The 120,000-nt window shown below is 43.2% G+C and overlaps 12 protein-coding genes and 1 long non-coding RNA gene across 15 annotated transcripts in view; 8 read left to right on the top strand and 5 right to left on the bottom strand.

The window, feature by feature from the left end:
* LOC307076579 (focal adhesion kinase 1-like) overlaps positions 1-6,106 on the top strand; it is a gene marked incomplete at its 5' end in the record, with an annotated part of 52,125 nt that extends 46,019 nt beyond the window's left edge. For both annotated transcript variants that reach the window (XM_079737622.1, XM_079737621.1), the window contains 6 exons: positions 822-861; positions 1,325-1,428; positions 2,870-3,025; positions 3,845-3,925; positions 4,106-4,191; positions 4,538-6,106. In XM_079737622.1, coding sequence (XP_079593748.1) covers positions 822-861; positions 1,325-1,428; positions 2,870-3,025; positions 3,845-3,925; positions 4,106-4,191; positions 4,538-4,664 — 594 coding nt within the window. In that variant the 3' untranslated portion in view covers positions 4,665-6,106. The remainder of the gene's footprint in view (positions 1-821; positions 862-1,324; positions 1,429-2,869; positions 3,026-3,844; positions 3,926-4,105; positions 4,192-4,537) is intronic.
* A 1,670-nt stretch (positions 6,107-7,776) lies between these two features.
* LOC307072200 (uncharacterized protein) lies at positions 7,777-10,472 on the bottom strand. Its single transcript, XM_079731408.1, has 3 exons — positions 10,327-10,472; positions 9,058-9,174; positions 7,777-8,632 (listed from the first exon to the last, which is right to left on the bottom strand). Exons 1-3 carry the CDS (start codon positions 10,397-10,399, stop codon positions 8,418-8,420), a joined length of 405 nt encoding a protein of 134 aa, XP_079587534.1. The 5' UTR covers positions 10,400-10,472; the 3' UTR covers positions 7,777-8,417.
* A 3,156-nt stretch (positions 10,473-13,628) lies between these two features.
* LOC307083046 (uncharacterized protein) lies at positions 13,629-17,227 on the bottom strand. The gene is made up of 3 exons (XM_079746837.1): positions 17,052-17,227; positions 14,790-14,906; positions 13,629-14,361 (listed from the first exon to the last, which is right to left on the bottom strand). Exons 1-3 carry the CDS (start codon positions 17,110-17,112, stop codon positions 14,150-14,152), a joined length of 390 nt encoding a protein of 129 aa, XP_079602963.1. The 5' UTR covers positions 17,113-17,227; the 3' UTR covers positions 13,629-14,149.
* Positions 17,228-20,356: 3,129 nt separating this feature from the next.
* On the bottom strand, positions 20,357-30,431 carry LOC307080092 (lipid scramblase CLPTM1L-like; the record flags this gene model as incomplete). Its single annotated transcript, XM_079742690.1, has 17 exons — positions 20,357-21,003; positions 21,401-21,534; positions 22,207-22,251; positions 22,641-22,696; positions 23,245-23,279; positions 23,869-23,951; positions 24,595-24,645; positions 24,995-25,060; positions 25,508-25,608; positions 26,219-26,303; positions 26,730-26,824; positions 27,572-27,689; positions 28,111-28,189; positions 28,567-28,694; positions 29,105-29,285; positions 29,593-29,684; positions 30,231-30,431. 17 exons carry the CDS (start codon positions 30,429-30,431, stop codon positions 20,937-20,939), a joined length of 1,617 nt encoding a protein of 538 aa, XP_079598816.1. The 3' UTR covers positions 20,357-20,936.
* Positions 30,432-30,940: 509 nt separating this feature from the next.
* mrs2 (magnesium transporter MRS2) lies at positions 30,941-46,060 on the top strand. Its single transcript, XM_079745924.1, has 12 exons — positions 30,941-31,906; positions 32,086-32,153; positions 32,405-32,441; positions 32,792-32,904; positions 38,768-38,929; positions 39,632-39,762; positions 40,953-41,069; positions 41,385-41,454; positions 41,557-41,639; positions 42,403-42,520; positions 45,310-45,423; positions 45,810-46,060. The coding sequence occupies exons 1-12, from the start codon at positions 31,528-31,530 to the stop codon at positions 45,867-45,869; spliced, it is 1,452 nt and encodes a 483-aa protein (XP_079602050.1). The 5' UTR covers positions 30,941-31,527; the 3' UTR covers positions 45,870-46,060.
* A 1,736-nt stretch (positions 46,061-47,796) lies between these two features.
* LOC307078783 (syndecan-2-B-like) lies at positions 47,797-56,465 on the top strand. The gene is made up of 5 exons (XM_079740753.1): positions 47,797-48,065; positions 51,245-51,374; positions 52,224-52,384; positions 52,961-53,192; positions 53,547-56,465. The coding sequence occupies exons 1-5, from the start codon at positions 48,006-48,008 to the stop codon at positions 53,708-53,710; spliced, it is 747 nt and encodes a 248-aa protein (XP_079596879.1). The 5' UTR covers positions 47,797-48,005; the 3' UTR covers positions 53,711-56,465.
* Positions 56,466-56,993: 528 nt separating this feature from the next.
* Positions 56,994-72,804, top strand: LOC307070413 (carboxypeptidase Q-like). Its single transcript, XM_079728867.1, has 11 exons — positions 56,994-57,136; positions 57,937-58,039; positions 58,987-59,196; positions 60,997-61,113; positions 62,136-62,343; positions 63,075-63,282; positions 66,224-66,335; positions 66,807-66,898; positions 68,443-68,538; positions 69,307-69,412; positions 71,159-72,804. The coding sequence occupies exons 1-11, from the start codon at positions 57,116-57,118 to the stop codon at positions 71,317-71,319; spliced, it is 1,434 nt and encodes a 477-aa protein (XP_079584993.1). The 5' UTR covers positions 56,994-57,115; the 3' UTR covers positions 71,320-72,804.
* Positions 72,805-79,052: 6,248 nt separating this feature from the next.
* Positions 79,053-82,676, top strand: LOC307081046 (zymogen granule membrane protein 16-like). The gene is made up of 6 exons (XM_079744064.1): positions 79,053-79,178; positions 79,300-79,352; positions 79,938-80,061; positions 81,430-81,529; positions 81,682-81,774; positions 81,858-82,676. Exons 2-6 carry the CDS (start codon positions 79,301-79,303, stop codon positions 82,026-82,028), a joined length of 540 nt encoding a protein of 179 aa, XP_079600190.1. The 5' UTR covers positions 79,053-79,178; position 79,300; the 3' UTR covers positions 82,029-82,676.
* Positions 82,677-84,662: 1,986 nt separating this feature from the next.
* Positions 84,663-87,544, top strand: LOC307091806 (zymogen granule membrane protein 16-like; the record flags this gene model as incomplete). Its single annotated transcript, XM_079758622.1, has 5 exons — positions 84,663-84,816; positions 85,429-85,552; positions 85,842-85,941; positions 87,191-87,283; positions 87,392-87,544. Exons 1-5 carry the CDS (start codon positions 84,765-84,767, stop codon positions 87,542-87,544), a joined length of 522 nt encoding a protein of 173 aa, XP_079614748.1. The 5' UTR covers positions 84,663-84,764.
* Positions 87,545-88,807: 1,263 nt separating this feature from the next.
* On the bottom strand, positions 88,808-90,793 carry LOC307081072. The gene is made up of 4 exons (XR_013812119.1): positions 90,556-90,793; positions 89,864-89,966; positions 89,626-89,718; positions 88,808-89,399 (listed from the first exon to the last, which is right to left on the bottom strand). It is a non-coding gene; the product is annotated as an uncharacterized lncRNA (long non-coding RNA).
* A 2,580-nt stretch (positions 90,794-93,373) lies between these two features.
* Positions 93,374-95,754, top strand: LOC307081056 (zymogen granule membrane protein 16-like). Of its 2 annotated transcripts, none has more exons than XM_079744076.1 (6): positions 93,374-93,451; positions 93,579-93,631; positions 94,071-94,194; positions 94,538-94,637; positions 94,777-94,869; positions 94,978-95,754. In XM_079744076.1, exons 2-6 carry the CDS (start codon positions 93,580-93,582, stop codon positions 95,113-95,115), a joined length of 507 nt encoding a protein of 168 aa, XP_079600202.1. In that variant the 5' UTR covers positions 93,374-93,451; position 93,579; the 3' UTR covers positions 95,116-95,754. The 2 variants fall into 2 exon arrangements, with proteins under 2 accessions (XP_079600202.1, XP_079600201.1); XM_079744075.1 differs by having other exon boundaries at positions 93,374-93,473.
* A 5,135-nt stretch (positions 95,755-100,889) lies between these two features.
* Positions 100,890-104,059, top strand: LOC307082705 (zymogen granule membrane protein 16-like). The gene is made up of 5 exons (XM_079746353.1): positions 100,890-101,045; positions 101,618-101,741; positions 102,082-102,181; positions 103,001-103,093; positions 103,202-104,059. The coding sequence occupies exons 1-5, from the start codon at positions 100,994-100,996 to the stop codon at positions 103,337-103,339; spliced, it is 507 nt and encodes a 168-aa protein (XP_079602479.1). The 5' UTR covers positions 100,890-100,993; the 3' UTR covers positions 103,340-104,059.
* cmtm8b (CKLF-like MARVEL transmembrane domain containing 8b) lies at positions 103,672-107,614 on the bottom strand. Its single transcript, XM_079746341.1, has 4 exons — positions 107,445-107,614; positions 105,425-105,598; positions 105,138-105,257; positions 103,672-104,585 (listed from the first exon to the last, which is right to left on the bottom strand). The coding sequence occupies exons 1-4, from the start codon at positions 107,580-107,582 to the stop codon at positions 104,499-104,501; spliced, it is 519 nt and encodes a 172-aa protein (XP_079602467.1). The 5' UTR covers positions 107,583-107,614; the 3' UTR covers positions 103,672-104,498.
* Positions 107,615-120,000: the final 12,386 nt, after the last annotated feature.

Raw genomic sequence — 120,000 nt, 5'->3', positions numbered from 1 at the left:
TTGGCGGAGGAGCGAGCCGTGGTTGTGGAGCTTAGGCCTTGAGCAAGGCAGCAGCGGCGGTGGCTTCTGCCTCCAGCATGCTCGCTTCTTGGTGGGAGCCTGATGTTGCCTGGGCGAGATATTTCCGGCTCTGCAATTCATTTCACTACTTGTCTTTCTCCTCCCATTGGATGACTGTGGTTTGTGGTGGGGGTGAAAAAATGTCCTTTCTGTGTGTGTGTCTCCGTGCGTGTGATTTCAGAGTCGGTTTGGAAGTGGGTTGACGTGTATTGCAATCTGTGTGTGAGTTCATCTGAATATTGCTCTTTAGGAGTGTGTGTGTGTCTGTGGGGTGTGTGTGTGTGTGTGTAAGTGGATAATGACTAAAAGGTGTGTGTGTGTGTGTACGCTTGTGTCCGTGTGTGTGTTTGTGTATGTGTGTGTGTGTGTGTGTGTGTGTGTGTAAAGCTGCTGTGAAGTATTTTGGGTGTTGGTGGTTCTCAGACGTTGGCCTCAGATGTTAGGCCTTATGAACACAGGGCATTCAAACTGAAAGAAGGGCTAAACTGTCCAATTGGTTTTCAAATGGATCAAACTGATTTTGTACCATTTGTGTAGTGTACATTGTGGTTCGAAATTGTATTCAAAAATGAGTTTTTCCGGGTCATCCACTATTGAAATAATTTGGTGCATTTCAAGTATGCAAAATATAAGAACGTAAAACAACAATGTTTTATGTAAGTACACCGGTAAGACGTGTACATACTGTGGGGTCGCTGCTTAAGGGTCGTTTGCTAACGTTTATTGTTCTGTCTTGTGTTTTACTTAATTTCTTTGTGCAGACGGGAAACCAGCACATCTACCAGCCGGTTGGAAAGCAAGGTAATATTACTTTGCAAGTCCCTGAACGAACAACTACCGACACACAAGTACTCGTATTTAAATTTGTTTAATTGTACTTGGATAATCGTAAACAAACATAACTTAGTATAGTATAACTAGTGTAGTACTCAATCCACTGTCAAATTCATGCTTCCAGAATACTGTTTACTCTTGTGGTAATACACTTAAGACACTTTCTGACTCTAAAAGACAAGCTTGTCTCATCATGGACCAGGCGAACGCGATCAGGGCCCCAAAGGAACAGAAATATTTGTATCTGTTCTTGGCTGACTTGCTAATTAAAAGGAGATGCACACCACCAGTATTCCAGACGGCGACACTAGACGCTGTATTACTGTCGAGGTCTTACTCATGCATCTTCATTACTGGGATGCTCATAACTCTACGACTGTTGTTGATGATGTTGTTGTTGTTGATGATGATGATGTTGTTGTTGTTGAAGAGCATGCAGCCCCCCCCAAGAAGCCCCCCCGACCTGGAGCTCCCGGACACCTGGGGAGCCTGGCATGTCTGAGCTCTGGGGATAGCTACAACGACGGGCTCAAGGTACGCGCACGCACACACACACACACACACACACACACACACACACACACACACACACACGTGTGTATTGAAACAGAGACAATGCTGCCTTCTCCGAGTTTGTCTTGGTTTGCTCTTTTAAACGCACAATTTCATAAATAACGTTAATATTTTCCTTTTATCTTCTTTTCCTTTGGCTTGCTCCCCCCCCCCCCCCCCTGATTTTCTGTTCACCCCAGCCCTGGCGGGTAAGCAGCCGTGTGTGTGTGTGTGTGTGTGTGTGTGTGTGTGTGTGTGTGTGTGTGTGTGTGTGTGTGTGTGTGTGTGTGTGTGTGTGTGTGTGTTTCACCAGAGTCCTAGTTAATTTAGTCGTAGCTTATTCTCCTCCTCTTATTTGATCACTTAACCCCAATCATCCAACCATTAATGGCCTAACCCTCCTAACACATTCATAATGCCTGCTGTGTGGTTCAAATAGCTGCCGATGAAGCACCCTAATCAGACCAGCCGACTAACACTCACAGATCCTCGCGCCTCCTTCCCTGTGTCCACTCTCCTTCTGAAGACAGCCGTACTCTGGTTTAAGGCGTCTTTGTCAAGTGTTGATTCATTTACTCCCGGATTGGAGTGCTCTGCTGACTTCCTCCCCGTCATATCGAACTTATGAATGAAAATTGAGGCTGTAGACTTTATACACCAGGCGTTTGGTAGGTGGTGGGGGCGGGGGGGGAATGAAGCAGGAGGCAAAACAATTTTGTTAATCTTTTGTTTGTGTTCTGTGCGACAATAATTGATTCTCCGCCTTCTGGATCTGTGCATGTGAAATATGAAGACAATAGAGGGCTCACTGTGTGTGTATCTAAGCCTGGCTTAGTGGCAGCTCTCGGATCATATCATGTAGTTCTAAACCTTCATTCATTCTGGTTGAAGGCTTCCTGTCCGTAAACATTGCTACAATTACCCCTCATCTCCAGTTTAGCACTCATTATGCAGAGTAAAACTCCATCAATCACTCATATACATTTAGCTAATTCCATTGCTTGTCAATTTTCAATAGTCTAATTTGCACACTAGTCCTCAATGACTTTGCTGCCATCCAAAGGTTAAAACGGATCCAACCTCTCCTGCTGTAAGAGTGTAATCCCGTCGTCTGATCACGTAGTGCCTCCAACCCCTTTCATCGCAGCCATGCCTTTTTAATCAATGTATTAATAATGAATAATGAACATTAATTTTCCCAGTGCCTCATGATCTTGGCACTCTATGATGTCCTTAAAGCGACGTTAGTTATTCCACCCAGCGATCGGCGAAGCACTTTCAAAATCATAACCTTTAGATCGCCGCAAATTCTGAGCACCGCCTCTCCATGTCTAGCCTGGGATCTTTCCTAATTCGTGGTGTCGCCCTTGCTTCATCGCCCCCCCCCCCCCCCCCCCCCCCCCCCAACTGTGTTGTGCTCCAGCTGCAGCCCCAGGAGATCAGTCCCCTCCCCACGGCCAACCTGGACCGTTCCAACGACAAGGTGTACGAGAACGTGACGGGCCTGGTCAAGGCCGTGATCGAGATGTCCAGTAAGATCCAGCCGGCGCCCCCGGAGGAATACGTCCCCATGGTGAAGGTGAGACGCAGTCCGTCCTCTCCCTCCTCCTCCTCCTCTGTGCTGCTGTTCAAATGCCCGCCTAGCAACACCCAGTGAACAGTGGCCGATGGATTTGTTCGTCTTCATTATTTGTTCACTCGCTCCAGTACTGAACATCTGTAAACGTTTATGTACTTTTTCTCCACTGTGTCATCTGTTGAATTCTGACAATATCGTCTCAGCTGGAGTACATTAAATGCCTCGAAACGTGGCTTTTTGCGGACAAAACGTATTGAAGCGCAATCACCATTTTTGTTATCTTAAAGAATAGAAATAGAATAGAAAGCTTTATTGTCATTATACAAAGTACAACGAAATGCAATGAGAGTTAGACATAGATAGATAGATAGTTCGTTAACATAGATAGTTATCGAATATATAATATATAATAATATACAAAAGCAATATTATACTAAAAATAAATAAAAATTTAAATACACAGTAAAACTTAAATACACAGTAAAGACCACAAACCGACAACAAACATCAGTGCAGATCTGAGTTCAGTATGGTGACAGCTTTGGGAAAGAAGCTGTTCCTGAGTCTTATTTGTTCTGGCATATATGGACCTGAAGGTGAAGGTGCCATATTATACCACTATGTGTGATCAGCCATTACAAGCCGTCCTGAAAATGGCCTTTTCTGACATCACAAGTGTCCATCTATAGGTGTGCTGGGCGCACACTCACACCTCGTGGTTTAACGTGTCACCTTTAACCAACACGGGTCCCCAAAGTACCCCAGATGAACACCTGGGGCTGAACCTGTGGTAAAGGTTCTGTGTTTGCTGTGCCTCAGGACGTAGGCCTTGCGCTGAGGACACTGCTGGCTACAGTGGAGGAGACTTACCCCCAACTCCCCGCCTGCACACACAGAGAGGTACCACGCACACACACACACACACACACACACACACACACACACACACACACACACACACACAAAGACTCTGAACCGCTACATCGCCCCCTGGTGGCGGCGACGTGACGTTCTCAACCACTTCATCAACAGACTTCGCATCAACGCTCCATTAAGTCTGTGGTTTTCAATCCAACACAGATCGAGATGGCCCAGAAGCTGCTGAACTCTGACCTGGCAGAACTCATTAGCAAGATGAAGCTAGCCCAGCAGTATGTGATGACCAGGTGGGCACAGACTCCAGGGTCTTAACCAGTGGAGGAGTACTAATGTGCTGCTTCCACGCCTTAGTGTGTTGAAAACATACTATTGAAAAATACTCAGACTTATGCAAATGTGCTGTGAAATAAAATGTGTGCTGATATCTGATACTCATCCACTGGATTTAAGCAATCACAGATTTGTATCCATACATTTTTTACTTATATACCAAATGAATCGGCTGAAAATAGTCCTAAAGTGCTTAGAGAAACGTATTGTTTCACCGTTAATTAAGTCTCTTACTCACGCCTCATCCTTTATCGACCAATCACATGCTCTCGAAACCCCCCGTCCCGCCCCTCTGTCCCCCAGCCTGCAGCAGGACTACAAGAGACAGATGCTGACGGCCGCCCACGCCCTCGCCGTCGACGCCAAGAACCTGCTGGACGTGATCGACCAATCACGGCTCAAGATGATGTCGCAGGCCCGTCCGCACTAGCCCCCGCCCTCTTCACCCCGGGGGGCCGGGAACGCCGCCGGCGACGTGCCGACGCTCCACGCGCGCGTTCCTGAAGGACTTTAAACAAAAGACTACCTGACGCTCTAAGGACACCATCGTCGGAGCACCCGGCTGCGTCGTCTGTAATATGTAAAGCGGGCTCTTCTTCTGTGGTCTCGGAGGTTCGCGGCCGGGCGAGAGGGAGCACCTTAAAAGATTGAACGCCGTCTTCGCCCGCCCGCCCGCCCGCCGCGGCTCTGGCGATCAGGGGCGGAGCTAGGAGACCTCTGAGCCGCAGCGCGACGCTCCCACATCAGGGAACGCCGACCTCTCTCTCACCTCGGAATTCTAACCAATGAATGAAGGAGAAGGGGCCGGCGGATGAACGGGGTCGCCATGGAGACGGGTGGCTGTGGAGTTAATGTGGTTCTGAGCCAAAATACACAAGCTCCACACGCTCCATAGTCACTCGGCTAACCAGGAAAAACACTTCGGACTAGAACAGCTTATCGTCGGGGCAACCTCACTTTGGAATCCAGTGATTGTGTTCCATAATAATATTGGACTGCAATACCCAGAGTTCTCAGCTTCTTGGGGTCGGGGAAAAAAAAAAAAGCTGTGGGCGCTTGGTTGTCGTGGCACCGGAAACAACCGATGGCTTGAGGTTTTGAACCGGTTATGAACTAGTTGTCGGTTTTCCACGACCTCGGCCCAGTGTACGATTCACCCCGAACCATAGCGATGAGCCCCATGCTATATAACGCTAACTTAACCCCTCCCCGTTGGATCGGAAGTCCTCCCCTTGCGTTTGACATACCTCAACCCTGCCTCATCCTTCTCCGAACGGCATGTCTGGACGACAAAGTGGGGGCTGAGTTGTCGTCGTTGTTGTTGTTGTTGTTTTCGTCGATGATGGGGACATGACAATGTGGTTCGTAAAGAAAGGCGAAACATTTACCCCAAACCAACCCCACCCCCACCAGCTCCACCTAAAGCCTACAATCAACCCCCCCCACCTCCTGTCTCTCCCCCCATCACTTTATTTATTGCCTTCATCTGAACGTGCCCCCCTCCCCTGACCGTGTCACTCAGGTCGTGATGGATCACCTCTGGGGAGGCGGGACTCCTCCCAGAGGTGATGGATCAGCTCTGGGGAGGCGGGACTCCTCCCAGAGGTGATGGATCAGCTCTGGGGAGGCGGGACTCATCCCAGAGGTGATGGATCAGCTCTGGGGAGGCGGGACTCATCCCAGAGGTGATGGATCAGCTCTGGGGAGGCGGGACTCCTCCCAGCCCGCAGACCGGAGGCTCCCCTCGCACACGAGCCCCCGTCTCCTCACCTCGTCTCCTCCCCTCCCCCCTGTCTCTTCCCCTCCCCTCTTCTCCTCCTCTCGTCTCCTACCCTCCTCTCCTCTCCTCCCCTCCCCTCTTCTCCTCCTCTCGTCTCCTCCCCTCCCCTCCTCTCCCCTCCTCCCCTCCCCCTGTCTCCTCCTCTCCTCCCCTCCCCTCCTCCCCTCCCCCCTGTCTCCTCCCCTCCCCTCTTCTCCTCCTCTCGTCTCCTCCCCTCTCCTCTCCTCCCCTCCCCTCTTCTCCTCCCCTCCCCTCCCCTCCTCCTCTCGTCTCCTCCCCTCCTCCTCCCCTCCCAGTCTCCCCTCCTCCCCTCCTCTCGTCTCCTCCCCTCCCCTCCTCCACTCCTCCTAGTCTCCTAGCCTGGTCCTTCCTCAGAACAATGGCGCCGTGGTTCTGTTTGGTTCTGGTCTCTCCGCGCCCGGGGAGACTCTGAGTCCTCTCCACGTCCGCTCTCCCCAGAACCGGAACCCTCTCTCCCCCAGAACCGGAACCCTCTCTCCCCCACAACCAGAACCCTCTCTCCACCAGAACCGGAACCCGCTCTCCACCAGAACCAGAACCCTCTCTCCCCCAGAACCGGAACCCTCTCTCCACCAGAACCAGAACCCTCTCTCCCCCAGAACCGGAACCCTCTCTCCCCCAGAACCAGAACCCTCTCTCCCCCAGAACCTGAACCCTCTCTCCCCCAGAACCGGAACCCTCTCTCCCCCAGAACCGGAACCCTCTCTCCCCCAGAACCCTCTCACCACGCTCACCGAGCTGAAGCCGATCCACTGTGATCTTCATGAGGGATTTTCCACTTTGATTTGTTTTCAGTTTCGGGACTCGGAGGAAGAAGATGAACATAAAAAATAAAGAATACGTTTATTGATCCAGCCAGGAGCACTGATGCTATGACTATCTGCCGTATCGCCACGGCTTCTCTTTACAACCGCGGGACGGCACGCGCCCGGGTCAGATGGACCCATGAGAGGATGGGTGGTGCTGGTGGTGGAGGTGGGGTTGATTTTACCCTCCCGTCGTAGTTTCAGGGTTTTTTGTGTTTCTTCTCCTCTGCGTCCTCCGACCAATAGCGAGTGCCTCCTCCTCTACACAGACTTCCAGACCGCCGCGTCACACTTTAACCCAGCACCGCCTTTCCCCCCGCCCGACCCCCAACCGCAAAGACAATGCACCCGACTATCATCGGAAGAACTACACCAACTGGAATAGTGGTGCGCTTCCCACCCCCGCCATTTTTACGTGATGTCGTATTTCTCAACTTGTGTCACTGGCCAGCGAACACGCACCCCCCTCCACAGACACACACACAAACACGCACATGCACACACATGCAGGATATAAAGGTGGGAACCTTCCCTCCCCCGCTCACACACACACACAAACCAGGCCTCCGCACAACTGGAAGCGTGGCTCTGAACGTCTCTGGTTGAGAGACGGCATCATACTGAAGTCATGGTGAAGCTGTGCAGCACAAAACGACCCCCTCTCCCTCCATTGGTTCTGCTCTATGTTGATATATACCCTTAACGGCCACCAGGGGGAGCTCTGCCAGCACTGCTGTACCGGAGGAGACGCGCTGGTGCTGTAACTCCGCCCCCGGTCCTCGTTGCACCACCGTTGTGATTCACTGGTATCCTGTACAGTACTTATACTAGTAAACACTGTTTATTGTTTTGTATTTTATTTTGTTTTGCGTCCCCGGCCTCTATATTGGAGAGAGGGAGGGGGGTAAGATAATAAAATTATGAAGTGTCCGCTGTTCTTTCTGTTTGAAGCTTTTATTTGACAAGTATCAGCCAGCATGCAGGCCTCCTTAGTGTCTGCATCTTTATTTATTATATATATTTTATAAGATGTTGATTCAGATCTCACAATATCTGAGCAGGGTATTCAAGTGAAATTATGATCAAATATTGCTGATGTTCACAACACACATTTATTTTTTACAAGGACACAACCATTTCAATTGAAGTACATTTTAAGTAAATAATAATGTCAATAGGATAAAATTCAATTTAAATAATTAACCACCGATACTAACTGATGTGTGTAGTGCAATAAGTCATCAGGGCTGTAATGAAACAGCAGCTAGTGATCGATGGGACCTGGTCACTATTTCTCCATTTAATTGTGTTTATTTATTTAACCTTTCACTGCTCCATGTCCTGTAGGCCAACATTCCCTCCGGTCGCCCCAGAACCCGAGGCCCTCGTTCAAAACCTGCGCTCTCCCATTATCAAAAGAAACCAGTTGAACTTCCAGCAAGTCCAACGGGTTTCCTCGTGATGAATCAAAGCAGCATTCGATAAAGCATATAATTATAAGACGGTGGGTAACACCTACGATAAAAATGACTTTGTGATATGTGACCGATTGCGTAAGTGCACCTCTGTGAAAGTCTTACTGCCCCAGCAGTCCCAATAGCACCAGAAGGGACAGCGCCGGCAGGGCCTTGTGTGCGGAGATGCTACCGGCCCCGTTGACATTACACAGGTTACTGTTTCTGCAGCATTCTGCCAGGATGCCGTCGCCGTTCGCGTTCAGCCCCGATGTGGAAATGACCCCCGTGCAGGTGGAGGCGGTGGCACATTGTTTGGAGATGGTCCTGGACAAGCCTGGAACAGCACAGGGCTTTAGCACACCTCTATGGCCTCGACTCGGTATACAAAGCAACCACAAATGTATGGAACGTGATGTGTTGGGAATTAAAGTACCCTCTTTTTATTAGAGACTAAAACATGAGGAAAAATGCCTTCCCCGAAAAAAATGGTGTCATGTTTTCTTGAATATTCAATTGAAAATGTAGAAATAATGTATATATTTAATGCTTTTAATAATGCATTGAAGGAAAATATGTTATTTAACCTTTTCAATTAGTAGGCCAGTAACAGAGATTTTCTCTATTGTACCTATCTCAAATTACCTTTAACGCATGATTGACAAAGCATGAGTCATGGTCTATATATATGTTGCACATGAACTATGGAGACGTGGTATATGTTTAATACATATAGTTAGATAGATATATAGATATAATTACCCCGAATGTCTATGATGGTCAAACAGCGGTTCTCCAATGCCGGACAGGTTTGGTTATTCCGGTTGCATTGCTCATTGGTCGGGGAAGTGCCGCACACATAGCAGCTCAAAGGCAGCGCTGGAGACATGAGAGTAAAGCAATACTAAGCTACAATGTCAACACACACACACACACACACACACACACATAGTGAAGATACAAATATAGTCTCAAAGGGTTGAGAACCCAACTTAACCTAGTAGGTCAGAAAGGTACGGGGTAAAGGTGTAACCATTGAGGCAACATCGAACATGAACTTTACAAGGGAATTTCCCCAGTGCGGGATTAGTAAAGCTGAATCTTATCTACCTACAGTTAATTATTAAAATTGCTGATTGTTACCTTGAATTGGTGATGGCAGATGTCTATGTCAGATAATGCTTAAACTTCCTTCAAACCTATGATACATCTCTCCCGCCTGGCCTTTGTCAGTGTCCTTTCACACTGAAAACAGGGAACATCTTCGATGCCAGGCCTAATGACCGGATCAGCGTCTCTGGATTTCTAGCCCAGTTAGTGATCTAATGATCTAGATCAGTGATGCTGTAAGGATTCATTATTTAATGTTCTAAGCCTTAATCTCGCCTGATTTTATACGCGAGAACTAACAATCCACAATACTTTTAACTTCTCAATCAGAAAACCAATCAAAGCGTCAAAGGTAGCAAAGCCAATGGAGAAAGGGAGAGCCCACAAGGCCGCCTCAATAAACCTGTTGGGCCTGTAATAAAAAAGAATGGCTTTAATATAAATAGCCTGCTCCACCTTTGTTCATTTTATATCTTCTTTGATTGAATTGTGAGACGCATGCATCTTGGAATGCATGACAGACAGATAGACAGACAGATAGACAGACATTGCATCTACATTGAGCAGCACTTCACTTAATAAAACACACAATTCCTATGATCACTATTCTCTAGAAAACATCAAACTACTTCACAAATTAGGATATAGGCTAGAGAAAAACCATCACTATCATATCTGCATCACATTATGTTATATAACTGAGGTGTGGTACTAGACATATTTTTTATTTAAGATAAGAGATAATATAAACGGTATTGATCCCTCCTGGGGAAATTCCCAAAAGCAAAGGATTCAGACTGATAAATAAAAACAAAATAAAGTCGAATGAAATAAAATGATATAGTCATCCATAATACATCTAATAACAGCAATACACTGATCGTCCCATGAATCCTCCGTGCGTCCGGTGATCAGACGTACCTGACGGCAGCAACAGGGTGAGCAGTCCCAAGACTAGAAGGATCTTCATACTGGAAGGCATCGCATCCGACATCCTGCGACGACAGGCACCGACTGCCTCTTACACCTGCCCGTCAAACGAGTACCTGTCTAGATGTTTGTGTGAATGCACGTGCATGTTTACATGCGTGCGTCTGTCCTCCTTTTGTTTTTCATTTATTGGAAGGCACACCGAGCGATGACAGACCATCGTGTAATCCAAGAAGAGGGCATTCTGTGAATACCTCCTCACGGGCTCATTGTTTGAGTGTGCAATGGTTTCACTTATCCTTTGTATCGGATTCGCCAGAGCATCCCGTGCAAGCTGATTTTCTTGGGTACGCCAGGCTTTAGATAGATAGATAAACCTTTATTGCCACAAGGTGAATTTGTCTTGCACTTGGGAGCATAAATACATATAAGCACAAACAGCACATATAAGCTCAAAGCCGTACACATACAGACTCAGACAATGATAGGCAGAATGACAGACTAACAAAAATGGACAATGTAAAAAGATAAAGACTAAACATTCAAAGTGGACAATGCACACTCTAGGGTGGCTCTCTACCTGATTTCAACCTGTTAATCAACTGACCTTTAAATGTCAACCAAGTGTCATAAATTCCAGCCATACTCAATTCACCACTCTAAACTTCACATAGAATCAGACAATTAAGGTAGGATCTTTGTTACTGAGGTGCCATGGCATCTCAGCTGGCTTTCAGTAAATTAATTCGAAACATGGCTTTTTCTGCGAAAACGTGTTGAAACGCAATAATCATCTTTGTAATCGTAACCAACATGTGTCCCTAAACTAACCCAGACGAATACCTGCTATATGTGGATGATTTTGTGGTAAAAGTTCTGTGTTTGTTGTGACTCAGGATGTAGGACAATACACACACACACACACACACACACACACACACACACACACACACACACACACACACACACACACACACACGGGTGTAGCACAAAAACTGGGCTCCTATACGAAAGCAGTCGGTGTGAGACCGGCATTAAGTTAGGCGCAAAAGTGGCGTCGCGTCTTCACTTTTAATTCCGCGTTTAGACGAGCGTTTTCGGGAGGAAATCTGCGTGCATACGGTGACGCAAAAGTGTGTGGAATTCGATTGGGTATGCATGTCTAGCGGCTAGATGGTGCTGTGATACACTATCACTCAACACCGCCATGTCTGAGCGCATGTGTAGAATCTTCCTCCTTCTCTTATCTGCGACGCGAAAACCAAAACATAATTACAGATCCTTCTCTGTTCAGTAATAATATCTGTACATAATATCCTGTACATTCCGTGGAAAGAATCCTGTAAGTTCATTAGAGCTGCCAGAGCAGCTTGACGGTCCGACGCATGGAAATAATCCATCCACAGGGAAATAAACAATGTTTGTACTGGCGCTGTATGTGATGTAAACGCGTACGCGACGTGAGCAGATCTGATCAGAGTTTTGCGTCTTGGCAGTGTAGACGGAAACGCTACGGCGGAGCGTAATCAAGTTTTCCACTCTGGAGGGTGGTTTCAGATTTTTGCGTTTTTAAGCCCCAAAAACGCCGTCACCGTCTAAACGAAAGGCACTTCCGATAAAATATTGCGATAGGATGCTTGGAAGCCTGAATATTAAATGCTTGGAAGCTTATTAATATTCAACATTCATTTAACAATCAAAATGCAAACCTACAATGAGAATAAATAACTGACGTCATTCACTCAAATGGTTGAAGCGTAGGTTTGTATTTTGAATGTTAAATGAATGTTGAATATTAAACAAACGTAATGCCGGTGTCTGTGAGTCCTCTGCCTCTCTTGTTCCATTTATCTCACTCATCTTTAAAAATATATTTTTAAACTCCCTATTTTAAAAAATGTATTTTTTCTTACCATTCTCAAACCGTTGTGCTCACCTTTTTTTCTATATAAATCTTGTTTTGCCTCTCTTCGCAAATTAAAGCTAAACTACAACGCACATCGCACAGGAACTCTGAACTGCTAAAGCGCCCCCTGGTGGCGCCGACTGGAAAAAGGAATTCAACCACTTCAGGAGGCTACACCATCTGTGGTTTTCAATCCAACAATAGATCGAGATCATGGACCTATTAAAGAATCGAGATGGACCAGAAGCTGGTGAACTCTGACCTGACATGACTCTCCTTTTTTAATTATTTGCTAAATGAATCAGCTTAAATGAGTTTGTCTTGCACCTGATTTAGTGTAGCTGTACAGTGTATTGTTTATACAATAAATACATCCCAAGATGGAGCACCAATCGATAATCGACGGGTTTTGTTGTCTCCTGATCACGCAATATCCCGTATCGACCAACCACAGCAGCTCCTCGGTAGAGTCTCTCTTCCCGCCCGTCTGTCCTCCGGCCTCCAGCCTGACCACTACAGGCACAGAGCCTGTTGGACGACCCGGCCGTCTGCCGTCTGCTCCGTGGCGAGATGACCCGGATGGGCGAGGAACCAGTGATTTTACCCTCCGTCTTTCTTTCGTTTTTTTGTGTTTCTTTTCCTCTGCGTCCTACCACCATTAGGGGGTGCCTCCTTTACGCGGATTTCCAGACTCCCGCGACACCCTTGAGCCCAGCCCCGCCTTCCACAAGTAAACACTGGTGATTGTTTTGTACTTTACCGGTGGGGAGTTGAGATAATAAAATAATGAAATGCCACCGTTCTGTCTATTTGAAGCTTTTATTTGTCAAGTATCAACCAGCATGCAGGTCTCCTCACTGTCTGTGTCTTCATATATTTCATAAGAAGATCTCTGAGCAGAGTTTTCAAGTGAAATTATAATTCAATAATGCATTTTTATGCAAAGGAATATGACCGGCAGTTTAATATATAATACAGCTTTATAGTATACTGTACATGTCTCCTAACAGCTCCGAGAGCCACAGTTAGTGTTGCTACTACATGATAAACCTAACAATAGAAAACGTCATGTTTTCACGTCATACAATATATATTTTGTGACAATTTTTACCTGAAGTAGGTTACTTTTCATAAGACCGCCTGTGGCCCCTGGTGGAAGTGTACATGAATGCGCCCCCTCTAGCATGGACATGGTACTGCATATCTTCCCCGAAGTACTTCTGCTTGAAACGTAACTCAAAAAGGCTATTATACTTATTCAAACAATGATCAATGTTGTTTTTTAACAGTAACCACTTGTGCATAGTATCTGTTATGTGAAAGTAGGTTATCTTTATTAGTAAACCTATTAGGATACCGGGCCTATTAACATATTAGGAAATGCTGCTTATGTTCACAACACACATTTATTTTTCCAAGGACACAACAATTTCAATGAATGTACATAAAGAAAATAAAGTGTATAGTTAATGTAAATAGGTTGACATTTAATTTAAATAATTAACCACCTTTGATTACTATTGTGTGTAGTGCAATAATTCATCAGGGCTGGAATGAAACAGCAGCTAGTGATCAACGGGACCTGGCTGCTATTTCTCCATTTAATGGTGTCATTAATTGAACCTCTCTCTGCTCCATGTCCTGTAGGCCAACATTTCCTCCGGTCGCCCCAGAACCGAGAACCCTCGCTTCAAAAACCTTGAGACATCAACCTTCTTGCTTTCTGCTTTCTCCCATTAGCAAAAGACGACATAAAACCAACCGGCAAGTCAACAAGTTTACTCCTGACGAATCAAAGCAGCCCCCCCGCAATAAAGTTAAAATTTTAACGAGGTGGGTGACACATAAAAATACTTTGTGATCGGGGACCTATTGCATCACCTCAGCACATGTCCTGTGAAAGTCTCACTACACCAGCCGTCCCAGTAGCACCAGTAGGGACAGAGCCGGCAGGGCCCTGTGTGCGGCGGTGGCGGCGGCCCCGTTTACGTTACAGAAGTTGATGGTGTCGCAGCAGCTCACTTCGCTGCCGACCCCGTTCTCGTCCAGCCCCGCGGTAGATAGGGCTCCCGTGCAGGTGGCGAGGGTGGCACACGATTTGGAGATGACCCTGGTGGGGCCTGGAACAACAAGCACCACACAGAGTTGAGGGCATATCGGTTTGATTCAGGGGTGTAAGAAGTAACCGCGGATTTATGGAACGTGATTTGTTTGGGAATTTATTTTTTTAAAGTACCCCCTTTTTTTATTAAAGACAAAAAAGATAAGGCAAATTGTCGACCCAGAAGAAAATGTTTTCATGTTGTCCTGAATATTCAATGGAAAATGTATGGGAAGGATTAAAAATGCTTTTAATAATGCCATGAAGGAAAAATATGTTATTTAACTTTTCCAATCAGCAAGCTGATTATAGAATTTACTGACTTTAAATGCATGATTGACAAAGCAAGAGTCATGGCCCACATATGTGGCACATATATGGATATGATGTGATAAATGATGTACATTATATAGATATATATATATATATCTATATAGATATAATTACCAGCAATGTCTACGATGGTCAAACAGCTGTCCTGCAGTGCCGGACACGTTAGGTTAGTCCGGTTGCATTCCTCATTGGTCCGAGCTGAGCTGCACACGAAGCAACTTATACAGACCACTGGAGACATGAGAGCAAAGCAATGCTGAGTTACACGGTCAACACACACACACACACACACACACACACACACACACACACACACACACACACACACACACACACACACACACACACACTAAAGATACAAATAAGGCCTCAAAGCGTTGAGACCCAAACTTAACCAGAAAGGTATGGGATGAAGGAATAACCATTGAGGCAACATCAAACTATTAACATTTTAAGTGAATTTCCCCAGTGCCAGATTAGTAAAGTTTAATCTTATCAACCTACAGATAGTCATTATAATTACTGGTTGTTTCCTTGTATGGGTGATAGTGTCGTTGATGAAACACAACAATTTAACAAACTAAGAGATGTTGACAAAGCCGAAGTTTGAAAGATCAAGACTTTATCATCACTTGTAGCAAGTAAGAACAAAACCTGAGTTGGTTTGCAAAGAACTTCATGTTATATTTGCATAATGAGTGGATTCCTCCTCCATGCACTGACCAATCACAACACTCTTCGTATCAGGTTTAGAAATGAGGCTCCTCCCATCCCCCTCATTAACTAAACATACACTTATCCACCTTCTCCGGATTCTCAGCAGATCACAACTTAACAAATGTATATCTTAAGCATAACAATAAGTTATGTCAGCTGTAAGGCGCTGAGATACTGTGTCTTAAATCACCTTACTAATTAAACTGATACTAATAACATACCTAATGACCCTAATGATGTATTTATGGGATCAATTTTTCTGCTAATGGTCACCGACACAGGTTGTTGACACAATAAAAATGTGACATTGATGAGCAAAACGTAACTCACTTCTAATCAGTTGTGTGTCAGTTGAGTATACCTTCAACCAATTGACAACAATACCACCCGATGTGATTGTGGAACACATTCATAAAACAGACCATGTTTGACTTTGACCGTAACTTTAACTAGTGAACCTTCACATACAAGTGATTATGAGTAGAGTGAGAGAAAGAATGCAGGGGATGCCTGGACGTCATAAAGCCCTCCGCGTCTTTTCCCGTCAGGATAGGGTGAACCAGATATAGAGAGGTTTACAGTTTGAGGGATTCCCCCCAAGTCAGCTGAGTAAACACGGTTCATCCCCGTGGCCGCAGAAGGACTGACCGATTCCCTCGTGTGGATGTCCCTGAGAACGGGTTCCTCCCTTGACTCTGTGTTTCCTCCAAACTTGCTTCATTTGTATGAGCAAGATAATGCTTATACTTCCTTCCAAACAATGGTACATTTCTCCCATAGTAGGAGGTGTCTATCTGAAAATGACCAGATGTCTGACCGTAGTTCAAGAGAGGCGAAAATGCATTCAGAACTAACAACCCACAATACTTTCAAGTTCACAAAACCCATCAAAGTGTCAAAAGTGGTAAAACAAATGGAAAAGAGGGAGATCCCAAGGCAGCCATATTAAACCTTTTGGGCCTGTATGCATCTTAGAATGTACACAGGCAGGCAGGCAGACAGACAGACAGACAGACAGACAGACAGACAGACAGACAGACAGACAGACAGACAGACAGACAGACAGACAGACAGACAGACAGACAGACAGACAGACAGACAGACATCTCATCTACATTGAGCAGCCCTTCACTTAATGAAACACAAAAGCTAAAATCATTCAAATTAAAGGAGAGGCTGTCAGGGAAAACAAAGGATTTTTTGCCTTTGGTATCACTCCGCAAATAGTCCGGTGACTTGTCAGTTGCTAAGCGACGTCAACGTCTTTGGCGGACTGTTTCACTGCTGATCAACGCTACGAATGCTGGTTATAAATTAATTGTAAAAAGACACACCGTGAAGTTTCGTTTAGGCAAGTAGCCGCGGGATAATATATAGAACGTCGCCGGTCATTATCGGGAAAATAAGGGTCTTATTTCCGATAATGACCGTTCTATACATTATCCCTTACATATCTGTTGTTAAAGCACATCTGTGCTTCGTTGAGCAAAAAAAATAATAAAAATCGTTGATGGTGAATACTTGGCGGAGTTAAAACTACACACTTTACAAAATACTTTGTTCAAAATATCGTTAGAATATCGTAGGCCCTATATCGCCATTCGAACAAAAAATATCGAGATATGAGTTTTGGTCCATATCGCCCAGCCCTAGACGCACCTGACGGAAGCAGCAGGGTGATCAGTCCCAGGCCCAGAAGGATCTTCATACTGGAAGGCATCGCATCCAACGCAGCGCAACGACTTACACAAGACTGTTTGCTCTAACACCTGCCCGTCAAACTAGTTCAGGCGTGTAGACGTTAAGGTGCGTGTGTTTGTGTGCATGCGCATGTCTGCATGCATGCGCCTCTGTCCTCCTTTTCGTTTGGGTTCATCGGTACCTGAGACGGCTTCCTCCCACCAGTCACATGCCGTGGCGTCATGCAGGAGGATGGCATTGTGTGAATGCTGCAATGTGGGCTACATTCTTTGACTTCCCTGCGGGGAGAGAAATTCCCGGCGTGTGTGATGGTTTCACTGATCCTTTGTAGCAGATTCGACAGCACCCACCGATCACGTGCAGAGTGATTCTGTTGGGTATCTGTATGCCACGATCTGCCTGGCATCCAATCTACTATGCCATCAGTATTCAAGTTGTCCGGTTGCCGTGGCGATATATTGTGTACATAGTCAGCCTACACGGTCAGCCTATAAATAATAATAATAATAATAATAATAATAATAATAATAATAATAATAATTTATCAGTTTTTTATAGCACTTTTCTAAATGCTCAAAGACGCTTTACAAATAAGAAAGGAATACATACAGACAGTACAGACACTCAAACAAAATGGAAAAAATAAACAACACCGCAACAATAGGCAACACATTAAGAGAGCGGGAGAGAGTGGAAGATTGCGGAGGATGATTTGTCAAATGTTGTAGGTGGTCCTGAAGAGATAGGTTTTAAGTTGACTTTTGAATGAACAGAGTCTGTCAGAGTTTCGGATGGCCTGAGGGAGGGCGTTCCAGAGGGTAGGGGCGGCGATGGCGAAGGCTCGTAAAGAGAAGGATCGTTGTTACCTTTCACATAGAGATTTATGTAATCATGAATGAAATGCATTGTTCCCCCAGCCACTACTGTATCTATAGGTTATGCCTGTGAAATAGAGACTAGAGACCTTATTGGACTATTTTTAGGTAGTTATGCTCAGTATCATTCATGCTTCCATGACAACATCCAATAAAAGGTGGACAGTATCAGTTTCACCTCAACTCTGTGCCAAAATATGTCACTCAGCATTAAGTTAGGGTGAGGGATATCACTGTGCTCCAATCAAAACAAGCCAATCAGAAACCACCATCTCAGGAGGTAGAGATTCCCCACAAATGGTGGTGCAGCGATTAGTATTGAGTTGAGATTAGTATTTGTGTTTCCTTGTGAGGTTTGAAACAGTTTAGGTCTGGACACGACTAAGCTGCAAATCTTCAGCATACTCTCAAATGTGGCCAAGACTTACTCTCAAATGTGGCCAAGACTTACTCTCAAATGTGGACAAGACTTAGCTTGTCTTCCTTCCAGGGAAGGAATCTCCCATCAACGACCTCTCCATCGATATTGACCACTCTGTGGTGTCTTGAGTCGAACCTGGATTTGACAACCACATGACCAGCTCTCGATCGCCGTGACAACCCACCCCTGCAGATTCCTGCTGTACATCATAACACACCACACACCCCAGCCCTTTCACTACACTCTGTGACTGCCAAACGGCCTGCTTCTCCCACGCTAGTAGGGGGGATTAAGCTGCTGCTCAACAAAATCTCGATTGTTTGCAGTCGTGGCTCCACAACGGTGGCATGAGCTGCCCATCTCCCCATCTTTTGTTTCCATGATGCGGCACGTGAGGCAGTTGGCTCATTTGATTATTTTATGTAGTTGCGTGATTCATGCATCTTTTGGGTTGTATTTCCATGGTTGAATGTACTTATTGTCATTTTGTCATGACTTAATGTCATGTAGAAAAAGGATACATTTTTACATGGCTGATAGTTGAAGAAGCAGCGTATCGGATTAGTTAAGTCGTTTCATTTAATTTTATTTTGACTATATTTCAGTAAGCACAAGTTAGCATGAAATTGTATGGCCAATTGCTTTTGCTATTAACTCACAAAAGAAAATTGTAATTTGTATATTGCTGTCGCATGCCATGGCAGAGAAAGTGTGGTCAACATAAACAAAAGTTAATGCTAAATCATCCAAAGAAATCAAAGCATTTTTACGACATAAAGCATGTCATAAGTCCAGCTAAGCCCTTTCAGACCGTGCCTGTGATCAAGGGCTATACAAATTGAATTGAGTTGAGTTGAAGCATCGTAATCTAAAGAAAGCACGACCAGCATGTGGTTCCACAGCATGTACCGTCACACTGGTGCTGGGATGTGAGCTCATGTGTGCTGGGTGTGTCATGTTTACAGAATACCAGTTTCCATTGTCAAGCCCAAAGTGTATGGGCTTGTTGAGAACCAGTCAGGCCAGGCAACATAAATATGCCTCACCGGAATAGCTCACGCCAGCTGAAGCTATGTTTTACGGTTGAATGACCAACCTATGTGTGTGTTTTGTGTGACTTATTCATAAAGGGTACGCAAAGGCTGTCATTTACTTACATTTAGCAACAAATGGAAGGCCTTTATCTCCCACTTTGTCTGACAGAAATGTTTTATTTGGATATGGATTTTGTCACAGAATGGTTTCACCATACAATGTTTCTAATGTAACAATGTTTAACATATTCAAAGGAATTTACTTATTCCTAAACCGGACCGATGGAAGATGGACGCTCTGAGCTGTGGGGTCTACGAATGCTACCGTGATATAGCATTAGCTCCTTATCAAGTCTTGGTCATCACAGTAGTCGACAGCCGTCTCACTCAGGGGCAGCGATCCATGTGAAAGTTTACATTCTGCGCTAATAGATCAACATGCTTATTGGAACATGAGTTATGATAACTATTTTACAGGAGGGAAGCAAGTTAATATGATTAAGATACACTTTTAGCCTGGTGGTACAGTGGTAATTTGTCTGGGAGTCAAGACCATCATAAACTAACATGTCTAGTATGGAGCATCAAAGGAATAAATATTGAAAATCTTTTTTCATATGTTCTGCTTTATGAGAGAGGCAGGAAAGTGGGTTGAGGAGAATTAGCATGTTGGGAATCGAACCCATGGTTAAAGGGGTGATTCGATCTACTCCACCAGGTGTGAGTGTAGTTAGCCCTTACAAGCCGTTTGAAAATCTGCCCTTCCCTGTGCCTTAGTGACATCACATGTGGGAGTGTCATCCTAGATGTGTGCTGGATAGATCAGTCCACCAGCCTACCAAGTTGACTGTAGCAAATGTTGCTTATCTGTCACTAAATCACAGGAAAAAAGGTTAATACTCAAACTGCTTATTATGACCAATCACACTCACACCTGGTGGCATGATATCACCCATTTAAAGACTTAATGGGTTGAATGAACACTCATGAGTCGTCATGGGTGGATGTTTTCTCCTACGTCTACGGACTCGTCTAACTGAGTAGGAATATATGAACTCGGCGACATCCAATACGCGCCATGACACCTGGAATTAGTGTGACCTGGGGAACCAGTCCTATCTCCACTTTGCTCCTTTAAAGGGGAACTGCAATCACTTTATACGTGTGTTTTGAATACTGAAAAGTAGGACCACTGACATCATTGTTCGTTGTTGTGATTTCCGCTACATTGGTCCGATTCTGAAAAATGATGGCAATGGTCAAGCTTTTCACAGAAACTGTGTTGATGGGACAGACTACGTTTTTTTCCCCTCATTTGAAGCGGTAGCTCCTCTCTTGTATGAGCTTAGTGTGATGGTGCCACTTTATGTTGGCCCCTCTGCAGGGAGGTATGCTCTGTATATACACTCAAGACATATTTTTTCTGTTTGTTTATCAAGAAAGGGAATGCGTGTCCCCGCCTTAAAGTGCCGATATCATGGATCCATTTTGTGCTCTACACGAAGCCTCCTCCTCACTGGGTCTTTACTTTCTTGTTTTTAGACCCGGCCTCTCGAAGTCTGGCCTTGTGGGCATAGTGTCTGAGGAAGATACACACACACACACACACACAAAAACACACACAAGCACGCAAAGTGTGTCAATGACTAACTATTACTCCAAATAAAAACATTGGCTCTCTTGAAATGTCAACATTCACACTTGACATGAATAATAATGAAGTTAAAACAACTAAGCATATAAATAGGCTGCACTTTACGACGACAGAAAGCATCAATGAAATGAAAAATATTATTATTTGATTAACATCATGGCTTGTTATGGAAAACAAAAGTATAAAAAATACAACAGAGGATTTTTAAGAGCTATCATTTGGCATCGTTTTTTTTCGGGATTATTAATGTTTCCAAATCTCTGCTGCCCTTTTCCACACTCTCTCTTCACAACGGTCAAACGGAGGAAGAGGAGGGGCGTTACCTGCGCTGATAGAGGTAGAGGAAGAAGAAGAGCTCGTCCCTGAAGCAGAAGAGCTGGTGGGACAGAGACAAGCGGTCCGACGAGGAAAGGCAGGAGATGGAGGAGCAGAGGTCCCAGAGCAGGCTGTTCATACCCTGGTGTGGGGGAGGGACAGAGTCAGGAGGGAGGGAGGGAGGGAGGAGGGAGGGAGGGAGGAGGAGGGAGGGGGAGGGAGAGAGGGAGGGAGGGAGGGAGGGAGGGAGGGGGGAGGGACAGAGTCAGGAGGGAGGGAGGGAGGGAGGGAGGGAGGGAGGGGGGAGGGAGGGAGGGGGGGAGGGACAGAGTCAGGAGGGAGGGAGGGAGGGAGGGAGGGGGGGAGGGAGGGAGGGAGGAGGGAGGGGGAGGGAGGGAGGGGGGAGGGACAGAGTCAGGAGGGAGGGAGGGAGGGAGGGAGGGAGGGAGGGGGGGAGGGAGGGAGGGAGGAGGGAGGGGGAGGGAGAGAGGGAGGGAGGGAGGGAGGGAGGGAGGGGGGAGGGACAGAGTCAGGAGGGAGGGAGGGAGGGAGGAGGGAGGGAGGGGGGAGGGAGGGAGGGAGGGAGGGGGGAGGGACAGAGTCAGGAGGGAGGGGGGGAGGGGGGAGGGAGGGAGGGGGGAGGGAGGGGAGGGATGGAGGGAGGGAGGGGGGGAGGGAGGGAGGGAGGGGGGGTGAGGGGGGGTGAGGGAGGGAGACAGTCAGGTCTAACGGCCGGTTCAGACCGAAGAGGCGGGGCTTTGAACTGCGGTTTAGAAGAGGCTGGTGTGTGTTGGTGAGACGACTCAGTACTTACTCTGTACATTAACACCGTGCCCTGCAGGTGGTCCACAGCCCTCAACTGAGAGAGAGACAGAGAGAGAGAGAGAGAGAGAGAGAGAGAGACAGAGAGAGAGAGAGAGAGAGAGGGAGAGAGAGAGACAGAGAGAGAGAGAGAGAGAGAGAGACAGAGACAGAGACAGAGACAGAGAGAGAGAGAGAGAGAGAGCAGGAGAGAGAGAGAGAGAGACAGAGACAGAGAGAGAAACAGAGACAGAGATAGAGGCAGACAGAGAGACAGGCAGAGAGACAGACACAGAGACAGAGACAAAGAGACAGTGACAGAGAGACAGACAGAGGCAGACAGAGTCAAAGAGAGTGAGACAGATAAACCAAGATGGCCCCAAGGTGAATAAGACAGTATAGATGATGGTGTGCCTTCATTGACTGTGACGGCGAGGCCGGAAATACCTTGTGGTTGATGAAGAGCTGTGGGACCATAGTCAAGAAGCCCAATGCATAAACTCCTGTTAAAACAATGACATCTTAGATTTAGATGGAATAACTTCAACTTCTAATATGTGTGGCCTGAATGTGTTTTGGGCACATAGCATTTATTAGACTTTAGTGGAGTCTTTAACCCTATTTGGACTGAACAAATTGTAAAAACGGCCCCATATTTGTTCTGCATTGTCTGATGGTTAATAATGTCCAAGCCTACTTGTAAAGATACTTTGTTCAATATCATCAAGTTTCAGATCTGAACTATTCTTTCTTTCAGACAAAGACGGAGATAAAGGTCTTTCATATGTTTGGATCTGTAAATGTAAGTAAATTACAGCCTTTGCGTACCCTTTATAAATAGGTCACACAAAACACACACACATGACCTATGTGTGCGTTTTGTGCGACCTATTTATTCCAATGATTATTATAACTAATAAGCTAATCGGGCTTAGGCTTCTTAAGTAAAAAATGATATGTTTAAGTAGTTAATAGCTTCTCAATCCTTCATTTAGGTTTCATTAGATGACTACTCGCCAAGTTTATGGAGACAGGATTCAATTTCACTTACCAGTCAACAGACTGTTGATTAACCAGGAGTAGCAGCTGTTGACAAAAGACAGAGTTTCTTTAAATCAATGATTTCTTTGGATAAATACTATAATTTAAAACGCCGGCTGTGTCTCTCTCTTTGTTAACAAGAATCTTACTGTTGACGCGCCCTAAACCTCTCCCATTCAGCCACCTTGTCAACCGCGCGCGATAGATGGCATCTCACAGTTGCTCAGACAGTTGGAGTGGCAGAACATTTAGTTTTATTTAGTTTTTGTTTCATTCTGAAAGTCTCCCACCTCCTCACTGAGAGGGGCTCAATTGTACAAATTACATGAGTAAAATGTCAACATTTTAACGTAGCTTGAACCTGAAAACATACATGAGAAATATAATACAAAATGCTGACCCAACAGCTGGAACTGTGAAAAAGGCTGAAAAACAAAGCAATTTATTTATTTCCCTATGACCATTTTTTCAAAATCCTGTGTTCCACTGAAGATGGCGCTGTTGCTGTGGTGTGATATCACCCATGAAATCACCCAGAGAAACGAGAGGTCTCTTCAGTTATGTAAGTGAGTCAAGTTGTAGGCCAGCGTTACTGAATACCTGTAGACAGATGTGTGAGAGACATGTGTCTAACCTCTTGTAGCGCAGGTAGACTAGGGAGAACACGACCCCGCTGACACACAAGGGGAAGACCAAATAAGACAGGTATCTGGAGGCCTAGGGGGGAGAGACACACACGTTAAACTCAAGAAAGGTCTAGAAGGAAAGTAAGATGGCATGAAACCCTTTAACATTGACCGGCCGGTCAAGCACACCCATAAATGAGTGAGTGAGTGAGTGAGTGAGTGAGCGAGTGAGTCAGTGAGAGGGAGAGGGGGAGAGAGAGAGAGAGAGAGAGAGAGAGAGAGAGAGAGAAAGAGAGAGAGAAAGACGAAGAGAGAGCGCGAGATAGAGAGAGAGAGAGTGAGTCATTGAGTCAGTGAGAGGGATTGGGGGAGAGAGAGAGAGAGAGAGAGAGAGAGAGAGAGAGACGAAGAGAGAGAGCGAGATAGAGAGAGAGAGACGAAGAGAGAGAGAGAGAGAGAGATGGAGAGAGAGAGAGAGAGAGAGTGTGTGCGTGCGTGTGTGAGTGTATGAACACGAACAAACACAACAGAGTTATGTCAGAACGCATTCCAGGAACCGAGTGGAAGATAAACATTGAGGGCGTGAGATGATGAACACACAATGTGGGGTGTGTGTCTTCTTGTAAATCATGCAATCTATCTGGTATGATCTCACCGTTTAAATTGTGTCCTGTTACAGTGACATATCATGTAATAAGGTAAGGAAAAATCTGCCTTTCTACAGAGGCACATACCTGTGAATCATACTCTGCTGTCTTCCTCTCTGCTTCATCCAGTTTACTAACCTGCACACAGTATCAGCGGAATGTTACCAATATGGGATGTATTTATTCAGCAGGTGAATGATACAGAGTAAATACAAGAGAGGCTTTCATTACAGCCCAAAAGTGGTGGGAAGGTCAGAATAGAGTCGACGACAGAGAAGCTTAGAAGCTTAGCAAACATATATATATTTATGCTTTATTTTTATTATTGAAAGTTTGGAGGAATGCCTTGTACATGCACACCCTGACCAAAAGGTGGCGCAAACAAAGCATTTTACATTCTAAATGTGTTTGACTAACACAATAATGTCAGGTTATTCAGTATAATATTTCAATTAAATGGTTTATTGTAAAAATGATATTTACTCACATGCATGATGGGCCTGTAGCTCTTCAGATGCACATGGATCTTGAATACTTTAAAGACCTTCCATACCTGGGAGGCAAAAGAACGATCAATGATGAAAGAAGCATGATCATAAACATTAGTTTTATGGCTTGATCTGTACGGCCATTTATAATATACATTTCATCATTTCTGTTATACCTCTGTCGTCCTAAAACCACCTCAGTAAACTTTTAAAATGAATAGATTTGGCGTTTCCACTGAAGTAGGCAGATTGTATTTCTTGATCAAACTGTACTATGCGTAAAATGTATTTATCGTTGCGTGCCCAGAAGGGGAGTTTGCTGGGTCAGCATTTGCTTTCCATTGTCCTGCAGAGTAACGCTGCTAGGCTAGCTAGTGCCGTAGCCTAGCTCCCGCTCCTGCTTGTCCAGCCTTCAACGACTGAATCAGGGGGTACAACGGAGCTCAAGAATAAGAGCTGGAAATTTAGCGATAGACGGAGGTAAAGCAGCTGATGACTCCTGTATGAGCTACCTCCACGACGGCTCCCAGTCCCACAGGAAGCAGCACCAGCAGACTGGTGTCCTCCAGCAGATGGACGAAGACCAGCAGCGTGCCCAGGCAACGCCACACGACTACACAGGACACGGTGGGGAGATAAGGGTGGGAATCTACACTAACACAAACCTACTCTCTTTAAACTGTGCACCAAAGGAAATGTACTCGATGTGCTGTTATGTTAACCATATTGTTGACCAACTGTTTTTAGAGGGACGATGAGGAATAACTTTTCAACGTCAACCCTTTACTTAAATATATATGAGCATTGAATGTCCTATACTCTAGCATCACAATTTAAATTCAACTTTAAATTGTGACAAAGCAGCCTTAATCAAAATGAGGCCATGAAGCAATCAAAGACGCCCAAAATATCTCCTTTCCCGCTCTTTGGAATGTGGGCCACATTAGAGAGGCCCCTAACTGCCAAAGAAGACCCATTCTTATGTAAAGAAACCAAACTCTTAAAGCAAACCACAAGTTCAACACTAATATAAAGCGCCTGCAATTTTAAATCATTGTAATAGCATTTGAAAGTATTTTCACGGCTTTGCAGTTGGAGTTCAGTGTTTAAATCTTGAGGACTTTCATGATGGCCACAACAGAGGACATTCTCTATAGATATTTGGCACATGGACTATAACTTTGGGAGAGTATTGTTTGAACAGATCCTGTTTTGCTTCTCACCTGACCTCCTTGACATGCCCACCATGCTCTTTTTCTTCCTCCACGATGTGATGTCGTTTTTAAGGGCCAGGAATTCACAGATCAGCTGCAACGTATACAACACATCTATGAACATATGGTACAGTACACTGTTCAAAAATAGGGCAATATTATATATATATACGATTATTATTATTTAGACAACCAGCGCTGTCAAAGGTGGCAGACAGCCACAATTTCCCTTTTTCTTTCAATTCATTTTTCTCTGTTTCATCGTGTGGGAGAAAAAGCGTTGACAGCGATTACCTGTCAAATGCAGCAGAATGTATTGATCAGCTGATATGAGATCCCAAATGAGCATATCTATCTCTATATTCCTATTTACATTCTGTTTCTTACTGCCTGGCACTATATCTATCTATCCATCTGAGCGGATATTATGGTTTTTGTATTCTATTTGTAATGGTTTTCGATGCCAACACACAGACAGACAGCGCAGACAGACGGGGTGTGCGGTGTCGTGTCGTCTCACATGCAGAGCTGTGACCAGGGCCGTCAGGATCAGCAGGTAGAGGTTAGAGCCCCGCAGTGTCTCCTTGATCTCATCGATGTTCTCCTCTGTGAAACCTGCAACAGTAACAGCGGCTTAGTTCAGGAGGTAGAGCAGTTGTCTTGTAACCGAAAGGTCGCTAGTTCGATCCCCAGCTCCTCCTAGCTGAGTGTTGAGACACTTAACTTCAACCCTAACTGCTCCTGGAATGGCCTTCGCCTTGAATGGTTGACCCTGCCGTCGGTGTGTCGATGTGTGTGTTAACCGATGTAGGTCCCTTTGGCGTCTGCTAAATGCGCTAATAATAAATAAAATAACAGTGGACCCACAAGTCTCTGATGTGTTTCACTACATAGAAGCTGCTTCACTTGACTGGATTCACTTCATCAGGTCGTGATAAGGCAATGTCAAGGCAACAAGGCTCGTTCTGACTGGTCTTCGTGCTGGACTACATTTAAATATTAGCTTAAATCTGTGGCCCGTCCCACTTTTTTTTGATTGGATTGTGTTTTGAATGAGTCTCATAGTTCTCAAGCATTCGTTTGACTAACGGCTATTGCCATAGAGCCGAATGCATGAACTATAAGACTCAATCCAAACACAATGAAAAAGAAAATTGTGCTGATAGCAGTTTTTTAAATGTCACTTGGATGCAAAGTGATCTAAAGAAAATGTAAATCAAAAACGGTTTACAAATTATTTTTTTAAGTAAAGAAAATATAGCCTATCTTACAAATGAATAGCAAACCAGCACCTCACTCAACAAATCAAGACAGATCCGATACCAGGCGAAATAGAGGGTGGACTGTGGACGGCCGACTGACCAAACTGCCGCAGTGAGTGCACCAGGTCCTGCAGGTGGATCCAGAACCTGAAGCTCTGGAGAGACGTCCCCCGGTAGGACAGGGTCAGGGGCAGGTGGCGTGTGTTGCTGGTGACCTCCTGCACACACAACACAGGACAGGCGGACGGGCGGATATTCATCCCTGCAGAGTTGGGAACTTACAGGGAAATCCCTGAAGCTGTTTGCATTTACGTTTAGGGAATTTAGCAGACGCTTTCATTCAAAGCGACTTACAGAAAGTACATTTGTCAGAAGAAAGAGAAACAACAATATATAGCTGTATGTACAGTAAAGATGCTATATCTTAGAGAGAGAGAGAGAGAAAGGCTATATTATAAACTACCAAACAAGTCGCACTTGAATATCTTCTGTCTAATGTAAATAGATAGTGTGTGTGTTTTCATGGGAGAGAGTGGATATTGTGTTTTTTGATGTTTGGAATGTGAGCTACATCTGCAAAGATTTTCTGTCCCACTGTTGAGAAACGATCACATTAATCTGAAAGAGGCTACAGCCTACCAGCAGGTCTCTGGCGGCGACGCTGAGATGATCCACCAGGAGCAACGGAAGGTAGGTCGTCTTCCTCCCGTCCGGAAAGCTGAAGAGCAAGACAAACCAACATTGCATCACATCTGCCATTTAAAGGCAATGCCCCCTCATCAAAAACCTTAAAAAGAAAAAAGGTTAAAAAATGTTCTTTCAGCAATTTGTGATAATTTGAAGCATACCCCAATGAGTTGAATGAATTATGATTTGATTCTTTCTCATGATTCTCATGCACGGCCAGTGGTAAAATGAACACATAAGAACCGTGCATTGCAACTCTTAACAAAGGAATGGCGTGTATTCCGGGCCTTTTTATAAACAGACGATGGAGCAGATGGGGCAGTATGAGTGATAGGATGATTGCAATCAAACCAATCCATCATTCAACAAGGATCGGTGTTCACGAGTCCTCGGCTTTTGGAGACTCACACGCGCATGTGCCGTCTCAGGTCACTAGGGAGCCCCGCCTTGTTGAAGGGGAAGTCTGTGGACAGCACCGTGATTGACAGGTGTGGTTTCCAATGCGAAACAAGAGCCTCTAATCTGTAAGACCCCTGCTTAAAGGAGACAAACACAAACAAATAGGGACAGACACAAACTGTAGGACTCGTGGGTAAGACAGCAAGGTATGCAATACCGTAAAGTTGCTAGATCTGACAGTTGACACCTATTGTGAACAGTTTAGGACTGAAATAATGGCTTACACACCAATCTTAGGACTGTCTTAATTATGATCCTTGTTATGTGTGTGACTTGTATGTCCTTGTGTAAATTGACGTGTGATTTGCTGCGACTTGCCCTCTCTACTTGCCCCCACAGGGACCACAATGGAAACAAGCCTTTGGGCGTCATCGTGTCGTCCCTCGACTACACACTAAGTATGACGCAGCGCGCCGGTCATATTTTATATCAAAACGATCAAACCAAATCAAATCAATCAATCAACACCACATCATATCTGTGTTACCTGGCGCATGGCGCCCTTCGGTGCCCCTGTGTGTCTGGGCGTCGTGTAGGTAGTGAGGGGGGATGCGTAGTGCACCCCCCTGTGGTCCTCTAAGGGGGAGACACCAGCCCTGTGGACGTACACGACCGCGTGGAGACTCCCGTTGGCCCGGGTCTCCTCTGGTAGAGAGACGTTCACCTGTCTGCAGAGAGGGCGGGGGAAACGGCCTGTGAGACGGCTGTATTCTCAGGGGGTTTTGGGGGATATTATGATAGTAACGTTGAAGTAATACGATTACATGTTCTGGTTTCGTTAGAATGTAACAGGTCAACATGAATGATTGGTCATTCTAGTTATTTGAAAAGTGAATGTTTCTCAGACTTCTGTTATATGCAGAAAATAGTTAATGCCGAAAATACAAGATAAAAATAATTACACAATTGCACATTTTTCAACAACACAGTGTATTTTTCAAATCAACCACAAATGGCGAAACTTCTTTAACCTACTTTTCAAACGCAGAGTGTGGGTCGAAGGGGTCCACTGTGAGGATGAGGCGGAGCTGGCTCTCCTCTGGGACCAGACAGGTGAACACGCTCATCTGGTGAAGACGAGCAGCACATGAATAATGAATGTCTGCAGAATCCAGCTTTCTGGAACAGAGCCCTGGGGGCCTGGGTTTGATTCATGGGGGATATTTTATGAACTTTGCAAAATGAGCTTGCAAAATCAACGTCGCCAGCATGGAGGTCAGGAATATTGATCTATTTAAATGTTACACATGACATGTAGAAATTACCGTGGACCTAAATGGCGTTTTAGGTCTATGACAGGCATAACTTTCTGTATTGTCCGAATTCGTTTTTGTTAAAAGACATTCATAAAAGTCTGATCTAAGCATTTTCTTCATTCTGTGTGTTCTCTGTGAATGTGAAGCTCTCAAACAGAAAGCAAAAAACGCCGTCCCAATTGATTGCTTTTATTTAGATTGACTTAGATAGATTCGATTTTTTATTTAGTCAATTAGTTAATCAATACGAGCGAGAGAGAGCGAGAGAGAGAGAGCGAGAGAGAGAGAGCGAGAGAGAGAGAGAGAGAGAGAGAGAGAGAGGCTATATTATAAACTACCAAACACGTTGTAACGAACCTGTAGTTTTGGTCGATCTGCCAGGTAGGAGGTGATACACTGTTCTCCCTTCCCCTTGTCGCAAGGTTTCGTGTTCAGGAAGCCGTACAGCACCCAGGCGGTGTGACACATGTAGACCACAAACACCCCGAGAAAGATCCTTGTGTAAGACATCCTTTTACTCCCACTGTCTCCAGGTTTGGAATAACACGAGGGAAACATTATTTTAAACCAGCAAAATATAAGCAAATCGCAATAGAGGAAAAAAATTGGAATGTAAATACAGAAAACGCCAGAAAAAACGCGTTATAAAAGTACAGATTCAAAAATAAAAGTCATCATAAAGGTTAACATTTAGCCCCGTGAGTCTTCCTGCACCGCCAGCATCCTTCCGGTCGCAGGCGTCACGACGCAGCATCACCAGGAAACCGGGAACCGGAATCCTGCATCAGGACCAGAGTCAGCGGCGTGCTCCAACCGTAGGCTCCAACTACGCACAGTATACGGTAGCTATTTAAATAGACAGAAAGGCAGAAAAAAAAAGTCAATTCAATAATCTATACATTTAACAATGGTGTTTATTAATGAATTCATTTATTTATTTTATTTATATATTTAGTTCCATTTTTAAGTTAACAGTAGAACTGCCACTTGAACGTTTACGTCATACAATAACAAACGCAGGGTTGTACCGCGGTGCATTGTGGGTCTCGTGCTCTGCTGTCGCGACTTTCCCACCCGCCGGACTCATGGGTCCATGGTCGGACTTCACGTGAAACTTTTAACTATTTCCGATTAAATGATTACCCAGCCGGAGTCAACATGCGTGCATCAACATCAGCCGTAACTCCGCAAATAAAAGTTTGTTTGCAAAGTTATCTGGACACTGTGGCTGGCAGCGTTTAGCTTGGTGGCTAGCCCCTGAACATGTTGCAGGAGTCAGGGTTATGTGTGTTATTATGGTGGTAAGGTCTTGTGTATGTTGTGCACATCATGGTTCGATAAGAGAGGTTACCGTTGCATTTACTCTCACGCCGACCTATGCACCTTGTTGTTGACTTAGGTGTAGAGCTTGAATGCTCGTATTAACCTGTTGGCTGCACACACAACGGCACGTAGTCCTTTCTGGAGGTGACTTTTCAGCTCATAATTAGACATGTCTTTTGCCCATGCATTCTTTTTAAATCAGCTGGTTCACCGAGACATATGATGTGTGTCGATTATCGGCTTCCCTTATCCGTTGAACTATTTCCTTGCCATGCGTTTATCCTGATCCCATTGATGTCAGAGCGCTGCTGACCTTACATCTACAGCTGGCATGACGCTGTGCGGAAGGACCGTTTATTGTGCTGGCCTGGGGAGGAGAGCAGAGGCCGTGCTACGGCTGAACCGAGAGATGCTCACCAGCACCAGAAACTGCTACAGAACATATCTCCCAGGAGCTGGGTGTGTTATTAACTCTTTAACGGCATGTTTTGCCAGCATGAGTTGCACTGCTAGAATAGGAAACCAAAAACAGAGAAACAGAAGGTCAGAGATCCACAACTGTGTTAGAGCAGCAAGCGGCCGGACATGGTTATTTCCCCCAAACGTACCAGGCAGGCCAGCAATGCCGGCGTTAAGTCGTCACCTTACAAGTCCCAGACCAGTTGCTTTTGGAAAAGAAACGCCGCCCAGAGGAAACCCAATTTGGAACGGTAAGGCAGATTAAACTTTATTTATATAGCGCCTTTCGTGCAATATTGCAACACAAAGTGCTTTCTCTTTTTTTATGTCACGACTGCATTAAGAGTAAAGCCCACGTTACTGAAATGCCTTTTTATATTTTCCGTTTCTGTCTCTCCTGATGCTCATAAATCTGATTTTTTTTTTTTAGTAACCTCTGTTCGCCACAGAGCCACAGACGCTCCACCGCTCTCGATTGTGGCTCCTACCTTTGTCGTGGTATGTGTATTAGAAGACAGGACCTGCAATGACACAACAAGTATCTAAGCATGCATCCCACGAATGTCGGAGGGAAAGGGGCAAATATACAACAAACCTCAATAAATACACTTATTCATGAAATAGATATCCAGCCTCATTGTCTTTTATATAACTATCAAATGATAATGTAATCAGATGTTTAGATTGTAGGCCTATGTACGGTGTAATGTCGGCTTATCATAATGGTATCTTTTACTTGTATTTCACAGATGAAATTTGACAAAGAAGGAAACGTCACATCCTTTGGTAAGTGTTGCAATGTAAAGAAACGTAGAAATGTGTACATTCAGGTTTCCCTTTGTCCTTACTGTGATTTCTGGAATCGTATGCATAGCTTGTACTTCGTGTTACTGTTTGTAATGGGACTCATCCTGTATTTTGGTAAGGAATTGGTGAACAATGCAATATACAATATTACTTAAACACACCGTGTTCAAGTAGATCGAAGTTGGGACACAATACAACCTTCTTACAGCATGTTACTTAATGGCAGGTATAGATCGACGGTGAGGGCTTTTCTCCTCCAGCTTATCTCTTCATGCATGTCTTGCTGTTGTTGTTGTTGTTGTCGTTGTTGTCGTCGCTTGGCTTGGTAGAGAAGAAGAAAACGGAGCTGTGCCAAGAGCTGAGTCTGCAGACCAGAGACCTGCGCTTCCAGCACAGCACCAGCCTCACAGCCAGGAACAACTGCATCATCATCCGCATGGAGGTAGCCCGGCCGCCGACTCCCCCGGCCCTGGGGCCATGCCCCTGCTCTCCGATCCCAGGAGCCCGCTCACAGCGAGTTATGGTGCCACACATTGAAAAGCCTCTAGTCTTCTAACATAACCAACAATCATTAGTTAACTAAAATAATTATTTTGTGATTGTAGTTTTTTTAGATAATGATGGATGCTCCTGTTGGTTAGAGCAAAAACACTTCACAGTGGATGTTTTTTTTGCTTTTTTCCTCAAAGCTTATTGGGTACTGATGGAACATTTCCGTATTTAATGTTGGCATAAGCCACCAGAAATCCAACTACTTTATGAACGAGCAAACAAGCTAAATTATGCATTTGTTACAAATAATAATAATGGTAACCCTTTCATCATGCATGAATATCATTTTATTACCCATGATCCATTATTCCACATTCAACTTTAATGTCCCATATGTTTTTTATTGAAATTATCTGCAATTAGTTAAAGGAACAATATGTAACATTTGTACTGTACTAAATCATAAAATGACAATCATAAGTCATCCAAGACTTAAGAACACATGCTAGGTCGAAATACTGGCTGGTATACAATCATTATTTTTAATAATAGTATGAGCTGACCAGGTCCCTTAAGGTTTATCAGAGGTTGTTTCCTTGCCTGCATCTATTTACCACACTACTAATACACGCATGACTAAAACTTTGTGTTTTCAACAACACAAAGGCTACAGCTGTGATCTTTATTAAAGGTGACATATTATACCACCAGGTGTGAGTGTGATTAGCCTTACAAGCCGTTTCGAAAATCTGCCCCTTATGACATCACAAGTGGGTGTGTCCACCTAGATCTGTGCTGTGCTCACACATCTAGGTGGACACGCCCACTTGTGATGTCTGAAGGGGCAGATTTTCGAAACGACTTGTAAGGGCTAATCACACTCACACCTGGTGGTATAATATGTCACCTTTAAGAAGGTGCCGTGATGCTGGTTTCCAGTCACAGCTCCCAGGGCACGGGAAGCGACGGGCCTGATACTAACGGTGCACATTGCGGCTCCGAACGTCGGTTCCAGAGGCGGCCACTAGGACGTGTTTTGCCGGTGGCAAAAGGATTAGTCAGTGAAGGGGCTAGCCTCACACCGGACTCCTCTGAAGGGGTCCTCGCAGGCACACCTGCCGCACCGGCAGATGCCTCGGTTGCTACAGACGTTGTGGTCGGGGCCCATGCAGGGCCCCGGGTCGGTGGAGCAATCGCAGGCCTCGTGGGTCCAGCCCTCGGCACACACACAGCGGCCACAGACGCAGCGGCCATGGCCTCCGCACATCCTGTCCGATGACAACAACAACGGTCAGGCAGTGAGGCCAGGAGGAATCCCTATAACACGTCTAGCATAATGTTTTTTTCGCTTTTAGCGTCAGCTGTTCGGTGCCAATAAGCGGTAGTATTTTGTGAAACAACAACAGACCATGTGTCAATGATGGCAGGACAGGCCACGCGCTATTGGCGGTGCTCTGCGATAAGGCTAGACTACAATCAGAGGATTTTACCACGTACGTGCGATTGCAAATCTAGGAAAGGGCGGCGCGGGACCAGAAAGGGACATCTTTGCCTCATCACGTTATTGTGGTGACCATCGTCCCGGACAACGCCGAAACCAATCATCTGGCGTTGCGATATCACCCGTTAAACTTATGACAGTGACTCCTTGCTCGGTACAACAGAGTCAGAGGAGGAGTTTGCGGAGCAGAAGCCAGCTCTTTTTTTTTTAAAGTCGTACTCCCTCTATGCCCCCCAGCGCTGCGTGTGCGTACCTGCTGTCGGAGTACGGACAGTCGAAGTTGCTGCACTCGCAGTAGCGCCCCGTGTATCTCTGGGCGGGGTCGTCCCGCGCCTCGCAGCTACAGAACCCCTCCTCGCACGTCCCCCGCCCCCCGCACACCGGGGCCCCGGGGCCCGCCTGGCACCGCTCCTCCGCCGGGGCCGACGCCGGGGCCCAGCGCCGCCTCTGGCAGCGGGCCCCGGCGTACGGCGCGTCGCACACGCAGCGGCCGCACTCCAGGGAGCCCCGGCGCCCGCAGGACGGGCTGCCCGCCTCGGGGCGCTGCGTGCACTGGCACCCACCTGGGGGGGGGGGGGGAGGGGGGGGAGGGAGGGGGAGGAGAACCGGAAGGTTTAGAGGTGGAAGGTGCCCCCCCCCCCCTCGTTTACCCTGAGACCTTCCCTACGCCATGGAGATTAAAACATTTCAAATAAAACAAAAGGTATCAGAAGAATGTTATATATATCGGGTTGAAAACGTCGAAAGGTTGCCAACGCTGCACTAACTCGAGCAAGGGTGCAAAGCCAATAGCAGACTACCGCTCTGCCCGAAAGAACCCCCCCCCTTTTTAAGCGCTATCGTCTCACACTCGGTGAGAGCCAGACAGAAGCTTACTCACACTCGGATGTTATCTGCAGCTCCAGGAGCTGTGCAAAGCCTTTGGGTGTGATGGTGACGTTCCAGGATCCATTCTCCGGGGGACAGTGTGTGGCCTCCACGTTCACCTGAAGCGTTTCCCCAAACACGGAGAATCAGATAGGAACGACAGCAGCTCCTACTGGTGAAACCGATTATTGCAATTGCTGTTTGCGATTACCCCATTCCACTTGTTCAAAAGGGATTAGCTCAAGTCAGTGCATGACTGACCTCTTTCTATTTACCATTGGAATACGAGAGGTTGTAGAGGTTTTAAGATTTCCTTCAGGTGATGCTAACTAATAGCTTTGTAGCACGTCTTCAGAAGACTTGGAGGATCTGACCATGGGACTCTGCAGTACTGAGTCACAGACCATGTGCTTTAAAATGGTCTTCAAAACAATCAGCTACTGCGTGGTGTGCCATTTCTTCAATATCTATATAATATATATATATGACTTTTAATGGGACCTTATATATATGGGACCTTGTATGCCTCACCTGTGTGACCCAGGGGTTTCCCGTGCGGCTGAACGTGATGTTGAGGTGTTGCGGCGCGGGGCTGGTCTCCAGGGTCACCTCCCCGGTCACGTCCCTGGCCCTGGGCAGGGTCAGGGTGGTGGACTGGACCACGCCAGGCCTCAGGGTCATCCGCACCACCGTGGCCCAGACCGCCCGGTCCTCTCGCGCTCTGCAGGGTTGTTAGGTTAGGGGGCACGTGTTTGATTGGTTTGCTATTTAGTTTGTTAATCGTGTGATCGCAAACCCTCAAAAAAAACGGAGATTTGGTTTTAGGCTGTGCTAGGATTTCAACATAAAAACATTTTGAGATTAGTGAACAGATTAGATTTAAGATTGAAGAGCTTCCAGGTAAATACTACCCTTTTTCAAATCAGTGCGGAAACCCCAATGGACTGGACAAGAGACAAAAGAGCTAGAACTATTTTAAATGCAGTGGAAACAAGCCTAGCTTAAGCAGCATAGACCTTCATTGAGTGAGCTAGCATGTCCCTCGGTGCCACCCGACTTTCAGTATGCTAGCTCTCAGGTCCGCTTGCCCCCCTACCTGCTCTCGTTAGTGACGGACAGCAGGCCTCCTCTGGGGTTGTAGAGGTCTCTGACGCAGCCCGCCTGCGCCAGCTTCTCCTCGGTGTTGCAGCGGGGCCCCGTGATGTCCAGGTAGTTGCACCATGCGCACTCCGGCCCCGCCCGGATGCACTGGTCACAGGTCTGTTTGCGAGGGCATCTCCCCTTGCGGGCCCCGGCAGGGCAGACGAGACCCAGCAGCAGACACACAGAGAGCAGCACGGACAACCTGCACACACGGGGGTGTGTTTAAAGGGCTGACGTTATGCTCAGCTGCTGTGGGTGTGATTAGGCATTACGAGCTGTTTGAAAATCGGCCTTTTCCTGTGGTTAAGTGACCTCACAAGTGTCCACCTAGATGCACGATGGATGGATCAGTCTTCCAGCCTACTCGGAGGACTGTACCATGTTGCTTATCTATCCATCATGCACCTAGGTGGACACTCACACTTGTGATGTCACTAAAACACAGGTAAGGGCAGTTTTTCAAAAGGATTATAATGGCTAATCACAATGTGATTTTGCCTGCTAGCGTCCTCCCATGGCCAGAACTGGGCTAAAAATCCTGATGAGCAAAGAGCAGTGGCAAAAGTAGTAAAACACTGCATCGGTTTTCATGTCACAAACTATGACGGTGCTCCTTTCCCTTGTATGCAATAGTAAATCAAAGCTACCGTCTCTCACACATTGAGCCTAAGGATCACCAAAATGAACCTCTCCACGTGCTCTTACTAAACGGATGCTATTTCTCACCCGTGAACATTGCTGCCTGTTATAAAACGATTCAGACAGGCCCACTAGTGCTTTACTTCAAATTTGAAAATTACTCTGGGGAGTGGTGGGTATTAACTTACTCTTTTAGTACTGCTTACAGTACAGGCTGTACGATGTTGTTTTGAGTAGGTAGCGGTCGTTCAACTGCCCGATTCATCTGTGGAAGATAAGCTCGCAAACGCTTGCAGTGGTTATCCATTAATGGAAAGCTTTGCTCCCTGAGGCTACCTAACGTTAACCTTCTTCATCCAGAACAATGATCTGGTCAACTGTAGGTTAAATCGAGCGATGTGTTGCTGACTCCCTCGGTCACGCCCCGGACTCCATCCTGTTTACCTTGTTCAAAACACTGAGGTTACGCTTTTTGGCCAATGATCCCTCTGGTAGCAAAAAAACGTGTTTTTCTATGTTTGTCTTTTGATTGTTATGGTTAAGATTAGAAGATTTGAAACGGGCGAAATAGCTGTAAATAGTCGTGTTTCTTAACTAAAAGTACACGAATTAATAAATAAATGTCCGAGGCGTGCGGCGGCGTTGTGGCCAACGTCCATCAAACCTCACTCAAAGGATTCCTGACGGGTTGGCAGCCCTGAGCTAATGAAGAGAAGTTGAAAAAAAAATCCTATAAAAAGGCAGAATGCATTACCTGAGCTCCATGGCGTCTGTACAAGCCCTTTCTTGAATACACTGGAAATAGCTGACCGTCTGGTTCAGTTCCAATATTTATAGGGTCATGGTACATTGTGAGGCTCTTGGTTTTGTGAGTGAAACACAATTATATTGATTGATTATACAAGCACTTACCTTATCTTACTAACTCAACCTCTGGACTGGCACCCACACTGCACATTTTAGCCTGGGTTTTTGGGAGTTAAATCCTACAGCATTATTACTGTAGTTTAATAGACTCGTTTGGTAGACTGAGGTCTGGGACTGTGGTTATGTTATATATATGGTTATGTTGCAATAGCATCAGCACCCAGCGTCAGTTTGGGTCTTGAAATTAAAGTGAACCCCCCGTTTCGGCCCCAATGTGTACACGTTATGAGATTTAAAGTTTAGATTTTCCTTCCAGGCTGAGAGGTCTAGGAAGAAGGGAGCTATGTTGTTTATGAAGTTTGTCACATACCGCGATGCTAATCTCCATGGGTCAAAGAAGCTAACCCTCCTTCGGAACAGCTTTGGCCCACGACTATCAGAGTATAAGAGCTGAACAGTCGTGACAGTCTTAAGGGTTTTGGTAAAGTGATGGTTTGAGGGGCGTTGTCAAAACGTTGTCTCAACTACAGTGTGCAGCCAGTGGAAAGCGGTTAAAGAGTTTTTAGCTGGAAGTAGCGGGATTCATGCATTTCACAAATAGTTTACCTTGTATACAACTGTATACGTTTTTTATCCATAATAACAAAGACGTTTTCCCCAACCTTTTGTGAGACCCCCCCCAAAAAAGATTTTTCTTTACTATTTTTTTACTACTACTTACTAGTTTTCTTACTATTTAAATCACTTTGTTGTCTCCGTCTCTCCCTGCCCCCCCCCCTCCTGTCAACGAGTTCAGACCCTGAGGGCGGTGGTGACCCCCCAGTGCCTGCTGGTGCTGGACTTCCGGGGTCTGGGCCTGGAGCGCTGGCTGGTGCTGGAGCTGGCTCATCAGCTGGCCTCGCACACCAACCCACTGCCCTTCGAGTTCAGAGCCCTAGAGGCCATTCTGCAGCACAGGGTAACAGAACGGGTGTGTGCGTGTGCGTGTGCGTGTGTGTGTGTGTGTGTGTGTGCGCCTGTGTGTGAGGTCATAGCTATGCCTTAAACGTTTTTCTTTCAATCAAACATTTTATCCGATAGATGACAAATCGCACTATGCATGCCTGTGAGATTTCTTTTATACTTTTAGGGAATTCTATGAGAGCATAGTTGCCACAATTAGATTGTTAGTGACATCATTGTAGAATTGCCGTTTAGATTTGTCTGTAGTGTACAGGGCTAGCTTGTTTGTGCTTTCTTGCCAGGAGAAAGATCAGCCAGATTACCCGTTGTGTATCAAAATGCTTGGACGATTCTCCCTACGCTCCAGCCCCGACACCATACTACATTAGATTTGTTTTGCGCTAAAAGCAAACCTGCAGCAACACAGAATCAATCCACAGCGTTCAGGTTGGGCAACATGGGCTGCCTTGGTGGCTCAGGGGGCAGAGCGCGTACCATACAGGCTCAGTCCTGAGCGCAGCGACCCGGGTTCGAATCCTACCCGTGGCCCTTTGCTGCATGCCCTCCCCTCTATCTCCCATACCTTCCTCTCCGTCTCACGCTATAATAGTCTTAAACAAGAGGTTCGGCAACATAACAAACCAGGGCAGAAGCAGCAGCAGCAGCCGGCGGTGGTGTATTGAACATACCCGTGTCGATCGTCCGTGTCGGCGCGCAGGTGTCGGTGCTGCAGGCCCGGTTGAACGAGGTCCACCCGGTCATCCTGGACACGCTGGAGTCCCTGGTGGATCCCAAGCTGCTGTCGGCAGACCGCACCAAGCTGCACATCCTGCTGCAGAACAGCAAGAGGTAATAATAATAATAATAACAATAATGGATTGAATTTATACAGTATAGCGCTTTTGTAGACACTCAAAGACGCTTTACAGTGAAGGGGGGGGCGACCTCACTCACTCACCACCAGCAGTGTGTCGCACCCACTGGGTGATGCACGGCAGGCAATCGGCGCCAGGACGCTCGCCACACACCGGCTCGAGGTGGAGGGTGAGGGAATTAATGAGGCAGACAATTATACAGGGGGGTGATCAGGGGGCCAGATTGAATGCGCCCAGCGGCGGTTCTACGCAAGACTTCCTCCAAGCAGGGGGGTGGGGGCGGGGGTGGGTTTGCATCATGACCCTACGGACTTCAGTGGGGGTTTCATTCCGTCTGTGCACGGCACCTTCTCAACGAGCACGTGTGCAGCGTGCAGCCGGAGGGGTCGCCAATATACCAATTCCCCCCACAGTGTTATGTACTTCATTGAAAACCACTTCGCGGCGCGTTTTTATTTTTTACTGCCAGTGGCGGCCCCCCATGTGATTTTGCGCCCCCCACAAATATGGCGCCCCGGGCGGCTGCCTCGTTCGCCCGTGCCTAAAAGCGCCGCTGAATGAGCCTGGTGGGGCAGTTTTAGCCAGGACACCGGGGGAATCCCCTCCTCTTTGGCGATAAGTGCCCTGGGATCCTTTATGGTCTCAGTGAGTCAGGACCCCGGTGGCCGCCCGTTGCTGCTGAGCTTCTGGCGCTGTGGCTGCAGAAACCCCAACAGTGTTGATGCTTAACGGTCACATAGGGCTGGGCAATTAATCCCGTTTTGATCGCGATTTTGATTTTTGGGTGAAACGATCTCCAAACTAAAATAATAAATAAAAACTAAATAATAATTTTTTTTATACAAGTATATTTATTTGATTCATTAAATGTTTTAAAGAACAGCTGGATTCATATTTGTACATTATTTTCTATTTGAACATTTTCTATTTGAACATTTAGTGTATTTTTTTAAGGGGAGATTTCGAGTGTTCTCTTTTACACAGTGTATTTTTGGAGAGAAATGCCGAATAAATGCATCACGTTTTCAAAACTCAAAAACAGTCGTTTGAATAATCGTGCTTTCAATACTGACCAAAACAATCGTGATGATGATTTTCTCCATAACGGAGCAGCCCCACGGTCCCATTGACCTCCCACCTCTTGTCTTCCTGTGCGGCGCTCAGCCTGTCGGAGCTGGAGACGGACATCCGGGTGTTCAAAGACTCCATGTTGAAGATCCTGGACGCGGACGAGATCATCGAGGAGCTCTGCCTCACCAAGTGGACCGATCCCCGGGTGTTGTACGTCGCTCTTTCTCTCGTGAACGCACGCGATCACGCACACGCACACAAACACACACACTCACCAATATTAAAGGGAATCTGCCTTCATTTTTGCATTTAGTTTTTAGCATTTTGCACATTTACGCATGTTTTTCAATCTTATTCTATTTGTAACATGGTGTTTGCTGCTGCTGGAGGTGCAATTTCCTGAGGGAACCTTCCCAAGGGATTAATAAAGTTATTGTCTGTCTGTCTGTCTGTCTGTCTGTCTGTCTGTCTGTCTGTCTGTCTGTCTGTCTGTCTGTCTGTCTGTCCTTCCTTCCTTTGTTGCAGGGAGGAGAGCAGTCTGGGTATTGACCATGCTGAGGAGATGGAGCTCCTGTTGGAGAACTACTACATGCAGGTATTGCTGTTGGTGAAACCAGGAGACAATTCCCTCCATAATAACGCTTTACTATCATGTGATGTACTGTTATCTGTGGTGACGCCATTTGCTCTGTGCCAGGCTGAAGAGCTAGGCAACGATACCAGAGAGCTCAAAGGACTGATAGACGACTCAGAGAGCGTCATCTTCATCAATCTGGACAGGTACACACACACACACACACACACACACACACACACACACACACACACACACACACACACACACACACACACACACACACACACACACACACACACACACACACACACACACACACACACACACACAGTCACTCGCAAACACACACACAAAGTCACTCGAAGTCACACACACTCACACACACAAATTTAATTTAGACATTGTCAGCATGTATTCTTGCAGCGCCAGATGTACATCCATCGATAGTCTGATGTGAGCGTGGGAGAAGGGTAGTGTTCACACAGGGTTGACTTAAAAATGGAAGTAGCTAGCAGGTCTGGTAGCCCTACCAACAACAAGGGGTTATAAAGGGTTATGTTAAACGCATGAACTCTCCACTGCAATTGCGATGGTTATCTTGCAAGAGATCACTGGCATTATATCACACGGACTAAGTAGAAATGAGCACATTAGTTTTGCATCAATGTAAACATAATCATTTTGATATGTGAAAAAACTTTGGTTAGGAATTCTTGAAACACATTGTTCATTGTTTGTAAACGCCCTTAAAACGCATCTTCGGTTAAATATTTTATGCGAAAACTAAAATCTGACTTTGGGGAATATTTTATTAGGCATTATTATACATCTATAACTCTCAATACTCAATCTTAACATAATAGGAATCAAAGGTCTGTATTTGTTGCAAACCATCTGGCGCTATTCCAAGATGATGATTTGTTGTTCTGCGTCATTCTTCTTTGTTCTCTCCCTCTCTCCCATTAGTCATCGCAATGTGATGATGCGCCTGAATCTCCAGTTGACCATGGGAACCTTCTCCCTCTCCCTCTTCGGTCTGATGGGCGTGGCCTTCGGAATGAACCTCATGTCCTCCTTCGAAGAGGTGAGCTCAGACCTCATCATCATGACATCACTTCTAATTGACATCTGCACTCCTCAATTTGTGGTTTGTTGTGTTACTTCAAGCAAATCGATGATAGGTGTCGCCAATGGAGAAACATACTTTACTTTGCAATCCAAATCGCCCATAAAATCCTTAAGCGGGTTGACGTAGGTGACGTCTGAATGTGAGCTGTTTCACTGTGACCGCGTCAAGGGGATAACGTCCACAGTTTGTAGCTCACTCAGAACAGCTGGGACTTCCTGTCGGTTCCAGCGGCAGAACTCAGTTGAGATCCGCTGTGAAATATGCTTCCTCCATTCACCTTTTTCTAAGCATCTTTTTGTAAGCATCTTTTTCTCCATCCATCTTTTTCTAAGCAATCCCTGTTGGGATTGTTCCCGTTCTATCGTAGTCCCGAAGGAGGAGCTAGGATAGGCTCTCTGGTTCCCATTGTTTCCAGCTCATCTCTCTGAGCCCTAAGTCTCGCTTTGTGTCTGCTAATGAGGCAGTCCAGTTTGGACGAGACTTAGGATGAACATTAATAACACAATGAATATTCTTTAGATGCAGTTAGTTAGTGTACCCGTAGGCCAAAGCTGGTGGCCGTGTTGGCCTTCTCCGAGGGAGGGATAGCTTCTCTGACCCATGGAGATTAGCACAACGGTGTGTGACACACTTCATAGACAACATGGCTCATCAGGTTTATTACGATACTGGTTTAAAAAAGGAAAACGACCACAAAGTTGGCGTGGTTTGTAGCCATGGGGGTCACATAACAGTTAGCATGGCCGTTTGAACACACGCGCTACCACTTCTGCTACTACTACTAATTCTACCTCGACTACTGATACTTTTATGACTAGTACTACTTCTACGACTACTACTACTACTAGTACAGATACTTCTAGAACTACTATTACGACTAGAAATCTCTTACAGGTGTATTTCTTTCTGTTCTCTCCTCTGCCGCGCACCGTCACAACACGACCTTTGATATGGTTTTCAAATGTTTCTAATATATATATCATGTCAAAGACGTTGATTTTTTTTTTCTCTGTGTGGCTCCCATCTGACCACTCCAGTTATTGAAATCATTGCACTAGACACACTATCGCTAGATTGGGCCTTTTGGAAAACTGAGACACTAAATTGAATCCTAGTGCTGCAACTGTGGCCTTTTATTATAGGCCGAATAGCAAACTGTGGGTTAAAGAGGAAGTTTCCTTTCCCGTTTTTTTATTTTAATGCACTTGCCAGATAATAAGACATAATGAAGCGATGATTAAATAAAGGAAACAGCTCCTGCTGAAATTCTGCTGAAAAAGTCTTCCCCTTTCTGGGTGTTTTTTCCCCGGCAAGCAAAGCTCTGCACAGGAGTCACCCTAAAAGAAGAACATGGTTCCTCTAGTTTAAAATATTTTTGTAACTTTGAAGCTTATCGGGTGTCATGGGGGAGACCACTTCCCAAATGCATGGTTCCCCTTTCAAGTATATGAACGCTCAGAATGAAATAGGCGTGTTGCAATGCACGTCTAATTTGTTAACTCTTTGACTCACTATCAGAAGAGAGGGAGCCACTCTGAACTCTGCACTCTTAATTTAACTCGCCACTCTGAACACAGCCGTTTTATTATTTATCATATCTGGATGACCTGTGCAATATCCCTACTGTAAACCTGATGCCCTTTACTTCACTTCACTTAACTTGGCTTCAGACACAAATCTACTTTGATTTTATATACAAGTATATGTATTACATTCTGCTGTTGGATAGATTCATATTTTATTTCTAATTAGAATGTTCTATTTACACCGTAGTGTGTTTATATTACTAGCTGTGTTTTAGGGTTGAACGATTAATCGAATTCAAATCTAAATCGCGATGTAATAGAACGCGGTATGCAAATCGCAAAGGTTGAGATTTAAAAAAATAATAATGAAAAAAAAGTGATTTGTTACCGTTACTGACTGGAAATTAGTACGATTCATTTATTTTTATTTTTGTTTTACAATTAAATAGTTAAGTAAAGAAGTTTATATTATAAATTAATCTCAACACATCGGCCTGGCCTAAAGGAAAGAGCAGTTTTTATGTTGACTGCTTCCAATGTTGTGTTGGTCATACTAAAGAATGATTTATTTCTTTTTCAGTGAATAATACACAACATAAGTAACTTAATAAATTATAAAAATCGCACATTAAATCGCAATCGCAATATTGGTGAAAATAATCGCAATTTGATTATTTCCCCAAATCGTTCAGCCCTACTGTGTTCATTCTATTCTACTCCCTATGTGGATTCTGGCTTGAGCTGAGCAACTGTCACAGTCACCTTCCTCTGGGATCAACTGACTCAGCTGTATCTTTAGCTGTATTCAAAAGAATATTGGTGACTGCATCCCGCCGCCCACCCAGTTCACTGCTGTCTCCCCCCACTGGGTAATGGGTATTAGAATCTAAAGGCTCCGTTATGGTTCCACGTCGACGCAACGCAATGACCACGCAGACGCTTCGACGCAATCGTGGACCAGTTTTAGCTCTGCGTCGGGTTTACGTCGAGTTTACGTTAGCGAACCAATCACAGCCCTTGCTGCTGCGTCGCCTCCACGCAAGGTTACAATTTTTGGGAGGCGCACGTCAGGCGCTTGCGGTGGACGCAAGGAGGGTCCGCAAGGACGTAATGTGTCCGTAAACCCCCATTGCGTTGCGTCGACGTGGAACCATGATCAGCTCTCAAGGGGCCAACGCATAGTATGACACCTCTTCGTGTGTTGTTGACCTGTCGCAGGACCCCAGGGTGTTCTGGCTGGTCACGGGTTTCATGTTCCTGGGCAGTGGCCTCATCTGGAGGAGGCTGCTGTCCTTCCTGGGACGACATCTGGAACCCACGTCACCCCCACCGGTAGCACACACGCACACAGGGACGCCCGCAGGAAACCACAGACACACGGGCACAGACTACCACACACGCACGCACACACGTTCACACGGACACAGACGCACACAGGGACACACAGATACACATACGCACATACACAAAAGCACAGAAAAACATACATGGACACACACAGACGAAAACACTTTTTTTTTTTTTATTCTGTGGATAAGTTGCAACAAAAGTTGCAACAATTAATGTTCCTATAATGTTCCTATAAGCCTTAGTTTAGTTACTACCTGTTCCAAAAAAAGTACTTGGTTATGTTTTCTGTATTTATGTTCTTATCGCAAATAGCATTTGCAGAGTTGCCATTAATGCATGGCCCTCCTTCTCTGTTTTGTTGAACCCAGATCCCTCCAGTCTGGAAGAGGAACCTGAAAACCCCAGACGCCAAAGCCGGACTCCGGTGACTCGGAAAAAATCTTGTTCTACCTCAGAGAGTCGCTCTCGGTGACTCAACAACCCCCCCGTCCATCTGCACTACGCCTGAGCAGGGTTTATTTGTTGATTATCCCAACGCCTACCAGACCGACAGCTTAGTTCAGCAACCAGCGATGTCCAAATAAGGGAAAAGGCTCCAGTCCAGTCAGACGTGTGTTTTATTTTTTGGGGGGGGGGGGGGGGGGGGGCGTTCTACAGTGAAGACTCATTGGCGTACTACCGGTCTGTCCTGACCCCTGTAGCCCCCCCCCTCCCCGGGGGAACTGCTTCACACCCGCAGTTGGTCTCAACTTTGGGGGGGAGTTGGTGGATGGAATATATGAACAGGATGTGTTGCTTTGTCCTAATTGTTGTTTTGGGTATGGGGATAAGTGACCTTATAAGACAAAGGGTTAGAAATTTGCCTTGTCTTGCCATACAGTTCCAAGAGTTGCCTTTAGAGGACAGCAAAACTTGCGCAAAAACAAGTGTCTTTCTGTTTTTTTTTAATGTTTCAGTTGGTTTCAATTGAAGTAGAAAAGCTGAATATGTTGTTTTTAAAATAAGGACACATTCAAAACCTCTACACATAAAACAATAATATCCATGATATGAAGATGAACTTATACTTTACATATGTTACTGAAATCTGTGCTGTAAAACATCTCAAGACTTTGCCAACATCAGAAATAGGTTTTCTAAATAATATACACGGCTAGGATAGTTTATTCATAAACCTTTGTCTAACTGTTATGTACAACTGTCATTTATAGCAAAGAATTGCAATAAAATAATGCATCTGTACAGTAATGGCTATTTGTTTCTTTAATATCTAGCTAACCTCTTATAAAAAAACAATCCATGGTTTCTATGATATTATTCTCAATCAGTGGTCTTAAACCTTTGAGACAACGCAGAACATCCACATATTTTTTTGTGAGAGTATTGAAAAAGAACGAAAGGGGTTTGAACGACAAACAGTGTTTTAATCCATACCTTGTATAATGCCCGATATAATTTTTTTCCGGAAGTTGGCCAATGGAGCGATACTTGTCTGGGGTTGCCGTGGATACGAGCCTCTATCGTCCTGGCCGGAGCAGGTGCTGCTTCGAGAGCCCTTTTGGGACCACCCACCAGGGAGTAGTTTCCGTTCGCAACTGTGGAGAATCGTCGTCCGCCGAGAACTTGGGTGGGGGGGGGGGGGACCTCCATTTATTTCTACTCCTGGATACAACCGTTATGTTTGATACCAAAAGATTATACATTTTTTGGTATCAAAAAATACAAGGGGAAGCCCGTGTTGGGGAAGCCTTCCCCAACACCCAGCTCTGTGTGACGATCCAATACAGTCAGGCTCAGCCGACTGGGGGCCGATGGTTCTCTAGAAGAGCCCCAGGGAGGGGCAGAGGATATGGGGGATCGACCTTGGCATGTGGCCCTCTGCTGCCCGGAGCCCTCGAGCAAGGCACATTGGGATGCCAAAGGTTCAAGTCCCTTGACTTCAATAAGAGACTGCCAAGTCGTTTCTTTGTTGTATTCTTTCTTTATTTATAAACCACTTTTCAAATCCAAGTAACAAGGTGTTTTAGAAGTAGAAAAACTTAAGAAAAACTGTTAAAGGGACTGAACCAGAGACATGAAAATACAATAGTTAAAAACATTGAGTAGGGCATTTGGACGAGTATAGATTTTTAAGCATTGCAATGACTAACAAGTTGATGAGGCTGTTGCTCAGAGTCTAGAGTTCGACTTCCTGTTTGCTCTCTTTCTCCTCTTTTTCTTCTCCACATGCTCATGATTCATATCCATCCACGCTCCCAGTTCCCACCGATGCCTTTTGTTCGAGGCTACGTCACGCTGACGTCACCGCGGGCCACGCTGCAGCGCCAGCCCAAACAAACTCCCCCGCAGCTGAAAGAAAAGACGCTAGGGAGCGGAGAGCGGCGGTTAACTTTAGGCGCACGAGAAGTTGAACTTATCCAAAAACCTTGGGATTTTAGCATCGCAAAGAGCACACACACGTCATAGATCGAACGAGCGGGCGGACGACTGTGTTACTTTTTGAGTTACCTCACTTTTGGGTTTTATTGTACCCTCAGCCTTTGAGTCGCTGCTGGGACACAAGTATGCGGAGTATTTGGATTGTGTTCGTGATCGGGTTGGCGACCGGGTATCTCAGTGAGAAAGTAAGTGGATTAAGAGCTTTTAAAAAAGTATAATTGGGACCTGATCGAGTGGAGGTCCAGGTCCGATATAAAAGTCTATAATCTGGCTCCCAGTCGCGTATTTCGGACAACATGGGTAGGGTTACCTGTGTTTCCGTCATAAGGAAATAATATGGACAGCCCATGTGTCGAGATTTTCATTTGACTGATTCCCATAACCCCCTTCACACACAATCGTCATTGGTGGTGAAAGTGTTTTTTAATAGCCTAGAAAATAGCCTGTCTCTGTAACAAAAAGGTTTATGTAATAAACCAAAACAAAAATACGATTGTGTCGTAAATATATTGATGAACAAACATCTAATTAGTTTCATATGACCTGCTCTGCTTAAAGGAGTTATGCTGGCCAATATCTTTATTTAAGCATAATCTAAACTAATCTCAACCTAACGTTACACGAGAGAAAATGAATGAGACTGCTTCATAACTAAAATGTATACGGTCTATATGTTTACGGTTGAGATTGCTATAAATATACAATAACAATAGGCTGTCAATTAAACCCATTGTTTTTCATCTTCCATCAATTTGGTAAACTATGGAAGAAGCATCGTATCATTAGAATAAATATGAATTAACATTATTAAGAGGTGAGAACGGCTGCTAAAATGTACACATCCATAACTCGCATCACGCAGCTCCACCGTGTTACGAATGTGTACATTGAAAGATGGGTGCATGTGGGGCCGGCCAGGGGCAGATCAACCAAGGACCATGTGTTTGGGTCAAAGTTCAGGAAAATAGGGAAAAATCGTTTATTGGACGGTCTCTGGAACACTTTGGAAACGGTAGGCACCTACACGGCTACCCATACATCAGCATTGAGTAACTTAATTGTGATCTCAGCTGGGGATGCGTCACCTTCCTGTATGAATGACTCAAAGCACACCAGACGGTAGTAATGCTTGTTGAGGCAGGCCAGATGCCTCCAGCTAGGCTTCCCGTGTGCTGTCCCCGGGCTCAGGCCTGCACACAAGGGGTTCACGGAAAGGGAGTGAACGGACGCACCTCAGGGCTGCTTGGCAACATGGAATATTTATTGTCGGCCCATTAAGGTGCGCTAGATCCGGGCTCATGGGTTCAGGGAGGGGTCTTTCGAGAGTAGCCTGGACACCCACATGTGCGCTTCAGACAAAAACAAATGGTCCCTAACATCAACTTGGGGAGGATTTGAAAGGCTAAGATTTCCATGTTGCCCTATTGGTAGGCCCATACAGTACATGGGCCCGAGAGCTTAACCCAGCAATAGTTATTCGGTAGGCCTAAAATATGGTAAAAGAAGAACAACGACCACATGACAAACTACATGACATCATCCCCACTATAATGGATGCTAAGATGCGTGTTCTTTATTGTAATGAATGACTCAAGGGAGAACTTTCAAGTTGAAAGACTTTTGATTGTTGTTTTTTAACACACACACACACACACACACACACACACACACACACACGGAGTGTATTGCAGGTTGTGGACTGGACATCTCGCTGAAAGAGGATGATGACAGACCCGTTGTATGCTTTAGTTACACAACTAAATCGTGTTGTTGACCCTGTGTGCCATTCTCAAAATTATTGGAAAAGATCTGTCTCTAAGGGCAAATGGATGTGAACAGTTTCAAATAGGCACCCACAAATTATTACATCCAGAGTATGTGGGGAAATAAAGTGTTAAGGAACCTTACGCTTGCATTGTAATAAGTGATAACGCAGTATAGCAGATGGTTAATGTATATAATATTTATGTTTGTGTGTGTGTGGGGGGGGTGGTCCACACATGTGTTGTGTATATAGTGAGGTCTTTGTGCGGGAATGAGACAGTCGTTGTTATGACACCTCACCCAGTTCACGGTGAATGTATACTCGACAGTCCCTCTGAGGCCCTTGGGTTAGCCTTGCAGATGGTTTGTGTCGTCCACGGTTGCAACGCGTCTGGAGGCCTTCTCTCCTTTTGCAAGGTGAAGAATTGCAAAGGGAAAATCATTCATGCATTCCTGCAACAAGGAATTCAATCGTTTTTGAATTATGAGGTTGCCATTAAGAGGACATTCTTTTTCCATGTACAATTCATTTTAAATTTGTCTCGTCTTCACTCCATGTAGTCTTGGCCCGGCCCGAGAACATCAATACAAACCCTGACATTTACACAATAAATACATTGCGTCATTTACCAGAACCCAAATGGGTCATATTTATGTTGCTTATCTGAGTGCAATATCAGGGACAAACCGCAACAAGCCAGGGCAATCAACGGGGAAAAATGTAGGAGTGCAGTTACGCCATCCCTTTGGTTTAAGTAGGAGTACTTGGGCGTCTCTATGTTGTAGATTGTACAGATGTTGGTCAAAAAATAAGGATTGCATCTCAATCTTTTGAAATAAGTCAAAACATGTGACGTATTCACTCCCTCTTTGGAGAAAGTGGGAGAATCAACTGCATATTTTTGAGGTAGATTAATGGAATATACCAATGGAAAGAGATTTAAAATACAAAAGGCAAATGGTTTATCTGGTCTGGTACCAGCTTTGAAAGACACAAAACCGGTCTTGAAGTTATTGTTTATAAGTGACATATTGTTAGTACCTATGATGGACATGACAGATGTAAGGCAGGTCAAAGATGATTATTTTTCACTTGGATTGCCACTAAGAAAAAATGGGTTTGTGTCATTCAGACATCAGTTCTTCTTATCCTCAATGTCGTTGAAGATGTTTAATCTCTCCCTATTTCTCACCCACTTGGCATTGGCCTTGCTTATTTTCCTTCACTCCTTCCATGTCTCCTAGCTTATTGAGCCAGGTAACATCATGTAGCCTGTAGCTTTAGCCAGGCTCAAAAATGGTTGTATCTCAGCTAGGAGTTAAACAGAAGTTTTGTTCCTTTTTCTGTTTTCGTAGGTTTTCCTTTTTGTCACTGGCTAAAAAATACCAGACGAAATACAGAAAAGATCTGTGATCGAGATTTGCTCTGTTTGTCTTCCGTCTGTCTATCTTTATATTGCTAAGATATCACAGACTAAAGAGAACCTCTGAAGTCGGTTGCTATTTTACGCAGACAAACATAATTATTGTGTCAGTCTAGTATTAGTGAACTTAAAACTAATTTCAGTCACTCAATAATGTGGTGTGATTGTCTCTCCAGCTCCTGGTGTCTTCCCAGACCTCTCCCTCATCAGATGATATGTACCTGGAGGGTCAGTCATCGGGGGGCTTCCCTTCCGACGACGAAGATAATGAAAACAATTTCTCAGGCTCCGGAATGAGTGAATTCGGTAAGAACGCTCAAACACTCGCTGCGCCTGCGAAAATCAACAGACATTTCAAAGAGAGCAGAGGTCCTTCATTTTCCTGAAGCAGGAAGAAACAGAATATGTTTTTGGGAATTATAACCCAGTCTCGATGGTTATATTGTCATGCAGGCTCAAAACGAGTCTTGCATGTTGTGGCATGAAAGAGTTCACTCTATTGGCTTTGTAAATAAAAACTGGGTGCATTCAAAATAATAATGACTTAGAAAGAATAGTCCTTTTGATTGGAAACGCACGCACACATGCACACGCACACAAACCTGTAAATAAAAAAGCCAGATGTTTGTCCTGAGGTGATAAGTTCGCCAGGTCATGTTTTATGATGAGCCAAGCGAGGCAGTCATCATTATGTGCGGAGTCTGAGGGTTGGTTAAAATACTCAGTCTTTGTTGCTATGACGTCTGCTAAATGCCCTAAATCCGAATGTAAATGTAAGATCTTTTATGACTCTATGACCCTAAGTCATAGATTCAGAATCCTATGTGATAAATCCACGACATCGTGTCATGGAATAGACCCTACCAACTATGGCAAATGAATGACAGCACCTAGTACAATCTTTTGAGCCTAAAATAAGTTGTAATATTGTGTTTCGCGAGAGGCATTACGGCCCCTGAGGTTTTCTCACATTTCCAAAGCCAGGTGAAGCCTGATCTGAGTGGTTAGCATGAAACCTTTATAGGCTGACCGCTCTGTTTCTCTAAACCAAACAAAGAGTGAAGTGCTTCATCAAGTTTGTTTTGTGTGCTTTTTTTTCTCCACTGCTTTGAGCACAAAGGTTTTAATCAGTGGTTCTCGGTGGTTCTTCCCCAGACACGACGGAGATCCCAGATATAACGAACAAGACAAGGAGCCTGGACTTTATGCCTGTGACCCCGGATGGTACTCCGTATGCTACACTGGAGAGCACTAGCTCGCCCACCATGACGCAGGATGATACAACCCCTACATACCTGATCCAAGCCGAGACCGAGGTACACATTGTTGAGTTCCCTTTTATTTGGCTAGAAGGCTAAGCGAATTATAGCCTGATTTTTGAAAAACATTTTTACTAGTCATGCATGTTAGGATATTTAGCATGTTGGAATCATTTACATGTTGCTAAAAACAGGTGCTGCCTAAAAGAGCATCTGATTCTCAGTTTACCCAGAAAAAATCAATAAATTCAAGTTAAACACTTGGAAAACCCTAATACATTACTTTAACAACACTGCCAGGTGTGAACTGAAGCTTTCCCAATCATCTATAATTAAATATCAACGTTTGTACGTTGAAAATAAGATGGTTGACAATCTAGATTCTCAATTGTATCTAATAAGATTGAATCCTTCATAATAAAAACAACAAAAGTAACTTTAGTAAGGTTACATTTATTTCACAAAAGAAGACAAATTTTAAAAAAGCCTCAGTCAAAACAGATTGTGGTTTGGGTTGATCAAATTAACAAAATGTCAAATTCCCTAAGCATTTTTAAACATATATATTTATTCCGTAATGTATATTTTTATGTACTTTTGTATATTCATATGTATTTGATTCCTTTTCACCAGGTAACAGAGCTGGAACCCTCAGATGAACCTGAAATTGCTGATGACACAGACTCTCTGATCCCCACCAAATTCCCCGGGGACACCAGCACCAGAAACTGGGTTTCCCCGGAGGACGACATCATCCTGCCTGAGAGGAACGAGGACTTACTTCAAACCGACAAGTGGGACGGGATCGTGTTGGAACCAGAATACGTGTCTGAGAGCATGTGGCAAAGGACGGAGGTGCTGGCTGGTGAGGATGGACTACTTCGTCAACACTCACATGTTTACATAGTGGCTGTGTAAAGTCGCCCCACCTGGCCCCAATGTGAGATGATGTTAACCCAGTGGTTTGATATTTAGCGACTGGTCACTAATGACCTTAAAGCACTATAAAAAGTTGTATCAAAACAAAGTGCCTTCTGTAAACGCATGAGATGCTGTGATTGCTCGCTCGTTCAATTAAAATCATACCATTCATGGAAATTGGCCTACACGCGTCCGTTGACTTGCAAATCGTCTATCTGAAACCCTTTTTAACCGGTGGTTCGTATTGCCGATGACCTGTTTTTAAAACGTTGCTCTCATTCCCTTCCCCTTTGCGTAGCGGTGATCGCGTGTGGCGTGGTCGCGTTCCTGTGCGCCCTCTTCCTGGTCCTGTTCATCGCCTACCGCATGAAGAAGAAGGACGAGGGGAGCTACGCGCTGGGCGTGGCCAAAGTCCCCCCCAGTGCTTACCAGAAACAGCCCCCCAAGGAGTTCTACGCCTGAACCTCAGCTGGCCTCGACGCCAGCACCTGGGGACGTGTGCCCTCGTCGCGTCTGACAATCAGCACTCAAAGACACAGGGCATTGTCAATCGTTCGATGTCTGAAGGGAGAGTGTTTCATGTTACGTTCCGAGAGCTACCCGACACCGCGAATCAAACCTCCCCGGTGCAGCCTCATTACCCGGGTTTTTCAAATGCAACCGTTTTTTCTGATTGGCCGAACGTCGGTGAGGTCACCTTGTCTAACAGAATGTTGTCACCGATCGTAAAGAGATATAGCAGTCCTTTTCTGGGGATGTCGGAGTGGGTCAGAGCTTTGGATGTTGTCCCAGGGATTTGAGTTTTTGAGTTTTTAGCATTGCTTTTTGCTCTGCAGCGCTTTACGTTGTGTCGAGCCTCCATCTCATTCACCCCTTTCTGTCATATAGTCTTCTTTTCCCATCGCCGCCTGCCTTATTCTCTGAATTATGAATGATTAGAAAACACAAAATGTCGGACTGTCCAATGGGAAGGGGATTTAACGGCTGATATGTATTCGAAGGCTCAAGAAATTAAAACTATAAATAATATCTTATTCAGTTTGTCACTCAAACCCACTGGTCCACTGCTCATGGGGCCGTGAAGTATTGAGGACTTTGTACTTCCATTTACGACAGCTTTACCACATCGGGCTGGCCCTATTCATGCATTTAAAGGTCCCATGAAATGCAGCCAGGTTTGAGTGTGATTAGCCATTACAAGCCGTTTTGAAAATCTGCCCCTTATGACATCATAAGTGGGCGTGTCCACCTAGATGTGTGACGGATAGATAGAGCAACGTTTGCAATGGTCCACTGGGTAGGCTGGTGGACTGATCTATCCAGCACGCATCTAGGTGGAAGCGCCCACTTGTGATGTCATAAGGGGGAGATTTTCAAAACGCTTCTAACGGCTCATCACACTCACTCCTGGTGGCATGTCATGGGAGCTTTTAAGATCGATTTAATTTATACTTTCAGAGAGCTGCAGCCAAAGCAGGACCCGTTCCCTTCAGCATTGTAGCAAAGTTGATCATTTAAACACAGACAAGTGTTCATCCTTTTTGAATGGTACTAAACATAAGATTATAAGTATTCTTGATGTGAACTGCATTATGTAATTTTTCCTCTTTACATGAGGTAAAGATATCTTTTGTTATCCTGTCGTTAAGGAAACAACTTTGATTGCTGCATTTTGTTGGCCTTTTTCGATCGATTATTATTTTTTCGGGAGATATGAATGTTTGATTCATCTACGTTTTTTTTTGCTATGAAAATGTGTTACTGGACCATCTTTTTTGCCTATTGCTTTCAATGTCTTGAGAAAAAGTCAAATATAATTGTGAATATCTTTGCCAAGGAGTTATTTTATATACAAATATATCTATATATATTTTAACCCAGGAGTCGCAATGTCTTGCACCTATTCTTAGCAATGTATTCGGTACTTGTCCATTCATTATAGAGCAACCAAACTATTTCATTTTTTCCAAAATCTATATCTTGGGTCAGCCCCAAACACCAAGTGGTTACCATGTGCCATCGCTGGCGAGGGATTTCAGCCTACAATAAGAACAATTTCTACATTTGTGTTCAACCAGACAGAGTATTTACTCAGAGCAAGAAGGCCTGTGTGTGTGCGTGCACGTCTAAAGCTACCACGCCACCAGGCTGGTTGAAGTGCTCCTAGCCGAACCTCTCAGTGCAACAATAGAGCAGGGAGGTATTATCGACCACACCTCTAAGCGTGCCAATGAATAATTAGTGTAATCCACATGCCTTTACAAGTGGACTGACCTAAACAAAAGCACATTCCGCTCCTAACATTCCACGGAGCTTTTAGCGATAAACTGCTTGAGGGTGCAAAACAGCACGCCAGATCGTGGGAGATGTCCTACAAATGTTTGGTTTAGTCCAATAAATTCAATTTTACTGTTCACTTCGGAGAAAACAAATTATTAACGTTCGGGAGTTTTTTTTGTTAAATTGATGGCGCTTTGCTAGTCAACTACTTCTCAGATGGTACCAAAGTTTATTTCAACGTGGTGAATTTGATATTTGACCGTATATTTCTGACACACATTACAGAAATCTTTAATATAATAACATTAATAATGTTAAACTTAACAATAACCAGATGCTCAGTGTTCTATCAAAATGACTTATTTTAATGCGCACATTTGAGTGCTCTAAATCTGGAGAGGGTTGAACTTTAAAGCTTTTTTTTTTTTTTTAAATAATGCTGTGTTCTTGGTTAACTTGACATTAAAGCCGATAGAGATTTGAGAGACCAAAGACGCATGATGAATCATGGTAGAGATGGATGAGTAGATAGGCGAAGGCAGTTGGAATAGGTTCAGGTGTACAACACAGACATTTTGGCACAGTAATGTAAAAGCTTACCAAAAATAATTTAATTTGCTTCAATTTTGCTTCGATATACATGTATTTAAAAATAATTGACTTGGGGATAACTTGGTAAAATTATGTTAATTAAATGGAGAACTTGATATTAAACTGCCATTTTATTTGATGTTATTGCCATAGTGCTGGATTTTTGTTTGTGATCATACACAAGTTTGATTACAATGAAATAGATTTCTATTCTTTTCGGACAAATCAAGCTTGTTCCAGTGTTTTTTGGTTCTGCGATGACACCAGCAGCACAGATTGACATACTGCATGGAAGATAAACTGTCCTTAATAAAATGTGGGCTTGATCCTACGCTATTTAATTACATTTTTTTCTCATCCGTTTTGACTGGTATGTTGATTCTTGTCTTGTCACCCTTCCCCAAATCCTTTTGATCAATATACTATATATTTTTATCACGGTCTGGGTTGGGTTACGTAGTAAATTAATGGTGATTAACCACAAAGTATCTTCATAGGCCTACTTTCTAGCATTCAAGCTGTAACCAATGCAAACACATACAGACATGCTGCCTTTATTGATTCTGGCCGAACATCAGAGCATTTGAACAAAATTGGAACGTGTGGCTTTCTGTAAGTTGTAGGGTCGACCTTTTATCATACAGGACACATGCCTATAGTTCAAGCCAAATATTACCATCCCAAGTAAAACTGCACTCAGTTGTTTAGAGTCTGCTGCTCTAAACAAACCTTGAATAAAAAAACAACTACATTTAATGGAATTATTGTTCTCTATTTGGAAGAAATTTAGTTTATTTAGTCTGCAGCGGACCAATCATCAGCGGTAATTCTGAAGAACGTCACATTGCGGAAGTAAACAGTCTTGTGACGCTGCTGTCTGTAATGTTTAGATTGGTAATACATCTACATCTGATGGCTCGCAAATACCTGATCTAAGGGATTTATATAGTGAAAAACAAACCATCAAAAAGCATCATTGAATCGAGAGCAAAGCCAATGCATCTGAAACCGATCAAGGTGAGACCCAACTGAACTGATCAAGAACAGGCTGACACATGCCAGGCTGACATGAACGTTGTTGAACACATAGTTATAATGGAGTTAACTCTTGACAAGAAAGGCTCCGAATCGTAAGGTTCATCAATGCAGTAAGACAGTCTGCACGCAATTACTTAATTTGAAGCCCTTGTTTATGTGCTGTGGTTGACAAATTATGAGGACGCAAATGGGAAAGCATGTTGTAGGTTAGCGGTGCAGTCACAGAGAAGGCTGGTCCACAGAAAGAGAAGTGGTATTGTCCCGAGTCATGAGATCTGCGCCTGCGGTCTCGAGTTTCGCACATTGATCAGCATAATTGGAAAATAAAGCAGAATGTAATCTGATGTGCTGATTGATTTATATGTTGGCTGTCAGAGTTATTACCATGCCATTCACGTGTGCTGCCTTGATACTTGGCCTCTGTAATTTAAACTGCAAGTCCTATCTTGATGCTATTGATACGACTTTCACACCTAGTTTTCACACAGTAGTAAAATGGCACAACTCCCAAAACCACTATCCTAATGAAATATGATGGGAACAAACATTTTATTCACTCAACTTAATTTTTATAATTATATTGCCGTTTGTGTTCATTTATTCATTTATTATGATTACATCCTCAATACAATAAGCAACCAAGACTACTCAAGCTTTTGATTCACTTCACCTACTCACTCACTTAACTCCCCTGCCTACCCGTCTGCCCCTCCACTAACTCCCTCACTCTCACTCTCTCACCCCACCCGCCCTCTCTCTCTCTCTCTGTGATTCCACAGATGGCTGTGGAGCATCGACCGCTGTGCCTTCAGTCTCCCCCCCTTCTGCTCTGGACGTGTCTAGTGCTGCTGGTCGGCTGTGGGTGTGTGACCATGCAGAGAGGTAGACAGTCTTTTTTTAGAAAAACTTTATTCATCCCAAGATGGGCAATTTAGTTCACAGTTTCCATTTCCATTTACATTTACATTTAGGGCATTTAGCAGACGCTTTTATCCAAAGCGACTTACAATAAGTGCATTTGTTACAATAAGTACATTTGTCATAAGAAGTGAAACAATATATCGCTGTCGGTACAGTAAAGATGTTCATAGAACCAAGTGCAAGTATTACAATCGCTAGGCTAACCCATTCCCCGTGTAAAGCAGCGATAGCAGCTACTGTAGATGCTACACAATTAACACAATTTCCAGTCTCACATATTACACTACTTAGCACTTTGAGATCATTAAGTTGATGTAAAGTGCGTTATATATTTATACTATTATTAATACATACAATAAATAGCAACAGGAGGTAGACAAAAACATATATCAAAGGCAGTCCAACCCACACATTTATCTCACAGTCCATTTCATCCACCCTGCACCTGGAAACACCCAGCAACACTGGTGGGCCGCCTCCCTAACCTACTCCGGACTATTGTCATCGTTTAGTAAGCAGTGGGCGACCCCAACAGTCCTGACATTCTGAAATATGCTCGGTTCTCTCATCTGGATGTCCGTGCGGTAACGACATGGTTTTGGTTCCGTCCTTAGCATTGTCTATCATAGCTGCTGCGGCCATTCAACTATTTCAGCCAGGCTTCCTCATCGTGTTTTTAAATTTTAGAACAATTTGAAAATGACTTTAAACTGCAAAACCGGCCTGGTTTAAGTGTGATAGAAGTCAGCCCACAGGCTGTGCTGTATTGGGAATTGCGAGTGATCTATGCACGTGAAAATCCTACAAGCAGTCCCTTTGGATCCATGAATACATTCATACATACACACATACTGCCAGTACATTGAAGCACTTCATGTTCCTGATGGCCGTCGTTCTGTTCTGTTCAGACATGGAGAAAGAGGTGGCGAGCTACACTGACGTAGCCAATCAGATCATCAAGCTGGTGTTGTCCGGCTCCGCCCAGAAGCGCTCTTATGAACGCCTGTCCAACTTCACGGACGCCATCGGAAACCGAGTCAGTGGCTCCCACAACTTGGAACTGGCCATCGCATACATGTACAACGCCATGAGCCAAGATGGCCTGGATGTACATTTAGGTAGGTCAACACTCACTCACTCACTCACTCACTCACTCTCACTGTGTGTTTCTGGATGTCTCCACTAGTGACATTTCCAGACTCAGTATGTCCTTCCAAGTCGTTTAAGTCAACCACCTGATCTTTGGTAGCAACTACACTGTTCCCAAATGAACAGAAGCACCTGGCGACGTGTTTGTGAGGAAATAAATATGTGTGTGTGGGTGTTGGAATAGGTTAGAAAACACATGTAACTGAATGGTTCGTTTCTGGTAAACAAGAGAATCATCTGCTTTCATTGCTATTTCAACCTGATTGCGGGAGAAGTTGGGGTCGCCCACTGCTTTCTCATCCGCTGTGGTGCAGCAAAGCTAAGGGCTGGGTCACAGTGCAGGTCAGGCTGGAGTAATGACCTGGGACAGATGGACTGAACGCAGCCTCCTGAGGTAGCTAGCAGCAATGATCTTGCTAGGGCCCACGGTGTTCCATCGTTAGACAATGGAAGTAGAGGTTTAGATGTTTGGAGATGGAGGGTTGGAAGGACTGGCGTTATGGAAAGGTTTAGAGTTACACTGCCCCTATATCACCCCCAGCTGTGAGTTTGAATGAACATTGCAAGCCGTTTCAAGATCTGCCCTGTGACTTGTTGACATCGCAAGTGGGGGTGACAATCGCACCTGGTGGTAATATTGGGGCCTTTTAAGTTGGCTGGTTGGAGTGATACTGAAGGGTTATATTTGAGGGTTGATCACCAGGGGTCCTCTACTTGAGATACTTAAGAAGGTACTTATGCGCTCACCAATCTGCCCTGGAGGGATCCCCAACTCTGTTCATCCTCAAGATTTCTTCCTTGCTGATAAAGGGAGTTTTTTTGGTGGGGCTTGGGTCAGTGGGGTGTTATAACTATTTGGCCGGTTAAGCCTTTTTAGACTGTAATGGTGATAAGGGGTATGCAAATAAAATTGAATTGAATACCATTGCATACTTTGAAACCAGATTATTTAGCTGTTTAGTAATTGGGCGTGTGTATGTGTTGTTTGGAAGAGTTTTTGATTGCATGTTTATGTTCCTATTTCGGCATATGTGACACACAAAGTGCGTGAATTATCTGGGATAGTTGCATAGGGAGTAGAATACATGACTGGAATGGTAAACTAGGTCAGGTCATGCTTTGTGATGTCTTGAGAAAATGAGGTTAGGGTTAATAAGGTCAATATAATGGAGCGTGATGTTCTCTGGTCATGTGTTATGTCTGGCGAGTTATTGAGAGGAAGAATAGAGTATTTATAATCCCTGCACTATGAACATGGCCTATGATGTTTACTAGGAAACGCCCCATTGCTGATCCAAACTGACCCTTATCAAACGACTCCCGTGCTAAATTTAACAATATGAATCATACATTCTCATGCTCTGCTTGGATCGTAATCTCCTGGTTATATATATTTTTTATTATTTAATAATTATTGTTTATATTGTTATATTTATTGATTTATTTTAATTTATAAATTATTAATATTATATAAATAATAATTATAATTTGTTATTTTGTTTGTGTGTTTATTGTCTCCATTGGTGTTCTTTTAATGATCTTGTTGTTATATTTCTTTGTTCAATGTTTTGTTTAAACGACATTACTTGAAACATCACGCTGAAAACCACACGATGCATCTCAAGCAGTTATTCCTAATAAGGAGTTCCTCACACGGACACATCGACCACCCAACAGCCTTGACTCGTACCCTACAATCGTGACAACCTAACCGCTGTCTTTGTCCATCGCCACCAGTATGACGGCTGTCTTTGTTTCCTGATGAGCAGAGCCGGTGAAGGTCCCCCACTGGGTGAGAGGAGAGGAGGGGGCTGAGATGGTTCTGCCGAGGCCCAAGAGGCTGGCCATGCTGGGGCTAGGTAGCAGCGAGGGGACCCCCCCTGGAGGTACAGGTCATGGAAACAGTCCCTCCAGAAAAAAGCCATTATGCGATCGCATAATTCAACGCATAATCAGCCAAAGTCCGCATATTCTTGCGGGGGGCCGCATTTTTTCAAATATGCCGCACTTTCACCGCATAAATTGCCGATTTCCGCGCAAAATATGCGGGGCTTGCGTGATTTCATAATCCCCGCATTTTCGTTGCAAAACAGTCACATATATCTTAGCAGAAAGTTGAAAAATGTTGCGTTTACCTCACACAACAGCAGCCGTTTCGCACTGTTGCCATGGGAACGTTATGAAGTGACGTAATTACGCGACGCGAACGTCACGGAAAAGCTGCATTTTGTGCAAGCTCCCGCAATTTCATCGCATAAAATTGCCTAAATATGCCGCATATTTCATCGCATTTTTTAAGAAAACGTGCCGCATAATCAAGGATTTTTGGCCGCAACAATCACAAAAAAACGCCACATTTTTTGGGAGGGACTGATAGTAAGACGGTTTCGTCTTGTGGAAGCACTTTAAGGACCATGTCGGTCGAGGGATGAATCCGTCGCAGCTGTCTCTCCTGGCTTCACTCAAACATCCGTTACCGATGTCGTTTGACAACAGCACCATCATAGGGATTTGTTTACGACGGTTTGCTATGGTCTGGTATTTTAGAATAGTGTGGCGTCTGTTATTTCCGAATAGCAGACTGCTGCTATGAATATCATGACGAATGATATGATTTTTTAATAATAATCGTAATTGTTACATGACATTTTTTTAATTTTTTTGTGTCAAATAATGAATTTCTTGAGTGAGCAGCCATGTATGCGGATCATTAACTAAACAGATGTTTTATTAATACCTGAACAACAGCAAAACAATCCCCTCTCTCCCACTGAAGCGTGTACCGCCTTTCTTTCTGGACGGCTCACGGTTCCAGTCGGTCTGAATCTATGAGCCAGTGGTACACTGAGAGACGGTTTAGCGACGCTCTGTTCCTTCTCTCTCTCCGCCTGGCCCGGCGCCCCTCCAGGCATCGAGGCGGAGGTGGTGGTGGTGAGCTCCTTCGAGGACCTGAAGAGCCGCGGGGCCAACGTCTCGGGCAGGATCGTGGTGTTCAACCAGCCCTTCGTCAGCTACGGCGAGACGGTGGCGTACCGGGCGTTCGGCGCGTCAGAGGCCGCCAAGCTAGGAGCCGTGGCCGCGCTGATCTGCTCCGTCACCCCGGTTTCCATCAACAGGTATCCCCCCCCCCCCCCCCCGTCTGTCTGTCAGCCTGTCTGTCCAAGAGAAGTAATGTCATTGTCTAGACCAGTGGTTCTCCAACTCTTTCTACTAGTTTCCCCCATCCAAGAAGGGGGGTGATGGTGGTATTAGTACCCCCTTCACTGGCACACAACATTGTTGGGAGAAAAAATGAAAAATTTAGTATACCTTCTATATGGCAGCGTAAACATGAACATTAAAAGGGTGCAAATACTCACAATTTAGTGAGATACATGGGCCTGTGCTTCATGCAACTGTTGGCTAATGTCTTCCCACAAAAGAAGCAGGTGAATCCCGTGGAGGTGAATCCCATTAAAATCAATTTTTCTTGAAACAAATATATTTTAGCACCTTTTGCTGTTTCTTGATGCGCCTCCTCTTTCCCGGATTCTCCTTTGTCCTTGTTTTCAGATTTACAATACAACCACTTGTCCATTTTCTAAATTTTCTGTTGTCTGGCTTTTAGTTCCCCCATTTGAGAACCACTAGTCTAGACAAAGCTGAAATAGTATCCCCAGTGACAATACGGGAATCCAATTCCAAGTCTCCTTTTGACCATCGAGTACATGTCTGGGGGGTGGGTGGGGGCTTTACCTGGTAGTGATAGAACCGAGCTCCACAGGGAAGTAAGGAAACGGGTCTAGTTGAAGGAGCTCTCCGGGATCCCGGTCTTTACTGGGGTCTTTCGGCCGGCCGGCCGGCCAAGCCCCCACACAGGCCTCCAGGACTACCAGGAGGGGGTGCGGCGTATCCCGGCGGCCTGCATCACGGTGGAGGACGCCCAGCTCATGGCCCGCATGGCAGCCAGGGGACAGCGTGTGGTGGTCCGGCTGACCATGGGAGCCAAGACGCTGCCGGACGCAGACTCCTTCAACACGGTGGCGGAGATCAAGGGCTGGCAGCACCCTGAACAGGTACCCACCTGGGGGGGGGGGGTGTACCTGTAAAGGTGACGTGTTATACCACCAGGTGTGAGTGTGATCAGCCGTTAGAAGCCGTTTGGAAAACCGGCCTCTTCTGACATCACATTGGTGTGGCCACCTAGATGTGTGACGCATAAATGAGCAACGTTTGCTACAGTCCGCTGGGTAGGCTGGTAGACTGAAGGTGGACACGCCCACTAGTGATGTCAGAAGAGGCTTTAAGGGCCTTTTAGGAGGCCTTTAAGGAAAAGACAGAACTTCCAGTTCATGTCACGAAGTGATGATTGTGGTCACAAGCAGCTCCCTGATAACCAGATGATGGATGTCTTTAGTTGTTCTGGCAAACGCTCGGTTCGCAGTTTGTAGAAACGTCAATGCACCCGTGTGTATATAGTGTAGGGCTGATTGAACGATTGAATGATTGAATGAGGAGATTAAAATAAAGTTACTTATTTACTTACGATCGTAACGTTACTGTACGATCGTAAATAAGTAACTTTTTTTACTCTCGTTTATTGTTTTATCTCTTTCTACATTCTACAGCTGCGGCCCCCAAATTCTCAGTCTGGGATTGAAATAGTATAATGTTATCTTATCCCTTAACTTGGTACCGGGCAGCGATGGACAGGTGCTAAGGATTGTGGGTAATGTTGAACTGGGCTGGACTAACAGGAATGCTGTTGACTCATCGAATCACCCTTGGCCTGTAGGTCAGACAACCTAGATTCCTCAAAATCAATGAAATGGAGCATCTGGGGACATGGGTCATGTCTTGCGTGGTTTCACAATATATCAATGTGTGATTTCACAATGCACACTATGATTTCACAATTTCACATGCAACAGGAAAGTCTAGAGGAAAGGATATGTTTTATTTGGTTCAGGAAAGGCTTGATCCTCTAATGTCACTTCAGTGCTGAAGGTTCTCTCCATAGTGTGTTGTTGTCACTGTCCAATATCAGGGATGTCCATGTCCTTCAATACTATTGTCCTCGATCGATCACCACTCCAGATCTTTGTAGGCTGAATTTCTGTGATATGTGAAGCTATGACACTTGACGTTGACTCATCTTATCTCAAATTTCCTTTAATAGTATGTTTCGTCATGTAATATATTATAAATTGCTAGAGTATGGCAATTTATTTTAGAAGTATCTTAAGTCATATGTGTTGAAATTCTTTTTACATAACGACGGTATTCAATGACTCAAATGAACATTTTAGATCATTGCTACACCCTTAAACAATCCTGATTAATTATTTTTGTGTGCGGGTTTGATGAACCGTCCCTACAGTACAGCATGCCAGGCATTTAACCTCCCCGTACCCAAACACGCTTCATCAAAGAACTTCTCTGTAAAGCGACTGAGAGAACGGTTCCCTGCAACTTCCTGTGATCATGGCAACAGAAACTTCTGTTTGAATTTCTGTTCCGACTTTCTTGAATTTCTGTTCAGACTCTCTAGCCAGTTGTCAGACGTTAAGCATTACTCATCTAAGGTTACACTCTTTTTTTATCGCTGACACAGCTAGTTGTGTCATTCCCCTCGTCGCTGCCCACTGGCATGCCTGGTATAATGTGTGCGTTTTATTCAGCGTTTATCAGTTCCTTCACACTCTGCAGGCATTATGTACTGCTCTACCTTCCTGGGCAGAATGATCTGCTCATACTGTGTCTTCTGCCATGTGTTCCTCCCAACCTTCATAGGATTAAATAGATTAGTTTAATTCTAACAAGGGTCAGGTGAACATTTGAACCCTCCCATTTATGAACCAGTTTCCAACCGACAATATGATCTCATGTTTCCCTCTCCTCTCGAGCCTGCTACGCGCTGCCAAGCAGGTTTTGTCACGTCGACACAGGCTGAGTGAATCCGGATGAATCACTTTTGTTTCTGTAATTTGCTCTGCCAGCTTTCAACCGACTTGTCAACTCAGTTTTCCAGTTAATTTTGGCCAAGTTCAACGTTCACAGGGATCTGTAAGGAAGTTGGTTTGACAGCAGCACCGCTGATGTCAGCTGTTCCACGGAATCCATAAAATACCCTCACAGCCGAAAAGGGAAACAAAAAGCCCCCTGTGCTGGGACATCTCTTATAAGTCTGAGTGACTCATCCTGTGGGGGGGGGGGAGATGTTTGCAGAAGAAAAAATAGACACCAGGTGATGATCGGAAAACATCGGAAATGATTCATGGACATGTGACATGAATCATGCTAACGCAAGGGTTCTGGTGGTGGGCTTTTAATTTCAAAACACTGTCCGAATACTTGTCAGTCTGGGTGACCCTCACAAAGAGATAATATCCCTAGATCTGGCCGTGTTTACTTTTGTATAATCAAAACCTGTTTAACAGTTTGGGTCAAGAGGGGGAATATTTAAATGTGTATGTAAAATGTAATGTCTACTGTGTGAGGGAGAATCCTCCCTACGGGATTGTTCTGTTATGAATGTCCTCTTCACAGTGAAGTGGAAAACTGAAACTTGGCCCCTGCCAGACTCTTGACATTAACCAGAGCCTGTCTCACTGTGCCCTGTATCAAGCTGTTCCGTCCCCTTTGAAGAGTTTGTATTGCTGCATGCTCTACGTCTGAACTCTTCTTCAGTATTTATCTTTTTGGCTGTTTGTTTGAGTTCAAGTGTGTTTAGCTGTTCAATTCTTCAGTGGACTTTGGTTACACTGTAGTGACTTGCAAGATAAATAGTTGAATCCCAAACGGCTCCATAATATGGGTTTCGCTCATTGCAGTCTTAAAAGCTGCACCACACACGGTTCGTGGTTGGGGCGGTTTCTCACTCGTCCTCAGAAGTAAAGAAAGAGTTTTGTCCAATAAGTGGTTGGTGACCCATTCTAAAGTGATGATTCTCTTGAGTTTTTGTAGAAAGTTCCTACTTAGCTGTCATTTCTAACACCGGTTCCTTCAACCAACCAGGTAGTCGTGCTCAGTGGTCACTTGGACAGCTGGGACGTGGGACAGGGAGCCATGGACGATGGGGGAGGAGCCATCATCTCCTGGGAGGCCCTGTCCATCATCAAGGACCTAGGCAAGTGAGAAGGGGAGCAACAACAACTGCACAGAAGTGGGAAAACAGATTTTTGGACCCTAGTCTATTGGACAGCTGCTACGGGCTTGAGGACACGCACACACATACGCACAAATATTACACAGACACATATTAAACAAACATACACACACACATACATACATACATGCATACATACATACATACATATTGCACACACACACATATTGCGCGCGCACACACGCACATATTGCACACACACACACACGCATATTACACACACACACACACACACACATATCACACACACAAACAAACAACTAATTAATTCTGTACGGATTCCCCAGAGTGCCAAAGGAGCTAGCATAGCGATGCAATGTTAATGACTCGTTCCAAAGGTTGACAAGACAAACGCTTAATACATTTAACGATTAAAAAAAATGCACCGAGTTGTACTGGGTGGATGTGAACGCCCTGTCTCTGTGCGTCCAGGCCTGCGGCCGCGCAGAACCCTGAGAGCCGTGCTGTGGACCGCCGAGGAGCAGGGTGGGGTCGGGGCCCGGCAGTACTACCAGAGACACAAGGTACCAGTGTGGCTACAGACACGCGCCAACACCGGGGTTCAGTCGCCGTCGACCTCGCTGCTGTGGACCTCTGAAGGATAAGTCCCGCCACCGAGGCTCCCGGTTCCCTCGGTCGAATGTCTTTGGGAGATAGCCTGGGGTTTTAGAACGATCGTACATAGCAAACTCTGTAGGTGGCGAAGAAGTAAAAGCTGCGTCACGTTCTGAACCACACACTTTTTCCATCTGGGTTCGACTGGGTTTTTGGATTGTCGGTGCCGTTAAAGTAGCAAACGATTATTAATGCTACTTTAACGGCACAGACAATCCAAAAACCCAGCCGAAACTAAATGGAAAAAGTGTGTAGTTCAAAACGCGACGCAGCTTTTACTTTCTCGACACCTACAGAGTTTGTTATGCATGATCACTCAAAAACCCCGTGTTATTTCCATTCTAGGTTTATTCCCCTCCTAAACACACCTACTCTTCTGTGGTTAACCTTGTTCAACTTGAATCGGGGGGGACAGGGGGACGTTATGAACTGATACCGGACCGGTTTCCATCTCGGGGATGTAAACCAATCACAGACTCCAGATCTTTGTGATCTCTGATTTAATGAAAGGGTGCGGAAGAGCCGTAGATTAGTGTGTTACCACATGTTTAACTGTAACAGCATATACCACACAGAGTATGTACCACACAGAGCATGTACCACTCAGAGCATATACCACACAGAGCATATACCACACAGAGCATGTACCACACAGAGCATGTACCACACAGAGCATGTACCACACAGAGCATGTACCACACAGAGCATATACCACACAGAGCATATACCACACAGAGCATGTACCACACAGAGCATGTACCACACAGAGCATATACCACACAGAGCATATACCACACCGAGCATGTACCACACAGAGCATGTACCACACAGAGCATATACCACACAGAGCATGTACCACACAGAGCATGTACCACACAGCATGTACCACACAGAGCATGTACCACACAGAGCATATACCACACAGAGCATATACCACACAGAGCATGTACCACACAGAGCATATACCACACAGAGCATATACCACACAGAGCATATACCACAGAGAGCATATACCACACAGAGCATATACCACACAGAGCATGTACCACACAGAGCATGTACCACACAGAGCATGTACCACACAGAGCATGTACCACACAGAGCAAATACCACGGAGAGCATATACCACACAGAGCATATACCACACAGAGCATATACCACAGGGAAATCTAGGTGGAGTCATGTTTTGTTAACTTTTTTTTTTTTTTACTATCTTAATCTGGTCTGCACGAAATGTTTTTTATCTCAACTTACCATCGGGTTAGGGTTTGACTAAAGCTAATGAGCATATATTTAGGCGTCCGCGACAGCCTTGGCCGGTTGGTTTCGCAATTCAATTGCACAAAATCAGATGTTGTTATTCGAATTACTCTGAAAGACATGGTGCTCACAAGGCTCTAACCGGTGACCTCCCCTCGATCCCTCTCCCTCCTTCTTGACCCTCGTGTGACAGGCGAACATCTCCAACTTCGACCTGGTCATGGAGTCCGACTTGGGAACTTTCGCTCCAGTGGCCTTGCAGTTTACCGGCAGCCCAGCAGCTCAGAAGGTAGGAGAGGAGATCATCTGATGGCATCACACCTGTCGTTAACGCAATGGGGCCCTACAATCCGGACAAAGCCTAGAGTCAAATCCAGTATTGGCTGTTGCAGATATGAGAATCCTACACTGCACATCTTGCGGTGTCACTGTGGTTTGGCCTTATAGCGACGGATTATGCACTGAACAAAGGAACATAATGTGATGCTGCCACCTAGGAGGTAGACGCTTTGATAGTTTATTACAGATGACCGAATGCAAAAGTTCAATTAATGACCAAATATTAAATAAATGATGAGATAGGCCCACAGGAAGACACATGAGGTGTATACACTATTTACTCTAGTGTTTAAAAGTGTCTTGTCTTTACATATAGAGCTCATTCAGCTCATTCGTCACAGGGTAAGTGGGTATCCGCATATGTAACCGTAACCATTGTAGCGCTCTGAACACATTTGAATTGGATTCATGATAAACAAACCTGATTGAGAGTGGAACCTGATAAATAGTGTATACGACCACTTTAGCCAAGCAATAGAGAATCTCCACGATATCGGACGATTGACAGGTGAATTGAAATCACCCAATAAAAATGTAATGAAAAATCCCTGTCAATTCTCGATCCTTGCTGTAGAAGACACTAGTAACGTGTGTGTGTGTGTGTGTGTGTGTGTGTGTGTGTGTGTGTGTGTGTGTGTGTGTGTGTGTGTGTGTGTGTGTGTGTGTGTGTGTGTGTGTGTGTGTGTGTGTGTGTGTGTGTGTGTGCACGCGCTGGCAGGTGATGCAGGAGGTGGTCCAGCTCTTGGCCCCCCTGAATACGACGCGGCTGGAGCCCCACGGAGAGGGCACCGACATCAGCCCCTGGATGCAGGCCGGGGTGCCAGGTCGGTCCCCTGGAAACCCGTCCGCCTGCCTTCCCTCCTTGTTCCTTACCTGTGAACGTTTCGATAGAACAAATACTATGCAATGTTGCTGAGCACATTCGAAATCGCGAAACGCCTTAACGGAACCGGTCGCAACTCTTCATTACGAGAAACCCTGCTAGCCTCTCTCCACCAACAAACGTTAACTCACTCGAAGGCGGGTGTCTGTCGGAGTTTAAAACGATTGGATCTGCCTGGTGCCACTCTGGATCTGCCATAACCAATCGCTAACGTTTGACAACTCAAACTAGCGCACGACCTCAGCGTCATTATTCTCAGCCACTCCCTCTGTTCGCTGATTGGACAGCCAAAAGATTGGCTGCAGAAAACCTGCGAATATACCGCAAATCCAGACGTAGAACTGAAGGGAAATTAAAATTCCGGGGAAGTGCGTAGGCGGGCGGAGCAGTGAGTCCCACCGGCCGGCCCACCAGATGGTGGTATCGTCCGGCACCCACCCTCTGGTTCCTGCCCGTGGGAGTTTAACACGTTGTTGATGGAGTCCTTAGAACCAGGAAAATGAAATGAGGCTATATGGTCCGCCAGTACTCACGGAATGTCGATTGTCCAATGAGTTGGCTGAACTCACACTGCTGTATGGTCTAATTTGCATAAAAGTTAACTGAAGTTCAACCTTTGTCCCACACTTCAATGCACCGCAATCCCCGCGATGCACGCGAGCCTTCCCACAATCCCGGGCCCCACGCGATAACGTGTCCCAATACAACGTGAACCGGAGGTGTCGACTAAACACCGGGTCTCCTTTTGGACTCTCAGGACGGCCGCACCAGAATGCCTGGTTCAGTTCAATATACTATGTTGTATACACGGAGTAAGGACAGATATACTGTAAAGGGAATGTGATATACAGAGCAGAATAGTTTATTTACGCGTTGACATGTCTGTTCGTTTCGGGGTCTGATGCGTACACTAAGACTTGTGTATACTTGGGTTAATATTTTCCCAAGATCAACCCGGATGAAATGGAAAAGTACTTCTTACAGACAATCGATTCACAGGGACACACATCAGAGGGTACTTCACTACATTGTGAATTAATCTAATACATTTAACCTCTAGATGGCAGCAAACACCAACAATTGTTATAGTGTGCTGTCACTCCCCTTAAGGTGTGTGTGTGTGTGTGTGTGTGGTGATCTGTGTTGTTAAATGTGTGAGTGTTGATCTGTGTTGTTAAATGTGTGAGTGTTGATCTGTGTTTGTGCCTGTGTGTGTTGATCTGTCTGGTTTCATGTGTGTGTGTGTGTGTGTTGATCTGTGTGGTTTCATGTGTTTGTGTGTGTGAGTGTTGATCTGTGTTTGTGCCTGTATGTGTTGATCTGTCTGGTGTCATGTGTGTGTGTGTGTTGAGCTGTCTGGTTTTGTGTGTGTGTGTGTGTGTGTGGTGATCTGTGTTTGTGCGTGTGTGTGTTGATGTGTGGTTTCATGTGTGTGTGGTGATCTGTGTTGTTAAATGTGTGAGTGTTGAGCTGTGTGTGTGCGTGTGTGGTTGTGTGTGTGTGTGTGTGTTGATCTGTCTGGTTTCATGTGTGTGTGTTGATCTGTGTGTGTGTGTGTGAGTGTGTGTGTGGTTTCGTGTGTGTGTGTGTGTGTGGTGATCTGTGTTGTTAAATGTGTGTGTGTTGATCTGTGTGTGTGTGTGCGCGTGTGTGCGTGCGTGTGCGTGCGTGCGTGTGTCTGATCCAGGTGCGAGTCTCCACGTTGAGGACGACCGGTACTTTTGGTTCCACCACTCGGAGGGGGACACCATGAGCGTGCAGAGCCCTGACGCTATGGACCGCTGCTCGGCATTGTGGGCCGTGGTGGGCTACGTGGTTGCAGATCTGCAGGACATGCTCCCCAGATAGCCAATCACAACGGGACAGGCCACCCTGGCCATCAATCAACCACCCTATGGAATAATTAGCACTGGCTGATGATTAGTTTTCGGATCTTATTAAATTCCCATGGTCGTTTTTATTTTTAATAAGGATTTTGAGTTGTCGACCCTAAATACTTTTTTATTTGGTTAATAAGAGTGACCACACCAAAGCATGATTACTGGATTAAAAACGTATTTTGTTTTTGAATTGTTTTTTTTTGTTTTTGAATTATGTAACCTGTAGTCTTGTGTGATTTCCCATGTTACATTGTTACATTCCCATTACATTCTTTTACAGAAATGGTGTACTTTTATTTGGGGACCTATTACCCGCTGTTGTCTTTTTGTATTAAGGTTCACTTGTAAACAGGGTTGGAACGTTTTATCGGACAGTGGTTTATTTCGTGATTAAGTTTTGTACTTTTGGTACTACAATATCGAGCAGATCACGACTTAAGCAACCTTTTGGCCATTGAAACGCACTGACCTGTTATAGTACGCTGCTTTTTATCAGGGCCATTTGCAAGATCGGCAATCATGGCCGAATTTGTTATCGGGCCATGATTAATGCTGGAGTTCTTACAGGACATGTAAACAAGTATTCTGCTCTTTATGTTTGGCTATCGCATAATTAGCGCCAACAAGGAAGTACACATTGCAGGAACATAGTTGATGTAATATTATCAGGGTGGTCAAATGGATTGGGCCCATTGTGCATTCTTTCAGGTTTTCCGACATAAGACGTAAGCCGGTAATTTATCGTCCTTATCTTCATTTTAGAAGGTCCCTTCCAGATAAACTACTGTGTAATACTAGCCTGCAAACCAGAGTCTAATCTGCAAATTTGTGTTTTATTTGCCCTTGCCAATGGTCTGGCGCAGTACTGTTTTGAGAGATTTCCATCACAATCAAGTTTAAGAAAATACAATCTATTGAGCTGGGAAAACATGATTAGGCACAAAAACGCATGTCTCTTCTACAAAATCATGCATTGCATATCCCCTCCTCCACTCAGAGAATTTGTTAACTTTAGAACAAATCCACATCGGATCACAATAGGAGTCACAAGAGGGAACTGCATTAGTCCATTTAGGAAAAGTGCCCTTAAAAGTGCCTCGATGCTTTAGTGGGCTACTGCTTCGATGTCTAACACATCTGATGTGGCTATAAGTCCTAGTCTATCTTTTTATTTGTATTTGTCTGATGCTGGCTCTTGTTTGTCCTGCATGCTTTATGTATTTTGTGGCTTAAACTACTGATACGTGTGTGGTTATAATTAATGTTTTATCTGTTGCTTTTATCTTAGTTAATGTGTTTTTTATCTTCTTGTTTGTTATTTGCTTTTTAGGGAGCCTATTGTTACTTCTGGCCAAGGACTGCAGGTGGAAACTAGCCATTTGGCTAAATCTGGCAAATTTACAGAAATGTTTATTAATATGTATTGTCCCTGTCGAATAAAGAAATAAATAAAAATAAAAAGCAGACCCGTCCGTATATTTTCTTGCCGATACAACGGTACACAATTAGGCAAGCTACTTGGAAGCGTAACGAGGCAAGCTGCCGATGAGGCCTCGCAGCAGCTGCCGCCCAGAGAAGGAGACATTGTTGGTATTCACGGTTGTAAATCCGTGCACTCGGGATTCACTAACCGTGACTTCGGATTCACAATCCGACCCCTCGGGTTCAATATCCGTGACCTCAGATTTTGTTTTTCAACAAACCGAATTGACCATTCAGTGGGCCATTCAAGCACCCAAAATTTACATTCATGGTATATTGTGAATCCAAGGGCACAGATGTAACTGTCTGAGACCTCCTGGGGTCACATGATACGAAATAAAGAATCCCTGCTCATGGATTAGTTAAGCATGGAAACAGATTGGTGAAACGTGCCCACGGATTAGGTAAACGTGCGTGTGAATCCAATAGAGTGGCGAAGTCACGCCCCCTTTCCGGTAGAGCCCATGGGACCTATGAGATCGAAAAATATGAATGGGTTTCAACAGAGAGAAAATAATTATTTACTGGTCCCAGCCTTTATATGCCCCGGATTACACATATGTTGTTTGTGGATTTAAATGATAATTTTTCATGCGAAGAAAACTAAACATTTTCGTGAAGAAGTTTGATAATGTTTTGTGAGGCCGCTTTGTGAACTACAGCTCTTCGCTGTTCTCGACGCCAATGATATGCGTCACCACCACTCTGGTCCAGACATGGCGATCTCTCTGCTCCACTTCATCGCTTTTTTCCAAGGGGAGGATGAGGCCTGCTGCGAGGCCTCAATACAACATTATCAAACTTCTTCACGAAAATGTTTAGTTTTTTCTGCATGAAAAATTATCATTTAAATCCACAAACAACATATGTGTAATCCAGGGCATATAAAGACTGGAACCAGAAAATAATTACTTTCTCTCCATTGAAACCCATTCTAATTTTCCTAGCCCAGAGGTCCCATGGGGATCTCCCGGAAAGGGCGGACTTACGAGCTCTATTGATCTAGATTTATTGACAGTGAAATCAGTGATATTGATTTACCTTTGTGCTTTAGAGCTTTCAAGGCTTTTATGTGCATTGTGTGTACATGCATTGTAATTGTTTTCCAAGGCTGGTCAATTTTTGAAAGAACAGATGAGGGCGCATGGATTGCAAATCCGTGCACGAATACGAGGGCACACCACCAATCGGTTCGCCCACTTACTTTTTTGGAAAAAGCTTTGGAAACTCAACAAAAGGTTTCAGAATATTTCCAGAAAGTGTCTGAAACTTTGCAACCTAAGGAATTTTGCAACCTAACATGATTCTGAGTCAGCAGGTCAAAATGTTTCCTTCTCGGCATCTCAGGGAGATACCATTCCATGAATTCTCTGGCAGTCGGATTGTAAATATGATCCCTTCCAACTACATTTATCAGTTCATTTTGAGACCAATGACGCTCTCTCTTTGCAGATCATTTAAGGTTTGCTTATTCTATTTTTATTCTATTGTATTTTATTTATATTTTAAGCACAGAAATACAGAGTATGTCACAAAAACATTTCACTACACATCCTGTATGAGTATTTTGCAAATAAAAACCTTTTAATCTTGAATCTCTTTGAATCTTCAATGTATTTCCATTATCATTCATATTTTAGTTTTTTGTTATACTTTCTACTATACTACTGATTTAATTGTATTTTTATAGATTTTTGCAGGAATCCTTCATCTGGATTCGAAGCTTAGAAGCTCACTTAGAAGCTCACACAAGGTTCCTTTCTTTTCACATTTTGTTCATAATAGTACACATAAAAGCATTTACATGTCGGTGACTTCGTGAACAAGGGACTGCAGAACGGTGGCTAATTCTGACACATTCACTGAAATGTTATTGATTACACCTACTATCTCAACTTTTAAAATAAATCAATGGATGTGAAAATTGCTTACAATTTTAATACTGCTCGAAATTAGAATTTTCCTAAATGCCCATTGTATTAATCTTCATTAGACTTACATTTTTTCTAAATTCCAAAGCTTTGGAAACTTTACAAATACTTTCACAATATCTCCCAGAAAATGTTTGCCCATTTGCAAGTTTTTGATTTGTCCGTAGGGAGAGGATGCAAAAAAACGGATTCTGAATCAGCAGATTTCGTAATCTCAGGCCATTAGTTGTTGGCATACATGTTGGTTTCTATTCTTTAATGAATATACCTGAAGTTGTAGTCATGAATGAGTTTGATACCAATAAAAGCCTGTTTTGGCTTTAGACTTCAGGTTTGGCGAACTACACTGGTTAACTGTTTGTTGTGTCTCGCCGTGATTGGCTGGAAATATGTTGTCATCATGAGAAAGATATCTCAACATGAGGTGAAATTATGTCATAATTGTGCGTCCCTAGGTTGATTTTAATTATTGCATACACAAGCATATTTGCACACTCGAGCAAACACCCAAATAACTTGTTCCTTTAATCAACCAAACAAAGACTACAGGAGAGCAATGGGGTTGGAACCTGAAGTAATCAAAGTCTCAGTCACAGGTTTGGAGGTGATTTAAAGCTTTTGATTGGCTCACTGATAGCACACAGGTAGCATTTGGAAATTCTTTTTTTTTTTACTTTGACTTAACTTGGTTGCTTTTATTCCATTAGGCATGTTCTTATTACTTATTACCAGTGTTGGGCAAGTTACTTTAAATTAGTAACTTAGTTACAGTTGCTAGTTACTTCTTTCAAAAGTAACTCAGTTACTTTAAGTTACTTGTTACTTTCAAGGTAAATAGTTACTAGGGAAAGTAACTTTTTTTTTTCTAAATTATCTTATTGTGTTAATGTGGCAAAGGACGTCCCTAACTGGATAGCTAGGGAGGCTGCCAGTCCTCTGGCTTGCTTACACGTAAGTCCTATCCTACCACAAGCGCAATGCGCCACCTAGTGACCTGAACGTGCCATAGCAGTGTAGTAGTGTGAGTGCAAATAAATGAAATATTTCCATTGTTTCCAACTGTTTCCAACCCTCTACAAATGCACACACATTATTTTGGGGTTGATGTGGCATAGTGTTCGACAAAACAACTGTAAAATTTGATCATTGTACCCAGTATCACTACGATGAAGCAGTGGATCAACAAAACACAACATACAGTATGTTTTGAAACTTTTGATAGGCATATTTATCGTAGCCATTGAAACAGGTACAAAGTATAGTTTTGGCAGTGCAAAAATTAAACTGTGCCTCAGACCATTTAGCAACTGTAGGAATCAATAGTGCAAAACTGATACAATAGATGTTTTCAATGTAAACACAGTGAGGTTTATCCGTTCTTTGTAAGTTAACCTTAACTCAAAACAGCTAAACTCCACCAACTGGAGACCTCATCATCAATAATGATGGGCAAACTTAAAAGTATTTTCAGCCTCACAAAGAGAAACTAAATAAATAAAAAGTACTTTCAGCCTCACAAACATAGTTAATGTTTAACAAATATAATATTTCCTCCACTCTGGCCGTTTAGATAAATAAAACTGATTAAATCAATAATGGTGGATAAAGTGCTTTAGTAGTCTATGTTAGTATGTCTATATCAGTCTTTGTCCATACATCTCCATCATTTGTTTAGCTGTGTCTGGGTTATAGACTGTGCAACAGGCTTTGTAAAATCAAGCTTTCGTTGTTTGGCTGGAGTGGCTTCTCCTTTAGCGTCGGTGGAGCTGACGTTAGCAGCAGCATCACCTGTGTTACCTTCAGGGTCTTTTTCAACTAGCTTGGTAGATGCCTGTTGTTTCTGAAGATGTTTCATCAGATTAGAATTGCTAGTTTTTGATGTGGCTAGAGTTTCCGAACCTCCACAAAGGTGACAGGTCACCAAAATATTCCTTATGTCTTTTACTGTCAGAAAGGAAAAATAATGTGCATATTTCCATGAGAGAAATACAACGCCTGGACCGTCGTCGACTGCCGCCATTGTTTTAATTCATTTACTTGCGCGTCGCTGCGTCACGTGACTCACGTCCGCTTCACGTCCACCACGGAAACTGTAGTCCTGGGTTATGCACGTGAAGTAACGAGTAACGAGCCTGTTTAAATCGCAGTAACGATAACGCGTTACTGATTTTGACAAAGTAATTAGTTACAGTGCTCATTACCGCAAAAATAACGTCGTTACTGTAACGCGTTAATTAATAACGCGTTAGTCCCAACACTGCTTATTACTTCAGGTGTTACGTATTTTAAACACATAAGCTGCCCCCACATAGCCACAAGGAAGCAGGGTCGAACACACAAGCTGCATTACCTCCACATAGCCACAAGGAAGCAGGATCAAACATATAAGCTGTAATTACTATACATAGCCACAAGGGGAGCAGGATCAACATATAAGATGCAATAACTACTCCAGCCACAGATTGCAGCACCTTTAGACAGATGAGGAAGCCGGAGCCAATACGTCACATATGCCACGCCTACTTCACATCGGCCACGCCTACTTGATAAAATCGGGGAGCGGGAGTCAGATGAGGTCAGAGACATATAGCAGACTAATTGAGAGCCCCGGGGAAAGTTCCCCGGGGCCGGAAGATAGCTCTGCGGTATTTCTCTCCATGCGTGTAAAATACAATTCCCTCCTTTTGCTTCATAGTTACCATACTGAAATACTTTAACAAATAAAGTGAGTTAAAAGCGACCCTGATTGAAGTACTTTCTTCAAGAACACGACACAGGCAATCCACTTACAGTTCTTTATTTTAGAACCTGCTCTCTATACTGCTGTCTGCCTGGCGACATCATCATTTATATCATCACTACTATTATTATTATTATTATTATTATTATTATTATTATTATTATTATCAACATGACGGGTTGGCTACAGTGTTTCTTAAAAATGCTGCGCCTTAAAAATACTGACATGTGTAATATACTTCTTCCTCAAGCACGTCAGTATAGTGTAAGTCTAGTACTTATCTTATGGTGAATCTAGGCCTAATAAACCTCTCTCTCTCTCCCCCTCCCTCCCTCCAGGCAGTTCACACTCCTCCTACTCTCTAGCCCGTGGAAATAGTATTGGACGCGGCTTCAGCTCTTCCAGAAGGGTCCATCACCGTCGTCAGAGACTGGGAGCTCACCCACCGTTACATTACTGGGTCAGATCAACCAGCAGTTGCTTACAAGGCTGTGGCCACCTGTGTCAATGGAAATAGCTGCTGCTCCTTGCCCAGAAATGCTACAGATCCAGTTTAATCTTTATGTCAAGATCACACTACAGGAATTCTGCGCTTTGCTTCGTGTTTAGCTCTTAGAACAACATTATTCTTTTGCTGGGTTTGTTGTGCCCTCGGAAGCACACGTTTTTTAAGTGTTATGATGCGTCCCTGATGAATGTCGGGGATAGAAAATAGGCGTGTCTCCTATTAGTCTTGTACTGCAAAGTGTGTCTGGATGTACTGTTTGGCTATTGTACCCATAATGTACATCTTGATTTTTTTTTCTGTACAGTGAAGTTTTTGAAAAAACAAAACAAGACATTGCTCCAGAAACCAGTGCAAATTTCTTAAAATGTCATACACATGCCCTAGGCTTTACTCAGATCCTTATTTGGATCTTGATCAAACAAACTAGGTACACCGGCAGAAGCCACCCCCCTTAAGAAGTGTGCCAAGTTTTGTGCCAATAGCTTCAGGAATTATATCAAGGTGTAAATTTAAAGAAATGCTTCGCTAGGGGCTAATGCTGAAAATTGTGCATTAGCTGCATTTGCTCTCGAACCCATGGTTTGGATTTACTCCAAATTGCTTTGGGGAACACTTATCTCACTGCCCCAAGTTCTTGAAAAGGTGGTAGGGGTTAACCTATTACAACTAATTTTAAAGGTTCCTATGCATAATATGCTGATGATTGACTGTATGTTATTATTACGCTTTAGCGTTTTCCTCTGTTTGATTATTAGGCTCCGATGGCGCTCCAATAAACACTTGTCATCGGCAGATAGTTACTACATCAATGTTTCCTAGACTTTTACATTTATTTCCTGGTTTACTTGGGTTGTTCCCGTTGAACATTTTTTAATTGAAAAATAAGCATTTGACTTTGTTCGGCAGACCGAATGCCGTTTAGGACATCGGCACACAGTTACTACGTCAATGTTTCCTAGACTTTTACATTTATTTCCTGGTTCAACAGGGTTTTTCCTGTTGAACATTTTTGAAGTGAAAAAAAAGCTTTTGCCCCTGTTCGAATGTCATTTAGGAATGCTGGCGAGCTCACAAAGGTTGTGAAATTAGCGAGCTATTTAAGTTCCCCCACAGATGAGGAAATAACAGAAATCGGAAACAAGACGCTTAACTGATAGGATCAACAGGTACGGGCGTTATTTTCAACATGTATGGTTGCAATCTTTTAAAATGTGTAGTTGCATACATTTATTTGAGCTTATGTTGTTGAAAGTTTTTAGTTTAACAGCTCACTTTTCTTCAATCTAGGATGCTGTCTTTCCTGTTTTTCGCTGCGGCTTGGGTTGCCTGCCTGGCAAAATGTGAGAAATAGATCCACCGTGCTGTTACAGAAGACTTTACTAACATGTATACTTAGGCTTCTCTGTTATTTGAAAGTTTTCTCTTGGGGATAGCTAGTCGGTACTCAATGCTACTTAACTTTAAACTTGGACTGAATAGTCTGATAGACTTCCTTTAGCCATTTGTTTGTGGGTCAGGATCTAGAAGTTCAAGGGGGAGGAAGTGCAATGATTATTATTCTTATTACTTACCCTGTTAGAGAACACACTCTACTACTTCACTGTGTGACGGCCGTGATTGTTTTATAAGCTTTCTCTTTGGGCGGGCTTTTAGCCAGTATCCTGGTCCATGTGTTGTTGGACTGGATATTCTTCTTGCCATTGGTCATTTGTTCATGGGTCTGATTCTTTGATACAATTCCAAACAGAAGGAGGATAGCAATTAATTGCAATATACGTTTTTGCATTATTTTTTTTTCGTTTTGATAGAGTGTTTCTTTGAAATTACAACTACATTTACACATCAGTGTAAGTCCTTATATCATGAATATTATACTGAAGCCAGGCCTACTAAGTTATGTATTGTTCCTCTCTCTTTATCTTCAGCCAATGAGTACTACTCATACTCTCCAGCCCTTGGATCAGGTAGTGGAACTCCCTTCTCGTCCAAAGGAGAAGGAAGTATCACAGGCGTGAAAGTCTGGGAGATCCCTAATAGTTACATTACTGGGTAAGACATATGTATCTCTCAGTCTGACTGCATCAACACTAGCTTATCAAAGAGAGCAGCACTTCTGGCAAAATGGAGGCATGTCAGTTTGATCCTCTGCTCCTCCTGATCAAGAAAGCATATCCTAGACTAAAGTAAGACTTTAGTCTAGAGTTAGTCTAGATTAAAGTAAGACTTTAGTCTAGACTAACTCTAGACTAAAGCAAGGCTGTCTACTCTTTGGGCCCTATCTTGCATCCAGCGCAATTGACTTTCTACACTGGCGCATGTGTCGTTGCTAGTTTGCAACTGGCGCGGAGCGTTCTTTTCCCTCCACCGCCACGCGTCGGTAAATTAGGGAATGATCTTGCGCCCCCAAGGGGCGGTTCAGCGAAAGGAGGAGGCGTGTTCTGGCGCAAACGCTCCCTGGTGCTATTTTGCACAAACCAGGAAATAACTGGTTTAAAGTCAGTGGCGCGTTGTTCAGATGCGCGTGTGTGTGCATCCATCTGTTTAAACACACGCAAACTGAACACCTAACGCATAATACAGTCTATGGCAATGTATATTAACGGGGGACACATGCATATTAGGAACACAAGTTGATAACGATAATGCATACAACTACTGGTAAGAAACGATGTTTGTTAATGTATTGCGTGTATATCATTAAATAGAACCACAGTTACCTCATATCATATGTGTGTTAAGTTTTCTTTGGCGAAATCTTTTAAGGACTCAGTATTTCTGAAGTTGTGGAAGAAAAAGCTATTCCATGTGTGAATTAGGCCATATTATTTGGCCATAAACTGAGCCATTTGAAGTTTAAAAATCATGTGGTCATGCATCTGTCTCATCGGAGACTGCAAACGCGCTGTCCAAATATCAACTCGCCTGATTCAAACGCACTCATGGCTCTTAAAGGGGATGGGAGCTGGCACTCTCATTGGTTTATTGCACGTTACGCCCAAATCACACCTACGGATAATTAGGCTACTTCAGGGCGACCCTTTTTAGATTTGCGTCGGGCTCAAGAGTCATTTATCTGCCGGTATAATAGCAACATTGCCATAGAACCGCCCACAAAGCTACTTGCGTTTCGCTTTTCTCACTTGTGTTTCAGACTGTTAAAATAGGGCCCCTTAACTTCTCACATTTTACGAACCCACCCTCCCTAGATTCATATGATTTTTTTATTGTTAGGACTATAAGTCATTATTGTTATCATTATTTTACAACATTAAAGGTACCTATAGTGTGTGTGTGTGTGTGTGTATGAGTGTGTGTGTGTGTGTGTGTGAGTGTGTGTGTGTGTGTGTGTGTGTTATTAATTGCACTTGTTCTACGCTGTTACAGTTTTTACACGGTTTGCCAATGTTTTATTTCTAGTATCCAGTTGCGTCATGGCACCAAGTGGGGCCGTGTTAACGGTCGATCCACCACCAGTGAAGAGAGATTGGACCTATTTGTAGGAGAGGCCATCATTCAGGTTAAAATGCATCTATACTATGTTCTTGTTAATCACTGTCCTGGCAAGCATTGGTACATTTTTTCACGTCGGCCTCGTCACTGTACTTGGCACTTATTTTTCACTCCTATAACAGTTAGGTGTATTTTGATGTCAGTGTGTTAATATTTCAGGTGTCTGGTAAATACAACCCATCCAACTTCATCTATCAGTTGATCTTTGTGACCAACAAAGGTCGGGCTCTCATCGCAGGCCAGCCATTACAGGTTCTCTTTCATTTATTTATTTCCCTGTCCATTCTTATCTTTTTTGTATTGAGTTATTATTTAAATCTTTTTTTTTTTTGCAGACTTCCTTTAACTTTTACCCTAAGCATGCGGAGGCGGAGCTTCGGATGTTGAGTGGGCGGTCCAATAGCGCTGGGATCACATCACTGGGAGCCCATTGGGGAATGGTCTATATGGAGGGCCCAATGGAGGCGGGACACAATGGAGTGACTACTTATCAACAAAACGCTTAAAAGTGCATTCGACTTTTGAGTTTCTATGGTTTCCTATTTAGCAGTAGAACCCAATAAGCATAATCACATTTTTGTTACTGTGAAGTGATTGGAATGAACACAGGAATGAGTTGTGAGGTGGGTTGGTTGTAATCAAACCACTTCATAAATGTTTGTAGTGATGTTTATTGCTCCATTCTCATAGTGCAAACTTAATCCTAACTAATACTTATTGTACCTATACACTAGTCTCTAAATTGTATGCAAGGCTTATTGAAGTTACCATAAGCCTATCTCAATTTCTTCAAGAAATTCTAATGGCCGCACCATCCACCACAACGTTTCTCCCAGAACATATTGTACGCCTCCAATTGAAACCGTCCCTCGCCAAATTATACCTTTCCCTTCAGGGGTCAATGCTGGATACATGTGAGATCTGCCTTGACACTTTTTTCTTTCAAATTATGGCTTGAATAAAAGGTCTGTTTGCCACGGCTTTTAATTAAAAATGTATCTCTTCACTACATTTACTCTTTTTTATTTCTTGTATTTGACATTTATTTAAAAAATGATCTGTTAATGATTGTCCTTAAAAAAATTGGACACATGAATTCTTCCTTTGCAAATCACTATGAAGGGCCTCACGTTTGATCGGTGGTTTATAATAAACTTTCCTTGCATTACTAAATGATGACTTTGCTCTCGATCTTTCATTCTGCTGATTCTCAAAACAAAACAGTTGTATCTACTAAACAGTCAGATTTTTCTGTCTTGTTGTGCTTTCAGGTTCCATTTATGAATGCTGATAAGATAACAATGGTTATAAAATAAGATAACTATTTAAGTTCTCCCACAGGGGAGGCAATAACATAAAGCTTTGAGACATCTCACAGATCCCATCAACAGTAGTGTTGTGATCTCTTTTAAAATGGGTAGTTGCATTCTTTATTTGCCCTGGCGTTGATACTAATGAGAACGTTTTAGTTTAACAGCTCAGTTCTTCAATCTAGGATGCTCTCTATCCTGTTGTTCGCTGCAGCTTGGGTTGCCTGACTGGCACAATGTAAGTAATAGATCCATCCTGCTGCCGCAGAACACTTAACTAATATGTTAAAATTTTTTATCTTTTAATGATTGTTCTGAAAAAAATGTGGTCCTTCCTTTGCAAAGCACTATGAAGGGCCTCATGTTTGATTTTGTGTTGTGTATGTCTCATGTTTTATTTCCTTTGACGTCATATTAAATGTCATGTGTGGACAATCAATAAAGTAAAAATGGGATCACAAGAAATGCACGGTTAAGGACAAAATTTGTCACTTTGTCAATATAAATATATTATAAAATCATACAGGATTTTCACATTTGTGGAATAATCTTCACGACAAATTATTATTTTATGATAATCTGCCATGAAAATTATAATAACATTTGAATAATCTTCATGGTATATTGCTTTTTTGTACCTGTATTTGAAGGATTTCATGCTGCGGAGAGAGTTGCCAAAAAAAGGATTTGAAAGTGTGGATAGAGTTGTCCAAATGACAACAACAACCATGTCCAAGCCAAGCAATAAAGTAGGCTACAATAAACAATAAAACACATTGCTACAATTTCTAATCGTTTAGAAGCCCAAGATAGTTCGTGCGAAGGGACTAAGGTGCGAAGTCTGAAGTAGTCGAAGTCTCAGGGAATGGGCAGTCCACCAATTGACCTCCATTGTAAAATCTTAAGTTTCAAAAGTAGAATATTTTCAAAGTATAAAACAAAAAAGTGTGGAAGAAGTTAGGTCTCAAGGTTTGTAGAGAAATGGTTACCACTTTGTTCCACAGGACCCATGTCCGACGTGAGCCTGGCCGATGGAGAAAACCCAGTAGAGCAGGGGTCCCAAACCTTTTCACTGCGACACCCGAAAGTCTCCCCAGGACCCAAATGAACAAGAATTCATCATAAATGTTCACAACACCTCCCTTTATAAACTGCTGATAAAGAACACAACAAACAAGGAATTTAAAATGTATATGAAATGTTTTTATTTTATTAAAATGCACATCACAACAATGTGCCGAGTGTAATGTTACATTTCTTATCACTTCCTTACGAATTTCAACTGTGAACTTCAAAACTGAGCAGCGACCTTTCTTCATGAAACGTAAACCCATATAACAGAGGAATGGTCGCAGCTGACCCTGGCTCTTCTTGTTTGAGTAAATAAGAGGATGATAATAATAAGAAGTTGAGCTTGGAACAGTTCTTGTGCCGATGAATATGACGTTGAGTGATAAACTGACATGATTGCGTATAGGCTCAGTTCCATCATTGACATCATCCATAGTTAGCTTCCAAAGGAAAGTATGTAACATTGCAGTCTATAGTTATAGGCACTTGTCACTGACAGTTACTACATCCATGGTCCTTCGAATTTTTACATTTATTTCCTGGTTTACTTTTGTTGTACCCGTTGAACAATCTAAAACATTTTCAGAGTGAAAAAATGCTTATGCTTTTGCGTTTCATTTATGAATGCTGATAAGATAACAATGGTTGTAAAATAAGCTAGCTATTTAAGTTCCCCCCACAGGTGAGGCAATAAGCCAAAAGCTTTGAAACATCACACAGATACCATCAACAGGTATGGCTGTGATCTTCAACATGTATGGTTGTGATCTTTTAAAATGTGTAGTTGCATACTTTATTTGCCCCATTGTTGATACTAATGAGGTATTTTTGGTTTAACAGCTCACTGTTCTTCAATCTAGGATGCTCTCTATCCTGTTGTTTGCTGCGGCTTGGGTGGCCTGCCTGGCACAATGTAAGTGACAGATCCATCCTGCTGTTTCAGTACACTTTACCAATATGTTTATCGGTTCTGTGAAAGCTTTTCCGCTAGTCGGTACTCAATGCTACTTAACTTTTAACTGATGATCTTCCTTTAGCCATTTGTTCATTTGTTGGGTCAGGTTCCAGAAGTTCAAGTTGTAGGACCTGCAATTATTATTAGTTCTTTTTTATAAATATCTATATTATTATTACTAACCCTGTTACAGAACACTTTGGTCATATATGTATCAACTACTGTGTGATGGCCATGACGGTTTTGAAAGCTTTGTTTTTGGGCTGGCTATTAGCCAGCATCCTGGTCTAAACCTATGAGTGCTTGGACTGGATTCCTTGCCATGTATCATAAGTCCAAGGGTCCGATACTCAGATAAAAATTCCAGATGGAAGGCAATTATTTTTATTGTTTTACAATAGTTGCTTTTTTATTCCGTTTGGTTACACTGTTTCTTTGAAATTACAATTACATTTACATGTCAGTGTAAGTCCTTATATCATATATATTGTGCTGAAGCTATGCCGACTAAACTATTTATTGTTCCTCTCTCTTTAGCTCCAGCCGATGACTTCTCCACGTACTCTTCAGCCAATGATTTCTCCTCATACTCTTCAGCCGTCGGATTAGGGACTGGAACTCCCTTCTCGTCCACAGCAGAAGGAAGTATCACAGGCGTGAAAGTCTGGGAGCACCCTAATAGTTACATAACTGGGTAAAACATATGCACCTCTCAGCCAGTGGCTACATCAACACTAGCTTACCACAGAGCTTGTCTGGCAAAATGGAGGCATGTCAGTTTGACCCTCTGCTCCTCCTTCTCAAAAAAGTATACTCTATACTAGAGAAAGACTCATTACGCCTTAACTTTTCCCGTGTTAAGAATTTGTGTCATATTTGTGAATAACGTCATTTTAGGAACCCCCCCCCCCCCCCCGTTTATTATGATGTTTGTTCTATGCTGTTACACTTTTTTACACGGTTCTCCCATGTTTTATTTCTAGTATCCAGTTGCGTCATGGCACCGACTGGGGCAGTGTTCTTGGTATCGTCACCACCAGTGAACTGAGCATGGACCTATTTGAAGGAGAGGCCATTACTCAGGTTAAAACGCGTCTATACTATTGTAGCCCTTTTACCCCTATAATAAAGGCCCTAGGTTCTTCAATCAATCTTAAATCATTAGTTTTGATTGCCTATATTATGCTAACCATATAACACCAGCACCCTTATTAAATATTAACCACTAAACACACACAATATCCACACTATACGTATTTAGTAAGCCAACCAACAAAAGGGTCAGTAGTTAAAACGTTTACTTATTTGAGAACAATATAAGTGCATGTCACAGATCCCATATCGCACATCTTATTACCATACAGGCTACAAGTAATTAACATTACTAACTAAGCCGGCACATAAAAGAAACAAAATAAAACAATCCTTTACAAAAGAAAACCCCGTTGGAGGCCTGTAAGAATAGCCCTCTTCGCTCCTCCGAGCCAAGAGAACTCGGTCGCCTACTCACACGTCCAGGTAAAACGCGATGGGCGTCCTTGAAGGTCCGTGAGAGTACTGGGAAAGTACTGAGGAAGTCCGTGGAAAGGACACAGGCGCTCCTCACTGCTTGTCGCGTGATTTCCTTCGCCCGAGCCCTGTCAGCCCACCCGCGTGGTCACACCCGCTATCTCGTGCGGCGGTCCCTCGGAAACCCCGTGGCAGTAGCGTCGCTAGCTGCGTTAGTTAGCCGGCCACTGTTCAGCTACTTCTGTCAATTAACTGACCGGGACTTATGTGAACCGGTCCGGTGAAGCTTTCAAGTTCGTGTTGAACTTTACTTTCGTTTACCAGACACAATCTTGAATCTTATGGGTTGCTGATATGTCATCAGCCTTCAACAAGACTGTACTCCATCACAAGCAGGTGCTCCGTCCCACAAACGTCTTTTTTCTCCTACCTCCAGCACGTCTTCCCTTTCCTCCCCCCTTCCCGCCTTCTCCACATTCACCCGCAAACACCTAATTGCGCCCCCTTATGGTTGGATGGCCATATAACAGTTCAATTAAGCAAAGGATATATACAACATTTACAATACATCAAATAACATTAACAAAGTTTGCAACCATTACACAAACGTCAACAAAACATTATGAAAAATAATAAACTCTTATATAATATTGTTTATTATTTTGAATAACCAGAACCCGAATTTCAACTGGTGTTCTTGTCAATCAATGTCCTGGCAACCATTGCTACATTTTTCATAAAAGCCTCATCACTGTACTTTGCACTACTGTTTTACTACTATAACAATGAGATGGCTTTTGATGTTTGTGTGTTTATATTAAAGGTGTCTGGAAAATACAACCCAGAGAACTACATCTATCAGTTAAGTTTTATGACCAACAGAGGGCGTTCTCTGATCGCAGGCCAGCCATTACAGGTTCTCTTTCATTTATTTATTTCTCTGTTCATTCTTATCTTTTTTGTATTGACTTATTGATATTTCATTTATGTCTGATTTCCTTATCATTTTTTTCTGTTTTCGCAGATCTCCTTTAACCTTTACGCCAAGCTTGCAGAGGCGGAGCTTCGAATGTTGAGTGGGCGGTCCAACGGCGTAGGGATCACATCCCTGGGAGCCCATTGGGGGATAGTCAATCCAAAGGGCCTCACGTTGGCAGAACAGCTTAAAATTAATTGAACTACACGTTTATAAGTACATTGGACTTTTGAGTTTCTATGATATCCTATTTAGCAATAAAGCATGGTAAGCATATTCAGATTTTTGTTTCTGTGGAGTGTTTGGAATGAACACAGGGATGAGTTGGGAGTTGGGAATGGTTAGAACACTTCACTAATGTTGGTAATAATGGTTTAGGCTTCATTGTTGTACTGCAAACTAAAATCGAAACTACTACTTATTTTACTTGTACACTAGTCTCTAAATTAAACTCGTATTCAAGTTACAATAAGCCTATCTTGATTTATTTGATTTGTAAAAAAAGGTGTTTAGTGGCCCAAAGTGATCAAATACTCTGTTGTCTTCAAGAAATCATAACAACCGCACCATCCACCACAACGTTGCTCCCAGAACATATTGTACGCCTCCAATTGAAATCCATCCATCTGCAAATTGTACCATTTCCTTCAGGGGTCATTCCTGGATACACGTGAGATCTGCCTCGACACTAAATTCTTTCAAATCATTGCTTAAAAAGGTATTCACTACATTTCTGTTTAGAACGATCTTTTAATGATTGTCCTTAAAAAATGTGTACCTGAATTATTTCTTTGCAAAGCACTATGAAGGGCCTCATGTTTGATTGGTGGTTTATAATAAACTTGCCTTGCCTAACTGAATGATGTCTCTGCTCTCGATCTTCCATCCCGCCAATTCTCTACAAATACAATTGAATCTACTATACACATTATACACATGGAGCTATCTGTGCCACACATTCATGGGGCCAATTCAAGTCATATTTAAATATCCTCATAAGCTTTAGAACTTAAAACTACTCAGAGGCATTTGATGGCTTTGGTTTTGTGTTGTGTTTGCCTCATGTTTTGTTTTTCTTTGACCTCATATTCTATGTCATGTGTGGACGATCAATAAAATAGTAATCGGATCCCAAAAAACGTAAGGCTTAGAAGACTACATTTTTGATCTATATACTTTTTATTAACAAAATGTGTTTTCTTTACAAAATTATATATATATATATTATTTTGACAACTCTCTCCGCAGCATGAAATCCTTCAAATACAGGTACAAAAAAGCAATAGACCATGAAGATTATTACAATTTTATTAAAATCTTTATGGCAGATTATCATAAAATAATCATTTGTCATAAAGATTATTATTAAAATATATATAAAAACCACATGATTTTGTAATAAAATGTATTGACAAAGTGACAAATGATGGTTTTAAAGCCGTGCATTATTTGTGGTCCCGTTATTATTTTATTGATTTTCCACACATGACATTTAATATGACGTCAAACTAAGCAAAACAAGGGACACACACAGTTTGGCCACGGAGGGTTTTCATTTTGAGGCCTACAATATGTTGTGGGAGGAATGTTGTGGCAGTCCTTAGGATTTCTTGAAGACAACAAAATATTCGATTTTGGTAACTTTAATAGGCCTTACAATTTAGAGACTAGTTTATAGTTAAAATAAGTAGTTGTTAGGATTTAACTTGCAATATAAGAATGACGCCTAAACCATTACTACCACCATTAGTGAAGCGGTCTAAACTTTCCCATCTCACAACTCATCCCTGATTTCATTCTAATCACTCCACATAAACAATGATCTGATTATGATTATTGTGCTCTATTTTTAAAAAGGAAATCATAGAAACACCAAAGTGAGATCAGATTTTTATGGTTGATAAGTAGTCACTCCATTGTGTCCCGCCTCCATTGGGCCCTCCATATAGACCTTCCCCCAATGGGCTCCCAGTGATGTGATCCCAGCGCTATTGGACCGCCCACTCAACATCCGAAGCTCCGCCTCCGCATGCTTAGGGTAAACGTTAAAGGAAGTCTGCAAAAAAAAAAAAGATTTAAATTATAACTCAATACAAAAAAGATAAGAATGGACAGGGAAATAAATAAATGAAAGAGAACCTGTAATGGCTGGACATATGCAAAAACAGAGAAAAATACAATAAAACAGGAAGCAATTCAGTTGTCGTTTTTAAAATGATAGCTCATTGTAAAAATTAATATAGATAAGAATGAACAGGGAAAATGAAAAAAGGAAAGAGAACCTGAACTGGCTGGCCTGTGTTGAGAACACGTCCTTTGTTGGTCACAAAAATCGACTGATAGATATAGTTGTATCGTTTGTATTTTCCAGACATCTGTAATATTAACACACATACATCAAAATCATTATTATGGAAGTGAAACAGAAGTGCAAAGTACAGTGATAAGGCCAATATGCAAAATGTACCAATGGCTACCAGGACATTTATTGACAAGACCATATGATGGACGCATTTTAACCTGAATAATGGCCTCTCCTTCAAATAGATCCAATCTCTGGTGCTCACTGGTGCGGCCGCGACTGAAAACATGGCCGCACCTCGTGCCATGCCACAACTGGATACTAGAAAAAGATAACATGGGAAAACCGTGTAACAGCGCAGCACAAGTGCATTAATTAACAAACGCACACACACACACACACACACACACACACACACACACACACACACACACACACACACACACACACAGACACACACACACACACACACACACACAGACACACACACACACACACACTCAAACACACACACACACACACACACACACACACACACACACAGACAGACACACACACACACACACACACACACACACACACACACACACAAACACACACATACACCCACTATAGGAATATTTAATGATAGTGGTCATAATAACAACAACAATGATTTATAGTCAAAACTATAAAGATCATATTAAACAGGAGAGGGGGTTTCCTAAAATGTTGTTATTCATAAATATGACACAAACTCACAGCATGGGAGAGGTTTAGGAGTGAACAGTCTTGCTCTAGTCTAATGTATAATTTCTTGACCATGAGGAGCAGAGGGTCAAACTGACATGCCTCCATTTTGCCAGACAAGCTGTTCTCTGTGGTAATCTAGTGTTGATGTAGTCAGACTGAGAGGTACAGGTTGTCTTACCCAGTAATGTAATTACCAGGGTGCTCCCAGACTGCCACGACGCCTGTGATGTTTCCTTCTCCTGTGGACGAGAATGGAGTTCCACCACCTGCTCCAAGGGCTGGTGAGAAGGAGCAGTACTCATTGGCTGAAGATAAAGTGAGAGGAACAATACATAGCTTAGCATAGCTTCAGTATAATATAAGGCCTTACACTGACATGTAAATGTAATTGTGATTTCAAAGAAACTGTGTAGACAAACGAGGGTTAACAAACAACAAATTAAACAATACAAAACATGGAATTTGTATCTGAGAATCTAACCAACTGACTTATGACGCATGGCAAGAAGGCTTTCCAGTCGAACCAGCCCTAGGTATGGACCAGGATACTGGCTAATAGCCAACACCAAGACAAAGATTTCAAAACTGCCATGGTCATCAGACAGTGAAGTAGGAGAGTGCATACATATATCAGCAAAGTGTTCTGTAACATAGTTATTAATAACAATAAAATAATAATAATTGCAGTTCCCACACCTTGAACTTCTGGAACCTGACCCATGAACAAATGGCTTAAGGAAGACTATCAGACTAATCAGTCAAAGTTAAATCATCACTTATCACTTACATTTTGCCAGGCAACTAATCCAAGCCGCAGAGAACAACAGGATAGAGAGCATCCTAGATTGAAGAACAGTGAGCTGTTCAACTAAAACTAACTAATATCCCTATCATTCTTTAAATGACTGTCTAGCAAACAAAAGCACCAGATTTTCTTTTACTTTCAATTCGAAAAAACTTAAAGCACAAAAATAGCATTATGCTTCTCAATCACCACCTCCTCTCTCTCCCAGAGTTGGGCTGGGTGGTATTTGTGGCCATCCTATACTGCAGTTCCCAAACTTTTTCACCCCGGGACCAAAATTAATAAAAAAAAACATCATAAATGACCATAACATCTACATTTATAAACTACTGATAAAGAACACAACAAAACAGGAATTTAAAATGTATATGAAATGTTTGTATTCATTAAAATGTACATCACAGCAAAGTGCCGAGTGTAATGTTGCATTTCTCACAACTTAATTTCAAACTTGCACTATGAACTTGAAAGCTGAGCAGTAAGCTGTACACTCTCTAGGTCAGCTGGGATGGGGAGGGCGGTCAAGTACAGTAAATAGAACACAATCAAAGTTCCACCAACTATCACTATTTTAATAACAAGAGCTAGAGATAACATTTTATACAACACTTAAATTATGAATTCAAGTGTTTTCCATAAATGAAAGACTGAGATTTATGTGGTTGAATGTAGTTATTATTAACAGTGAGCTGTTAATCTAAAACCTTTTGTGTACATCGCCTACTGCGGCCCGCGCATAATTTAGGGTCGTTGATCTGTTTTTATTGGGTCGCCCACCAATTAGCTGAGGAAAATGCATAACCATTCTCTGTGGAATCATTTTCCTAATTAAATTAGAATAGCGTTCTTTTTTTGCTACACTGTCTTTTCAGCTCAGATGCTGTCCAGCTCCTGAGCTCAGAATTCTGAGTTTAAAATCAGAATTCTGAGATTAAAATCAGAAGTCTGAGAATAAAGTCAGAAATCTAACATCAAAGTCAGAATTCTGAGATTAAAGTCACAATTCTGACTTCAATCTCAGAGTTCTGACTTTAAACTCAGAGCTCTTAATAAATACACATGTGGCCCTTATCCTTTTTATCATAAACTGTGAGTGAGATGCAGGAAGATTTGAAACACAACCACAGCAGGTTTTGCTGCATTCCATTCCATTGCCAGGACTGATGTCGGGGTCATTCCTTGTGGGCGGGCTTTTCGGTAAAACATGTCAAAGGCTTGGGGAACTCTGCCTCCTCGTGCCAGTCAGGAAATTATGTTGTTCCTCTCAACACAACAATGCATGGCTACACAAATGCAAAGGCTTTTTTACTATGCAATACCATCTTAAACAGCAAGTACAACATAAGGGCTTCTCTCCCACCCAGGGCCATTTCAGTCTTATTTTAGGGAGAATCTTTTGAAGGCAGGTGAAATCAGAACAGCTGTCCGGCCACAGAGTTCGCATTAAAGTGTCAACTGGACGCCAGTCCTGTGTTCCGATCTAGCGCATCCGCTCACGAAACCGCCGGTTCAACCGAGGTCACCTGGTTTTTACTACAATTCCAGTGGATGCTTCACAAATGCTCATCCCCCATAATAATGAACAAATAAAATTATGCCACATTTAAAAGATGCACCCTTTATTTAGCTTTATTAATTACTGTATCAATCAACTCAAGATACAATAATTGCTGGTTATTATTTAGCAATGACTTTATTTGAATAAAAACTACATCCAACCACATAAATCTCCATTTTTCATTTAATGAATACACTTGAATTGAGAATAAGAGAACTCTTATCATCACTCTTATTCTTATAAAAGTGATTATTGGTGGGATTTGGTTTGTGTCTGTGTTGTTAATATACTTAACCGCACTCCCCACTCCAACTGACCTAGAGAGTGTAGCTTACAGCTTACTGCTCAGTTTTCAAGTTCATAGTACAAGGTCGTAATAAAGTTTTGAGAAACGCAACATTACACTCGGTACTCAGGATTTCATATACATTTTAAATTCCTGGTTTGTTGGGTTCTTTATTAGAAGTTTATAAATGTAGATGTTATGGCAATTTATGACAAGTTTATTTGGGTACTGGGGTTACTGCAGTAAAGGATGGCCAACAAATACAACCCAGCCCAAGTCTGGAAGAGAGAGGAAAATCTGGTGCATTTTTTTTATCAGACAGTCATCAAAGAATGCTGAAATGATGACAGCATTGTTTGGAAAGAAAGCTATTTAGTTCGACCCACAGGTAAGGCGGTAACCAAATGCTTCGAAGCAGCTCTCAGGTACGGCTGTGATCTTCAACAGGTATGATTGTGATCTTTCACAATTTGTAGTTGCATACTTTATTTGCCCTGGCATTGATACTAATGAGAAAGTTTTAGTTTAACAGCTCACTGTTCTTCAATCTAGGATGCTCTCTATCCTGTTGTTTGCGGCGGCTTGGGTTGCCTGCCTGGCAAAATGTAAGTAATAGATCCATCCTGCTGTTTCAGAACACTTTACTAATATATTTATCAGTTTTGAGAAAGCTTTCTCTGGAGGAAAGCTAGTCGGTACTCAATGCTACTTTACTTTGACTGGATGTCTGATAGTCTTCCTTTAGCGATTTGTTCATGGGTCCGATTTTCAAGGTGTAGGAACTGGAATTATTATTATTTATTTTTTTATTATTGTTATTGCTAACTCTGTTAAAGACCACTTTGCTCATATACGTGTATACTCTCCTACTTCACTGTGTGACGGCCACGTCTGTTTTGAAAGCTTTCTCTTTGAGCTGGTCCATACCTATGACTGGTTATACTGGATAGTCTTGCCATTGGTCATGAGGTCAAGTACTTATGTCACATATATTATACTGAAGCTATGGTAAGCTATATATTGTTCTTCTCTCATTATCTTCAGCCAATGAGTACTACTCCTACTCACCAGCCCTTGGATCAGGTAGTGGAAGTCCCTTCGTGACCTCAGGAGAAGGAAGCATCACAGGCGTGAAAGTCTGGGAGCACCCTGGTAATTACATAACCGGGTAAGACATACTGTACCTCTCAGTCTGTCTATATCTACACTAGATTACCACAGAGAACAGCTTTTCTGGCAAAATAGAGGCATGTCAGTTTGACCCTCTGCTCCTCCTGTTCAAGAAATTTTACTTTAGACTTGAGCCAGACTGTTTACCTTATTTTAGGAAACCCTCTGCACTTTTATTGTGATTAATATGATTTTTGTAGTTAAAACTTGAATGATTATTGTTATTATTATTTTACAACATAATCGATTCGTAAAGTGTTTGTTTGTGTGTGGGTGTCCCTTTATGTGCTTTTTTTATGCTGTTAAACTTTTAACACAGTTTTCCCATGTTGTTCTTCTAGGTTCCAGTTGCGTTACGGCACCAGGTGGGACCGTGTTGTTGGTCGCGTGGTCCACGGCCCACTGAGATTGGACCTATTTGAAGGAGAGACCATTACTCAGGTTAAAAAGCATCTATACTATGTTCTTGTCAATCATTGTCCTGCCAACCATTGGTACATTTTTCATATAGGCCTCATCACTGTACTTTACTACAACAGTTTTACTATTATAACAATCTATAACAATGTTAATATTACAGGTGTCTGGAAAATACCACACATCCCACTACATCTATCAGTTGATTTTTGGGACAAGCAGAGGACGTTATCTCATCGCAGGCCAGCCAGTTCTGGTTCTCTTTCATTAATTTATTTCTCTGTTCATTCTAATCCTTTTTGTATTGACTTATTTCTATTTTATTTATGTCTGAATTGCTTCCTGTTTTTTTCTGTTTTTGCAGAAGTCCTTTAACTTCTACCCAGAGCATGCCGAGGCGGAGCTTCGGATTCTGAGTGGGCGGTTCAATGGCGCTGGGATAACATCACTGGGAGCCCATTGGGGGATAGCCCCGGAGGGTTATGGAAATAATACTTCATAACCAAATGCTTAAAAGTACATCTGACTTTTGAGTTCCGGAGATTTCCTATTAAGCAATAGAACACAATAAGCATAATCAGATCTTTGTTTCTGTGGTGTGATTGAATCAAAGCAGGGATGAGTTGTGAGGTGGGTGTGTTTAGACCACTTCACTTATGTTGGTAGTAATGGTTGAGGCTTCATTCCTATTTTGCAAACTAAATCCTAACTACTAGTAATTGTATCTATACACTAGTCTCTAAATTGAATTCAAGGCTTATTAAAGTTACCAAAAGTTTGATCAAATATTTTGTTGTCTTCAAGAAATCCTAACGATCGCATCACCGATCGATCATTCTCCCAGAACATATTGTACACCTCCAAATTAAAACCATCCCTGGACAAACGGTACCCTTTGCCTTCAGGGGTCAATCCTTGATACATGTGAGATCTGCCTCAACACTTTATTCTTTTAAATCATGGTGACACTTTATAAATCATGGCTCATTTAAATATCCACAGAAGCTTGAGATGTTAAAACTACTCAGGAATGTTTGCTGTTTTTGGTTTTGTTAGTGTGTGTCTGGTGTTTTGTTTTCTTTGACGTCATTTTGACTGTCTTGTGTGGAAAATCAATAAAATAATAATGGCATCACAAAAATGTAAGGCTTAAAAAACTCAATTTGTCACTTTTAATCTATATATATTTTATTAAAATAGTATGGTTCTTTTTTTTTACAATGTTTTAATAATCTGTCAGTTGGTCAATTGCCTTATTGTGGCTTTATTTGAAGGATTTCAAGGTGTGGAGAGAGTTGTCTAAATGACAGCATCAACCATCTCCAAGCCAAGCAATACATTAGACTACACTAAACACATGAACACACGCATAGCCACACTGTGATCTGATAGCCCAGAAGCCCAAGGTATTTTTGGGTTGTGTATGCCTCATGTTTAATTTCCTTTGACGTCATATGCACTTCAAAGGAATGTGCTTTTAAGCCGTGCAAATGCACGGCTTAAAAGTCTAAATTTGTCACCCTGTCAATATAAATATATTATAAAATCATATATATTATTTTCACATTTATGGAATAATCTTCATGACAAATGATTATTTTATGATAATCCATCATTAAAATTATAATAACATTTTAGTAATCTTTATGATACTTGGTCTATTGCATTTTTTGTGTCTTCACTTTAAGGATTTGAAAGTGTGGATAAAGTTGTCCAAATGACAACAACTATGTCCAAGCCAAGCAATAAAGTAGGCTACAATAAACAATAAAACACATTGCTACATTTTCTAATCATTTAGAAGCCCAAGATAGTTTGTGCGAAGGGACTAATGTGCAACGTCTGAAGTAGTCGAAGTCTCAGGGAATGGGCAGTCCACCAATTGACCTCCATTGTAAAATCTTAAGTTTTAAAAGTAGAATATTTTCAAAAGTATAAAACATTTAAATTACAAAAGTAATAGTTATCGATTCCAAGGTAACATACACGTTTAAAAAGTGGAATGGAGTCTCTAGGTTAAACATTGTGGAAGAAGTTAGGTCCCAAGGTTTGTAGAGAAATGGTTACCACTTTGTTCCACAGGACCCATGTCCGACGTGAGCCGGGCCGATGGAGAAAACCCAGTAGAGCAGGGGTCCCAAACCTTTTCACTGTGACACCCGAAAGTCTCCCCAGGACCCAAATGAACGAGAATTCTTCATAAATTTTTTACAACACCTCCCTTTATAAACTGCTGATAAAGAACACAACAAACAAGGAATTAAAAATGTATATGACATTTTTTTATTTCATTAAAATGCTCATCACAGCAATGTACTGAGTGTAATGTTACGTTTCTCACCACTTCCTTACGAACTTGCACTATGAACTTGAAAACTGATCAGTGACCCTTCTTCATGAAACTTAAACCCATATAACAGAGGCATCATCTTGGCACACCATGGCTCTTCTTGTTTGTGGAAGTAAGAAGATATGTTCTTCTCTTGAAGCAAAGTTGAGCTTGGAACAGTTCTTGTGCCGATAAATATGATGTTGAGTGACAAACAACATTGGCTCAGTTCCATCATTGACATTTTCCATCATTGTTAATCTCCAAGGGACAGTATGTAATATTGCAGTCTATGGTTATAGGCACTTGTCATTGGCAGACAGTTACTACATCCATGTTCCTTCAAATTTTACATTTATTTCCTTGTTTACTTTTGTTGTTCCGTTGAACAATCTGAAAAAAAAAGTCAGTGAAAAAAACATATGCTATTGCGTTTAATTTATGAATGCTGATAAGATAACAACTGTTCTGAACAAAGCTAGCTATTTAAGTTCCCCCCACAGGTGAGGCAATAACCCAAAAGCTTATCTCAATCCACAGGTATGGCTGTGATCTTCAACATGTATGGTTGTGATGTTTTAAAATGTGTAGTATTTGCCCCGATGTGTGTAGATGAATTATTCCTTAAAAGAGGAGTTCTTAAATTATGAATTTGTGTGTTGACAATAAATGAAAGATTGAGATTTATGTGGTTGAATGTAGTTATTATTAAAGTAACAGTGAGCTGTTAAACTAAAACCTTTTTGTGGACGTTGTCTACTCCGGCCCGTGACAAATTTAGGGTCGTTGACCTGTTTGTACTGGGTCGAGTAAAATGCATAACGATTCACTGTGGATTAATTTTCCTAATTAAATTAGAAGAGCGTTCTTTTTTTGCTACACTGTCTTTTCAACTCGGATGCTGTGCAGCTCCTGAGCTCAGAATTCTGAGTTTAAAATCAGAATTCTGAGATTAAAATCAGAATTCTGAGATTAAAGTCAGAATTATGGGTAGGCTACCTGTAACAAACCAAAGATTTAGAGAGTCACTTTAATGTTATTCTGAGATTAAAGTCACAATTCTGACTTCAATCTCAGAGTTCTGACTTTAAACTCAGAACTCCAAATAAATACACATGTGGCCCTTATCCTTTTTCTCATGAACTGTGAGAGAGATGCGGGCTATCTTTAAACATCGCCACAGCAGGTTTTGCTGCATTCCATTCCATTGCCAGGACTGATGTCGGGGACATCCCTTGTGGGCGGGCTTTTCGGTAAAACATGTCGAAGGCCTGGGCAACTCCGCCTCCCCATGCCAGCCAGGAAATTATGTTGTTCCTCTCAACACAACAATGCATGGCTACACAAATGCAAAGGCTTATTTACTATGCAATACCATCTTAAACAGCAAGTACAACATAAGGGCTTCTCTCCCACCCAGGGCCATTTCAGCAGTCTTATTTTAGGGAGAATCTTTTGAAGGCAGGTGAAATCAGATCAAATCCGGCCACAGAGTTTGCATTAAAGTGTCAAGTGTGGACCTGAGTCCTGTGTTCCGATCTAGCGCATCGGATCACGAAACTGCTGGTTCAACCGAGGTCACCTGGTTTTTACTACAATTCAAGTTGACGCTTTACAAATGCTCATTCCCCATAATAATGAACAAATAAAATTATGCCACAATTAAAATATGCACCCTTTATTTAGCTATATTAATTACTGTATCAATGAACTAAAGATATAATAAGTGCTGGTTATTATTTAGTAGGCCTAATGACTTTACTTTAATAATATCTACTTCTAACCACATAAATCTCCATTTTTGATTTATTGAATACAACCAGGATTTAAATGTTATATAAAATGTTTGATTATACTCTTATTCTTATAAAAGTGATTATTTGTGGTATTTGGTTTGTGTCTGTTTACTTAATATACAGCGCCTTGCGAAAGTATTCACCCCCCTTGGCTTTTTACCTATTTTGTTACATGACAGCCTTTAGTTCAATATTTTTTTATTCTGAATTTTATGTGATGGATCAGAAGACAATAGTCTAAGTTGGTGAAGTGAAATGAGAAAAATATATACATAAAACTATTTTTTAGAAATAAAAAACTGAAATTTGGCATGTGCATATGTATTCACCCCTTTGTTATGACGCCCCTAAAAAGCTCTGGTGCAACCAATTACCTTCAGAAGTCACATAATTAGTGAAATTATGTCTACCTGTGTGCAATCTAAGTGTCACATGATCTGTCAGTACATATACACACATTTTTTGAAAGGCCCCAGAGGCTGCAACACCTAAACAAGAGGCACCACTAACCAAACACTGCCATGAAGACCAAGGAACTCTCCAAACAAGTCAGGGACAATGTTGTTGAGAAGTACAAGTCAGGGTTAGGTTATAAAAAATTATCCAAATCTTTGATGATCTCCAGGAGCACCTTCAAATCTATCATAACCAAATGGAAAGAACATGGCACAACAACAAACCTGCCAAGAGACGGCCGCCCACCAAAACTCACGGACAGGGCAAGGAGGGCATCAATAAGAGAGGCAGCACAGAGACCTAAGGTAACCCTGGAGGAGCTGCAGAGTTCCACAGCAGAGACTGGAGTATCTGTACATAGGACGACAATAAGCCGTACGCTCCATAGAGTTGGGCTTTATGGCAGTGGCAGAGTGGCCAGAAGAAAGCCATTACTTTCAGCAAAAAACAAAATGGCACATTTTGAGTTTGAGTTTGAAAAGGCATGTGGGAGACTCCCAAAATGTATGGAGGAAGGTGCTCTGGTCTGATGAGACTAAAATTGAACTTTTTGGCCATCAAAGAAAACGCTATGTCTGGCGCAAACCCAACACATCGCATCACCCAAAGAACACCATCCCCACAGTGAAACATGGTGGTGGCAGCATCATGCTGTGGGGATGTTTTTCAGCAGCCGGGACTGGGAAACTGGTCAGAGTTGAGGGAAAGATGGATGGTGCTAAATACAGGGATGTTCTTGAGCAAAACCTGTACCACTCTGTGTGTGATTTGAGGCTAGGATGGAGGTTCACCTTCCAGCAGGACAATGACCCCAAACACACTGCAAAAGCAAAACTTGAGTGGTTTAAGGGGAAACATGTAAATGTGTTGGAATGGCCTAGTCAAAGCCCAGACCTCAATCCAATAGAAAATCTGTGGTCAGACTTAAAGATTGCTGTTCACAAGCGCAAACCATCCAACTTGAAGGAGCTGGAGCAGTTTTGCAAGGAGGAATGGGCAAAAATCCCAGTGGTAAGATGTGGCAAGCCCATAGAGACTTATCCAAAGCGACTTGGAGCTGTAATCGCCGCAAAAGGTGGCTCTACAAAGTATTGACTTTAGGGGGGTGAATAGTTATGCACATTGACTTTTTCTGTCATTTTGTCCTATTTGTTGTTTGCTTCACAATAAAAAAAACAAAAACATCTTCAAAGTTGTAGGCATGTTCTGTAAATTAAATTATGCAAATCCTCAAACAATCCATGTTAATTCCAGGTTGTGAGGCAACAAAACACGAAAAATGCCAAGGGGGGTGAATACTTTTGCAAGGCACTGTGCTTGACCGCACTCCCCACTCTAGCTGACCTAGTTAGTGTACGGCTTACTGATCCGTTTTTGAGTTCATAGTGCAAGGTCGTAATGAAGTTACGCTCTGCACATTGCTGTGATTTACATTTTAATGAAATACAAACATTTCATATACATTTTAAATTCCTGGTTTGTTGTATTCTTTGTCAGAAGTTTATAAATGTAGAAGTTATGGCAAGTGAAGCAGTAAAGGATGGCCACAAATACCAGCCAGCCCTACTCTGGAAGGAAGAGGAGGTCCTGATGGAGAAGTATGCTGCTATTTTTATAAACAAATATCTGGTGCATTTTTTTTATCAGACAGTCATCAAAGATTACTGAAATGATTACTGCATTGTTTGGAAAGTAAGCTATTTAAGTTTGACCCATAGGTGAGGCGGTAACCAAATGCTTCGAAGCAGCTCTCAGGTACGGCTGTTTTAGTTTAACTGCTCACTGTTCTTCAATCTAGGATGCTCTCTATCCTGTTGTTTGCGGCGGCTTGGGTTGCCTGCCTGGCAAAATGTAAGTAATAGATCCATCCTGCTGTTTCAGTACACTTTACCAATATGTTTATCGGTTTTTGAAAGCTTTCTCTGGAGGAAAGCTAGTCAGTACTCAATGCTACTTAACTTTTAACTTTGACTGATTAGTCTGATAGTCTTCCTCTAGCCATTTGTTCATGGGTCAGATGTTCAACGTGTAGGAACTGGAATTATAATTATTTTTATTGTTAATACTAACTCTGTTACAGAACACTTTGCTCCTATACGTGTACACTCTCCTACCTCACTGTGTGACGGCCACGTCTGTTGAAAGCTTTCTCTTTGAGCTGGTCCATACCTATGAGAGGTTGGACTGTATAGTCTTGCCATTGGTCATGAATCAGCGGGTGAGATTCTCAGATACAAATTCCAGATGGAAGGAAGAACTGCAATTATTTGTGTTGTTTTATTAGTTGTTCGTTTTTGTCCATTTGGCTACACTGTTTCTTTGAAATGACAATCACATTGACCTGTGGGTGCAAGTACTTATGTCATATCTATTATACTGAAGCTATGCTAAGCTATATATTGTTCTTCTCTCATTATCTTCAGCCAATGAGTACTACTTCTACTCACCAGCCATTGGAGCAGGTGGTGGAACTCCCTTCGTGTCCTCAGGAGAAGGAAGCATCACAGGCGTGAAAGTCTGGGAGTACCCTGGTAGTCGCATTACTGGGTAAGACATACTGTACCTCTCAGTCTGACTAAATCAGCACTAGATTACCACAGAGAACAGCTTGTCTGGCAAAATGGAGGCATGTCAGTTTGACCCTCTGCTCCTCATGGGCAATAAATGTTACTCTAGACTTGAGCAAGACTGTTTACTTTATTTTAGGAAAAACCCTTCCCTTTTAATTGTGATTAATATGATTTTTGTTGATAAAACGTGAATGATTATTGTTATTATTATTTACAATGTAATGGATTCGTAAAGGGTGTGTTTGTGGGTGTGACTTTATGTACTTGTTTTATACTGTTCAACTTTTTTACACAGTTTTCCCATGTTGTTCTTCTAGGTTCCAGTTGCGTTACGGCACCAGGTGGAACCATGTTATTGGTCGCGTGGTCTACGGCCCACTGAGATTGGACCTATTTCAAGGGGAGACCATTACTCAGGTTAAAGTCTGTCTATACCAGCGTTTCTCATTGCGCTGCTCGTCAAGCCTCTATTTGCGGCTTGCATGGCGGTAAAAATATACAGTGATATGATCATGCAGTGAATACATATATTTTAAAAAAATTCAAAAGCAAGCAGATACATAACATAAAACCTGTTAAAAAACCGAATGTGGCTGCTCTCTTCCAAACAATTCTTAAAAAAATAATTCAACAGCGACATTACAAGGTGGAAATATAGCCTAGACTAGAAAATATATTTAAACTTGCTCGGCCCTACGCTGACTGACAGCGGGGTTGCCAGATTGGCGGTTTTCCTGCATAACAACAGAGAATGTGCTCTTGGATGGACTTATTCTAATTAACTTATTCTTCAATAGCTTCCATGTTATGTGACCCAGTGTCTCCACATTATTCCAGAAAATAGTGCACTGTCACACAAGTCTTAAAAGTGCACCAGATTGATGCATTCTAGGTTAAAAGGTACCAAATTTTCTTCCGGGGCAGCATGCCCCCTAAGCAGTTTCTCAATATTCTGTGGGAAACACATCTTCAGGGATGACATATTAATAAGCAGGCATACTTATGTATGACTGGATTTATAGGTTTTGATACTTTGCGGTAAAAATGGCTCTCCTGTTGACTTTGTCCTGTCAGTGCTGCTCTCCTGAAAAAATAATGAATACCACTGGTCTATACTATGTTCTTGTCAATCAATGTCCTGCCAACCATTGGTACATTTTTCATATAGGCCTCATCACTGTACTTTGCACTACCGTTTTACTATTATAACAATCTATAACAATGTTAATATTACAGGTGTCTGGAAAATACCACAGATCCCACTACATCTATCAGTTGATCTTTGTGACCAGCAGAGGGCGTTCTCTCATCGCAGGCCAGCCAGTTCAGGTTCTCTTTTGCTTATTTATTTCTCCGTTCATTCTAATCTTTTTTGTATTGACTTATTTCTATTTTATTTATGTCTGAATTGCTTCCTGTTTTTTTCTGTTTTTGCAGAAGTCCTTTAACATGTACCCAGAGCATGCCGAGGCGGAGCTTCGGATTCTGAGTGGGCGGTTCGATCGCGCTGGGATCAGATCACTGGGAGCCCATTGGGGGATAGCCCCGGAGGGTTATGGAAATAATACTTCATAACCAAATGCTTAAAAGTGCATCTGACTTTTGAGTTCCGGAGATTTCCTATTAAGCAATAGAACACAATAAGCATAATCAGATCTTTGTTTCTGTGGTGTGATTGAATCAAAGCAGGGATGAGTTGTGAGGTGGGTGTGTTTAGACCACTTCACTTATGTTGGTAGTAATGGTTGAGGCTTCATTCCTATGTTGCAAACTACATCCTAACTACTAGTAATTTTATCTATACACTAGTCTCTAAATTGAACTCAAGGCTTATTAAAGTTACCAAAAGTTTGATCAAATATTTTGTTGTCTTCAAGAAATCCTAACGATCGCATCATCACTGGGTGATGGTGCCATCCTGAACACATAAACGGTTGAACCCTGAAAAAAAAAAGCAAAATCAAACGATAACTTTCTGAGGAAAAACAAAAGAAATCAAATGGCAGATCATTCTCCCAAACATATTGTACACCTCCAAATTAAAAACATCTCTGGTCAAACGGTACCCTTTGTCTTCAGGTGTCAAACCTTGATACATGTGAGATCTGCCTCAACACTTTATTCTTTTAAATCATGGCTCATTTAAATATCCCCAAAAGGTTGAGATGTTAAAACTACTCAGGAATGTTTGCTGTTTTTGGTTTTGTGTTAGTGTGTGTCTGGTGTTTTGTTTTCTTTGACGTCATATTAAATGTTGTGTGAAAAATCAATAAAATAATAATGGTATCACAAAAATGTAAGGCTTAAAAGACTCAATTTGTCACTTTTAATCTATATACATTTTATTTAAAAAGTATGGATTTTTTTTACAATTTTTTTATAATCTGTCAGTTGGTCAATTGCCTTTTTGTGGCTTTATTAAAGGATTTCAAGGTGTGGAGAGAGCTGTCCAAATGACAGCAGCAACCATCTCCAAGCCAAGCAATACATTAGACTACACTAAACACGTGAACACACGCATAGCCACACTGCGATCTGATAGCCCAGAAGCCCAAGGTATTTTCATTGTGCAGGTGTATGTGAAGGACCATCTGTTGTTTCATATGGATTACATTAAATACAAATATCGTTTAATTTCTAAACTGTCATGACATGATAACTATATTTTGATAGTCAGTGGGATGGTGGTGTTGGTTCCGAATCCTTATCGAGTCTCCCAGGGTGACAGACGGAGCTATTGCTCCTCTCCTCTGGCTCTCCAGGCTCTGTAGCTGAGCCAGCTACTTCCTGCGTAGCACAGCGTCGTCAGGAATGCAAAGAGCTGAAACCAGCGGGGAAGGGAAGGGATAGACATTACGGTAAAGTGGAAACGCCTATTGAGATGAATGCATTTAATAATAATAATAATATAACTAATGGTGGATATGGCGTTATATTATAAATAATATAACGTTAAAACGTTAATGATCCTTCCGCAGGTTCACCTACGGAAACCTTGTTACGATTTTTACTTCCTCTAGATATATATATATATACACACACCATGATGCATAGCGGTTCCCATTAGGACTGGTTCGTTATGCAACTACACTGTCAAACACATGTCTGCGTGCTTATGTTTATGTGACACATAGACGTCACATTGCCTGGATATTGTTTACTACATAGCGATTAGGGGAATGATTCCCTACCAACTCACTAATGGAAAAATGAACTAATGATGCTGCGGCCAGCGGGGGCTTGACCGATGTTAAGTTGGGGAAGTGGATTTTAAGGCATAACATGCAAAAATGACTGAAATGACGTGAAAATACTGTTAAAGTCTTTACCAATACTTTGTAAAGTCCCAACAGAAGACAATAGTTCTTCCTACCGCTGATGATGCCCAGCAATTGTAGTTGTGGCGTCCCCTGGTGGCTCTGCTGACTGAAGCCGTGCTTACTGCTGCGTTCACCAGATACAGCACAGTTGCACTACCATTAAAACACACAGACTAAAAGGAGGATAAAGCATACATACGATTATTAAAACATAGACTCTGTGTGTGTGTGTGTGTGTGTGTGTGTGTGTGTGTCCCCGCAAATTCACCTCCTCTGCAATGCATAAAAGTTCATATGTATATGTGTGTACCTATAATTGAATCAGAAAGACTTTGTTTACCACTTTGTTCCACGGGACCCATGTAGCCCTGACGTGAGCCCGGCTGAGGAAGACGATGAACAGGCCGATGGTGAGAACCCAGTAGAGGATGGCCACAAACATCACCCAGCCCAACGCAGGCACGCTGGAGTATTCCGTCCCGCCAATCAGAACCCAGACCAGCAGGCCGCTCGCCTGGAAGAGAGGGCAGAGGTGGTTCCCGAGGGCCTGGTGGCTTGCAGGTGCTGTAGGCATGATTTAAGAGCTATTACTTGAGACTAATTTATTAGGTATTAATTATGTCCAATATAACTGAGTAAAAATTCAGCCTGTGAATATTGTTTGTTTCCAGTTTACTGCCCCGGTCCATTTTATGGTTTTATATTTCAAACCGCATTTCACACAATCATATTCCACAGTTGTCTGCTGTGCCACTCAACTGTTAAAGGGAAAACTATTTCTGGAATAAAGAAATATATAATAAATAGCTGCAGTGATTTCCTATGTCACCGACGACACTCCCTTCCTGCCCCGCAACAAAACAATTCTCCCTTGTTTGGTTTCAGACAGGAAAAGGTTTTTCTGGCCCAAATCCCTTTGATTGCAGTCGGGTCGGCATGGCTGTGTTTAGAATTTAAAATAAGACTCCATATACTGTGACTGTGACTTAAGGGTCATGCAAGGTTCTTACTTTTCATAAAAGGAAACACATACAGGGTACCCACTTGCAAGTTGTATTTACAAGGCTACATTATTTAGTAGGATTTAGGATTATTTAATTCTAAGGACTTGGCACTTTGTGGCATTGATTCGTTGTTGTTAGAATCATTTGTAATTCAGCTAGGTTACAGAAAGACCAAAAATACTCCTAGAAAGTTCAAGACGGCCTGCGAAAAAGACTACGTGAAAATGGCTTTCTTTCTCTCATGAAGGGTTCAAAATAGCCCAAAATAACCTTAAGATGACAGCTAACAAAAGCAGACTGCTGTATTGTTCCTTTTTCATTCATAACAATTAAATTAATCCTTTATCCAGGTAGAGAGCAAAGGTTGAGATTTAAATCTCTTTTGCAAGAATGACCTGGCCAAAAGGTCGGGGTCTTGGTGGTTATAGCAACCATCTGATAGCAATGCTTGAAGCACCTAGCTTGCGGTTTGTATATCTTCTAAAGGATTTTACTTGTGTACCTCGCAAAGGCATTAGACGGTGCATGATATAGGAAAACAAAGCTCTATCTAAATAGATTATGTCAATGCATCATCTCCATGGTCTGATTACTGGTATCTTGGGGTTGTACCTTTCCCACCAAATCTCAGGGAACTCGGGCTAAAAGGAAGGGCATGTTGAGGGAGAGGGAGGAAGAGCTTCAGATGGCTTTGTATTTGGTAAACTTCCTGATTTGATCAAAAACAGTGGAATGTGCAGGGATGTGATAACAGAGGAACTGTGTTCTGGTTACATGAATGTTCATCCATCTCTGTTGGCTGCTGCATGGGAACAGCAAGAAGACCCTTTATATTGGAACATTGAAGCCACTAAAGTTATATTTCACAAGTTTATTTTACTTAAAAAAGGGCATCGATACAATGGTATTAAACAGTTAATCCTACCCTTTGTGTCACGGTTTTACTAGAGCCATCGCTTTTCGATTTTGTCCCCGTTTTCTCTACAGACAAGTTGAGTGGGTTTCACACTGATATACTCACATTCAAGTTCTACTACAGTCATACTCACACTGCTCACACTCGTTCTCTCATACTTTTACTCATATTCTCATACTCACATTCACTACTTCTCACACTATTTACACTCATTCTCTCATATTCATACTCATACAAATACTCACTCCTAGTCACACTCCTCCTCTCACACTTATACTCTTATACTTACACTTACTCAATCTCACTCCTAGTCACAGTACTCCCTCTCATTCTGTCATACTTGTACTCACACTCTCATACTCACACTCACACTACTCACAGTCATTCTGTCGTACTTCTGCTCACACTCTCATGCTCACACTCTACACACTCCTCCTTACCATCTCGGCCAGGAGCAGCAGTCCTTTGGGGCTGGCCGCCAGGTGCTGATCGAAGGCCAGGGTGGAGGACATGGAGGGGCAGTTGTCCGGTGGTGAGGGGCCCGGGGACCGGCCAGGGGCCGCGGCGGCTCCCTCCATGCCGGGTCGTGGAGAGGGTCTCTGGTGGGGAGCGGGGCGGCTCCTCCAGTAGAGGAAGCCCTCACTCCCAGGGCACGGCTCCTCCGTCATCCTGCCGGGGAGGGGCTTATGGGGGGAGGGTGTACCCAGGACACAGGTAGGGCGGGGCCTTGATGAGGAGAGGTAACCATGGGGATATGTTTACATGTTTGCAGTACTTATGGACCAGGGTCAAAAGAACAGAACAGGTCTTCTGTTTGGACCCTCTCCCTTTTGACTTCGGTCCCCCGGTGGCTTGTAGCTCTAATTTGGTTTTATATTTAATTAGATAACATGTTTTTTACATTAGCATTCACGGTTCAGGGCTGCAAGAGCAACCTTCTGTGACTGAAAGTGATTGATGTTGCGGATAGATTTGCGTGTGTGTGTGTGCGTGTACACGCCCTTGTTTCTGTGTATGACAACGTCTCTCAGCGTGCGATTAAAAAGCTTTTCGATTGATAATTTTTTGTTTAATTAATCAAGTGTTTTCATTAATAAGGCTTTCTAATATTTAAATGTTGTCATGTGTCGGTGAAACAAATGGATGAGATTGTTCCAAAGTGACTCAAAAGGTCAAACTTCACATCTCCATGAGGGAATTTAATCATGTTCAGTTAGTATGAGTTTAATAAAACGGACCAAAGATGAGAGAACGCAGATGATTATAGTGACCAACAGGGGGCAGCAGATACACACTGTCCCCTCCATGTGAGCTATAAGGTCCATCCTGTATAGGCTCCATTGTTTATTAATGGTCAAGTATTGTCAATACAGTGGAGCGGGAAGAGCTCACCAGAGCATTTCTCTCTGAGCCAATAGATTTCCTATATGTGCTGCTGCCTAATGGCTATGATTGTCACAGCGCAACCAGGGCTTATTTGATCTTAAGAGGAAACTATACACTCAACTACTTTTAGACCCTTTTGTCCAGGTTGGAATCCATGAGGAAGCACAATGTGATGAGAAGACCATTATACTTCATGGTACTGTGATGTAAGCGTTTACGTGAAAACATGCATCCATTCAAAAGAGAGGTCAGAAAACAATGATCAGTCTACACTGCAATTAGTTGGACGGATAGATGGATGGATGGAAGTAGGGATGGATGGATGGATAAACAGTGCATTACCATAGCATTATATTCCTATCTTTTTTCCTTTAGATGGCAGCAAACCCACAGATATAGGCCACCCCAGTGTGGCTCATGTCTTCCCATAAGGTCACCGCAGTATGGCGATCATATATGCCTTTACCTTCCCCTTACCTTCCCACAATATAGCCAAAACGCTTGACCTATGATTCAATAATTGGACCATGCAGGAAATATGTGATCATTTATCTTCTGTTTGACTCCGGAGTCTGGCGGAGACCTTCTTGGCACAGGGCTGTTCCCCGGTCCTCAACACTCGGTTGCTAGATTGCAAACAGAACGCTGCAATCAGTTGAACTATTTGGTTGCTGCTTGCAATGTCGGATCACCCCTGAATAGTTGTGTGCATTTGTTATTGTGCTCGCTGGACATCGCTTGGTTGAAAATACCTTGGCCTTGAGCTATATGGGTAGGATAGATGGACCAGTGTTGTGTGTGCATATTTTACACAGGATGGTTTCCTGTGTAAAAGACCATTGATGGCCACTGTGGTGACAATATTACCAATAAGAATTCGTACCTGTTTAAATGTCAACGCTATAAGACAGCCAGTTATGGCACCTCCTCTGATATAGGACTGCTCCGATTAGAAGTTAAAGTGATCATAAAAATATGAGAATCCACCATCTTGAACACACTACATAGTACCCAACAATTCTTATATTCTGACGGGCTCTTTTCTTTCTATTATTTACTTATAAACGTATAACTTTTCCAAGATTTAATTACATTTTTTCATTCATTTGTGTTTGTGTGTGTGTGTGTGTGTGTGTGTGTGTGCGTGTGTGTGCATGCGCGTGTGTGCGCGTGTCTGTGTGTGTATTCCATTTTTTTAACATAGAATATCTATTATAAAATTGCCTAGCCGTTAATGATGCGCACATCGCAAAGTCAATATTATTTAGCAATCTTATCCTGCGTGTCTATGTTGATTCTGTGGTTTTAATCCAGTTCATCACGTTGGGCTATCATTTGATCCTATTGCTAAATGAATGAGGTTTAACGCAAAAATAAATGTAAATTAATGGATGACAATAATCTGTAGGGTTAACTGAAAGAACAAAGCTATTGTTTTTCAGCATTGTCGACGCTTGAATGCACTGTATTCGGGTGAATTCAACACAAACGTAATTTACAAGACTGTTAAAAAGCATTCAAATCTTAATCTTAAAAGTAGTTTATTCATTTCTGCCCTTTTTTTCTCTCCCTTCTCATTCTATTGATTTCGTTTAATTCAAGGGAATTGAAGCTAGCAAGGCTACGCTTCGCTAGCCAAGATGGATGGGAGTGTTCGACTGTGTGGTTCGCTGTGATCGAGAACAATTAGCTTCCTTTTGGTTGATCCTTTCATAGTGTGCCTAGAGAGTCACACCTTAAAAGTTAATTAATTGAAAAATAGATTGATGAAATTTTCTTCTCTTCAGCTTGGATGTGGTGGTGGTGGAGGTCAAGGCCTTCAGGAGAAATCGATGAAGCAATGGAGAGAAAGGAGTACGAGAGAGACAGCATGCTTTTCCATTAGTTTCATTTTTGTTGTTTTCCGTGCTTGAAATGAAACCCGGGCTGATTCGATTGACACCCATAGATTTTTCGAGAACAAAATGCATAGAAAATGTCAATGTACTCCTCAAGTAGTACCTTCTTAAAGCGATGATTCTCCCAACTGCCACGCCTACTCATATTTATCTAAAACATCCATTTGTTCTGCTCATTCTGTCCCTTTGCAACAGGCTAGACAAGAGAGTGTGAGCTAGTACCACATAAGAGTGATATTCTTCAGAATGAATGCTCCCTGAGTACTCGATCACATTCACATAGTCAGTCTCTCTGGAGCTGTTCATCCTGCCTTCCATCTGCAACACACTGACCCTATTTCTGGCTGGTTGTCATGGCGTCGTGGGACCGAACCCTATCCAAACTAATAGTGTGCATGAAGAAGATTACTTAAAAGGCAAGGAGTAGAAGTGACCATACGCTTGCATTTTCTCTCTCTCTCTCTCTCGCTCTCTCTCTCTCTCTCTCTCTCTCTCTCTCTCTCTCTCTCACACGCTAACACACACAGGCTCTCTCATTCTCTTTCTCGATCGCACACACACACACACACACACACACACACACACACATGCTCGCTCCCTCACTCTCTCCCTCAATCTCTTTCTCTCTGTCTGTCTGTCTGCCTGTCTGTCTTTTCCTCCCTCTCTCCTCCTGTCTCTCTCTCTCTCTCTCTAACCTCTGCTGTTTTATCATGGAGCCTTTAGATTTCCCATCGCTCTCTAACACAAAGCCTCACCGCTGTCAGCTGCTCTACTCCTAGGCACACACACACACATACACACACACGCACACACACACACACACACACACACACACATACACACACACACATACACACACTCGCGTGCGTACGTATACCCCCACATACACAGCTGTACCCACCACTACTAGCCACTTACTCTGCATGGAGATGCAAAAAACACCAAACTTCTAACACACAAAACTACACACACACACACACACACACACACACACACACACACACACACATACACACTGATGCATGGCTGCCAGCACAGATGTTACTAAGTAATTGGCCAGCGTGGCTTCCTGCTGTGGAAGATTATTTTTTTAATCCACACACACACACACACACACACACACACATGCATTCACTCAAATACATACTACAACAGCACACACACACACACACACACACACACACACACACACACACACACACACACACACACACACGTCCCTACAACAGGTCCAACCCCTCCCTGCTCTAACCACATGCTTTGCCATCAGTTCTAAATAAAGACGTGCGGTTCACCGGAGGGTACGAGCTAGCCTGCTAACGCTACTATTACCGCTTGTTTCTCTCCACAGGGAGGGAGCCTGTCAACTACACCCCATACATAGGGGACGCTTTTTTGCTGTACAATTCTAGGAACACGTTTCCTCACTTCTAACAGCCACGTGACCGTAAAACTCAGATCCCAGCTTATTCTGGTGCACTTCTTCTTCGAATTGAGAGATGAACCAAATAGGAAAACCCTGTCTAATTTTATGAATGACAAGAGCCTGGGTCAGAGTATCAGGAGAACAACGACATGGTTGTCTGTTTGTGTCTATAGGAGGATTGAGTTGGAACCCCCACTTCTGCAGGGAGGCGAAGTACTCCTCACAAGGCCTTAGATTTCCAATACATGGGACAAATGTATTGGTTGTCATTAAAGTAACCGTCTACGAGAACCGAACATACTAAGCAAACGACGCACCGAACCAGCGATCAGAACACCAATATCGGCTGTCGACTTTTCTGATTGGCTGAAGTTAATAGCAAGTGGCCTGCCGTGAACGTACAAAGTTGTACCAGAGATGGCGCTGTCCCTTCGGTCTCAGTGGTCGGTAGCCTACTCATTTTTCCATCTTGTCTCAAGGGACTTTCCCACCAAATCACCACCCAGCCAAATGTGTATAACGTGTCCTTTCTGCTAGAATGTGACTGTAGGGTCTGTGGCAGATTGATTTTTGTGTGTGTTGTTTAAATTACAATAAATTATCCAGAATTTCCACATAACTTGCTGATGTTCATGCAAAGTATTATTTTGCTGTGCAGAAACGAATGTGTGACAAGCAGGTGAGAAAAGCAAACAGTAATTGCATTTTAAATAAAACATGGTCAAACTAAAACACGGCGAAACTACTTTTACTCAAGGCTATGTTGTGTTGTAATACCGCTGTAGCCGTTAAAGTCTGAATAGCGCTCAGTCAACTTTAAAAAATAAACGATTGCAATGATTTACCTTTATTAACACAAAATGTCCCCATAGCTCGGTTTCCCCTTGCCTGTTATTGCATCATGGGATTCATGAAACACAGAGCATTTCCCTTGGTGGATCTACATAATATCACACCCAGTGGGGGCTCTCTATTGTCGGACTGAGAGGCTTGTCTGAACCATTAAAACCATTGTTCACGTTCCACTTTTTTTGTTTCTTCGTATGATTGACAGTAGCTCGACGGGCGAGAATTGTGATTTGTTCGGCCCGGCTAAATATGATCGCGGATGCATCCAGGATAAACAGTTTGTTATTGTAACCGGAAACAATTGTACCGTTTTTTTCTTTTGTTCATTCAAAGGTTATGCTATTGCAAATATCGGTTATTTGATGTTGTGTTGACACTTTGAGCAATGGTATAAATAGCATAAGTTACAGTATATACAGTCACGCTAGGGCCCAGTAATAGGTCTTAGTTTTGTTGTAGAGGCAGGGTTTGCACTTCAGAGCCGAGAGACAGACACACAGACAGTCAGACAGACAGACGTACAAGGCAGACAGACTCATACTGTGGGTCTGCAATTAAGAGCTCATAACCTTGCACACATAGGGGAGGGAGGGAGAGAGGGGGAGAGAGAGAGAGAGAGAGAGAGAGAGAGAGAGAGAGAGAGAGAGAGAATAAGATTTGGTCGAGAGATGGACGTATCAAACGGCAGCCGCCTGCTGAGCTGGGAATGGGATCGCTCACTGGCACCGCCATAAATATTTCAGCAGATGACTTGAAGCTCTCTGTACCTCTATCTCACTCTGTCACTCTCTCACTGCGTGTATATGTATCTCTCTCTCTCTCTCACCCCTCCCCCTCTCTAGCTGATAACAAGTTAACCCCCCCCATTCCCTCCCCTTCACCAAGCACCCTCCTAGCCCACCATCCGCACCCAGCCAACATCAACCACCGCTTTCACCTCTCTCTCTCTCTCGCTCTCTCTCTCTCTCTGTCTCTGTCTCTCGCTCTCTCTCTCTCGCTCACTCTCTCTCTCTCTGTCTCTTTGTCTCTCTCTCTCTCTCTCTCTCTCTCTCTGTCTCTTTGTCTCTCTCTCTTATTCTGTCTCTCGCTCGTTTTCTCTCTCGCTCTGTCTCTGTCCTTTCTGTTTCTCTCTCTGTCCCTCTGTCTCTTTGTCTCTCTCTCTCTCTCTCTCTGTATGTCTGTCTCTTTCTCTTTCTCTGTCTGTCTGTCTCTCTCTCTTATTCTCTCTCTCTTATTCTCTCTCTCGCTCTGTCTCTGTCCTTCTTTCTGTTTCTCTCTCTCTCTCTCTCTCTCTCTCTCTCTCTCTCTCTCATGTAGTGGTGTGGAGAGGGGCGGCCGACATCAGAACACAAAGAGAAAGTCAAGTCGGGCTCCGCGGTCACAGAGAGAAGCAGGACAGACTGTGGATACACTGGAGAAAGGGAGAGGAAATTAAACATGCAGAGAGAAGTGTCCAGGATAATAATAATAATCAAGATTTAAATGTGCAATAGGTGTGAGGGTGTGTTAGAGTGTATGTGTGTGGTGTGTGTCTGTCCATAAGGTAAGAGAGAGATACAGGAAAACCTGCATGGTGACTGGATATCATTTTTTTTAGTTTAGTTGTTTTTTTCCTTTTTCTTTCAACCCCCCTGCTCGACGTTGGCAATGGTTTGATCTATAAAAATCGACAAAATAAAACAAATGTCACCTGGCATAGGGGTGGGCGAGAAGGGAACAGAACCGATTTAGTGTGTGTGCTTGTGTGTTAGTCGGTTTATTATCAACATTTACCCTCCTAAGGAAAGGGAAGGAAAGTCTAATAATAACTAGTTGTATAATAATACAACAATTTAAACAGAAACGACGTATCTATCAAGGAAACCGCGGTAACAAATGGGTTTATCGTCCAAAATAATGTTGGCTGCAGGGAAAAACATGGGCATGATTTGGGAGATATTGTCAATGAAATACAAGATGGCAATGGTTATTTTTATGCCCACGCTTTGCCGAAGTTCGATGACAATGCTAGTTTGAGTGTGTATGTGAATCATAAGGACGTAATTATACATAGGTGTACAGTTCTTTTCATATCATGAGAACCTAATTCCCGCAGTTCACTGTGGTTCAACCATCAGTGCTCTGTTCTTAGTGAGGGTTGGAGCGCTTGTTAACTGCCTACCAATGGGCTGCAGTCTGGTAATGACACCATTAAATACAAAATGACACTTTTCACCTCATTCAATTATCAGCCCACTTCCTGATCTCACCATATAATTCAGCAATACATCAAAGTGTGCCCCAAAAAATATTAGTTATGTATTCACCAAATTCTCATTAAAGTAACTCTCTCCCGCTCTCTCTCTATCTCTTTCTCTCTCTCTCTTTCCCTCTCTCTCTCTCTCTCTCTCTCTCCCGCTCTCTCTTTCTCTCTCTCTCTCCCGCTCTCTCTCTCTCTCTCTCTCTCTCTCTCTCTCTCTCTCCTACTGGTTCTCTCTCTCTCTCCTACTGGCTCTCTCTCTCTCTCTTTCCCCTGCTGTATCTCTTTCTGTCCCTCTCACCCTCTCTCTCTCTCTCTCTCTCTCTCTCTCTCTCTCTCTCTCTCTCCCGCTCTCTCTCTCTCTCTCTCTCTCTCTCTCTCTCTCTCTCCTACTGGTTCTCTCTCTCCTACTGGCTCTCTCTCTCTCCCCTGCTGTATCTCTTTCTGTCCCTCTCTCCCTCTCTCTCTCTCTCTCTCTCTCTCTCTCTCTCTCTCTCTCTCTCTCTCTCTCTCCCCCTCCCTCACCCTCTCTGTCTCACCTATAGCTATTGCACCAGCAGCTCTCCTAGATAGGATCAGACTCCACCTCTTATCCTTTTGCCTGTAGGGGTTTGCCAGGTTTTCCAGTGCCCGTTTGAAGGCAGCAGGTTAGGACGTTTTGTCAAATCTCATTTCAATGCGGGCTTGTGAAGCCCTCTGAGGCGCTTCCTATATATATGGGGTTGAATGAAGAAACAAGACCCCATCCGTCTCTGTCTCCCTCTGAATCCATGAGTTCTGTTATTTTGTTTTGCCCGAGCTTTGCTTTCCACCAATTACATGGTGAGGTCTTTTTTTCTTTTTGGCTTGACATTTAAAAAATGTACATTCAGTCAGATCAACAGATGGAAGGGAAATATTTATCCTTATCCGGTAATATGGCGGATTATGCACAGCTAGCTCTGACTTAGAAATGCTGAAACTATTCCTTATCTGTGTTTTGTTTAAAAGCAGTCGAGAGTAACGGAAACCAATGAAATGCCAGGTCATTTGAGTCACATGACTGCAACCAAAGCAGCACGGTTATGGTTATTTATTAAGTAAAAAATGTGATTCAGTACCGACAAACGGAGGACAGGTGTGTCGCATCAACACTTAATCAGCAGGTCACCCATATCGGCCAATAAGAAGTCACGCACGCAATAGCATGTGCTGAACCTCCAGTCCTCCAGTGCAAAGCTACGTCCCAGCAGTGTCAGGGGGCTGAGAGTCTGCACTGCGCCGACATCCGCTCACAGGGAGCTCTGATTAAATTCCTCCGTGTGTTCTCGTTTCCCAGAAGGCGTCGTCACCGTGACGACGCGTGTTGACTCGTTGCGGTGCGTCCTTCGTGGCTCTCGCGTGAAGAGAGTTGATGTCTCTGATTGAATTTCTTCCACATGTCGTGCAATTTAAAGTTGTGTTGCGTCGCGTTATAATGAAATGTTTCGTTCTACAGTACGTTCGATCGATATTGTTATACTCCAACGAACACATCGTTTCAAAAGAGCTGCAGTTGGTGTCATGTATGTCTCGAGGTTAAACCCCTGTTTAGGTAACATTACATCAAATAAAGGTATGGACCTCCGATGAGGTCTTTCGGTCATTCGTAGGCCGTACAATAGCCGGCTCCAGGTTTTGTGAAGTAGCCCAGTGTAACCACTCACAGACCCAGTGTCCCTGGCTTCTATTTTAGAGAGTGGAGTCGGACAGATTCTCACAGGGGGTTGGCATCAGTGGTTGGCTATTTTTCCGTCTACAGATAAGGTCGTTATCGTACGTGCTCCCATACTTGCCCCGGGTCAAGACCAAGCACCATTACAGCACTTTGATAATGTGGCTGCTAGAGTGGGATTGTGTGTGTGTGTGTGTGTATAGATGGAAAATGTGTGTGTGTGTTTGTGTCTGTGTATAGATGGAAAATGTGTGTGTGTGTCTGGGGTGTCTGTGTGAGTGTACGTGTGTGTGTATGTGTTTCATGGTGGTCCGTTCTGTCTTATCACACACACCATTGGACAGCAGAGTCTGCACTGCACTGATAAAAAGCACACATACACACACACTGTATCACACACACACGCACACAAACCACTTGACATTCTTAACCATAAATACATGCGTTCAACAAGGCCAAAGTTTGGATCCCTTTGCCTCTCTGTTCTATGCATGCCACGCCGCTGGTGTGTATATCTAAACAGAAATTTGTATTCCCTCCTCTCTGTCTATCGGCCATTCTGTCTGTCTGCCTTGCTGTCCGTCTTTCAGTTTGCAGTGTTAGGGTTAACCCCACTAATTGCCATAGGAACCGTATACGTGGGCGTCGATGACGTCACTTTGGGTCCGCTTCCCGCCCTGCGCGGTTCACGCACGTCGACTATAAATGAGGTCTAAGCCTTCTCATCTGTTTTTGTGTCTCATCAGCGCTAACAGTCAGTGATTCAAGGTGAACCCGATAAGGTTTGCCCTTCCAATATTAGCAAGGAAATACCTCATGGGTCACGTGGGCATTGGTCCGCCTATATGCTAGTGTGTGCGCGCGCTGTGTTCACGTGAGGCAACTTGTGTAAAAAGGTGAAGCTTTGTGAAGCCTTGAAAGCAACGTTGCAGCGAAGGCTATAATTGTATATACACAATTGTTGTGAAACGTAGAATTATAAAAGTTTCTCACATTATAACAGGAAAATAGAGACCAAAGAAAACCAAAAAAACATAACAATGCATCATTTCACATGAGGTAAAATATAATTTAAAATCCTTGACTTTCCAGGTTCAGCATTAAAACATAACACAGGCTCATCACAGTAAAGAGCCCACATTCACAGCGCATGGTTAGCCCAGGGCCAACCTGCTGCTTTTGAGCACAGGATGGTATAGGCCTCTGTTTCCTTCTCCGTTCCATCAGTCATAGTCCCAGTATACCGTTGAGGAGGACAAAGGACTCCACCAAGGGCACCAGCGGTCGAGGCAAGGATCACAAGAAGGCAGTATTGGAACGCCCCCGGAGGAGCCAGGTTAAACGATTTATTACCTCAAAAATAATGAATAGGAAGTTGATTTATTTAAGGAAGAAATACCCCAAAAGAAGGATCAAAGCGTGGAGAACAAAAACACTAAAATTATTGTGTTTTGGAATTGAATGAATGTCTCGCAAAAAGTGCCTCGAAAAATATTTTTCACAAAGAGGAAGCCAATCACGGTAACCATTGTTTGTTTGTTCGTCGGTTGCACCTTGCCAGAGGTCAGACCAACGGCCATTTTAACACAAGGAGGCGTACATCGTCGCCACACATACACTGACGAGACCAGAGGGAATGAGACCAAACCCACTGGTCTCGTCGATACCAACTGCAACCCCACCTTCCCTCCGCCCCCAACTCTCCCACGCAGAAGAGAAGACAGACAGACAGACAGGATGGATGAGGCAAAATCGAGAGCTTGGAGGAGGAGGAGGACAGAGAGGAGAGCGATGGAGGAAGCGTGCAGCGGTGGAATTAGATGGCTGTTCCTAAGGGAGGAGCTGGTGGTGGTGGTGGTGGTGGTGGTGGGGGATTCAGGAGGACACATAAGTGAAGAGGAGGAAAACGTTGAGGGGGAGGGTAGGTTGAGAGAAGGAGATATAGCGGCGCGGAGCAGAGGAGAGATGATAGATAGAGATACAGCCCAGAGCAGCGAGTGGCAATCTGATTATATGGAGGAAGAGGAGGGAAATGATTATGCAATCGAACCTGGAACATGCAGGTGAAGTAGAAGCAGAAGATAGTCCTGGTACTTGTGTGGGAGTGTGTGGGTGTCTGTTTGTGTGTGTGTGTGTGTGTGTGTGTGTGTGTGTGTGTGTGTGTGTGTGTGTGTGTGTGTGTGTGTGTGTGTGTGTCTGTGCTCGCTAAGGGTTTAATCGAGGGTTAATATTGCTGGCTCTCCATGGTAATTCCAGCCTGTCAGATTTCTAAAGGCCATCGGTGTGGGCGATCAGCCATTCACACGCAGCGACTGGCATGTCGCTAAATGTCACAACCATCACTGTGGCCTGTGTGTAGCTCGCTAGCTATTTCCTGGGTCTGTGTGTCTGTGGGAATTTCCGAAATGACCCTCCCTATGCGGTCTTCATATTGTATCCTCATTGTTTGATACATAAGCCCTGTACGTAAATTTGATATTTACGTAATTTTACGTATGTGTATTGCATTCCTTTGGGGAAAAATGAATACGAAATTCAAATAATATAATAATAACATCGTTAAAAATAAATTTTCCTGAATTTTTGCATCTTTCCTAACATGATATGTATCTTGTGTTTACAAGGAAATGGCCAAACCATTTCAATCCTTAATGAATGCAAATCCTAAATGAGTTGAAAATAATATACTAATACTTCTGTCATATATTATAATTTCACAATACATTCAATAATATTGCTTTAAACATCTTCACCTTATAAGAATATGAATAATATGCATTCATATTATACATCCGAATACATCACACTTTTTTTGTTCTTTCACTTTGGTAATAAAAGCCATGATTACTTGGGTCAAATTAAACCATCAGACCTGGGAAACAGATTCTGAAATGGCCCCGAGGTAACACTGAAACCCCCACCACAGCACGACATAAGACACCAAAAACTCAAGAGTGTGACCTAACCGTATGTTTTAATTCACCAATACAAAGTGTAAAAGGCATTTATTTTTATCGTTTAAGGCCTTTTCAGCAAGCCGAGTGAGCGCTGGTCGGCAGACCTTGTGGACAGGAGGGAGCAGAGCTTGGAGGGTTTGAGATGAGATCAGAGGAGATAAGATGTGTTTTATTGGTCCCCTTGAGGAGGACAGTGTGGGTCAGTCACCCGAACCCATCCCTCAAATGTCCTCCACGCCCTCCAGGCCTTCCCCAGCCCCTGCTCTCCGACCGGAGCCCCCAGTTTACGGGCTGAAAGAAGGTCAGGAGGTTTTACCGCCATTACCGGCCTCTTACTTTAATATGAGCCGTGTAGGTCAGTTAACAGTCCCCGGAGCGGGAAGAACGAGACCATGACAAAAAGAACAACAGCAAAGACAAGGAGAAGGAAAATAAATGTTTTTTTTTACCAAATGAAAATTGACAAATCAGAACCCAAACAAGTAACAGAAGCGGATATACCTCGATCAGATACCCCTCGATCAAATGCCCCTTGATCAGACGTCCCA

The sequence above is a fragment of the Pollachius pollachius genome, assembly GCF_949987615.1.
Source record: "Pollachius pollachius genome assembly, chromosome: 1".
NCBI classification, from domain to species: Eukaryota; Metazoa; Chordata; class Actinopteri; order Gadiformes; family Gadidae; genus Pollachius; species Pollachius pollachius.
Note: the sequence above shows the minus strand (reverse complement) of the source record. Positions and strands in the feature narration are given on the sequence as shown.

Excerpts from the sequence above, each read along its gene's own strand:
- LOC307072200 (XM_079731408.1), bottom strand. The coding sequence starts at position 10,399 with ATGTCGGATGCGATGCCTTCCAGTATGAAGATCCTTCTAGTCTTGGGA. Across the intron at positions 9,175-10,326 it reads CACCCTGTTGCTGCCGTCAG|CGCTGCCTTTGAGCTGCTAT; the intron begins GTACGTCTGATC and ends TCATGTCTCCAG. Across the intron at positions 8,633-9,057 it reads GACCATCATAGACATTCGGG|GCTTGTCCAGGACCATCTCC; the intron begins GTAATTATATCT and ends GTGCTGTTCCAG.
- LOC307083046 (XM_079746837.1), bottom strand. The coding sequence starts at position 17,112 with ATGCCTTCCAGTATGAAGATCCTTCTGGGCCTGGGACTGATCACCCTG. Across the intron at positions 14,907-17,051 it reads CACCCTGCTGCTTCCGTCAG|TGGTCTGTATAAGTTGCTTC; the intron begins GTGCGTCTAGGG and ends TCATGTCTCCAG. Across the intron at positions 14,362-14,789 it reads GACCATCGTAGACATTGCTG|GCCCCACCAGGGTCATCTCC; the intron begins GTAATTATATCT and ends TTGTTGTTCCAG.
- mrs2 (XM_079745924.1), top strand. The coding sequence starts at position 31,528 with ATGACGCTGTGCGGAAGGACCGTTTATTGTGCTGGCCTGGGGAGGAGA. Across the intron at positions 32,905-38,767 it reads GCATCATCATCCGCATGGAG|ACCCTGAGGGCGGTGGTGAC; the intron begins GTAGCCCGGCCG and ends CAACGAGTTCAG. Across the intron at positions 41,455-41,556 it reads TGGAGAACTACTACATGCAG|GCTGAAGAGCTAGGCAACGA; the intron begins GTATTGCTGTTG and ends GCTCTGTGCCAG.
- LOC307078783 (XM_079740753.1), top strand. The coding sequence starts at position 48,006 with ATGCGGAGTATTTGGATTGTGTTCGTGATCGGGTTGGCGACCGGGTAT. Across the intron at positions 48,066-51,244 it reads CCGGGTATCTCAGTGAGAAA|CTCCTGGTGTCTTCCCAGAC; the intron begins GTAAGTGGATTA and ends TTGTCTCTCCAG. Across the intron at positions 52,385-52,960 it reads TGATCCAAGCCGAGACCGAG|GTAACAGAGCTGGAACCCTC; the intron begins GTACACATTGTT and ends CCTTTTCACCAG.
- LOC307070413 (XM_079728867.1), top strand. The coding sequence starts at position 57,116 with ATGCATCTGAAACCGATCAAG. Across the intron at positions 61,114-62,135 it reads CGAGGGGACCCCCCCTGGAG|GCATCGAGGCGGAGGTGGTG; the intron begins GTACAGGTCATG and ends GCGCCCCTCCAG. Across the intron at positions 68,539-69,306 it reads GCAGCCCAGCAGCTCAGAAG|GTGATGCAGGAGGTGGTCCA; the intron begins GTAGGAGAGGAG and ends ACGCGCTGGCAG.
- LOC307081046 (XM_079744064.1), top strand. The coding sequence starts at position 79,301 with ATGCTGTCTTTCCTGTTTTTCGCTGCGGCTTGGGTTGCCTGCCTGGCA. Across the intron at positions 80,062-81,429 it reads CCTAATAGTTACATTACTGG|TATCCAGTTGCGTCATGGCA; the intron begins GTAAGACATATG and ends TTTTATTTCTAG. Across the intron at positions 81,530-81,681 it reads TAGGAGAGGCCATCATTCAG|GTGTCTGGTAAATACAACCC; the intron begins GTTAAAATGCAT and ends TTAATATTTCAG.
- LOC307081056 (XM_079744076.1), top strand. The coding sequence starts at position 93,580 with ATGCTCTCTATCCTGTTGTTTGCGGCGGCTTGGGTTGCCTGCCTGGCA. Across the intron at positions 93,632-94,070 it reads GGTTGCCTGCCTGGCAAAAT|CCAATGAGTACTACTCCTAC; the intron begins GTAAGTAATAGA and ends CATTATCTTCAG. Across the intron at positions 94,195-94,537 it reads CCTGGTAATTACATAACCGG|GTTCCAGTTGCGTTACGGCA; the intron begins GTAAGACATACT and ends TTGTTCTTCTAG.
- LOC307082705 (XM_079746353.1), top strand. The coding sequence starts at position 100,994 with ATGCTCTCTATCCTGTTGTTTGCGGCGGCTTGGGTTGCCTGCCTGGCA. Across the intron at positions 102,182-103,000 it reads AAGGGGAGACCATTACTCAG|GTGTCTGGAAAATACCACAG; the intron begins GTTAAAGTCTGT and ends TTAATATTACAG. Across the intron at positions 103,094-103,201 it reads TCGCAGGCCAGCCAGTTCAG|AAGTCCTTTAACATGTACCC; the intron begins GTTCTCTTTTGC and ends CTGTTTTTGCAG.
- cmtm8b (XM_079746341.1), bottom strand. The coding sequence starts at position 107,582 with ATGGAGGGAGCCGCCGCGGCCCCTGGCCGGTCCCCGGGCCCCTCACCA. Across the intron at positions 105,599-107,444 it reads TGCTGCTCCTGGCCGAGATG|GCGAGCGGCCTGCTGGTCTG; the intron begins GTAAGGAGGAGT and ends CCTCTCTTCCAG. Across the intron at positions 104,586-105,137 it reads ATTGCTGGGCATCATCAGCG|CTCTTTGCATTCCTGACGAC; the intron begins GTAGGAAGAACT and ends CGCTGGTTTCAG.